This window comes from Jaculus jaculus, chromosome 10 (assembly GCF_020740685.1).
Source record: "Jaculus jaculus isolate mJacJac1 chromosome 10, mJacJac1.mat.Y.cur, whole genome shotgun sequence".
NCBI lineage: Eukaryota > Metazoa > Chordata > Mammalia > Rodentia > Dipodidae > Jaculus > Jaculus jaculus.
Window position 1 is genome coordinate 4,208,576 of NC_059111.1, and position 144,179 is coordinate 4,352,754.

The following is a 144,179-nucleotide window of genomic DNA, read 5'->3' on the forward strand; positions in this document are numbered from 1 at the left end:
GCCTTTTTAAGGGTTAGGGTTAGGGTCTTGGGTGGGGGGGGGGGCTGGAGGAGGCAGGTGGTGGAAAGTTACAGAATCTTCTTGGCCTTTGGCCTAGGACAGTTTTCAGTTATTCCAAGAATTCACAGTATAGTTCTCACGTCTCTGCAGTCGCCAGGCAGGGAGCTCACTGTTCTCCTGCAGCATATCCGACCTGCCCTTTCTCTTGGCTCTCTCCTCATGCAGCTGGTGCACATGGGTCCTGGGGAATCGAACCTAGGTCCTTAGGCTTCCCAGGCAAGTGCCTCTCTTTACTCTCGCATAAGACTTCTTGCTGCTTTACTGTCTGGCTATGTTGCTTCATTTTTTTGAACAAGATGCTAAGAACTGGGAAATGCTAAAACAGAGACCACTGGTAACATTTCTATGTTAATAGTGGGAAAAAATAAAACCCACTTATAATATCTATTTAACCAATGAAGTGAAAGGTCTCTGGACAATGAAAACTATAAAGATTCTGATTAAAAAATTCAAGATAAGAAAGGTGCTCATGAGCTGGAAGGATCAATACTGTTACAACATTCAGAGTTGTGGTCGGGTGTGATGGCTCACGCCTTTAATCCCAGCACTTGGGAGGCGGAGGTAGGAGGATTGCCATGAGTTCGAGGCCACCCTGAGACTGCATAGTGAATTCCAGGTCAGCCTGAGCTAGAGTGAGACCCTACCTCAAAACAAAACAAATTAAAAAAAATCATAATGCTCGGAGTTGAGGAGGTTGCTCAGTGGGTAGAGTTGGTCACAGGGTGTAAAGTAGAAGACAGGAAAATGACTTCTGTTGTTCTGTTGCACAGTAGAGTGGCCTCTGGCATTGCTTTATATTTCAAGAAAGCTAAAATGATCTTGAAATATTTTCATTGCAAGAGAGCTTAAAGAGACAGATATGTTTATCCTTATTTGAACATTGCACAATGTATCCATGTGTTGAGGCAGAAATATAGACAAATTTTATTTGTCAATTAAACTAAACCTTGTTTGCTATTTTTGGTGTTTTTCATCTTAATTACTTTGCGTGTGTGTGTGTGTGCTCACATGCACACGCACACGCAAGTGCCCTGTTTTCTTGCCACTGCAAACAGAACACCAGACATTTGGGTCCAGATTCACATGGGTGCTAGGGAAATGACTCTGGGTGGCAGGCTCTGCAAGCAAGCACCTTTAACTACTGAGCCATTTGCCCAGCCCTCTTCTGAACTGTAAAATCAGCTTGCCAATTTCTACAAATAGCTTACTGGAGTTTTCACAGAATTTTGTTGACTTTATTTTTTAACTTGTGGAGCTTCTTCATCTTTAAAAAACCAATTCTGTCTGTCTGTCTGTTTGGTTGATTTCTGCTCTGGCCCAGGCTGACCTGGGATTCGCTATGCAGTCTCCAGCTGGCCTCGAACTCCATTTCTTGGCTCATGGAAGCATCAGCACATGCTTCCTCCCAGACGCCCAGAATTCTTCCAGGGTGCAGAGGCAAAAGGGCTTAGTGTTCTTCTGGAGAAAGCCCCTTTCCTATCCCGACAGCAGCGTAACTGCTCCAGTTCAATCTGCTTTAGGTGCTTAAAATAAACTGCAAATTAGAAAACTAAACACACAAATAAATAAAGACAGCATGGACACACACACACATATGTATGTATGTATATTTATACATACATATATATGTACATACACATACAATGGATTGGTCAATGGCTTGTCTTCTTCCTAATGAAACATATAGTCCTCTCATTATAAATATTATAAATTATACATATTAATTTGTGGCAGGTCCAACTACTAGTGTTTATGCAAATTAGTGAAAGAAAACATGTAAATTTGTCATTTTTAATCTCAGATTGGAAGTACACTTAAAAAGGTTAACATACTGCATAATTACATGCTGTTAACTGTCATGTGGACTGATACACACAGGTCAGGCCGAGTGGTCATGCGACTCCTGCTAACTATCTCTAACCTCCTTGGGGGCGGTCCCGAGGGCGTGCCAGCCCTCCTGACTTCACAGGAGCCCATGTCAGCAAGTCTAGGACTCCGCCATGACTTCCCACCTCATTTACAGAGAGAACACTGGTGACAAGAGCTGCTCTTGCTTTTCATGTGTAATGGTTTCTACCTTTGATATGCATCACATGCAACACTGGAATGATCTTTTCACACTCAGAACCCATCAAAAGGGTATAATTGCCTATGCTTTATTAACCCTCTTTGTCAGAGAAGCCAATGAGAGCTGAGTGCCAACCCATAGAGAAAGAAAACACAGAACCCTTAATTATTAGTGGGAGCTATATTAGGAGACTTTTTTGTATTTGGATGACTGAAAAGGATGCCTAATATTTATTTATTTATTCTTTTTAAAATTTATTTATGTATTTATTTATTTTGGATTTTCAAGGTAGTGTCTCACTCTGGCCCAGGCTGACCTGGAATTCACTATGGAGTCTCAGGGTGGCCTCAAACTCATGGTGATCCTCCTACCTCTGCCTCCCAAATGTGGAATTAAAGGTGTGCGCCACCATGCCCAGCTTATTTATTATTTTTTAATTAACAACTTCAATGACTATAAACAATATCCCATGGTAATGCCAACCCTCACACCCCCACTTTCCCTTTTGAAACTCCATTCTTCATCATATCCCCTCCCCCTCTCAGTCTCTCTTTTATTTTGATGTCATCATCTTTTCCCCCTCTTATGATGGTCTTGTGTAGGTAGTGTCAGGCACTGTGAGGTCATGGATATCCAGACCATTTTGTGTCTGGAGGAACACGTTGTAAGGAGTCCTACCCTTCCTTTGGCTCTTAGATTCTTTCCGCCACCTCTTCCACATTAGACCCTGAGCCTTGGAAGGTGTGATCGAGATATTTCAGTGCTGAGCCCTCCTGTCACTTCTTTTCAGCACCATGATGCCTTCTGAGTCATCCCAAGGTCACTGCCCTCTGAAAAGAAAAGATTCTCTACCAAAAGTGAGAGTAGCATTAATATATGGGTATGAACATTAAGAGAAGTGTTTACTGGGCAGTTTGATGAGCATAGTATATACATTTAGCCAGGCAGCAGCAGACGTTACACCCCTAGGGCTCATGACTACTCCTGTTTTAGGTTTTCAGTATCAGGGAGCAGGCCTCCAGTCCAATTAGAGGGCAGCTGTTTTCCACCATGACAGATGTGCCACTATTGTACCCGCTGGTTCATTTGGCCTGGCTGGCAAAATTTAAGGCTTGTAGTGTCTACTGTTGAGTGTCTTCACTGGTGATTTCTCTCTCCTAGGACAACAAACATGCTCTGAAATGCCCTGTGATGGAGACAATGACAGAGAAATTATGTGTGTATTTGGGGAACTCTGATACTTAATCTTGGCAGATAAACTAATCAAAGTTGTTATGCAGCAATTTGAAATCATTGATTTTTGTCATTTATTGAATTACTTACATATTGTTAGTATTCAGTATCTTCAACAGAATAAAGTTGCTACTTTCAGTAATGAATTAGGGAAAGGTTGATGTTTAAAAATCCATCACTTCTTGTTCATAGGCTTGAAGGGTGTCAGGAAGTAACTATAAGGAAGAAACGGGGTTAGAGCTCTGCAGAATACTAGAATTTTTTTTTTTTTTTTGAGGTAGTTCTCACTCTAGCCCAGACTGACCTGGAACTCACACTTTGTAGTCTAGCCGATCTTGAACTCATGGCAATCCTCCTACCTCTGTTTCCCAAGAGCCAGGATTACAGGTATGTATCACCAGCTTTAGACCTTTCCAAAAAACAAATCAGAGCTGGAGTAATGCCTCAATGGTTAAGGCACTTGCCTGCAAAGCCTAATGACCTGGGTTAAGTTCCCCAGTACCTACATAAAGCCAGATGCACAAAGTGGCCCATGCACCTAGAATTTGTTTGCAGTAGCTGGAGTCCCTGACACACCCATTCTCTCTCTATGCCTGTCTCTCTTCTCTCTATCTCTCTATGCTTGCAAAGAAATAATAAAACAATGTATTTATTTGCAAGCATAGAGAATGTATGAAGAAGAGAGAGAGAAAGGAGAGGAGAGTGGGTGAGTGTGAGTGTGTCAGGACTTCCTGCCACTGCAAACAAACTCCAGACCCATGCACCATTTTGTGCATCTGGCTTTATGTAGGTACTGGGGAATCAAACCAGGATTTGCAAGCAAGTTTCTTTAACCACTGAGCCATTTGTTGAGACAGAGGGGGAGAGGGAGACAGAGAATATGAATGGGCATGCCAGGGGCTCCAGCCACTGCAAACAAACTCCAGACACATGTGCCACCTTGTGTATCTGGCTTACATGGGTCCTGGGAAATTGAACCTGGGTCCTTTGGCTTTGCAAGCAAGCATCTTAACCATGAAGCCATTTTTCCACCCCCAAGTATATTGCTTTAAACTTTACCAGATCTCATAGAAATGTTTTTACAGCTGCATTAATCTTTTTCTGTATAATCTTGGTTTTATAGCTCCCTAAAAAGACTATCTTTATTCCAAGATGATGTGAATAACCCACTTTCTTAGAGAATCTGTGGAATCATTACTATCAAATTTTGCTTTATGTTTTAGTTTATTCTGGTATACATGGTCTGAATTTGACTTTTGAGGACGTGGCTTTCCCTCGTCAGTCCCACAGTTTGTTAGACACTGAATTCACATACTTGTACTTGATTTAGGGGTGGTTTCTGTCTCATTAACTTTGTGCAAAATATTTCTAAGTGTTGACAATGTAAGCCTCCTATCCACATCTTATTATGACAAAGATGACCAGTCATTTCTCATCTTAATATTTTAATAAGCCCAAAGTGAAGCATCAACCTTTCAATGCACTTTTGGTGCCTAATTGCAGTTATGTTTCTATTAAGTCATACAGTGCAGACTCCAACAGCAAAAAATAAATAAATAAATAAAAAGAAAAATAACAAGGAAAGCATAGAACAGTAGGAGAATGTTTGCTATTGCAGCCTCAGCAAATGAGCTTGCTTCACTATGCTAACCCCCTGCCTAAGACCTCTGACATAACAAAATCTTTCTCAAGTTTTATGGCTGCCTGCGAGGAATGATCGGTAATTACGCTCAGCGTGCCAAATGGAGCTTTTCTGATTGTTTCGCCATGGCAGGTCGTTAAGGGCTACAGTGGGCTCAGGCACCGAACTACCCTGCAGCAGGGCACAGCAGTAAGTGACCCTCAGCACCATTTCCAGATTGGCACAGACCAACCAAAAGACACTGTCCAGAGCATTCATGATGTTTCTATTCTTTTTTTTTTTTTGAAAAAGTGGGAGGGGGAGACAGAGAGAGAGAGAGAGAGAGAGAGAGAGAGAGAGAGAGAGAGAGAGAGAGAGAGAGAGAGAGAGAGAGAGAATGGGCATGCTTGGACCTTCAGCCTGCTAAAAAATGAACGCCAGCCGCATGCGCCCCCTTGTGGTGCATGTGCGACATTGCGTGCACGCATCACGGTGCATCTGGCTAAGTGGGACCTGGGGATTTGAACCTGAGTCCTTAGGCTTCACAGACAAGCTCCTTAACCACTAAGCAATCTCTCCAGCCCTGTTTCTATTCTTTAGAAAGTGACGATGTTAAAACTGGAACTTTGCAGAACAGCTCTCGTGGTCTGTCCTAGTGGGTCTTTGGCCCCATGGCCTAGTTGCCCGGAAGGACAAACTAACTTGGGCTGCAGAGCTGGCTTAGTGGGGATGAGTGCTGGCCATGAAAGCGTGAGGGCTTGAGAGGACCTGAGGCTGCTGGAGTTCCATTCCTCTGGGCCTGTATAAACAGCTGGCATGTCTCTAACCTCAGTCCTGCGGGGAGCAGAGACCCAAGAATCACTGGGGCTCATGGAAAATTGTAGATTTGTGTTCAGAGACAGTCTCTGCCTCAAGGAAATATGCAGATGAGTGATAGAAAAGGACACATGGCATTCTCCTCCGGCCTGTGAACGCATGCACACATACACTTGCATATGTTGCACACACACAGGTACGAAGGGTAGACTGCCTTCCATGGCCTCACCAGCATGGGCACCAATGGAGCAGACTCCAGTTTTAACCTCACATTCTCATGGTTTTTGTGTCATAACAGATAAGTTCTCTTTATTTTATTTTGGTTATTCAAGGTAGGGTCTCACTCTAGTCCAGGCTGGCCTGGAATTAACTATACCTAGTCTCAGAGTGGCCTCGAACTCACGGCAATCCTCCTACCTCTGCCTCCCGAGCACTGGGATTAAAGGCATGTGCCACAACTGGCAACTAGTTCTTTTTATAAAACATACAGCTTGGGGCTGGAGAGATGGCTTAGTGGTTAAGGCACTTGCCTGTGAAGCTAAGGACCCAGATTCAATTCCCCAGGACCTGCGTAAGCCAGATGCACAAGGGGGCACGTGCATGTGGAGTTCATTTGCAGTTGCTAGAGACCCTGGTGCCGTTCTCTCTCTCTATCTGCTACTTTCTCTCTCTCTCTCTCTCAAATAAATAAACAAATAAAATATTTTTTAAAACACAGCTAGATTATATTTTGAAATTTGACAACCTCTGTCTTTTAAAAGCTCAATTCTATGTTTTCATATGTCACGATCATGCACTTTTGGACTTATTTCTACTATCACGGTGTTTTCTACTTTCTGCACTTGTGTGTGTGTGGTGTGTATGTATGGTGTACATCCATGTATGTGCTTGGATGCACACGTGTGGAGGCTGGAGGAGGACATTGGGTGTTTTTCTCTATGACTCTTCTGCCTTATTTTCCTGAGATAGACTGTCACTGAACCTGGGGCTTACAGCTTTCTGGTTAGACTGGCTGACCAATGAGCCCCAGGGATCCTCTTGTCTCTCTCTGTTCATCCTGGAGAGCTGGATTCTAGGCCTATGTGCCCATGCTTGGCTTTTTATGTGGGTGCTGGGGACCGAACCCAGGTTCTCACATTTTGTGTGGCAAGAATTTCTACTCACTGAACCGTCTTCCTGACCTCTTTTGTGTTTTATTGGTTAAATATTTTTATTTATTTATTTGTAAGCAGAGAGAGAGAGAGAGAGAGAGAGAGAGAGAGAGAGAATGGCCATGCCAGGACTTCCAGCCACTGCAAACCAACTTCAGACACAGGCACTGCTTTGCATCTGGCATTAGGTGGGTACTGGGGAATCGAACTCAGATCATTAGGCTTTGCAGACAAGCACCTTAACTACTAAGCCACCTCTCCAGCCTCTTTTGTGTTTTATTGTTTGTCCCTTGGTTTTTATATTACTTGAGATTAATTTTTTGCTATTATTTATTTATTTATTTGAGAGAAAGAAAGAGGCAGAGAGAGAATGGGTGTGCCAGGCCTCTAGTCATTGCAAATGAACTCCAGATGCATGAACCTCCTTGTGCAGCTGGCTTACATGGGTACTGGGGAATTGAACCTGGGTCCTATGTCTGAGCAGGCAAGCCCCTTAACCACTAAGCCATCTGTCTAACCCCAATTTGAGATTTTTTTATTAACTTTTCCTCCTTTACTGATTTGGAAGTTACCTGAGTGGAAAAATTAATCATTAGCTCTTCTCTCTCTCGTTTTGTTTTCTTGAGGTAGGGTCTCACTCTGGTTCAGGCTGACCTGGAATTAACTATGTAGTCTCAGGGTGGCCTTGAACTTAATTCTTCACTATTTTTTTTTTTATGCAAGCCCAACAGACTGTTATTTTTTTTTGTTTGTTTTTTATTTACTTATTTGAAAGTGACAGACAAAGAGAGAAAGAGGCAGAGAGAGAGAGAGAGAGAGAGAGAGAGAGAGAGAATGGGCGCGCCAGGGCCTCCAGCCACTGCAAATGAACTCCAGACGCCTGCGCCCCTTGTGCATCTGGCTAACGTGGGTCCTGGGGAATTGAGCCTTGAACTGGGGTCCTTGGGCTTCACAGGCAAGCGCTTAACCATTAAGCCATCTCTCTAGCCCCTGTTATTTTTTTTTTTTTTATGAGAGAGAGGGAGAGAATTGGCATGCCATGGCCTCCAGCCACTATAATCAAACTCCAGACGCTTGTGCCACCTTGTGCGCATGTGTTGTGCGCATTTGATTCAGGTGTCCCCCATAAACTTAGATGTCCTGAATGCTAGCTCTCCAGCTGATGGATATTTGGGAATTAAGGCCTCCTGGAGGGAGTGTATTGTTGGGGGCAGGCTTATGGGCCTTATAGCCAGTTTCCCCATGCCAGTGTTTGGCACACCCTCCTGTTGCTGTGGTCCACCTTCTGTTGGCCAGGGAGTGATGTCCACCCTCTGCTCATGCCATTGTTTTCCCCTGCCATCGTGGAGCTTCCCCTTGAGCCTTTAAGCCAAAATAAACCTCTTTTTCCCAGAAGCTGCTCTTGGTTGGGTGATTTCTACCAGCAATGTGAACCGGACTGCAACAATGTGCAATTTTGCACGTGTGTCACCTTGTGCGCCTGGCTTACAGGAGATCTGGGAAGTCGGACAATCACAGCCTTCTCTCCAGCCCCACTATTTGCTTTTTACACAACCTATAGCTCACTTACTTTATCCATAGTGCGACACTCATAGCATCCTCACATTCCTACTTACTGCTGGTTGACGTTTCCTAAGCAGTGTCCTTCTTCCTAAAGTATGTCCCGTAATAAATCTCTCCCCTGGGATATGAGACCAACAAATAGGACACTTACTCTTTGCGTTTCTTCTTTGTGTTCTTCAAAAGGATTTCTCTCTCTTTCTGACTCTTGGAGACAGTTCTGCCTGTAGTTTACTGCCCCCTCTAAATATTACCAACCTCATAGTCTACAGCCTGTCAGCTGACAATGTTTTCTCCATCATAAGCACTTTGCTTTCCTCTTCGGTGTTTTCTAGACTTTCCTTTTTGTCTTTGTCGTTTGCACTTGCGCAGTGTGTCCGTGCCTGCATTTTACTCGAGGGCAGGTAGAGGACTGGGTGCTGCCCCAGGGTGAAGATCCGTCTCCATCCATCAGGACGGGACGCACAGCTGGCCCCGGCCCAAGGCAGCAAAACAATAGCAGCTGTGAGGTGCGGGGAGAGCTTGTTATTGAATGTTTCCTGCCCGCTGGGCTGTGGGCTCTTCATTCCTCAGGGTCGCTTTGTACTGGACACTTTCGACCCTCTGGCCACAGCACAGTTGCACAGCTTGGCACAAAGTGGAGTTGAAACAGTCCACTGGGCTGGAGAGGTGGCCCAGAAGGTAAAGACACGTGCTTGCTTGCAAAGCCTAACGGCCTGGGCTTGATTCCCCAGAACTCAGGTAAAGCCAGATGCACAAAGTGGCACAGGCTTCTGGCCTTTATTTGCCTATACCCACTCTCTTGCTTTGTCTGCCTCTTTCGCGCTCTCTCGCTCTCTTAAATAAGTATTTTTTTTTTTTAAGGATAGTTTTCTGCAGAGAGATTTCTAGTCTATCCAGGTCAACTCCAGCCTGTCCAAGGCAATAATCAGCGCTATTTCTCTACTACTCCTAAGACGTCCCTCTCCCGGCACCTCTGAGGTGGATACAGTGCACCATCAACATGATTTGAAGACCAGGCATCTGGGTGTGCAAATGTTACTGTGATTCGAACATGCATGGACCCACTGTACCCTTCCGCCTCACTTCCCTCAAACGTTGGCATTTGGCTGGCGCATGTCCCTCCTCCAAATGCAGTTTCCATTTCAGAGTCATATACAGCATTATTCAATCAGTAGGCTTAGACAGACAACACGTAAAGTTCAGGTACTTTTCACCTGGAAAAGGGGACAGGTGTCACAACATGGACAGATGGGGTATTTTAGCGGAGCACACCTCTGAGGGTGGGTGCGCTGTGTTCAGATTGTGCCGTTTAATTATTTGTGACAACCCTACCAAGCATATGCGATGATTTCCTGCGGTATACACTTATCAGTAGAGGCTGGGGAACGTTGATGATGTTCTCAAAATTAGCTAGCCCAACAGCACAATGGAAGCACTTCAGGATCAACTGATTTGTTTCACTCTTTCATACTGCCTGGAGGAGCCAGCTCTGAGTAGATGGGACTTGATTATAAACAGAGATGGGTTGAGGAATCCGTCTTGGGCTGAAGTGAGTGAACAATTGGGACTTATTAGTGTGTGTTGGGGAGTGCATGCATGTACACGTGTGTGAAGGTCGAAGGGCAACCTTGGGCATCATCCCTCAGCTATCACACACCTTTTTAAAGACAAGGTTTTACATTGGCCAGTTAGGCTACAATAGCTAGCCAGTGAGCTCTAGGGATCTTGTCTCCCTCTTTCCAGCACTGGAATTATAGATATGTGCTACCACACCCAGCATTTAAAAAATTATTTTATTTTATGTACATGATAACAGGTTATACTCTTTTTTTAAAAAATATATATTTTATTTGCCAGGCATGGTGGTGTATGCCTTTAATCCCAGCACTCAGGAGACAGAGGTAGGAGGATTGCAATGAGTTCTAGGCCAGCCTGAGACTACATAGTGAATCCCAGGTCAGCCTGGGTTAGAGTAAAACCCTACCTCGAAAAAAAAAAAAAATTTGAGAGAGTAACAGAGGAAAAGGCAGAGAGAGGGAGAGAATGGGCACGTCAGGGCCTCCAGCCACTGCAAACGAACTCCAGATGCATGCGCCCCCTTGTGCATCTGGCTTACGTGGATCCTGGGGAATTGAACTGGGGTCCTCAGGCTTCGCAGGCAAATGGCTTAACCACTAAGCAATCTTCCCAGCCCCAGGCTATATGCTTTTATTCCCCTATGCATGCTTCCATTTCCCTAGGGCCCTCCTAAGTGTAGTTGTGATACTCACTGTAGTGTCAAGAAGGCCTCAGTCAGTCCCTGTTGCGTAGTGGGCAGGGGCCGGGGAGACTGTGCCTCAGGGTATTGCTACCCAGTTTGTGGCTCTTACAATCTTTTCCCTCCTCGTCCACAATGTTTCCTGAGCCATGGCAGGCCTGCTGGCAGTTTGATTTAGTGTTGAGTCCTTTATAGTCTCTGGATTGGTTTTGATGGGCTTTGATTGATGACTGTCTGTCACCGCTGCCCTGGAGCTGATTGTCAGGCTAGCACTAAGAGCAACATTCATGTCACAGCTTCCTCTGCAAGTTCTTCTAGGCCCTGGAAGATGTGGTAGAGGTGGCACGTCTCATGGGGGGAAGTAGGCTCTCTTCCTGTTGTATCGACAGATCTTGGTTCTCCTCAGTTTTCTCTGCCATCTGTAAAACAATACAGACTTTCCCACCAAGAGTGAGAGTAGCTTGGGTTAAAAGGAGAATGCAGTTTTTTGCAAGACTTTTTGGTGTGCAAGTTACTCTTGTTTTCCAGAGGGCACTGGGAGCTTCCCCCTGAAGTCTGTGACCTTACTGACTGTGGGATTCTGACCCGATTTCCTGAACCAGGTACAAATTCTCTCCCTGAGCAGGCCTTGTGTCCAATCAGAGAATAGTTGGTTTCTTGCAGAGTCTCTGTGCCACTATTGCACAAGTGTGTACTTCCTGTCCAGCTGGTTGATTTGATAGTCTGCAGGGTCCCCTGCTGATTCAGGACGTTGGTGACCATGGTCTTCCAGCAGCTCCCATCGGGCTCTCTCCAGCACTACCAGGACTGTCCAGGAGGGGGTTTGTTTCCCTTTTGGTTTCCCCATGGTGTTCCAATGTCCTGTATATGCCCCGCATTTTTATGTGGGTCTTGGGGATCAAGTTCAGGTCCTTATGCTTGCTAAGCAAGCACTTTACCTCTGAGCATCTCCCCAATCTGCTTCTCATCTCTCACTTACATTTTCCCCGTGATTATGGCAATGGTGCTTCTAAGAAGACAGCAGCTCTAGAAGGTGCCAGCCGGAAGCAGAGTTTCACCAACAGCTGGTCTTTGTTACCTTAACAGGGACCAAGGATAAACATATGCAAATTCTGGCTTCTCAAATGCGGGGTTGCAGAATGCAGCACCACAGGTTCAAGGATTATGTTGACACGTTCAGTTTCTTCTTGTTGCCAAGTGACAGAACAAAGCAGTGATAATCATTGGGTGTGCTCCAATCCAGGCTTCATGCTAACTTATTCATGAACGCTACACTGATGTTTCCCTAATCTCATAAAAGGTTTATAAGCATACAGGAGGGAATATACAGAAAAGTTTTAAAAATTTAGTAATCGAATGGCAAGTTTTCAAATTGTGCTGGAAAATTAAAGTAATCGTTCTTGTTCTGTGTGACAAGCCTACGCTAGGATTCTGAAGTAGTGTGATGTTGATGTAGGTACAGTCTCCTGCCCTTTTTGTGGATTTGGCAAAAAAAAAGGGGGGGGGAAATAGGTCTCTAGGTCTATGTGAAGCAAAACTTTGCTAGAATATCATGTCCAATTTACTTTAAAAAATATTTCTTATTTATTTATCTGCAAGTTTAGGCAAAGAGACAGAGAGGAAGAGAGAGAATGGGCACACCAGGGTCTTCTGCTACTGCAAATAAACTCCAGATGCATGCACCACCTTGTACTTACAGAGTACTGGGGAATTGAACCTCAGGTTGTTAGGCTTTCCAGGCAAGTGCCACTGAACCATCTCTCCAGCCCTCATGTCTAATTTTTGCATCCCAAGATATAATTATTCTTTAGTCCTCCTTACTGTAAAAGGCACCTGACTGTGCAGATGGCTTTTTGTTCCTTAAAGGCAGTTTGAAGTTTGAAGCTTTCCATTTTGCTTGAAAAATATACATGGAGTCATGTCAGTCTTCTTCCATTCACTAAGATTTGAGACATCTATAACTGGTTGGTGGTGCTTGAGAATGCCCCTGTCCACAGAAGAAGAATCATTAGCTGGCTGGTGGTGGTGGCTTCCAAGACAAAGAGGGCAGATGGGGAGAAACTGCTTACTGGGCAAAAGGGTTTTACTTTGTACAGAGAGGTTCTGAATTAGGTAAATGACAGCCGCAGAACTTCATGAACACAAGACATGCCCCTGACTTGTTCATGATGAATTTTATGTTATGTGGCTCTACCTTAATATGTTTTCAATACCATGTTTCACATGCCTCATAGAATTGGCAAGACAACTATAGACCAGGCTTAGAAAATGTTAAAAAAAAAAAAAAGCCACGTAAAATATCAAAGACTTTATGACAGAATGATTTTGGAGGGACATTCTGGTCTGAGGCTGAGGCTGAGCTTGCAGAGGTAGAGAGCACTGTCACCCCATGAGGAAGAAGGATGGGCTACCATCAGAAACCAAACCTTCCCTGTTCCTGCATCACTTCGTTAGTGCCGAGCAGTGAGGGGGTCCATCTTGTTGGCTGAGTCAAGTTCAAGTGCTAAGTAAGGCAAGAATTCAGACTGTCCATTCCTATGTAGGATGACAAATCGCATAGGATTTCACAGGTCAAGAAATTCAACAGAGGGGCTGGAGAGATGGCTTAGTAGTTATGGTGTTGGCCTGCAAAGCCAAAGGACCTTGGTTTGATCCCCCAGTACCCATGTAAGCCAGATGCACAAGGTGGTGTATGCATCTGGAGTTCATTTGCAGTAGCTGAAGCCCTAACATGCCCATTCTCTCTCTCTCACTCTGCTTCTTTCCCTCTCTCAAATAAATAAATAAAACTAAAAAATAAACATTAAAAAAAAAAAAAGAAATTCAACAGAAGACTACCTCCAAAATGGAAAGTATCTGCTAGATAACTAAGCTTTTTGTGGATGTAAACTGATGCAACTAGGTAAAACTGAGTCAGACAATAGAAATCCTGGGAAGACTTTTAAGGATGTTTGTAAATGATGGAAAACTTCAAAGAACCACTGAGAAAATTTGTTAAGATTGCTGGATACAAGACAAATAAATATACATGTATTAATAGTTTTTCTAAGTCATTAGAAATTGAATAAAAGGGGCTGGAGAAATGGCTTAATAAGGCACTTGCCTGCAAAGCCTAAGGACCCAGGTTCAATTCCCCCAGGACCCATGTAAGTCAGATGCACAAGGTGGCACATGCATCTGGAGTTCCTTTGCAGTGGCTAGAAGCCCTGGCATGTCCATTTTCTATCTGCCTCTTCTTCTCTCTCTCAAATAATAAATAAATAAATAAATAAATAAATATTAAAGATGGAATTAGCTGGGCGTGGTGGTGCACGCCTTTAATCCCAGCACTCAGGAGGCAGAGATAGGGAGGATTGCCATGAGTTCGAGGCCACCCTGAAACTCCATAGTGAATCCCAGGTCAGCCTGGGCTAGAGTGAGACCCTACCTTGAAAAACCAAAAAAAGAAAACAAAGGAATTAAAAATACTACCATATATTATGTACATATGCCATATGCCAATACCACAGCATAAAAATAGTTAATATTAAAAAATACATGACAAAATTATAGGACCCTTGTGGTGAATACTTACAAAATCATATTGAATGACACTTTTTGAACAAATAGAAAGACAATAGAAAGCTTTCTGTGATGGAAAGAAAATCCACAAGAATATCCAAAATATTATGAAAAATAAGAGAACACTTAAAATGTTATAGAAAACAATTCCTATATGATATTAAATAGGCATAAACTAATTTGTATTATAAATATGACAATTCAGTTTAGTTATAAGATGGTGGTTTATTTAATGTTATGTTTTATAGCTTACTACAATATATAGAACAAATATACATCATTCTGTTTAACTCAAACAATTGTCTGTCCTCAACACACACAGAGTTCACTTAACCTGGGAGTAGGCATGCTAACTTTTTCAAGCAAGTGCTTATAAAAAATTAAAAATTTGGGGCTGGAGAGATGGCTTAGCACTTAAGATGCCTGCCTGCAAAGCCAAAGAACTCAGGTTCAATTCCCTAGGACCCACGTAAACAAGGTGTACAAGGTGGCACATGCATCTGGAGTTTGTTTGCTGTAGCTTGGAGGCCCTGGTGTGACCAATCTCTCTCTCTCAAATAAATAAATAAAATAAAAATTAAAATTCTCTTATTTGAAAAAAAATTAAGATTTATTTATTTGCATTCTGTGGGCATGCCAGGGTCTCTTGCTACTCAAGTGAAACACTAGATGCTTGTGCTACATTGTGCCAGCTTTATGCGAGTGGCTGAGGAATTGAACCTGGGCTGGCAGGCTTTGTAAGCAAGCGCTTTTAACCACCGAGCCATCTCTCCAGCCCCTATGCATGCTAAAATTTAAGTGATTAACTTACCAATTGATATTTAGAAAGAGTACTTTCCATGTTTCTGTGTTGATACATATGTGTGCATATGATGTGGGTGTTGGCTGGTGTTTACAAAGGCACAGTTTGACAGAAGCTGTAAGGTACTAAGAAAGAAGCACTGAATTAATTCCACCATTCTCTTTTGAAATGTGACACACATTTATTCTAGTTTTGGACATCCATGTTTCAGTTTTGCTTCTTTTCTTTTAAATATATTTTATTTAAGCCAGGAGTGGTGGCGCATGCCTTTAATCCCAGCACTCGTGAGGCAGAGGTAGGAGGATCATCGTGAGTTCAAGGCCACCCTGAGACTACATAGTGAATTCCAGGTTAGCCTGGCCTAGAGTGAGACCCTACCTCGAAAAACTTAAAAAATAATAATAATAATAAAGAAGATATTTTATTTGAGAGAGAAAAGAGAGGCAGACAGGGTGACGATAGGTGCAGCAGGGCCTCTAGTCACTGCAAATTAACTCCAGACACAAGTGCCACCTTGTGCATCAGACTTACGTGGGTACTGAGGAATTGAACGTAGGTCCTTAGGCTTCACAAACAAACACCTTATCCACTAGGCCATCTCTGAAGTCCCTAGTACTGTTTCTTTAATAACTACTTCAGCAATGTTAATGGCCAAAACAGTTGTTTCTAATATGACCTTTCTGTTGAACCAACCCATGATTTTAGGCTAATTCTTCCATGTCAGGGATGAACAATTTTAATTGATTTTAGAGTTGGTTTTTTTGTTTTGTTTTGTTTTTCACGGTAAAGTCTCACTCTACCCCAGGCTGACCTGGTATTCAGTATGGAGTCTCAGGGTGGCCTCAAACTCATGGCGATCCTCCTACCCCTGCCTCCTGAGTGCTGGGATTAAAGATGTGCACCATTATGCCCGGCCAGAGTTGCTTTTTTAGATTGCTTGGCTCAATCAATTTCACATTTTAGCCACTGCTCAATGCCTCAGCCACCCACATTGACACAAAAAGTGGTGCAAGCATTTGGCATTGTTTGCAGGGGCAAGACACCTGGCACGCCTACGCGCATGCACGCACACACTCGAGCACATAAATAAAAACCAATTTAGGGACTGAGGAGAATGCTCTGTGGCTAGGGGCACTTGTTTGCAAAACCTGCTGTTGGGGGTTCAATTCTCCAGTACTCACATAAAGCCAGATGTACAAAGTGGCACATGCATCTGGTGTTTGTCTGCAGCAGCAAAAGACCCTTTTACGTCCATACTCTCTCTCTTGCAAATAAGTAAAAACAACAACAACAAAATCAGATTAATTTTTTTAAATTTATTTATGAGAGAGAGAGGGGGAGAGAGAGAGAATGGATATGCCAGGGCCTCTAGCCACTGCAAATGAACATGTGCCACCATGTGCATCTGGCTTACATGGGTACTGGAGAATCAAACCTGGTTCCTTAGGACACACAGGCAAGCACCTTAACCACTAATCCCCTAAAGATATTTTTAAGTCACTAAGGGGACTAATACTATAAAGTCACTGTGGTAGAAAATAGCTAATGTAGTACATATCGGAAATGCTTGGATGGATCTAAAAATGCTATGAAATTGAGATTGGCCTTCAGGTACTAGTATAGAAAGATTTTGTATATTAATCCAATCTGTCAGCACAGACTATAATGATGTTGTATGACCCAAGTCTGAATGATTAGAAGCAATAGATTTATTTTTCACTTATTTTAAAGGTCTGTTATATCTTCGAAGGGGGACTTTTCTGTTTGCCGCATGAGCTCAGGGAAGAGAGGAGCCACCTTCCCAAATGTTGCCCGCAAACCAACCAGAGGAAAGATAAAAATCTAGAGGGCCTCAAATAAGCAATTTACTGCTCCTGTTCCAAAGTGACAAGTTCTATTTGCCTAGAGTACAGCCGCCTCCAGACCAGAGGTATGGCCCACTCTACCATAAGGGACTGCAATCCAGCTCTGTCTGATCCTCTCTGGCAAACAACTGTCCCATGGTGAACAGCCCGTGACTTCCACAGACAGATTTGCTGGTCAACAGTTCAGTGTGTCTTTTGTCACAGTCAGAATGATTGTTCCATCTGAGGAGAGACAACCCAAAGGTCCCATGGAATCGACTCGATTGAGTTGCATGTGGCTCAAAGTGGACTTTTACTGCTAGTCTCCAAATCAAGGGATGGAATACTTTGGCTTCTTTATGTGTTAATCTGTGAAAAAGACTATTTACTGCAAATACAGGAGTGACATGGGCATTGAAAACTCAGTACCACTCCTATCCACCAGGGAACAATGGAAGTCATAGCTCTCACTGGTTCTACTTTGGGGGCACAAACTATCTGATTACTACTCAATTGTGCTTGTTGGGAGGGGCTCAACATTCATTTTTGGCCAAAGCTCATCAATCTCCTTCTTCTCCCCTCCTTTCCCTACCCTTCTTTCTTCTTCCTTTTTTCAATCCTTGGCCACATTTGAGGTGGACATTGGGAGAATATATTTAGGGACCAAGCAGCTTTGTTAGTCTGTTACCTCCTGTAGAAAGTTGGGAGCCAGGCTGGAGAGATGGCTTAGTGGTTAAGGTGCTTGCCTGTGAAGCCTAAGGACCCATGTTCTACAATCCAGATCCCACGTAAGCCAGATGCACAAAGGTGAGGCAAGTACAAGGTCACACATACCCACTAGGTGGCACAAGCATCTGGAGTTTGATTGCAGTGACTTGAAGCCCTGGCTCTCTTTCTCCTCTCTTCAGTAAAATAAAAATAAGTAAAATTTTAAAAATGTTCGATGCCGGGCATGGTAGTGCACACCTTTAATCCCAGCACTCAGGAGGCAGAGGTAGGAGGACTTTCGTGAGTTCAAGACCACCCTGAGACTACATAGTGAATTCCAGGTCAGCCTGGGTTAGAGGGAAACCCTACAAAAAGTAAGTTGGGAATCTACAGATTATTCTATTTTATTTTTATTCTTTATGTTTTATTTTTTCTGAGCTAGGGTCTCACGTTAGCTCAGGCTGACCTGGAATTCACTGTGTAGTCTCAGGGTGGCCTCAAACTCATGGCAATCCTCCTACCTTTGCCTCCCAAGTGCTGGGATTAAAGGCGTGCACCACCATGCCCGGCTTTCTTTTTTAAAATATATTCTATTTATTTGAGAGACAGAGAGAAAGGAACCAGGGACTCCTGCCACTGCAAACAAACTCCACATGCATGCGCCACCTTGTGCATATGACATTACTTGGTTACAGGGGACTCAAACTCCGGCCATCAGAACCAGGGCTAGTAGGCTTTGCAACCAAGTACCTTTAACCACTGAGCCATCTCTCCAGCCTATCAGCACAATTCGTACCTTGTTATTTCCTTACATGATTTCAGCCAGCACTGAGTCAAGAGCCACCCACACTTTTTACAAATACACCCTTCACAGCTCCTGTCTTTGGAAAACCATTAGGCATGGGTGGAAGACTGGCTTATCTAACTGAAGATTAATTGGGTATTGGTATTCCTAGATTTCTAACAAATGTTAATATTTGGGATGTGGGAGTGAATCAAAATTCCTGGGAATTGAGTGGTTCTAATTATTGTTGTGTGTGCTTACATGTGTGTGTGAATGTTGGCATAAACATACCATGACGCACGTGTGGAGGTCAGAGAACCACCTCTGGCTTGGCCCTCCTCCCGCCTCCCGTGGTGGGCCTCCCCAAGGCCTTGCTCAGCTCTGTAGCTCTGCACATGCTTCAGGCTCTCCAGGAAAATTTGCCTGTCTCGGCGCCCACCCCCACCAGCCTGACGATCACAGAAGCCCTGGCTTCCAGCTCTTTACATGGAGTCTGAGGATCAAACTTGGGTACTGAGACTCAAGTGGTAAGTGCTTTATCCACTGGGCCACTTCCCTAGCCCTGATTTTGACATATTTTTTAAAAAAGTATTTATTGGGCTGGATGGTTTAGTGGATAAGGTACTTACCTACAAAGCCAATGGACCCAGGTTCAATTCCCCATGACTCACATAAGCCAGATGCACAAGGTGGCGCATGCGTCTGTTCATTTGAAGCTGCTAGAAGCCCCGGCAAGCCCACTCTTTATCTGTTTCTCTTTTTTAAAAAAAAAAAAAAAATTATTTATTTGAGAGCAACAAAGAGGCAGAGAGAGAGGAGAGAGAGAATGGGCGCAGCAGGGCCTCCAGCCACTGCAAACTCCAGATGCGTGTGATCCCTTGTGCATCTGGCTAATGTGGGTGCTAGGGAATCGAGCCTGGAACCGGGGTCCTTAGGCTTCACAGGCAAGCGCTTAACTGCTAAGCCATCTCTCCAGCCCTTCTCTCTCTCTCTTAAACAAATATATTTTTAAAAAATTATTTGAGAATGAATGGATGGATGAATATGGGCATGCCAGGGCCTCCTGCCACTGCAAATGAACTCCAAGTATATTTGCCACTTTATATGGATGCTGGGGAATCGAACCTGGGTCATTAGGCTATGTAAACAAGTGCCTGTAACTGCTGGGCCATCTTCCAGTCCTGATTTTATTATCTTTTTAGACAAGTTTATTTCTTTTTGAAATATTCTATCGTATCCACACCCTTTCTCTGCATTGCTTCTTCAAGTATTTCCATTTAGGAAATGCTCAAACATGGGTCAATGCAAAACATCTATACAATGTGACATTTGGATCTTTTACATCAATGCCACCACCACACAGAACACAAGTCAAAACTGCCGATTTTAGGACTTTTGTTTCCACAACGTCATTTCTTAGGATGATGCTGGCCTGACAGGATGTATGAGGCAACACACAGGAGGCTGGGCGCCCGTTAACTCTGCTGGTGGCTCGCGGGGTGGCAGACGGGGCAGGGACGTGCGCTCAGCCCGCAGCAGCACCAGCTCCCAGACAGACATAAGGTCCTTTCTCTTGTGTCCCTAGTGCTCCTGGCACTGTGGCCTCACTCTTAAACGCCACATCAACAACCCCTGCAGTTTGGGGGCATGACTAGATTTCTTCAAGCAGTTGATGGCTCTAAATTGATTACTAACTTTTAATCTCAAGAGAGTTGTAACACTTCCCTCTGTTTCGGTAATTTTGACTCATTTGCCTGGAGATAGGGAAAACATGTAAACTTCCCAAAAACACTGGACGGAACTCCCACTCAGGAGCATTCATGGGGTTTGTTTTTAACATAGCTAGAGGCTTGAACAAATCAGTATAATGGTTGTATTGTTGACTTAATTTTGTTGCTTAAAGGCTCTCTCCTTTTAATTGGCTGGGGATGAGAAGTTATGGCCTCTTTTGACCCTGGGTGTAAATTTCTAGACTTTATTTCTTTTAGCCTTACTTACAATCTAATTTCTCATCTAAGATCATTTCTTCCTTAAGCTATCTTACCAAATACAGGTAATATAGTAACCAAGACAAGCTACTGATGATGTTATCCGAAGTCTCTCAAGAGAGGTACATTTTCATCCAGCATTACCGTCTAGGGCCTATAGGCGAGTTTATGAAAGCTTTCACCATAGGATGACCACCTTGTGTGGTGTCACCATCTGTAACCTACACCGACCCATCTGAATGGCTGACAGAGGAGGTGGTTAAGGTGACACACAAGAACATAAAGCCATTGTGTTTCCAACTCATGTTTATTCATTTCCTGCCTCAACATTCTCAGGGAGGACGGACGGACATGAAACTCCAGACGCGTGTGCCCTCTTGTGCATCTGGCTAACGTGGGTCCTGGGGAATCGAGCCTCAAACAAGGGTCCTTAGGCTTCACAGGCAAGGCTTAACCGCTAAGCCATCTCTCCAGCCCACAAGTGTTTTTATCTCCTGTATGTCACATGTAAAGGGACTGAGAATGAATCCTAGGACAAGACTCTGAATGAGGACATAATTTCTAACAGCACCAAGGTGACGAATCAAACAGCAACCTGGCAACATTATTTGGCAACATTATTTTATTGCAAATATTTACTCAAAAACTACTGTATACAGCAGAATTTTAAATTGCTATTTAAAGCACTTAACATTCAGTGAAACAAAATTTAAGAATTCAAAGCACATTTTAAGAAGTAAAACTGCAGCGTCTTAAATAAAATTAGTACTTCAAAGCAAATTACCAGTTGTCATGTCACTCATTTCTATATTTGAAATATCAATTTAGCAGCCAACTTATGGATAAATTAGGCTAATTTCCAAAACCTATTCTTTGCTGGAGGTCCCACTTGAAGTTCCTATTTTACATGAAAGGAAAGTCACTTAAACATGGTTAACACAGGCAGAGGACATGTGCTCAGTCACTGCTTCCAGTATCTACATTCAACCATACTTTGGTTTGGCTTCCAGACCATCTGAATGGGTCTATTGCTACAGATCATTAAAACAACAGCAGAGGCATAATGGCTACGGGAGTTTCCATAACGGATGTCCAAGGAGATTCTGCACAGCTTATTCATTAACCAAAAGCACATATATAAATTTATATTTTAACAATTTCACTTTCACTGAAAGTTTAAAGGTAAGCTTACAGCCCAGCAGGCTAACACTTGCATGGAGATGCACAGACTCTATTCCGTGTACATGCTTTGACAGACTGGAATGTTAAAGGAAGGCTGAAATCGAGTAAGTCAACCCAGCACTCAAGCATGCTTCGTTTACCAGCATCATCTTCAAAGTCGGCCTCCTCAGCAGCATGTCCGTATCTGTTACTGGCAGAAGGTGCTTGGCTTCCCCACTCTCCCTTCACATTAAATAAAGGGATAAGAATGGTAAGTGTAAGACCAATTTAAGTTTGAAACGTTTTATTAATAAAACTAATATTCTCATAACCATTCCATGTTGATGACCAACACTCATTTTTTCAAAAGGTGAATGAGCTGGAGAGATGGCTTAGCAGCTAAGGTGCTTGCCTGTGAACCCTGAGGACCCAGGTTTAATTCCCCAGTACCCACATAAGTGAGATACACAAGGTGGCACATGTGTCTGGAGTTTGTTGACAGTGGCTGGAGGCACTGGCATGCCCATTTTCACTACCTTGCCTCTTATAGTAAAAAAAGAAAAAAAAATTTAAACTGAATGTGGTCCTTGGATGACAAACTAAGCCTTCACTAGGATTCTGTTCAGCTTTTTAAAACTTGGAAATTCATACTCATCATGCTCTCCTTGGTGGATTGATTTAATAAGCTTGCCATACAGGTAAAGTGTGTGAACGACTTCTCCACACTTGCCTGCTTCTGAATTCTACCCCAGCACCACTGAGCTGGCTGGACAGCACAACTCGGAATGCTTTCTGATGATCATGGACACTGTGGGTGACTAGATCGCCTCAGCTTTCTTTTCTTCCCTCCTCCAGGTCTGCTGCTGTCTTTGTTTGGGATCTGTTTTCTCCAGGAACATGACCTGCATCATCTGACCCTGGGCCATCAGTGCTGACTAAAGGATCACCTTTGTGGAGGATCTCGGCCTCATGCTCAAGTACCTCTGATGGCGTCAGAGGTTCCAAGTGAACACTGCCTTGCTCACTGACATCAGAACTAACAGATTTGGGTTCATCTCTTCTTAAAAACTGATCAATGCTGACATCACCTGATGTTAGCCTCAACTCTTTAGCATTCTTGGAAGAAAGCTGAGCACCACTGGAGTTTTGATCTTGACTTTGATTACATGAAACTAAGTTTTCTGAACATTGGTCGGTCTTCAGTTCCATGTCCTGATGAGCATGCAGCATTGGTTTCTCCTTTTCCATGTGCTTCGCACCAACACTGGAACCAAAGCTGAAGATTTCCTTAGTGCCAGCGGCCTCATCGGCATGAACTGTGTCACTCTCTTTATCCAAAACTGCTCTGGGTTCTTTAGTCTTTGTTGCTGACAGACTTACATCACATCCATTTTTTCCTCTGGACAAAGCAGCTTTATCTTGCTTACTGAAAAATAAATCCATTTATTACTTATATTTCTTCATAAAACAATGTATTTCAACACTGGTAAAATACGTACCTATTCTAAGAAGTTAAACAAAAAGCCAAGGGATATTTACCTAGCAAGCACACCTCATTGTGATGTTCCAGCCTGGGAGAAGCACATCATATAAGAAGGCCGGGGTCTCTCCATGAGGTAGTACAGACTGACATTGTGTTTGTTCACATCCCTGGCTAATACTAGTTGTATTAACTGTAGTTAAACTATTACATATATAGCATAAAGATAAAAATGGAGAAATTATGCAATTTAAAAGACTTCTGATATCGTAATTTGTAGCATATTAAAATTTCTTTAATAAAGACAATACTTTAAAATATGCTATAATATTAAGTTTTTAACAACTCATAATATCATGAATCTAGAATGTTTCATAAGAACCATTCATTACTAACACCAAAATACAAAAATTCAAGTGAATTTTTATCAGTATAAGTATTGTTTTATATCAACTGACTACAATTTAAAGATATATACTTTTTCCTTATATTTACCTTTTAGAACTTGATGCTTCTGATTTTCTTTCAGTCACATTACATCTTGCTGTTTCCTGAAATGATTAGAATATTTTTACCTCTGTGATTAAACATAAAGAAAGGTATTGTTATCAAGTCAATTGTTCTAGTTACAAGGAACCTAATTGGTCAACCAATCACACTAAAGTAACAGGAAACCTTCTGAATCTACAGTGAGCACAAAATAATTCCCCTTTTCAGCTGTAGAATTTAAAAACTGTTTTAAATCCGTAACATTTCAAGCTTCTCAAACAAGACCAAGAGGCAGGTAGTTGTCCACATATCTTAAAACCTATTTTCTGCTTAGCTTTATTTTTTGTAAAGTGCAACAGACTCCCATATTTGTTCATAATCTTATTGATCATATTAGATTATCTCAAATATGTCATTAAATATTTTATGATAAGAATAAAAAGCTATTTTCCTTCATACTCTTGAATATGGACTATAAAAATGTGGACTGTAGTTACTTGAATAGAAAAATTGTAACCCTGAGTTTGAATGACAAAATACATTGAAAAAAAACACTTGAAGTTTTGATTTCATATTTAAGAGTTAGAATAATCCTACTGGCAAACCAAAAATATGTAACAGTAGACAAACTGAAGAAACAATTTTTCAAATCTGTGATGGGAGGGAAGAGTATAGGAAAATCTCAGTATTCCAGAAACTACAACAACATTGTATAGCAATGATTACTAAGCACATATAATGTGTGTGTGAAGTGGTATGTTAGAAACTTCACATTTACAATTGCATTTAATCTTCACATTAGATATCATAAATTATCTTTTTACAAATGAGAAGTAATTAGGTTAAGTAGAGCATCCAAAGCAGTACAATAAAAGGGGTAAAGGCTGAAATCTAGGTCTAGCCCTTAGCAGACTGACTAAAGCCTGGGAAACGGATAATGCTTCTAGTAATGCTCATCTATCTCCAAACTGCTAAAATGAAAGAAAAGAAATAAAAGATTTTTACTCATAAAAAGCAAGAAAACACTAAAAAATGCTTAATTACTAAGGAGATTTCCACAAAAGTTTATAAGATGGAAAGTGGCTGAAGGAGTGGAAAATGCCTTAATAGTATGGAGGAGGTCACAATGGAATGTCTGCAATGGGACAGGGCAAGAAAACAGTTGACTTGTCTGAAGAAAGTGAGACATCTGGCATTTAGGAAAACTCAGCACAATGTCTAGTGCACAAAAGACAAAAGTTGGGCTGGAGAGAGATGGCTTAGTGGTTAACGTGTTTGCCTGCAAAGCCAAAGGACCAAGGTTCCATTCCCCAGAATACACATTAGCCAGATGCACAAGGGGATGCACATGTCTGGCTGGAAGCCCTGGCATGCCATTCTCTCTGTCAAATAAATAAAATATTTTTTAAAAAAAGGCAAAAGTGAAGCTGAGGGAAGGCTAAGAATCTGATTGCTCCCTCCCTCCCTTACATAAAAGCTAGCTACCCCTTCCCTCCCAACAGGCCTTTCATTTGTTTCTTGGCTCCTTCTAACCCATGGGCAGCCTCATGGATCCTTAAGTTTGATGTCTTGGTCAAGTCCTAGAGTTCTTGAAATGAAAAAGAAATTAAAAAGAAATACCATAAAGACCCAGTGAGACAGGGCTGGAGAGATGGCTCAGCACTGAAAAAGCTTGTTACAAAGCCTGCTGACCTGGATTCAATTCTGCAGCTACTACCCATGTAAAGCTGGACAGGTTATTTGTTTGCAGCAGAAAGAGACTCTGGTGGCATGTTCACATACGTGCCCACATACATGCATGTGAATAATGTTTTTTTTTTGAAATGATATTTTTATTTATTTATTTTTATTAACATTTTCCATGATTATAACATATATCCCATGGTAATTCCCTCCCTCCCCACCCCCACTTTCCCATTTGAAATTCTATTCTCCATCATATTACCTCCCCCTTAAAATCATTGTAATTACATATATACAATATCAACCTATTAAGTATCCTCTTCCCTTCCTTTCTCTACCCTTTATGTCTCCTTTCTACCTTACTTTCTACCTTACTGTCTAAAGCCAAAAATACAAAATTGCAACCCAGCCTTCTAACATTTATGAAAGAAAGACATATGACAACGTAAGACAAAAGAACAAGTCTCTCATATCAGGATCATCAGACGGTCCGCACTGCAGATCCCAGACACCGATGTGAAAGAAACACCACATGCTCACTATGGAATAAAAGTAGAGGTGAACATCTGAGATAAGATGTGTCCACTCTTTGGAAATCACACCTTTCAACACTCACTCAAGAAAAAATTGATATTTTCAAGAAATTACACCAACAATTCTTTCAATTATAGAGTTAAACTTTACCTTGGATATGGATTCTTGTCTTTTAGTGGGAGCTTCAATTCTTAAGCTTAAAAGCAAAGTAAATACTCATTATTTTATATTATACTTAACTAGAATTATAAAATAGGTCTTATACATGCTTAAACTAAAATGTAAATCTAAATCCATGTACAATTTAGGCTTGCCAAGCATGTGTAGGGTTCTTGGGTTTGAGCTCTAGCTATACAAAGAAAATAAATATTTCCTACTCTAAAAACAAGAGAATTTAAGCACATGGTCTTTTTGCTAAGCATGATTTAAAATAAAAGAAAAAACACATAAGCAAAACAATTTTAGCCAGGCGTGGTGGCGCACGCCTTTAATCCCAGCACTCGGGAGGCAGAAGTAGGAGGATCTCCATGAGTTCAAGGCCACCCTGAGAATGTAGAGTGAATTCCAAGTCAACCTGAGCTAGAGTGAGACCCTACCATGAAAAACCAAAAAAACCAAAATAAAACGAAACAGACAATTTTAAGCAACTTTAAAACTTAAGTTGTATGCTTGTATACACAACATGTGCTAGCACTTAGTGACTTCAAGGCATAAGATGAAGATTTTTATTTACTGTGACATTCAATGTGAAGACCTACTTCAATATATAATTAACTTACTCTGGAGTAATACACACACAAAAGTAGAATTTTGATGGTAAATCCTTTTTAAAACGATCCTAAGTGCTGTGCATGAATAATTAAGAAAGGTACATAACATCTTGAAAACTTTATAAAACTAACTTTTGGGCTGAGGAGATGGCTCAGTGGATAAAGCACTTGCTGTGCAACTCTGAGTATCTGGGTTCAAATCTTCAAGACTCCACATAGAAAGGCAGAAGCTGAGCTGGAGGGATGGCTTAGCGGTTAAGGTGCTTGCCAGCAAAGCCAAAGGTCCCAGGTTCGATTCCCCAGGACCCACGTTAGCCAGATGCACAAGTGACTGGAGTTCATTTGCAGTGGCTGGAAGCCCTAACACTCCCATTCTCTTTCTACCTATGTCAAATAAATAACTAAATAAAAATAAAATATATTTTTTTAAAAGCCAGAAGCTGTGCCTAGCTTCTGTAATCCACATGAGTCTATGGCAAAAGGGAGGTAAGAGGGCCTGGCAAGGTCACACGTCCTCAGTCTCCCCCTCCTCTCTATCCCCGCTGCTTGCAAATAAATATTTTAAAAACCTAACTTTTCTAAGAATCTTTGCTTCAGAAAATACTGAGTACTACATATCACTTGATATCATATATTGAAGCCAACATTAGTATGTGTAAGTAGGGTACCCCACCTCGCATGAAATGCTATTAATGTCATTAAAAGTGATTCACAAACTCAATTGCTACATATAAGGGGCAATATTTAATATTTAACATTTACTGAACAATAAATTCAATGTAAACAACTAAGGATAAATTTCTTGAACAAAAATTAAGCAAAGTATTTCCCCTGGTTAGTCAATGAAATACAGAATCATTAAATACTTTTTTTTTCAATTCTGTTAGAACACATTTTTAAATCAAGGCTATATGTAGCTGGAAGCTCAGTGGTAGAGAAGTGCCTACCATGTACACACACACACACAGAGCAGGAAATGTTAATATTTTGCTAGATATTAATAATTATATGAAATTACTTAGCTATATTACAGGTAACACATGAAACTTATCTATATGGCATATAGTACACGAAACCAAATAGATCATGGCCTTTTTTGTTGAGTTACTCTATTAGAAGCATATTATAATTAGTAATTTATTTGTTGGTGACACACACATTTAACCCCAGAACTTGGGTGGCCAAAGTAGGACTGCTATTGAATTTAAGGACAACCTGAGACTACATAGTGAATTCCAGGCCATTCTCGGCTTAGAGAAAGCCCTTACATCAAAACAAAAAAACAAGCTAAAAGTATTAAACATATGTAAAAGCTGGCAAAATACAAACTGGTCAGAAAGTATTTTACAAAATTTTTTTTTACCATACTATTGAAAATGTTATCAAAGACCATATATTTCTTACGTAAACAGTATGACCATTATCACTTTCACATGTCTATAATTACATGTTATATGTTAATTTTATGCAGCAAAGAAAAAAGCCATGAAGTATGTTTAACCACCAGTGCTGCCATTTCACTGGGAAAGTAAGCCCTCATCTTCAATGGAGACTGGGGCTGGAGACTTGAACTGCTCTTCATTTTACTGGCTAAGAAAGCAGTGGGTGAGAACACAGTTACGTTGTTACTGGCACTAGGAGGCTTATTATCCTGATCTTGTTCTGTATTATTATTAATCTAGTACCCTTTGAAGAACAGACTTGTAATAACCAGTGAAATGTAGAAAACTCTAACATCAATTAGATCCATGTGCTATAAACTTCATCATTACATATTCACCACTAAAATGTACACTACTTTAAAATTTTTTTTTGGTTTTTCAAGGTAAGGTCTCACTCTACCCAGGCTGACCTGGAATTCTCTATGTAGTCTCAGGGTGGCCTCGTACTCATGGTGATCCTCCTACCTCTGCCTCCTGAGTGCTGGGACTAAGCGCCACCATGCCTGGCAGCACACTGTATTTTTTAACAATATACATTTTAATATTCAGAAATTTAAATAAAACTACTAATACACCATTTACATTTTCAGAAAAGAAAAAAATTTATACATGTCTTCCTTACACAATAAAGATACTTGCTGAAATAGTTACCATTTGAGATACTTAATTACTATAGAAAACACAGCCAATGTGCTAAGCTCAAAGTTCAGAGCTGACACCAGGTAATTATACTTCTCACTCGAGAATATGGCAGTGTTTTAACAGAAAAACGTAGCATGGTATTTAAAATAAACCCTAAGATGACCATGTTCAACATGAAGAGAACAGAAGAGCTGCCTTTAATTTCAACAATAGTGACCAGACTACAAGTACTAAATATTACTTCTCCATGGACACCTACTGAAATTAAGGATATTCCCTTTCCTCGAGAGTCTAAAATGAAATGAAACCTGCATTCTTCTGCAAGGAGTCACAGTTGCAGGTTCTTGTGAGGTTTCACTCATACTATGAACACACAGGGTCGGGACAGAACCAAGAGGATTAAAACATTCAGGCTTATTTCAGTAAGGCCATATTCTTTGTTTCCAATAACATTTAAAACCCAAAACCTTTTTAAATGGTCATTTAAAAAACGTAATGTGCAAGTTAGTAATATCTGTAAACAATGAAAGAAAAACAAGCTCAAAGACAGCTGTACAAGGAAGCAGCAGTGGACCACTGAGACAAGGACTGAAGCAGAGACTGGCCGGCCAGCACTGAGACCGGACGCAGTGGTCGCCAGCAGATGAGGAAGATGAGACTTCACACACCTCTTCCTCACTGCCTTCTCTGAGAAGTGTCATAGATTTAAGAGTGGGCAAGGTGCCTGAGCTACTGTGTGTGCACACCCCAGTGTGCCAAGTGTTCTTGTCCTCTGAGTGCCATCAAGAAGACAAATGTGAAGAAGACATCTGCAGATCTGAGGATGCAAGAGTACACGGGGACTGAGCCACCATGACGGGGACAGAGGAAAGGAAGCAGCAAAGATTACAATGACACGTGGCTCTGCAGGCAGAGCGGGAGTTATCCAAGGAGGCCATCTAGAGCAGCAGAAGTCAAACACCCTGAAAGGTGATGGGAGGACATGATGGAGACCCCCCCAAGTCTCATATCACAGGAATATTGGGCAGAAAAAATAAACTGGTAGTCACAGTCAAAACTGGAGGTAGCAAGGTCACTGTAGAGAAGCAATGCTGTCACCACACCAGTTTCCATACTAAAATCAGGATGTGTACATCACTAAAAACCACAGGCTAAGTCAGGAAGTTAGGAATCTCCACATAAAAGTACAAGAGAAAGGCATGTGTGGTGGCACATGCCCTTTACCTCAGCACTCAGGAGGCAGAAGCAGGAGGACTGCTGGGAGTTCAAGGCCACCCTGAGACTACTTAGTGAATTTCCAGGCCAGCCTGGGATAGTGAGACCCTACCTTGAAAAAAACAAGCCAAAAAGAAAAGAAGTACATGAGAAGACACATGACCCAAATGTCTGTAGAGGCATTACAGAACAATGATCACACTACTAATCAAGATAAGGGACTTACAGGGGAAAAAAAACAGTTTTGCAGGAAAAATAAATTCAATTTGGGACTTGCAGTATATGCACATAAAAACACTGATCACTCCAAACATTGTTTCTATCTAGGTAACTTCAAAATCAACATGTAGCATAAGACCCCTCCATTTTTATTAGTTTTCTACTCAGTTGATAATTTAATTCAGACACATACTGTCCCTTGGACTTGAGTCCTATGAGGTTATCCAGCCGTGCCACTGCATAGATGAGAAAATCTGAGGCCTGCAATGCTGAAGTAACAAAGCTGCCAAGCAACAGAGCAGGGTTAAAGGTAAGGACTGCTTATTACTTCACATCTGCATTGCTCTGCCTCAGCAGACTGCTCTCCTGTGAAGCAGGCTTCCCCGTGACCTCACCTGGAAACAAAGCCAAAAAGCTATTTCTCTGTCTTGAAGTGGTTTGAAATGTTGAAATCAAGTCTCAAGTTAATCTTGCTACATAGTCAATTTCTGTATTCTCTGCTCTAATACTCTCCTGCCCATACATCACAGACATACTGCCCTACAACTGGGAGGCTAGACTACCATCCAGTATTATGAATGTCACTTGTTGCCTATCATTAAGAGAGAGACCAATACACTCCCACAAAGGCAGAAATCTATGCTGCCAGAAACCACTCGACTTCATGTACTACCTACTGACTAGGAATTTCATGCCAGGGCCCCGTGTACTGTAGCAGTTCTTGTTGCTGAAAGTAGCTTATGGAGGAAAGGATTTATTTCAGTCTTGTATTTTCAAGGGGAAGTTTTATCATGGTGGAAAAAGCATGGCAACTGGTTCACATCATATCTCAGCAGCAGAAGCAAAAGCAGCCTGAATTAGCTCTGAACACCCAATAGGGTTGGACTAATCAACCCCAAGTTACACCCCTAGCAACATACCTCCTCCAGCAAGGCTCCACCAGTTGGAAACTAAACTAAGTAGGAGGCTTAATCCCAACACTGGAGGATATAAGATACTGTATATTTAAACCACTGCAGCAAGAAATCTGGAAGACGTGAAGATCTCCAAATAGTTCCAATCCTAGTCACATTTCAAGTTTAGAGAAAGAAAAGCACCCAAAATGAACTCACATGTTAAGACTGGGTTTTTTTTGTTTGTTTTTTGAGGTAGGTTTTCGCTCTAGCCCAGGCTGAGTTGGAATTCACTCTGTAGTCTCAGGGTGGCCTCAAACTCAGTGCAATCCTCTTCCTCTGCCTCCCTCCCAAGTGCTGGGATTGAGGCGTGCGCACCACGACTACCAGCTAGACTGGTTTGCTTTTAATCTCCTGCTAACTTAGACACAATGAAGACATATGACTATTTAGAATTTATCAGATTTTAGAGCTTGGATTATGACCAGAGCCAGTAATTCCTTCAAGTTAGGTCAGAAATTCACAAGTCTCCTTACATAATATTATTCAATGTTCAAGATTTAGTAAGAATTTTATTCTTACTAAATATAAATAGTTTTAAACAAAAATAGTATTTTCTCCCCCCCCCCCCGCCCCAAGATAGGGTCTCATTCTAGTCCAGACTGATCTGGAACTCACTCTGTAGCCTTAAGCTGGCTGTGAACTCATGGCAGTCCTCCTATCTCAGTCTCCCAAGTACTAGGACTAAAGGCACGCACCACCACACCTGGCCAAGACAAATGTAAGGCTTATTGAAAAATGCTGTCATTCTGCATGACAGTTACTTACCACTTTCATGTATGAATAATAATTCACTGTTTAACTGAGAGTGGTATAAAGCAGCCTTTCACTTTGGGAGGTTTGAATTCTTTGAGATAGTACTGCACAAAAACCAGATAATGCCACATAAAAATAGTATGAATGGCTTAACTACTATCAAACTAGTCACTGGTAAGGCCATCTGAAGATGCAGACTGACTGAGGGTAAACTCCATGATTACAATTGGCATGCCTATTCTTTTTATAATTATTTTTTATTTATTTGCAAGGATTCGGGAGAGAATGTGAATGGGTGTGCCAGTGCCACTGCAAATGAACATCAAACACATGCACTACTATGTGCATCTGGTTTTACATGGGTACTGGGGAATCAAAATCAGGTCACGAGGCTTTCCAAGCAAGTGCCTTTAACCACTGAGCCATCTCCTCAGACCAACATTCCTGTTTGTTAATGACCAAAACAGCATGAACCATGGCTTTGGTTATGTTCCCTACTGGACAGCCTCGAGCACTTGGTAGGGTGTTGACATGTAGTCTTGGCACCTACATGGAAGGCTATCACATCACTATGTTCTCAGCAGATGTATGGAAGGTTATCATGTCACTGTGGTCTCGGCAGATGTATGGAAGGTTATCACGTCACTGTGGTCTCGGCAGATGTATGGAAGGTTATCACATCACTGTGTTCTCGGCAGATGTATGGAAGGTTATCACGTCACTGTGGTCTCGGCAGATGTATGGAAGGTTATCACCTCACAGTGGTCTCAGATGTATGGAAGGTTATCACGTCACTGTGTTCTCGGCAGATGTATGGAAGGTTATCACGTCACTGTGGTCTCGGCAGATGTATGGAAGGTTATCATGTCACTGTGGCCTCGGCAGATGTATGGAAGGTTATCACGTCACTGTGGCCTCGGCAGATGTATGGAAGGTTATCACGTCACTGTGGCCTCGGCAGATGTATGGAAGGTTATCACCTCACAGTGGTCTCAGATGTATGGAAGGTTATCACGTCACTGTGTTCTCGGCAGATGTATGGAAGGTTATCACCTCACCGTGGTCTCAGATGTATGGAAGGTTATCACATCACTGTGTTCTCGGCAGATGTATGGAAGGTTATCACGTCACTGTGGTCTCGGCAGATGTATGGAAGGTTATCACCTCACAGTGGTCTCAGATGTATGGAAGGTTATCACGTCACTGTGTTCTCAGCAGATGTATGGAAGGTTATCACGTCACTGTGTTCTCAGCAGATGTATGGAAGGTTATCACGTCACTGTGGTCTCAGCAGATGTATGGAAGGTTATCACGTCACTGTGTTCCCAGGAGATGTATGGAAGGTTATCTGTACCACACTATAAGAGCCATGTCATTGTGCTGCTTGGTGATTCAAATTAGAGGGAGGAATTCAATTTTCAGGAAAGGCAATTTTCCATTTTCATTCTTCCTACAATTTCTTTAAAGGGGCCCTATAAACTATAATGAATATTTCCCTGCAGATATATTCACCTGTCTTTCAAAGACCACTTTTAACCACACTTCAGATGAAGAGACTCAGGTAACCTGGTGATGTCACGGCCCAGTGGGTCCTCTGCTTGTGAAAGACAAACTGGGCAACCACTCAGAGCTAGTTCAACTCTTAAAATTACTTCAAATGTGGTTTTTAGAATATTTTATTCTATCTGTAAGATATAACTCATGAGTAGCCTCACTTCCAAACTTGAGGTACAATGTATTCACTATGGACTCTAATGCCATGAAGAAGTGCTAAAGGAATTACTTTTCTTCATCTTCTTCTTCCTCTTTTTTTTTTTTTTTTTTTGGTTTTTTGAGGTAGGGTCTCACTCTAGCTCAGGCTGACCTGGAATTTACTATGTACTCTCAGGGTGGTCTCAAACTCACGGTGATCCTTCTACCTCTGCTTTCCAAGTGCTGAGATTAAAGGCATGCACCACTATGCCCAGCTTCAAGGAATTACTTTTCTATGACCAAAGTTTTGTCAAGGAAAAGAACCTTAGAAAACTTAAAACTAATTCTATATCATAGTTAATCCACACAGGCATATATGTCCTGGAGAAAACAGAAGAAGGGAAAAAATGGAAATAAGGGAGAAATAATTTCGTAACTGAATTCAGTATTGCCTCTAATATTGTTAGAAAGGTAGATTACTTTTTAAAATTATCTCACATTGTAAAAAGATACATCTATATCAACTACTGCTAACTGGTACAAATATGCATTTTCATAAAATTAGTTTTTCATAAGTCTTAGTACTAAATAGCTAAGGAACTCTGGTAATGTATATCTGATAATTAACAAAACACTGTATTTAAGGAAGGGACTCTAAGTTAAAAAGGACTATTGTTCTTCTAAGCAGAGAGGATTATGTGCCAATTTCCAACAGGGAAGTGTTTTTTTCATCGTCTTCTGACACAAACACACAGAATTATTCAATTCTCACTGTACAATATTTATTTAATTAAATCATGGTGATGAGATGTCATTCACCCAGTAGTTTAGAGGAATGTATTGTAAAACTGAACCATAAACCAAAATTGCAAATAACCACAGTATAGATGAATTGTCACTCAAACGCTCAATAATGAGAAGATGCCATGGGCATGAGGTCAAAGTTTTAAATAAATGGATGGATAGAGGGCTAATGAAAAAAACCTCCTGGAGACAAGAGTGATGAAGACAGTATAGCACCAGGCCCACTACTAAGCAATAAACCTGTTTGGAAAAATCTTTTATTTATAGTATAATTAGTTCAGAAACTTAAAACTAATAGATTCAACCTTTTATTACTGTCAATTACAAGGTACACAATACAAAATAAATGGCCATTTAACATAGCTTCACCTCCACTCCAAAGCATAAATGAAGAAGCTCTGATTTTGTAGAAAAAGCAAAAGCCCAATGGTTAAAGGTATTTGCTTGCCAAGCCTACCAACCTGGGCTTGAGTTCCCATACCCACTAAAAGCCAGATGTACTAAGCGAAGCGTGCCAGTGGAGTTTATCTGCAGTAGCAGGAGGCTCTGGCGTGCCTATGCTCTATTTTTTTGTTCACTCTCCTTATTAGTGAATAAATGAAAACATTTTTTAAAAAGCCAATAGAATTTGGGGTTTTCTGTTTGGTTCTCGAGACAGGGTCTCACTCTAACCCAGGCTAACCTGGAATTTGCTATATAGTCTCAGGGTGGCCTCAAACTCACAGCGATCCTCCTATCACTATCTGTGGTATGCGCCACCATGCCAGGCCAAAATAACTTTTTGTTTTGAGTTATAGTTTCAGTGGCTGCTGATTTTTGAGGCTAGTAAGATCATAACAACCACTTTGCTAGTCTTGAGAACTCAAAAGATTACTGTATTATGAATAGGGTCCTTTCAGTGTGTCAGAGGGGAATGCAAGGTGCACTAAGTCAATACAATTTTAAGTCTGCATGCCAATCAATAAGCTTCTAAATAGCAGTTAAAGCCATATACCTACTTTGGGGATAAAATCCAGTTGTTATATAAAATCATAATTAGTAATTTCTGGGACACTTGAATACCATATTAAAAAAATATTTTTTATGAGAGAGAAAGGGAGAGAATTGGCGTGTCAGAGCCTCTAGGCACTGCAAATGAACTCCAGACACATATGCCACCATGTGCACGTGGCTTACATGGGTTCCAGGGAATCAAACCTGGGTCCTTAGGCTTGCAGGCAAGCGCCTTAACCACTAAGCCATCTCTTCAGCCCAAGTAGCATAATTTTTACTACAATAAAATAGATCAAAACTGTTTAATAGATCTGCAGCCAATATAGCTAAAATAAATAACAAATTTAATATATGTAAGAAAAACATGTGCATTATTGGCTATCATATATATTTATATATTTAACATGTTACCTTTACCCAAAGGCACTACATTAATGACTTATTAGAGTTTACAAATCAGATATACAAATGTCACTCTACAAGTTGTCTTCCTTAAGACTCACAAGGGTCCAGGTAAAACTAATAACCCTGAGATAGGACAGAGGGTTCGGCAGCGGTCCCAGCAGCAGCCTGATTAGAGAGCTACAAAACACAGCAAATTCTTGACAGAACAAACTAACACTAAAGTTTGAAAGAATAATCAAGCAGACATCAACAAATTAGAGAACATAAGATCAAGCCATTAGAGTTAACTGTAAACATCAGAAACCTGACAGTGAGTATTATTTTAAAGAATATACTTAATGCTGGGGAATATTTTTTTCAGTAACAGTGAAAAACAAGTGCAGCTTGGAACATATTCCTGAGAAGTACTATTCCAAGGACATGAAAGCTGCCATGATTACTAATACCCATAGTTTCTTTATTTCTTAGACTGCATTTATGCTAGAGGAAAAACTGAAGACAGCAGTCAAAATGACTAAACTTCAATTTGGGAGTTGAAGCAATGATCTGATGGGCGTCTCGATCATAATTAGCCCATAAGCTTAAGATGAAAAGCCAAAGCTTCAGTGGGATGTGTGCTCTGTGTGGGGGGCCGTGAGGCCAACTCCAGCCACATCAGCACCAGCCTGACGGGAGGCCAGTCAAGGAAGGAGTCTCCCCAAGACGGGGTCTCTTGAGGCCATGAACTAGAGCAGGCCCCACAGTCAGATTATGCACACTCCTTGGAAAGACAACAGGCGTCACTTCTATTCATCGAGGGGGACACTGTCCAGGTGTGCCCTGGATAGTTTTTGAAATTTCTGGGCTGCATCTGCATCTGAAAAATAAGAAAGATAGCACGGTGACAGACAGTGGACGAGGAAGCAGGCAATCACCTGGCCTCAAAGTTGAAGACATAAGTGAAGGAAGCACACAACAGCAATTGACAAACGCCGTATCGCTGGAATGTGCTATTCTGGAGGCAAGCGCAGCAGAGAAAAATACAAATTATGTTAAGCAAAGTAAGAAAAGACTATAGCAAAAAGTTATTTTCCAGAGAGAGAGGCAATAGCAAAAAATGCATGTTAAGAGACATCAATCTCACACAAAGACAAGGTGGAACAGGAATCTAGATCCATCTGGAAACTGAAAAGTACTGGGCAGGGAGAGCTAGTGTCATGGACGTGGCTGCTTAATGCCCAAGTACAAGAAAACATCTCAGAACTTTGAACTGAGGAAATGCCTACAAGTGTTTTAGCAAGTTTTGAGCTCCACAGAGCAGGTACTTAATTCAACAAGCAGCTTGAAAATAAAATAAAATACCTTAATATTTTCATTCCCACTAATGATAAACTTAAGAATTCAACAGTGCTAAAACCCATCAAAGTAAAATGCACTGAATAAAAATTAAACTTACTCAGAAAGATGTTCAGAAGTTGGGATACAAACAGAAACTGAAATTAGAAAAGAAGTTTTACATTTACAAGAGATATGAACTGTGATGGTAGAGAAAAATGATTTAATAAAGAGCTAATATTATGGGTGGCCAAAAAACAACAGGTAAATATAAAACATCCAAAATAGTAGTCTTACATACATACCTTTGTCTATTTGAACTTGGCAAGTATGAGTTGCATGCTGACTTAGGTGTGCAGCCATATTATCTAAGCCAGAAACATCAGTTAGGAAACCACAATTAAGGCACACTAGAGTAATGCCCCTATTAGAAAAAAAAATAGCATAAAATGAAAGGTTTTTATCTTTTATGAAACCCATACACAAGTTCATTATTATTTTCCCATTAACTGCTTTTTGGGTCATAAGAATAACTGACCAACTAAGTTTATAAATTTGACATGACTAAAAAAAATCCTCTAGAAAATGGCACAGCCATGTCCATGTTGTGATACCATTCATTTATATCAAAGTATTTATGCTTTCTAAACATTTTCCTTTGGTACCAGTTGAAGAAGCTAGGAGTCTAGACCAATAGGCAGCCCTGGGTCAAAGAACATTAACTAAACAGACCACACACTGCTTGTTCCTCAGTCTGCAAACTGAGGCTAGCACATTTATGCACTTGGTGCTTACTGAGGCCATCTCTACATACGATGCCACTAGGTATTATGACTATGGTGGAGAATAGAAACAGACTCCAGTGGAATTTACAAACTAGTGTTTTCTGTTGTTGTTTGTTTGTTTTTCAGGTTAGTTAGCACTGTAGCCCAGGCTGACCTGGAAATCACTATGTACTCTCAGGCTGGCCCTGAATTTACAGTGATCTTCCTACCTTTGCCTTGCCAGTACTGTGATTAAAGCTGTGCATCTGGTGGCTACAATCTAGTGTCTTATTTAGTCAACAGAAATGTAAGCTGGGCATGCATTTAATCCCAGAACTCTGGAGGCAAAGGTAGGAGAATCACTGTGAGTTTGAGGCCATCCTGAGACTACATAGTGAATTCCAGGTCAGCCTGGGCTAGAGCGAGACCCTACTTCAAACACCGCCCCCTCAAAAAAGTAAAAGCCAGTCATGGTGCATCAATCTTTAATCCCAGCACTAGAGAAGCTAAGGTAGGAAGATCATCATGAGGTTGAGGCCCATCTGGGACAAAGAGCGAGTTCCAGGTCAGTCTGGGCTACAGTGAATCCTGCCTCAAAAAAAGAAAGAAATGAAATGAAACCCGGGGAGGTAGGGGAGGGAAGGGAGAAAGAAAGAGAAATATAAAAGTTTTAAAAACAGATTATGTGGCTGCAGAGATGACTCAAGGGGTAAAGAATGAGGACCTGAGTTTGGAGCCCCAAAATATAGGTATGGTGGCACACACCTGTAATCTATGCACTGGAAAGGCAGAGAGATGGGGAATCCCTAGGGCTCCTCACTGGCTAGTCCATCCAAATCAATGAGAGGCCTTGTCCCAAAGAATAAAGTAGGTAGCCATCAAGGAGGACACTGATGTTGACCTGAAGCGCACGCATGTGCACACACACACACACACTGTACTCACACATGGGCTCACATACATATGAACACGCATACACTACACAACACAAACAACCCAGATCACGTGACTGCATCAATTGCACGCGGTGTCAAGGTCTTCACCACTACCATCAACAGCTGGTATCATTCTCATTGAATATTGAATTAACTATAGTAGCTAATAAAACCCTGGTATCCACTCAGGCAAATTCCACATCATACCAGCTCTGTAAACCAGCCTACCTACAGGGGACAAACTATTCATTCCCTGTAACAGACTTAAGAGTGCTACAATTCTTTAATGAAATATGTAATGATTATGATTCTCAATCATTTAAACTTTATGCTGTGAACTATTTGGGTGCTCACTGGGGTAAGCAGTATAATATTTGCCATCTGAAGCATAATATAACAAAGAAGACACATTAAAGTATGTATCACTGGCCTTAAGATTGCAATTTAAAATGTGTTTAAAATCATGAGGTTTTTGTTGAAACGTATTAAAAAATATTAGTAAAGCTGTGAAAATACTGAAATGTTTCAAAGAACACAGAAAATCATAATAGATTTAATGAACTGGATTTATAGTAGTAAAGCAATTGGGAGTATGTTGGGCCAAACAACTGAAGTGCTTTGTAAAAGAAAATCAAGGGTGTTTTAAAAACATTTTTATTCGCAACTAAAGAACGGGAGAGAAAGAGAGAGAGAGGGAATAGGTGCACCAGGGCCTCTCACCACTGCCAACACACTCCCAATGCATGCGTCTGGCCTGATGAGCGTACGGGGGTTTGAACCTGGGCTACCAGGCTTTGTAAGCAAGTGCCTCTAACTACAGAACCATCTCTCCAGCCCCAAAATAAAGTATATTAAATATATAAATTACATAATGTTCAAAGTTATTTAACTTTATTATACATTACTTAATGGGGAAAGTGATTATTTAAAACTCCTCAGCTGGGTATAGAACTCAAACTTTTTTTTTTCCTTCTTTTTTTTGAGGTAGAGTCTCACTTTAGCCCAGACTGACCTGGAATTCACTATGTGGTCTCAAAGGGTACATGACTTTAATCCTAGCACTTGGGAGGCAAAGGTAGGAGGATTGCCATGAGTTTAAGGCCCCTCTGAGACCACATAGTGAATTCCAAGTCAGCTTGGGCTAGAGTGAGACCTTACCTTGGTGGGGGAAGCAAAAAAAATCCTCAATTTTGAAATGGAGTATTTATAAATTAAACTTGGAAATATAAGGAAAGTTAAAAAGTTAAATATTTAGGGCTGGAGAGATGGCTTAGTGGTTAAGGAGCTTGCTTGCAGCTCCAAAGGACCCAGGTTTGATTCCCCAGGACTCACAAAAGCCAGATGCACAAGGTGGTCACATGCGTCTGGAGTTCATTCTCAGTAGCTGGAGGCCCTGGCACGCTCATTCTCTCCCTCTCCCTCTTTTTCTTGCTTTCAAATAAATAAAATTAAAATATTAAAATTTTAAATATTTATGCAGAAGAGGTGGTGGAAAGAATGTAAGAGCCAAGGGAAGGGTAGGACTCCTTACAATATGCTCCCCCAGACACAAAATGGTCTGGATATCCATGACCTTACAGTGCCTGACACTACCTACACAAGACCATCAAAATGGGAGGAAAAGATCATGACATCAAAATAAGAGAGCGATTGAGATGGGGAGAATGGAGTTTTAAAGGGGAAAGTGGGGTACGGGAGGGTATTACCATAGGATATTTTTGTTATAATCAAGGAAGTTGTTATTAAAAACAACTGATTGAAAAAAAATTAAGTATTTAGCCTAAATATTATGTTCTTTTCTATGGTAAACTGCCATCTCAAACACTAATGGTCTCATTGCATACACAGGGAGTGGCAGGAAGTGTGAGCTACATGAGATCCTGTTTCAAAAAGGAGGAATGTAATCAAAGCTAATTATCAATGAATTTATAAATAGTTAGTGGGTATTTTTTCTGTATAGTAACCAAATTATATGTTTCTCTTTATTTGAATATGAAGAAAATAAGGGGCTGGATAGAAGGCTCTGCAGTTAAAGGTGCTTGCTTGCAGAGCTTGTTGGCCTATGATCAACTTTCTAGTACCCACATTAAGCCAGTTATACAGAGTGGCATATGCATCTGGCGTTTGCAGCAATAAGAGGCCTTGGAGCACCCAAATTCATTCTCTCTCTCCCTGATCCCTTTCTTCCCCATTCTCTTTCTCAAATAAAGAAATAAAAATAAGAGTTATGAAATCTATATACCTATTTCAGGTATTCCAGTACCTTAAATGTATTTCAAAACTGAAAAGGCGTTAAATCATTTATTATGTAACTTAGACATCTCTTTAGTATTCAAGTACTGATAAGCTTCATTTTTGATTAATTTTACAATGCACATGTATTTCAGCTGGGCCCTATTTATCACCACTAACTGAATTTAGCAAGAGAATGATGGTACATCTATGATCTACTGAAAATGAAAAGAACTCAGTAACCATCCAAATAAGCATGCCAACATTAGGTTAATCAAAATGATAAATAATCCAAAGTGACATAGTATTTCTTTCTTTTTTTTTTTTTTTTTGGTTTTTCGAGGTAGGGTCTCACTCTGGCTCAGGCTGACCTGGAATTCACTATGGAGTCTCAGGGTGGCCTCGAACTCTCGGAGATCCTCCTACCTCTGCCTCCCGAGTGCTGGGATTAAAGGCGTGCGCCACCACGCCCGGCTCTATTATTTCTTAATTGTAACAAAAAACATTTAACAAGTGCCTGTAAAGATCTGGAAGAATGTAAGCTTCATCCACTGTTGGTGGGAATATAATAGAGTAGAAATGCATTGGAAAACAAATCGCCAGGTGTGGTGGTGCATGCCTTTAATTCCAGCACTCAGGAGGCAGAGGTACAAGGACTGCTGTGAGTTGGAGGCCACCCTGAGACTACACAGTGCATTCCAGGTCAGCCTGTGTAGAGCAGGTCCCCCCCCCCACACACAAATCAACTGGACAAGGCTGGTATAGCAATAAAGTGGGGTATTATTCATCACCTGAAAAAACTGAAGCATGATGCAAACTTCAACATGAGTGAGCTTTGGCAGAGAGTCAGAAAGGATCATGTAGTGCATTACTAAACTTAAATAAAGCTTTGCACAATGTGCCAGCTCATATATATATATATGAATGAATGTGTGTGTGTGTGTGTGTGTGTGTGTGTGTGTGACGGGGATGACAACTAGCACACGTGTTTAGGGCTCGCTCTACTCTGACGCCCACTGCACAGGTCTGCGGATGCTGAGACGTACACGGCAGTGCATGAGCTGTGTGTCAACACAGACATCAGAAAATCAACTGTAATTACTGCTCAGTAACATGAAAAGATAGCTACTTACCTGAGATTTTCTGAATGCTTCTTAAATATACAAAACCTTTTACTTGGACGGTTACTATGAAAGCTGGAAAAATAGCAATTGTAATAACTTTATTAAACAGCAAATATACCAATTTTTAAGTGACTTCAAGTTTATAACTAAATTTCTAGTGTTAATAAAAGATCATGATATAGATAATGTTGCCTGTCATCCTTGTTTAATTCAACAGTTTATCCCCACTCTCTATCCCTTCCTTCCTCCTTTCTGACATGGGGCTTCTCTATACACTAGTCTTAAACATGTGGGCCAAGTGACCCTCTTCCCTTGGCTCTGAGTAGCTGGAACGACTGTTGTGAACCATCATGTTTAGCTGTGTCATTTCGTTCTCTATGACACACATTTCCCTAAGCATACTCATAGATGATCAGCACCTACCCATTACATGAGAAAAGACCATCAAATTAAAATTTTACCTCTTAAGCTCTGAAAATTCTAAATTTTCATTAACAATATATTTTCACTATAATATGAATTGTTGTCAACAATCATTTTCTTTTTAATTTTTTTGTTCATTTTTGTTCATTTATTTGAGAGTGACACACTGAGAGAGAAAAAGGGGGAGGGAGAGAATGGGCGCACCAGGGCCTCCAGCCACTGCAAAGGAACTCCAGATGCATGTGCCCTCTTGTGCATCTGGCTAATGTGAGTCCTGGGGAATCGAGCCTCGAACCGGGATCCTTAGGCTTCACAAGCAACTGCTTAGCCACTAAGCCATCTCTCCAGGCCAACAATTACTACTTTCTAGTCTTAGTGTGCTAGAATGGAGGAAAGAAGCTAGAATCCAACTGATCAAGAAACACTACTTGAATTAATGCCAATGTTTACCATCTGGCAAACATTTAAGTAGAGAGTTATTTGTGATTACTTGTAGAGGGTTTTAAAAACAAAAACTGGGCTGGAAATATCAAGTAATAGGCAAAGTGTCTATTTAGTATGTGGGAAGCCCTGAGTTCAACCCAAACACATATACACAAATTTAAAAAGATTATGAAGAAAAACATGATTGAGCCCTATATATAACATCCGGTTATATAGAACCAAGCACTAAAAGCTTTGAAAAGGGGAAGAGGTACAAACCTAACACTGGCCTTCATGGTGAACATAACTAGAACAATAAAGGCAGTGGCTGGGCAGATGGCACAACAGTTAAAGGCATTTGCTTACAAAGCTTGCCAGCCTGTGTTCAATTCCCCAGGACCTATATAAAGCTGGATGCAAAAGTCCTAGCACATCCATCCATACATAGAATCATGTATGTGTGTGCATATTCAAATAAGTAAATAGAATTTAGGGGGCTGGAGAGATGGCTCAGCAGTTAAGATGCTTGCCTACAAAGCCTAAGGATTTGGGTTTGATTCTTCAGTACCCATGTAAAGCCAGATGCACAAGGTGGTGCATGTGTGTAGTTTGTTTGCAGTGGCTAGAGGCCCTGGAGTGCATATTCTCCATTTCTCTCTTTCAAATAAATAAATAAAAAAAATTTTTTTAAAAAGAAATCAAATTTAACAATAATTAAGATAAAAACCCACTGGTTTGCCAAAATCAGTAACAATAATGATGGAACAACCTCACTTTGAATAAGCCATGTATTAAGTTTATAAGTGAACAACTTTTTACTATTTGTAAAAATAAAATTCCATGCTGAAGGAATAAAATATCCTTCTCCTAATGAGATCTAAATGAAAGCAACATGGGCTTGAGGGAATTTCTCTAGCATACAGTAAATGGCAAGTACTCAAGTGACCTAAAGTGAATGAACTTCTAAAAAAAAAAATTTAACTGAATGGATTTAGGTATAGGTGGCTTCACTGATAGATGGTCAAATGGCTAGGCAAACATTGAGTACAGAGAAAGAAAAAGAAATCCTACACTCTTCCTAGTATGACTGAAAATTCTAGTCTTTCTTACTGCTAAGAACACTGATGAGAGAAAATATATTTCAATGAAATATTGTTAAAATATTTACATTATTGTTGGAAAATAATTTATCTATAGGGAAAAGTAAATACCACAGAATAATGATTTCCCTGACAAATCTATATTAGCATCTTCAGTTACAAACTAGTACAGTAATTTCTTGATATGCCATATAGAAAATACTACCAGGCAATAGTTTTTAGCTCCTTGAAGAGAGAAACTGGCTTCTCATAGGGAACAAACAAGGTTTTTCAGAACAAAAACCTTTTCAATTGCAATTATAACAGGCAAAATACAGACTTAACTCATCTTACCTCATCATATGATTCACGTAGGCTTTGCTACAGCTCGTGTTATATCTGCAAAAGCTACAGTGGACGTATGTAGGAAAGTGGTTTGCAAGATCCTTTATTTCAGAGGAACACTCAATGCACTCGTGGATGCCCTGGCGTAACCTTATGGAGACATTGAAAAAGGACATATTTTTAAACAAAGACACTAAGGAAGAGCTACTAGTCACTATTAGTAGTAATTACACTACTATTAAGAAAGCACAATGTTTGTGCACCCGGCATAAGCTGGTTCTGAGGGTTGGGGATAACACTACCGTAGGCTCCTCAGCGCTGTGTTGGCTTTACTTTTCCTGCTGCCATCAGCCCCTGCACTCTGCTTCTTTTGCATATTAGTAATTTTTGCCTTGCATTTAGATTTATTTCCACCAGGCTTGCTCCCATTGGGTTTATTTGCATCAGATTTGGTTGCATTAGGTTTATTTGTATTCAGTTTGGAGGGATTTTCAGTCCTTGGAGGTGAGAGCTGAAGGACAGAGGTGGTGGCACTGATGGAAGGTACAGCTGAGGATCCTGACTGAAGAGGTCCAACGGATGCTCGAATGGTGACCTACAGAAATGAAGAAAATACCTTACATTAGACATTAATCATTGCATCATAGTCATCATTTTTATAACTGTATAGAAAAGGTTAAATACCATGTTTTTTTGAAAAGAGAACTGATAAACTAATTGGCTTCACTCTTATCTACTTTAAAATTTGGAGTCTAAATGTTCAAGTTAATTAAAGGAAATTTAATTTTGCATTGCTATCAGTTACATGTTAACATAATTAAAAATGAATAATCAGGAGTTAATACAAGCTATGACTCTCAAGAAAGCATATCTTACAGCTATTTTTATGTTGACATCACTAAAGACACTATTTGCAAGCACAGAGCTCAAAACTTAAATAACAACAACAATAACTGAAAAGAGTAACTAGAAAGGCTTATATTACCCTGTGAAAACTGAGCAACAAGCAGATCTATATTGGGTGTGTCCTGTTCTTTCTGGCGCATATTGCCTAGGATTTGTGCTTCCAACCACATACAAGTGGTCTTATCAACCCCCTCCTTGCATGGGGAATTTAATATGTAAGATATTCTTAAAGGGAACTTATGCAAAAGTTTGTCATTTACTCTTCAAAAGAGAATATAATATTTGTTGGTTGACAACAGAAATACAATTACCTGTCAAAATTCTCATGAATCATCTGATTATACTCTGCTCATGTACTTGAGCTCATGAGGAAGTCCTATGAATTACATGTGCATGGATATTATATAAAAACACTGGGCCAGGAATCAAAAGACTTGAGATTAAATCTGCCTTCCCAGCCATGTGACCATGAATAAATAACTTATCTCCTATAAGCCTCTTCACATTTATCATCTGGAGTAATGCTTGCCTTATCTACATCACTTGACTGTTGTATGAGGTAAGTAACAGTATGTTTGAAAAAATTACACTTAGAATTAGACAATTCTAAAGTGCTATAAAAACATTTAGTATCATTAATATTATTATCAAGGGAAGAAATGAGAGGACTGCACTGCTTACATGAATATTCTGCATGTCTAGTCCCAGCATGCAATGAATGGATTGCAGGAAGGATGCTGGATAGCTTCTCTTGCTCTAGGTCTTCAGAGCATGGCTTTATATTGCTTAGTTAATTCAAACAACAGACATACCCACATTCAATGGTAAGTACCCAAAGGCAAATATAAGTGCTTTGGGACTGTTTCACTTGGGGTTATCCATGCCTCTGCTTCCCTCCATGGAGCAAATATTCAAGAGCTGACTGTGTATAAAGAAGCCAGAGAAAACAGATGTAGATAAGGCAAAAGGGAAGGGCAGTTACAGTCATCAGTGTGTAGTCAGCAAGCGTTTGATCATTTAACATACAATGCTGTCCTGCAGCAGAATTTGCTTCTCTGAGGAGACTCAGCAATGACACATTCAACAAGCATCTCAGGACCTGTAATACTCAAGATGCTGGGGATACAGAGATAAAATGATTCCTGAAAACAAACATCTTATAACTTATCTGCCAAAGCCAATACATTCATTACCAATTAGAAGAGTTTAGAAATAGCCTATATAGTATTCAAATGACCCACAGACCCAGAAGAGTTCATCTAGTTGCACATTTTATGAAGGACTATGACTCTAGCAACTCCCACCACTGAGCTCCCACTACAACTTTCTAAGCATAGGAACAGTGACATCTTAACTTAGTCTTGATAAAAACTGTAAGTCATTTCTGAACCATTTGACTCGGCAGATACAGCTAAGTAGGAATGAAGTGTCTGAGCTCACTTTTGTCCCAGGAGGCAGTCCTTCCAGCTGCTTGGGCTTCACAAATGTTCGGTGATGCTGAGTCTTGTGATCCATCTTCTCCTTGCATGTCAAAAATTGCAGCCTGCATTTGGTACAGCGATGGATTCCTTTTTTCTGTTACAAAGCAGAAAAAACACAGAAAAATAATTTCTATAACCATAAATCCCCAGAAACTTTTCTAATTGTTTTTCAAGGCACGGTCTCACTCTAGTCCAGGCTGACCTGGAATTTATTATGCACTCATAAGGCGACCTTGAACTCATGGCAATCCTCCTATCTCTGCCTCCCGAGTGCTGGGATTAGACATGTGCCACTATGCCTGGCTTCTAACTTAATTTTAATGAGTTTCATATCATAAACAACACCAAATAGTAATTTCATTTTTAAAACCTGTTAACATTTTTATTTCCAAAGTATCTGTTATCCTTTACTAATCCTACATGAAATTTCTTACTAACAGGTTCTAATGAGAATCCCAACAACTGTGATGCCGTTGCTCTTTTAAGTAGAAACTTGAGGTATTTAAATACTTGATACTATAAAAATGAGCTACACTATGATTTCACGGTAAAAAAAAAAAAGATTACTTAAAAATTTCTTACCAGGCATAGTGGTGTACCCCTTTAATCTCAGTATTTGGGAGGCAGAAGTAGGAGGATCATTGAGTTCAAGGTTACCCTGAGACTACATACTGAATTACAGGTCAGCCTGGGCTACAGTGAGACCCTCCCTCAAAAAAAATAAACAACAAAAAAAAAACCCCAAAAAAACAGAGCCAGGTGTGGTGGCGCACACCTTTAATCCCAGCACTTGGGAGGCAGAGGTAGGAGGACTGCCTTGAGTTCGAGGCCACCCTGAGACTCCATAGTGAATTCCAGGTCAGCCTGGGCTACACTGAGACCCTACCTTGAACCCCCCCCCCAAAAAAAAGACAGGGCTGGAAAGATGCTTAGTGGTTAAGGCCTGCAAAACCAAAGGACCCAGGTTTGATTTAAAACAAAACAAAACAGAATAGTGTTTCCTAAACTCTATCAATCAAGCTCTATTGTTCAAGTAATAAGTCCTATGGTCAAATAAATCTGAGAAATGATACATACTACATTTAATGATATACACATTTATATTTTATTTGAGAGAGAGAGAGAATGGGTACATCAGGGCCTCTGGCTGCTGCAAACAAACTCCAGATGCATGTGCCACCTTGTACATCTGGACTACATGGATGAACCTTGGTTCTTTGGCTTTGTAGGCCAATACATATTATATTTTTAATGTTCATTAGCACTAATAGAAGTTCTGAGAAGTGCTATAATCCTACAAAAGACAAAACTAATTTTGTACAGCTAGGCCTTTATCAAATTTCTTTACCAGTTACAACCTGAAGAAAATCCCAACTGATGAAACAGTGTTGGAAAGATCTCACACCAAAAGATCTGCCAGAACTTCAAGATGGGTGGTAACTCAGTAACAACAGGCAATTTAACTGGAAATTCTACTCTTACTGTCTCTCAATTAAAAAACACCAGGTTGATTTCATAATTATTTCACAAGTGACCCTGATAGCAAAGTAGAAATGGGGAGTAAACTAGTGCCAAGATCATCAAGCCTAAGACACATATGGAGCTTGAGGATACAATGACATTGGGTCATCCCTGGGCTTCTGAGTCTGACAAAGGCATCATTGCTCAGAACAGGTCAGTGAACCAGGAAGTTCTCAGCTGAAAGATGGATTAACTGCTTCAGGGAAAAAAAAGCAGTAAGTATAACATCAGGAATGCAAAGAAGGCTATAATAACTAATAATGAAACGACATAGCAGAGCTGGCTGATGTCATTCAGAAATAGTCTATATCCACACTATGATTCCCTGGCAGAGTTCATGCACTGGCCACTGGCCTAGCACCAGTTTCTTTTGCCATACAGCTATAAAAAAACAAACTACTCTGGGTTAGCAATGACATCTCAAAAATACAAGAGAGAGAGAGAGAGAGCGAGCTGGGTATGGTAGCATATGCCTTAATCTCAACACCTCCTTGGGAGGCTGGGATAGGAGAATTGCTATGAGTTCAAGGATGGCCTAAGTCTAATTCTATGTCACTCTGGGATAGATAGAGACCTTACCATGAAAAATAAAAAATGTGTTTTGAAGAAAAAGCAAAACAACATTATGAATTCTCACTTTGCTCTTTCACTTCAAACCCATCTTTTTCCTCCCTTGATAACTTTCAAATGATTCCCATACCTACTCTTAGACTCTCATGTATCCAATCTCTTGCATGCTCCTTCCTATTTCTAGTTATCTTTCAGAATTTTATTGGTAGGACAAGCCATCACTAGAAGGGAAGTATGGAAAAGAAGTGGAAATTGCAAAGTAATTCACCATTAATTGTAAATTCGTTACTTATTTGGAACGAATAAGAACAAATCTAATCAACATGCTGAGTGGTAATAAGTCTTTCCACTAACATTACATAAATACGTAAAAATTAGTAAATCTGGACTGGAGAGATGGCTTAGCAGTTAGGGCATTTCCCTGCAAAGTAAAAGGATCCAGTTTTGTATCCCCAGGACCCAAGTAAGCTAGCCACAAAGCAGCACATGTATCTGGAGTTCGTGGAGCACCCATATTCTCTCTCTTTCTCCCTCTCTCTCTCCCCCCTCCCTCCCTCATTTTTTGAGGTAGGGCTTTGCTCTACCATAGGATGGCCTGGAATTAATTCACTATGTAGTCTCAGGGTGGGCTTGAACTCAGAGCAATCCTCTTGCCTCTGCCTCCCAAAGGCATGTACCACCACACCCAGCTCTCTTTGCCTCTTTCTCTCATAAATAAATAAAAATAGGGCTGGAGAGACGGCTTAGTGGTTAAGGTATTTGCCAGCAAAACCAAAGGATCTCAGTTCAAATTTCCACGACCCACATAAGCCAGATGCACAGGGGGTGCATGCATCTGGAGTTTATTTGCAGTGGGTGGAGGCCCTAGTGCACCCACTCTCTCTCTCTCTCAAATAAATAAAATATTTAAAAAATGAATAAAAATAAAGTATATTTTAAAAAATTATTAAATCTAAAAACCAAATATATATATATACACACGTATGTATATATATAGAAGCTGGGTGTGGTGGCATAGGCCTTGAATCCCAGCACTAGGGGAGGCAGACATAGGAGGATAGCTGTGAGTTCAAGGCCACCCTGAGACTATATAGTGAATTCCAGGTCAGCCTGGGCTAGAGTGAGACCCTACCTCAAAAAAAAAAACAACCAAAAAACAACAAAAAAAAGTTAGTAAATCTCACCTGATGCTTCATATAATGATGCATGTATGGTGTTGCGATTTTAATAACTTTGAGGCAAAATGGACACAGCAGGTTCTTGGTGTTTTCATGGGAGGTTCTAAAATGCACTTCTACATCAGAGAAGGAGGATGATCTGTAATTACACACCTAGAAACACAACAGTACATTAGCTTGAAGATTTCGAACAAAATCACAATGACAGATCTGTTTAGAAGAACACTGGGTATTAATCCAGTTGATGGCTGACAAAACCATGAGTTCCACTAATATAAGCACTAAAAGACACATAAACATCTGTTAGAGTTAAGGACTGCTTCTCAAAATATACATTCAGTGAGACTACATAGTGAATTCCAGGTCAGCCTGAGCCAGAGTGAGACCCTACCTCGAAAAACCAAAAAACATTCAGGTTTCCTTTTTTTTACCCCTTTTTAAAAAATGAGATTACTTATCTGTCACTCCCATCTTGACTTCAATTCTTAAGCATGGGAATATCTTGTCCTGTAACACATTTTAACTGCTAAATAAAATAGCATTTTCCTGCAGACTCTTAAGTAGTCTCCTGACCAAGTGAGAGAAGTCATCTTTCTCTGGCTTTTCTACTCATTCAAATTCATGAACAAACAAACTAAAAACCACTTGCCTCAAAGTACTTAACAACAGTCCTGCATAACTGTGTTAAGGTGAGCCACTGGACTCCACCCTGCCCTCTGTGCTAAGGTAAGCCCCTTTGTTTCTGCATCATGGGTCTTCTCTGTCTAGTACAAGATGAGCAGCCTGTGGAACAAACTGTCTACTCCTCCTATAATGTATGAATATGCCAAAGGACTTTCCATTTACCCGAGTAGTTTAAATAAAATTATAATCTATTTTATAACATATAAAATTATATGAAATGTAAAATTCAATAACCATAAGTCAAGCTTTATTGGAAAAGAGACACATCTACTCATTCACTTACTGTTGATGGCTGCTTTTTTGCACAATGGCAGAAATGACTGATTGTAAAAGCAATGGTAGGCTCTCAAAAACTAAAATGGGGTTGGGAAGGTTGCTCAGTGGTTAAAGATACTTGCTTGCAAAAGTTCAATTTCCCAATAGCTATATGAAGCCAGATATGCAAAGTATGCATGCATCTGGAGTTGGTTTGGAGTAGCAAGAGGCCTTGGAGCACCCACCCTCATCCTCCCTCTCTCTCAAATAAATAAATAAAAGCATTTTAAAATTATCATTTTGTAAAATATTTTATTTATGTATTTGCAAGCAGAGAAACACAGAGAATGGGTGTGTCAGGGCCGCTAGCCACTGCCAAGACTCTAGATGCATGTACTACTTTGTGCACCAGGCATTATGTGGGTAGTGGAAAATCAAACTCTGGTTGTTAGGCTTTGCAGACAAGCACCTTAACTGCTGAGTCCTCCAAACCTTAAAATTATTTTTAAAAACGACAAATGGGGCTGAAAAGAGGCTCAGCAGTTAAAGACACCTGCTTACAATGTTTAATGGTCTGTGTTTGACTGCCCAGTACACACGTGAAGTCAAATGCACAAAGTGGCACATGCATCCAGAGTTCATTTGCAGTGGCAGGAAGACCTGGCACACCCATACCCATTCCTTCTCTCTCTCGCTCTACCTGCCTCTTAAATCAAAAATGTTTACCATTAGGCCCTTGATGGAAAATATTTGCTAATACTTATTAACTAGGTTTAAATCTTGAAATTCCCCCAACAATCCAAAACTCCAAACAGACATTTGTACCTGGCAGATATATGGCATTTCTCCGGGTTTATGATTATCCTTCATATGTTGTAAAAGAACATGTTCCGTTTCAAATGATAATTCACAGATTTTACAAATGGCTGAAATGTAAGGAGAAAGGTATTATAACATTTGAAGTTATTTTATATATCTGTATTAACAAGAAAAGCAGTAGTTCAGTGTGAGCGGTTACAGTTTGCTAACTGGGTGCCAAGAAGTTTTAAACACCTGACTTATTGACTTACATTAACTCTGTAATTCCTATTACAGCTTGAGAAGGAAGGTATTTCTTTCATCCATTATTTAAATCGTAAGTAATCTGTCTAAACTCATGTGGTTGAACTAAAGATAGCTGTTGAGCTCCAAATTCTGCAACTTTAACTATAACTGTAGATATTTTTCTTATTAAAATATAAATGGGGGCTGGAGAGACGGCTGTGTTTAAGGAGCATGCCTGCGAAGCCTAAGGTCCCAGGTTCAATTCTCTAGGTCCCACATAAGCCAAATGCACATGGCAGCTAGTGCATCTGGAATTTGTTTGCAGTAGCTGGAGGCTCTGGCATGCACCCATTTCCTCCCTCTCCCTCTCTGTCTCTAATAAACAAATCTTTTTTTGTTGTTTTTTCAAGGTAGGGTTTCACTCTTGCCCAGGCTGACCTGGAATTCACTCGTATTCTCAGGGTGGCCTTGAACTCACAGTGATCCTCCTACCTCTGCCTCCCGAGTACTGGGATTAAAGGCATGTGCCACCAGACTTTAAAAAATTATATAAATGGGGTTGGAGAGATGGCTTAGCGGTTAGCGTGCTTGCCTGCAAAGCCAAATGGCTTCAGTTCAATTTCCACAGGACCTATGTAAGCCAGTTGCACTAGGAGGCGCATGCATCTATAGCTCGTTGGCAGTGAGTGACAGGAAGCCCTGTTGTGCCCATTGTCTTGCCCCCTCAAATAAATAAAAATAATATATATACATGTGTATGTATACACACACACACACACAAAGGGCACTGATGTCATATTTACAACCTATTAATATGAAGCTTCTAATTTTAGTCCTCTACATGTAAGATAGAGGGTATTCCCAGGGTAGTAAGCATGATTTATTTACAAGGGGGACATTAATTTTAGTAACTAATATTATTTAAAAATTTTTAAAATCTGGGCTGGAGAGATGGCTTAGCAGTTAAGCGCTTGCCTGTGAAGCCTGAGGACCCCAGTTCGAGGCTAGATCCCCCAGGACCCATGTTAGCCAGATGCACAAGGGGGCGCACGCATCTGGAGTTCATTTGCAGTGGCCGGACACCCTGGTGCACCCATTCTCTCTATTTCTATCTATCTGCCTCTTTGTCTGTCACTGTCAAATAAGTAAATAATAATAAATTTTTTTTAATTAGAAAATCTAAAAACTTAAGTTGTTTAATTTTGTCCCCAAATTCCAGAGACAGACTTAAAGAGTTTCTTAGTTACTCATATCACAAATGAATATATGTGGACCTTCAATGAAAGTGTAACTCACTGGAAAACTCATGGGGCGTGTGTGTGCTCTCGATGTGGCACTGCAGCTGGAAGGGGGTGGGGAACTGCCGGTAGCAGTGCTGGCAGGTGGTGTGGTTCTCCCAGCTCTCGTTGCTCTGCTTCTCAAGCTCCAGGTGGTGCTTCATGTGGTTCATGAACCTGAATGACCAGTAAGCATACCCATACGGGTGTTAACACCAATGAGAAGCCCACTTGCTCATCCCAAACTTCCATCACGAAACATAGAACATCACTCAAAAAGCCTCATAGTCCTCTAGAAAAGTGTGTTTTAAATAACCACTTGCTTTCAGTGGCTAAGTAAACATCTTTCTTTTAAGATAATTCATTAATGTAATCTTCTAAATTATCACTAAAATAACGCAATTATTATTTCAAATGATTAAACATACTTCAGATGAAACAGCAGCCTTCTTTTTCATACATGAAGTACTAACTATATTTGCCAATTAAAAGTTTAAAGGAAAGAAACCGTCCTTGGAAAGCCTATAACGCATATACCAGATCCCAGCTGGTACTTTCACTTGTGTCTGGTTTTCAAATGCATGTAACAGCGGTTTTAATGCCTACGATTACATTTTATTCAATGATACTGGTTTACTGTCGGCACATGCTGTTCATTCTAACTTGCAGACTGTGCCCTTTGTAGGCATTGTCCATTTTTCAGTTTTATATTCTGCTATTTCAGCTTCCCTAAAAGGCTTCCTATAAGCAGAAACCTTCCAGAGTACAACATTAATGAGAATATCTTTAAAAGAGCTTACCAAAGCTTTTGCTGAAGTTAAGGGAGTCATATAATAAAATCAAAGTAAAGTTATTTAACCAAAACAACAATTTTTGGACTGGAACATCAATTAACAAAATCATTTACTTTGAGACACCACAGGAAATAATACCAAACCACATGATAAGGTCATCAATTTTGGATAACAACCCTGACGAAGGCTGTAACGTCTACATCTTTTCCATACCTCTACAACACAGCATCTCTTTGCAGCAGGTTGTACTACACCTGGAAACATCTTTTCTTTTGCTGTTTTAACACTAGTTTACAAATAACCATAGAAAATCCTAGTCTTGGCTAAATATTTACATACAGATTAAAGACCATGAACCAATAAGCCTGAGGCACTTAGGCCTGTTAATAAAGGAATACCTTATCTAGCTAGCTAAACACTTAATTTTTACTTAAGTCTCTACCTGGAGCTCAGACTTCTCAAACAGATATATGAGAATGGGGGAAAAACAAAATGACAAACCTCTTGCCAATATGTTCATAGAACAAAATTATTCAAACTGTTTTTAGTGATACTCGATAGGGAGCAAACAGTAATACAACCCAACAACAGTGTGCCAACAGAACACAGTAAAAATCTTGATGTTCTTACTATTCTATATGAACGATCTGCCCTGGCAGAATTTACAGAGAAAAGCTAAGGCAAATAGCAGGTTTAATTCCTTTGATCATGAGGTACTCATCACTAAGGTTACATTTACCAAATATTATTTTGTAAATGCTCAATTCCTGGATGTTATCAAATATAGTATGCCTAAATTATCTAAGTATTTTAATAACATAAATATATGAGATGAGTTTGCTGAAATAATTCCTGCAGAGTTATATTCATTTTCACATTAGATATTAAAACAGTTAATCATAAAAATATAAGCCAAAAATTGTTATTAAAATACCTTGCAATACACATCATATTATTAAAGTTTAACAAGGTGAACTAAACTTGCACGTATTTTGCCATACCTCCTATGGTCTCCTGATGGAATTTACTAGAATGATGGCAGTAAGCGGAAAGCTCTAGGATGACATTGCACAAGTAGAGTGCTGGAAGCATAGCTTCCCTGTACTCAACGACAGGCAACTTTAGCTCTTAGTGCTGATTAAGGTTTGTAGGAGAAGCAAAGGATGTGAAAACCACATGAAATAAGATGTGTGAGAGAACTTTGAAAAGTATACAGCACTACTATCAAAACAGTGACGATTACTATACCATTTCACAGAAGAACACACCAAAAACTATATAAATCTTGGGACCAGAAGTTATGTCAGTGTGTAAAGATGGTAATTATATATACTTACATGTAGAATATGAGTATGTGTGTGTGTGTGTGTAAAATACACAAACATCTCTTACATAAGAGAAGTACTCAGGTCTGAAATTTATTTTGAATAGCATAAAAAAAAAGTGTGAAGGAAGAATTAAAAACAATGACAAAACAAGTATAGTAAATGTTAAGGGTAGAATCAACATGGTCAATGTACAATAAAAATTTCTTTATTTTGATTAATATTTGAAATATTTAAATAAAATGGTAGAAAAAAAGCCTTGCCTTGTATAAATTTTGAGCTATACAATCAATGAAACGTGGTCTTTAGCTGCCTTGTTATCATATTGTTACTTACAGATGACGTCTTCATAACGTACCCTGTAAGTCAAAGATTACAAAAACAGCAACCCTACAATGTTAAAAGATTTGTACACACAACTTTTAATACTTCATTGGGAATGAAATAATTTTTATCCACATTTAACAAAGTAGACATGTCTCCTAAATCTAGAGTATCTCTAAAACCAATAAATTTCCCCACAAGATGCATACCCTAAAAACTATGAGCATGAATTGAAAGACTAAAGCATTAAATAATATTAGTATGAAGGAGGTCAACCTAGATGCTTCTGAAGAAATGTTTCTTGTAATGTGAAAAAAAGCTAACATTCAAACATAGCTTAGAAAATAAGAAATATCTACTAAAAATACCTTGGTCACTGTCAAAAGATAAAGTAAGTTCACTTTGTCTCCAGTCAAAATAACCTTGTCCTTTCTTAAGCTGTGCAAAGGAACTACAAGCATGAGGATTCCTAAGTTCAGTTCTGAAACACAAGAAGGGCAACGGGTTTCCAAAAGGGCAATCTGCCTTGTTCTCAGGAGGCAGCACTCAAGCTGCTGACCCAGCACAGCACAGAGAGTGCAAGGTAAAGACACATTGGAGTGTACAGCTTTCAGCTTCCAGACAGAAATAAAGCAAGCATCAGCCCACCTAATATTGTTCTTCAGGACCTTCAAGCAGCTGAAGCACTTGAAGGTCGTGTGGGTCTTCTGCTCCTCCTGGACATCGCCTTCATGCTTCCCGTAGTAAAAATCACCCACCAGCATGATCAATTTTCCTTTCTCTGAGTCAAGGGTCGGAGCTGGACTTGAAATTTCTGTTTTAGCCAATCCCAAAAAGTTATTTATCATGTCTGGACAACAATACTGGAAGAGAGGGAGAAAAGTTTATTTATTTTAAAAAATAGTAAAACACAAACAAACAAACAAAAAAACTGCCAGGCATGGTGGTGCATGCGTTTAATCCCAGCACTCTTGAATCATTTTACTTTTTGGTTTTTTTGAGGTAAGGCTTCACTTTAGTCCAGGCTGACCTGGAATTCACTATGTAGTCTCAGGGTGGCCTTGAACTCACAGCATTAGACCCTGAGCCTTGGAAGGTGATACCGAGATGTTACTCAGTACTCCAGTCACTGCTTTCCAGCACTATGATACCTTGTGAGTCATCCCAAGGTCACTGCTAACTGAAAAGGAAAGATTCTCTACCCAGAGTGAGAATAGCATTAATATAAGGGTATAAATATTATGAGAAGTGCTTACTGGGAAGTTTGATAAGCATAGTATATACACTTATCTAGACATCAGCAGATGTTACACCCCTAGGGTTCGTGACTACAAGTTTTCACTATCAGGAATGTATTGCCTCCCATGGAGCGGGCCTCCAGTCAAATTGGATGAGCTAGATGTGTTTTTATTGTTGATAGCCCATTAATTACCTCAATTAGCTATATCATGTTTTTAAAAACTCATGAGCCAAGCATGGCGGCACATGTCTTTAATCCCAGCACTCAGGAGGCAGAGGTAGAAGGATTACTGTGAATTCGAGGCCACCCTGAGTCCACATAGTGAATTCCAGGTCAGCCTGGGCTAGAGTGGGTCCTTACCTCAAACAAAGAGTAACAAAAACAAAATTGAAAAAAAAAACCTCATGTGAAAGTGCTCAATATCAGAGACAATTTATGTGATACACTGATTTTATTCACTAGAAATGAATTTTCTCTTATAACATTTACATAGTCTAGGTTTCAAGATGTAACATTTTTCTGTGTGTTCTGTGTTTAGTAGTTCCTCAGGTATGGGGAATGGCAAGCAGACAGATGACCCCCATGTCCCATCCATTCTCAACCTCCTTAAAATTAAATTTCCATATTGTTGAAGACTCCACATACTTGGGCTGCAAGGCCACTGAGAAATCCTGCTGGAACTGAGCTGGTAACCTCCTCCATGTAGACCAGCTGACAGAAAGCGGGAAGAAGCCATTCTACATGTAGTTCAATGGGAGAAAGAGATACCACCAGTGAAGATACTCAACAGTGGACACTTCAAGCCTTATAATTGGCCAGCCAGCCCAAATGAGCCAACGGGTGCAATAGTGGCACATCTGTCATGGTAGAAACCAACTGTCCTCCAATTGGACTGGAGGCCTGCTCCATGGGGGGGAAACACACCCCTGATACTGAAAACTTAAAACAGGGGTAGTCATAAACCCTAGGGGTATAACATCTGCTGATGTCTGGATAAGTGTATATACTATGCTTATCAAACTGCCCAGTAAGCACTTCTCTTAATATTTATACAATTATATTAATGCTATTCTCACTCTGGATAGAGAATCTTTTCTTTTCAGATGGCAGTGATCTTGGGATGACTCAGAAGGTATCATAGTGCTGGAAAGAACTGACTGGAGTACTGAGTAACATCTCAATCACACCTTCCAAGGCTCAGGGTCTAACGTGGAAGAGGTGGTGAAAAGAATGTAAGAGCCAGAGGAAGGGTAGGACTCCTTACAACATGCTCCTCCAGACACAAAATGGCCTGCATATCCATGACCTCACTGTGCCTGACACTACCTACACAAGACCATCATAAGAGGAGGAAAAGATCATGACATCAAAATAAAAGAGAGACTGATTGAGATGAGGAAAGGATATGATGGAGAATGGAATTTCAAAGGGGAAAGTTGGGGGGAGGTTATTACCATGGTTATTATTTTTTATAATCATGGAAAATGTTAATAAAAATTGAGAAAAAAAAAACCATCTCAAAGAACATTCTAAAGACTACATGAAGTCATCATGAATACCTTAATGTATTACAGTCTCTCAGATAAACTATACTTATTAGTGTATGATATCTGATTATGTTAAATGTTTCCATTTAAAGAAAATGTAGGGCCTGGAAAAATGGCTTAGCAGTTAAATAGTTTGCTTGCAAAGCGTAAATACTCAGGTTTGATTTCCCAGTACCCATCTAAGTCAGATGCACAAAGTGGCACATGCACCTGGAGTTTGTTTGCAGTGGTTAGAGGTCGGGCATGCCAGCAGGAAACTGCTGAAGAGGCAGAAGCCTGGCATGCCCATTCTATCTGCCTCTTCCTCTCTCTCTTTCAAATAAAGAAATAAATAAAATATATTAAATTTTTAAAACAAAACATTATACTCAGGAGAGAACATCTTTGTAATAAAGTCAACTTCAATTTGCCTGTAACAAAAAATTACAAATAATCTACAAATCACGTTTTAAAAAATGGAAATGTAGGGCTGGAGAGATGGCTTAGTGGTTAAGTGCTTGCCTGTGAAGCCTAAGGACCCCGGTTCGAGGCTTGGTTCCCCAGGTCCCACGTTAGCCAGATGCACAAGGAGGCGCACGTGTCTGGAGTTCATTTGCAGAGGCTGGAAGCCCTGGTGCGCCCATTCTCTCTCTCTTCCTCTATCTGTCTTTCTCTCTGTGTCTGTCACTCTCAAATAAATAAATAAAAAATTTAAAAAATATTTAAAAAAAAATGGAAATGTACCGTGACAGTAAAATTTAGTTAATATTTCTAAATGTATAAGATATAAAGTAAAATGGTCCCATTAATTTTTATATTTTTTTGATTTTTGATTATTTTTATTTTCATTTTTCTTTTTCCAGTAGGGTCTTGCTCTAGCCCAGGCTGACCTGAAATTTACTATGTAGTCTCAGTGTGGCTTTGAACTCACCCCTGGCTTTGATAGTCTTAAACAGGATGGTCTCATTCATGTTTAACATTAGGTAATGATCAAATAACAGTAATTAGGATATTTTATCATCTTAAATATTTTGTTTACCATTTAAGAATACAAGCACCTTAACTATTATGCCATCTCTCCAGCCCTGCCTTTTATTTAATCTCTCTCAAATAAATGTTTTTGAAAGATCAAATACATACTAACATGCCTTTCAAACCTGAAGATGATGACGTAATCAACAAATGATATGTCAGTTCTATTTAAAATCAGAACACAGTAAGAATATACTGTCAATCCACATAAAGCCAGATGCACAAGGTAGTGTGTGTGTCTAGATTTCATTTGCAGGGGGTAGAGGCCCTGGTGTACCCATTCTTTGTCTGTCTATCTCTCTGCCAACTTGCAAATAAATAAATAAATCAAAGACAAAAAATTAAAAATGTTAAAAAAAAAAAAAAGAATACACTGTCAAAAATAAAAAAAGTGCTGCTGGGCATGGTAACACATACCTTTAATCTCAGTACGTGGGAGGCAGAGATAAGAGGATCACTGTGAATTCGAGACCATAATAAGACTACATAGTAAATAGCAGGCCTTGGCTAAAGAAAGCAAGACCCCAACTTGAATAACAACAACAACAACAAAGACCTAATCCAATCTGACGATTTAGAAAGCATTTCAAAATTTTACACAATCATCATTAATGCAATTTTACTTTAAGTATATGGAAATACCCAAGGACAAGATTTCTTTTCTTTAAATATTTTTTTTGTTCATTTTTATTTATTTATTTGAGAGCAACAGGCAGAGAAAGAGGCAGATACATACATACATACATACATGCAGAGAAAGAGAGAGAGAAAGAGAGAGAGAGAGAGAGAGAGAGAGAGAGAGAGAGAGAAAGAAAATGGGCATGCCAGGGCCTCCACCCACTGCAAATAAACTCCAGACACAGCGCCTGCCTGTGTATCTGGCTTACATAGGTTCTGGGGAATTGATCCTCGAACCAGGACCCTTAGGCTTCACACAAGCACTTAACCGCTAAGCTATCTCTCCAGCCCCCAAAATTTCTTATGTGAATTATCAAGACAAATCATTATTTATTATAAAATGATCACTTATATTTTTAGGGATTTGCAAACATTTTAAAGTTAAATTCTGAAACTGTTTTACCGTCATGTGATTTTTCAGAGGATCCAGAAGGTTGAAGTGGATATTGCACTTTGGACAAGCTCTTGGAAAAGGTGTTCCATTTTTAGACTGATCTGAGGAGGTATTTGTACCTAAAATAAATTCATATCATTTAATTTACAATCCAAAATTCATCACTTTTTAACCTTAAATAGGCACTCATAGTGGTTTTAAATATACAGCCACCCCTAGAACTGGCCTAAGTCCTGCTGTAGTCTCTCGTGTCTGCGCGACAGCCTGTGCTCACCTTTGGATGGCCCCTCTGGGGGAGACATCAGGGCAGGAGGCTCCGCAGGGACTGCAGCGGAGGGGTTTGTTCCAGTGCTCTCATTAGGCTTAGGCTTTTTTGGATTAACACTATTTACTTCAGAAACAGAAGGACGTTTTGATAAAAATGAACTGTCATTTAGACCTAAAAATTTAAATAATGGGGAAATATTTTAATGTTATTTAGAATACTACTTATGACAAGGCATAATATTTTGGAGCTAAATTACACATATCACTGACTTATAACATGAATAATAATAATAACTGAAAGATACTAATTCAGGGAATATGTTATATATATACTATATATATACATGTTATATATAATGTAGCATAAATTATGGGCTGTATATATTCAATTAACTAGCAAAACAATCTTCCTACACAAGAACATTCTTATTATGGCTTCAATTAAATATAAGCATATTTATATATATGTAGCTATTATAAACGAAGCCAAACCAACATATTCTAAGCAAAAAAAAAAAAAAAAGGCCAAGAATACTCTGAAGTTCATGAAAACTATCTTGAGAGGCTTCAGTGCATTAAAGTTCTTTTCCCACTGAGTAAAACCTCAGTGTGTTCTGCTTATGACTTTGGGCGAATTCTCCATTTCTTGCTATGTATCAGTAAAAACAACTAGGAAGGATACGTAATGACAGGAGTCCAAGTAAGGATGCTCATACTGTGTTTCCCCAGTTTAGTGGGTTCATTGCAGGGAATACATACAGTATGTCCAATAAAAACTCTTCCATTTTATTAGAATTTACGTAAGGATATGCTTATACAAGTATTTACTTCTTAAAATACTTTTCTATTTGAAATCCATTACTAAAAGGCTAAAGGATTTTAGCCTTATTTAGATAACTGGCCAGAGAAATGGGGCTCTTTAGGCTATAATCATGTAGGATACAGACTTTTTGAAAATACTTTGTACAAAGGATTCTAAAATTACACATTATGTTGTAATAACCACAACTGTACACTAAAGGCAGACATTGTAAATATTAGAAATATTTGAAGCATTTCTAGACTCTGTCACTCTCTAGCTGTGTATTTTTATCTTAATCTCACTGAGCTTTAGTTACTTCTTTTAAAAGATACTTCTTTTGCCAGGTACAGTAGCGCATACCTTTAATCCCAACACTTGGGAGGCAGAGGCAGGAGGACCCCTCTGAGTTTGAGGCCAGCCTGAAACTACAGTTACCTGCAGGTCAGCCTGGGCTAGACCAAGACACTACCTTGAAAAAAAAAAGAAAAGATACTACCTCAAAAAACAAAACAAAAAAGTTGTTTTAAGAAACTATGTATTCAAAGCACTCTAACACTGGTACATAGAAAAGAATCAGTAATAATTAAGTTACTGTCAGCATTATTTTATCTAAAGTTTAGGGTAAAACATTCCAACAGACTGATATATCCATTTTTTATAATATTTACTTATTTAGAAAGAAAGAAGAGAGAGATAATAGGCATGCCAGAACCTACTACGACTGTAAATGAATTCCAGATGCATGTTGCACCTTGTACATCTGGCTTAATGTGGGTACTGGGCAATCAAACCAGGCCTTCAGGCTTTGCAAGCAAGCACCTTTAACCAGAGTCATCTCCTCAAGCCCCTACTACCCGTTTTTTAGTAAGGTCAAACATGCCATGAAAATAAGTGTACTAAGCCAGGTGTGGTGGTGCATGTCTTTAATCCCAGCACTCGGGAGGTAGAGGTAGGAGGATCAATGTCAGTTCAAGACCACCCTGAGACTACTGAGTGAATTCCAGGTCAGCCTGGGCTAGAAAGAGACCCTACCTCGAAACCCCCCCCCCCAGAAAAGAAAAGTTGTGTACTATACTAGATATCTGCTGTTCTGTCCTTTAAGCTAACATAAAAATGATAACCCCCCTCCAATCATGAAAATGTTTGATTATAGACAACTATACTGTAGGTGCATCAAAAATATTCTTCTGGAGCTGCAGAGATGGCTCAGAGGTTAAAGGTCCTTGCTTATAAAGTCTGACAGGCTGGGTTCAAATCTCCAATACACATGTAAAGGCAAATATAAAAAGTGGCTCATGCATCTGCAGTTCGTTTGCAGGGACAACAGGCCCTGGTGAGTGTACCCTCATTCTCTCTTTCTCTGTTCCCTCCTCTTTATTTGCAATTTTTTTAAATTAATTAATTATTTTTTGAGGTAGGGTCTCACTCTAGCACAGGCTGACCTGGAATTTACTATGTAATCTCAGGGTGGCCTTGAACTCTTGGCAATCCTCCTACCTCTGCCTCCCAAGTGCTGGGATTAGCACCACCACACTCGGCGCAAATAAATATTTTTATAAGATTCTCTATAGTGTGATCATGTTTGCACTCATGTAACATGCTTAGCTTATTCAAAAAATCAATGTGGGCCGGGTGTGGTGGCGCACGCCTTTAATCCCAGCACTTGGGAGGCAAAGGTGGGAGGATCTCTATGAGTTCAGAGCCACCCTGAGACTACAAAGTGAATTCCAGGTCAGCCTGAACCAAACTGAAACCCTACCTCAAAAAACAAAACAACAACAACAAAAAATCAATGTGGATGGTATCCTGATTTATGATGATAACTGGTGATGAAAGCAAATGAATGTATGATTTTAACATAAGAAATCTCAAGAATAAATAAAGTTACTATACATTTGTTTTAGATTCTAACCCCTGTAGCTTATTTTCCGCTGTTCTTGGGCAGTGCTGTTCCCACTGCAAACAGCTCTCTGCCTTTCTTCATTCAAGACCAAACTCAAACCCAATCTTCTCAAGCCTCCACAACCTCCATAGACAGCAATCTTTAATCATGCTATGGGACACACAGCACATATTATAATCATAATTATCATGTATGATAATTCTTTTTTATGTATGATAATTCTTTAATGTCACCTTTGAACTTGATAAGTAAAGTGAAGCAAGAGTTAAAATATCATTTCTGATAACCCCCAGGGGTACAGAACTGAATGCAGTATATAATGCATGCATGAAAATGGACAGCTTTTGTGTGTGTGTGTTTCAAGGTAGGATCTCGCTCTAGTCCAGGTTGACCTGGAATTCACTATATAGTCTCAGGGTGGCCATGAACTCACAGTGATTATTCTACCTCTGCCTCCCAAGTGCTCTTCTGTAGGAAGTGTAAAGAGGTAAGGGTGGCCACGAACTTACAGCGATTATCCTACCTCTGCCTTCCAAGTGCTCTTCCATGGGAAGTGTAAAGATGTAAGCTAATTTGATAAAGACTTAAAACTCCTTATAGAAGTTCAAGCCTTTATCTTCTTCACTGTCTTACTTACTGCTCAAGATAAAGTTTCACTCTCTAACTGAAAACTGAGAGGGAGAGTAGGAATCATTATTTGTCCTTACTTCCCATAGCTTTGTAAAGCCAAAGTAAACACAAATGTTTGCCCTTGTTTCATTCCACTCTTACCTATACTAACTAGGGGTTCATAATCACTTCTAATAAAGAATGTCAACGACACTCAGAGAATTGAGTGTCATATAGAGTATTACTAAAATGGAAATGCGAGGTAAGCATTGTTATTGTACAAAAAAAAACTGCAGGAGAATCTGGTAAATCCTCCAGTGATTCACCTGTAACAAATCTAAACACAGGGGTTGGAGAGATGATTTAATGGTTAAGGTTTGTGAAGCCAAAGGACCCAGGTTCGAATCCCAGGACCCACATTCAAATCCCAGGACCCACATAAGCCAGATGCACAGGGGACACATGTTTCTGGAGTTCATATGCAATGGTTAGAGAAGCTGGCATACTCATTCTCTCTCTGTCTCTCTTCTATTTCTCTCTGCTCACAAATTAAAAAAAAAAAATCTAAACATACAATAATATCACGCATATCTCTATCCATTCAAAGTATTGAAGTACACACAAATTGGTACTGAACAAGAATTAACTGGCCAGGCATGGTGGCGCATGCCTTTAATCCCAGCACTCAGAAGGCAGAGTTGAAGGATCACGAGTTCAAGGCCACCCTGAGACTACATAGTGAATTCCAGGTCAGCCTGAGCTAGGGTGAACACCTACCTCGAAAAACCAAGGGAAAAAAAAAAAGAATTAACTGTCTTGGTTACAAGAAATTTTCAGTAAACTAAGCCTGCCCCATAATGTTCTAATATATTTTAGATTAATGGAGGATTTGTTATGGTATGTACTAATAGAATTGCAAATCTCCAAAAGGTGCATCTAATTATTCCTTCAATAGCCATTTTTCCACTGAATACCACACAGTACAAATCACTATTTGCTTTTGAACCCGAATCTACATGGCCCAGGTTCACCTCAAACTGGCAACAATCCTCCTGCCTCAGCTTCCCAAATGCTGAGATGACAGGTGTTTACCATCACACCAACCACCATTTTTTGACTGTGACTACTTCATAACACCTCAAAATCACATTTAGCTACATACCGAAATTATTTACTGGAATAGAAAGACATTAATTTAATTAAGAAATCAATCAACTATAACCATACAGTTTTTCACACTAGTGGCCAATGAAACTCATTTTCTTAATAATGGTTAGAAATCTGAGGAATTCTCTAATTCACAGGTGTTATTTTAAGTTTATTTAAAGGTTGACTGCAAGGGAGAATGTGGTTAAGTCAAGACTTAACATAAAACCACCCACAAAACTTTTAGAAGCCATTAGGCCTACAGTCCACATTACAATATATGAAAATCTTCACACCAAGGAACAGCTTCAAAACAGAGTCAATGCTATATGCATACTCATCTAGCTTCTTTTGGTTATTTTTGGGAAAAAGTAATCAAACCAACCTGCTACAGATAGCGTCGGCACCCCTTGGTAACACGACAATCCTGTATCCTGGGTCAAGTCAAACAGTACCTGTGAAGATTTATTAAATACAACCCTTGGTGAATTCATTATGTAACCCTGTTAAATATTCCAAAGGAAGAATGTTACATCTCACAGACTATAAATATTCTGCTTCTCAAACATTTACAAAACCAATACTGTGCCAATATCTTAAAGATACCTGTTAATAATTCAATTATTAACAAGTTAAAAAGCACAAAAATAATTATTCATTGGCCCATGTTATCATGTACTAAAATGGAAAACAAGCTAATAGAGCTGGTTTATTCCTGACTGCACAACTAAAACTGGTCACCTAACATGGATAGCAAAATTCTAATGCAATTCTTTCAAAGTAAAAGAAACACAAACCCACTTTATTTTAGTAAGGATGATACATAAAGTAAATGAAAGATCCAGCAAAATCTCTGGGCACGAAAAAAGTACACTGACATGAATATAAAACTTAAAAGCTTCTGTAACTCCTAAAAATCACCCCCCCCCCAAATATCAGGGCAATCCATAAATCAGTCTTGTACCATATCCTCATGTGACAGATGAATTTATCACAGGAAATAGATTCTTGAACTATCTTTTTAGGACAAATGCCTATACCATGGGGTTAGAAAAATAGTTCCCTTATTCTTGTAATCACCCCACTAAAATGTGTGCTAGGTTAGGGAAGCACCCACATCACAGCGGAAGTATGAAAGCAGCCTGGCCCACAGGGGGAGAAAGAAGACTGCCAATAAGACAGGGATTAGAATACAAGTTGTTTACAGAGTATCTCAGCCACTGGCCCTACTCCTGCAGACCTGGAGATCAAAGGAATTTTTCCTCAAGCTAACAGGAAGACCTTGAAACGAGAGCAATGAAAAGTATGAGATAAGCCATGATATGGTCCAAGTACAAAACATTGTACATTCTTATGTAAGATATTAATATAAATACTTATGAAAAGTACAACTTGTAGACACATGCTCTAATATAAGTGAAATATAGTGATATGCATGGACATATACACAAATATATGTCACAACAGGCACAATCACTATGGAGAATGGACAGCATGCAAGTTTTAAAATGGCGACACTGAGCCAGGTGTGGTGGCACACACCTTTAATCCCAGCACTCGGGAGGCAGAGGTAGGAGGATTGCCGTGAACTCAAGGCTATCCTGAGACTACAGAGTGAGTTCCAGGTCAGCCTGAGCTAGAGTGAGACCCTACCTCGAAAACCAAAAAACAAAAACATAAAATAAATAAATAAAATGGCAACATTTTGAAAAAACTCAAAACCATGCATGATGGAGGGGGTATAGCTGACCATCATGGTGCACACCTGTAATCTTAGGATTTGGGAGGTAGAAGCAGGTGGATCAAGTGTTTAAGGTCATCCTCAGCGACATATCAAGTGTAGGCCAGAGGACATATCTGATTCAAAAGCAAAATACAAATGACAAATATCCTGGATATACATTTTTTTCTACTTACTACACAGGGAATTACAAAGAAAACTAGCAATGTTTAATGATTAAATTGGCACTATTTTAAGAAAGAATAGCTGTCAAAAATATGAAGAAATAGAGCTGGAGAGATGGCTTAACGGTTAAGGTGTTCGCCTCTAAAGCCAAAGGATGCCGGTTTGATTCTGCAGGACCCGTGTAAGCCAGATGCTCTGGGGAGCGCATGCATCTGGAATTCATTTGCAGTGGTTGGAGGCCCTGGCCCACCCATTCTCTCTCTCTCTCTGCCTTGTTCTCTTAAATAAATAAATAAATAAAATGTTTAAAAATATATGTGAAGATAAGCTGGGCGTGGTGGCATGCACCTTTAATCCCAGCACGAGGGAGCAGAGGTAGGAGCCTGAGAGTACAGAGTGAGTTCCTGGTCAGCCTGGGCTACAGTGAGACCCTATCTTGGGGAAAGAAAAAAAAAGAAGAAATAACTGTAAGTTAGGATCACAAACACAACCAGGAAAGAAAAAAGTCACATGAATGGAAAAACCTGGCAAAGTTCTAATAAAGAATCTACAGTTTAGTAGTTAAGGTTAACTGCTTAACTGTAACCAGAAAGACTTAACGTTAGAGAAACTAGGTGAGGGAAATATTGGAACTTACTACTATTGATCTGGTAAGACTAATACTAGTTTGAATGAATTTAAAATTACCAAGTGAGGGCTGGAGAGATGGCTTACTGGTTAAGGCACTTGTCTGCAAAGCCAAAAAGGACTTAGGTTCGATTACCCAGGACCCATGTAAGCCAGATGCACAAGGTGGCACATCCATCTAGAGTTCATTTGCAGTGGCTAGAAGCCCTGGTGTGCCCATTCTCTCTCATTCTCTCTCCCCCTCCCTCTTAAATAAATAAGTAAATAAATAAAAAATAACAAGAGATGATAATATTCACTACTGGCAAAGTACAGGTTATATTCTGGGAAAATGCATAACAATTTCACCAGTAGCTATCAAAGTCTCTACAAGTATAGGTTATATTCTGGTACAATATCTGCATGAGTTTCACCAGTAGCTATTAGTCTCTAAAAATGTAAGGTGTATTCTGGTACAATATCCACATGAGTTTCAATAGCAGCTATCAGTCTCTCTAAAAGTATAGGTTATATTAAAGCCAGGCATGGTGGCACACACCTTTAATCCCAGCACTAGAGAGGCAAAGGTAGGAGGATCACCATGAGTTTGAGGCCACCTTAGACTACAGTGTGAATTCCAGGTCAGCCTGAGCTACAGTGAGATCCTACCTCAAAATAAAATAAAATAAAATAAAAGCATAGGTTATATTATGGTACTATTATCTGCATGACAGTTTTACCAGTAACTGTCAGAATCTTTAAAAGGTCCATTTGATCCCATCATTCTACTTTCAAGGAAATCAAAGTTTAATGGATATTTATAATAGCCAAAAAAATGTGCCTGGTTCAATAAATTGGCAGAGTATCATGTAATCATTTTAAAAAGTATTTTATTTATTGATTTATTTGAGTGAGAGAGAATGGGTGCTCTAGGGCCTCTAACCACTGCAAACAAATTCCAGATGAATGTGCTACCTTATGCATCTGGCTTTATGTGAGTACTGGGGAAACAAACCCAAGTCCTTGGGATTTGCAGGCAAGTTCCTTAACCACTAAACCATCATCTCTCCAGCACTCATGTAATCATTATTATCAAGTTCTTGAGAAAGAGTCAATGGTATGTTCCATGCAGAATGTTCAGTAACAAAACAGTGTACGTTTCTCACTTCTAAAATTTCTTCTGAAAATATGTATTATTTTATAGTAGAAACATAAGGGTTTTTCTTATTTTACAATTATAAATTGAAGTATAATTAAGTTTTAAGAATATCATTTGATGCAATTTCCTCTCTAACTTTTTTTTTTTTTTTTGGTTTTTCGAGGTAGGGTCTCACTCTGGCTCAGGCTGACCTGGAATTCACTGTGTAGTCTCAGGGTGGCCTCGAAATCTCAGCGATCCTCCTACCTCTGCCTCCCGAGTGCTGGGATTAAAGGCGTGCGCCACCACGCCCGGCTTCTCTAACATTTTTTAACCTTATGTTACTTTTGTCTCTTTGTGGATTCAAGAGCCTGTTGACTTGTGAAGAATTTGTTGCCATCTTAAGAGCTTGCTGACATTGTTCTTGTGAAATTTCTTGCACATCTGACTATTATGGAAGAAACAATAAAACTATACTATGAGGAAATTAAAGGTCTTTACTTAAAAAAAAAAGAATATCATTTTGTTACTAGCTTTACTGACATAAGATTATTTTAGTGACTGAAAGAAGTTATTCTAACCAAAAGCACATGTAAAATCAGAGGGCTAAAAGACAGATATGGGCATGAGAGCCTTAACATAGAATACTAAAAAAAAAAGAACAATAATCCCATGACTTAAGTATAGCCAAGCACAATCTTACTTTATAGAAGTAAATATTTTATGCACTTTAAAACAATGGGAAACTAAGCCAGGTGTGGTGGTACAGATCTTCAATCCCAGCATTTTGGAGGTAGAGGTATGTGGAATGCCATGAGTTCAAGGTAACCCTAAGACTCCAGATCAGCCTGGGCTAAAGCAAGACCCTACCTTGAAAAAAACGAAACAAAACAAAACAAAACAAAACAAACCTCCCCCCCAAAAAAAGGAAATTTAGGTTTTTTATTTTGTTTTCAAGGTATGGTCTCATTTTAATCCAGGCTGACCTGGAATTCACTCTAGTCTCAAATTCAATCCTTTTACCTCTAGCTCCCTAGTGCTGAGATTAAAGGTGAGCCCCAACTTGCCCAGCCCATTTACATTTTCTTTTTTTAAATTTTTATTTATTTGATAGTGACGGAGAAAGAGGCAGATAGATATAGAGAGAATGAGTGCACCAGGGCCTCCAGCCACTGCAAACGAACTCTAGATCCATGTGCCACCTTATGCATCTGGCTTACATGGGTCCTAGGGAATCAAGCCTCTAACCGGGGTCCTTAGGCTTCACTGACAAGCACTTAATCACTAAGCCATCTCTTCAAGTGTAGTTATCACAATACTCATACAGCCTTAGGATTATTACCCATTTCGTGAAGAGGTAAACCAGGGTTAGGTGTGGTTGAGGAAGGCTCCAAGTATAGCATCTTCTACTACTAATAGAGCTGAAATTAAAAATGATGTCTGACTAATTATACAAAACGCATGCATAAAAGCTGTACCATACAGATTTTATGTGATAATATTCCATCCCTGCCAACCTGAAAGGGGTGTTAAAGTACAAAGAAATTTCATGAAAAAGTAACCATACACAAAGCATGACATTAAATATTAAAATATTAATATATTAATTATAATTTATTAAAATTAATAATAACTTTTAAAGACAAGTTCCAACATTTAGGGAAAAATTCCTTAAATAAGACTCCCACAAACTATACAGTGGACCAGACAGGCAAGATGTGCACATTGTTGCAATAATGGCATGTCAATTATGAGGGTAACCAACTATTCCTTAACTGGATTTGAAGCCCATGCCATGGGAGCAGGGGGACAATACATGTGGTAGTGCTAGCTGAGTCACAACCTATATAGCTGAAAAGGTCATAAGTCATAGGTCATAGGTGGGAAGCTACCACTATTCTTTGGCTAAATGGATATGCATGCTGTGCCCATCAAATTGCCCTCTGAAGGGTTATGTTTATAAATAGATTAAGGCTGTTCTCACTTTTGGTTAGAAAAACTTTTTTTGATGCAGATGATGGCGAATCCCAGGGAGATCCTAGACTCACCATGGTGAAGAGAACAAGCGACAGTGCCTACCACTCCATCTCTACCCCAACTGCCAGAGCTCAGGGAGCATTGTGGAGGTGCTGGAAAAATTGTAGTGTGCTCTCAATGCTAGTCAGAGAAGCTTCACTGTAAATATCATAGCAGACACTGACTGAACTCCAAAACTCACCAAAGTTGAATTACTAGAGGCTGTTGAGTATTCAATACTCAACCACTCATCTCGGTTACACCCTCCAAGGCTTAGGAAACATTGCAGATTAGGGAATAGAAAGAATATAAGAGCCATAGTGTGAGGAGCACTTTGGGACACTGTCTACCAGGTCATGAATTTACTTGATGCATGCATGATTTCATAGTGGATGCTGTTACCCCAACAAGACCTGTGCAGTATGGAGCTTATCAACGTTTTGACATAGATCACAGAGGAGGACAAAAAGAATGAGACATCAAAACATAACTATTTAACAAAAGGAGGAAGATCAGCAGAATGGGGTGGAGAATAGGGAGGAAAGAGGGTGAGATAAGGGGAGTATAATCAAATTAAAGTATGTACATGTATTAAAATTCTCAATTATGGGCTAGACAGATGGTTTAATGGTTAAGGTTCTTGCCTGCAAAGACTAAGGACCCCTTGGGCTGGAGAGATGGCTTAGCAGTTAAGCGCTTGCCTGTGAAGCCTAAGGACCCCGGTTCGAGGCTTGGTTCCCCAGGTCCCACGTTAGCCAGATGCACAAGGGGGCGCACGCGTCTGGAGTTCGTTTGCAGAGGCTGGAAGCCCTGGCGCGCCCATTCTCTCCCTCCCCCTCTATCTGTCTTTCTCTCTGTGTCTGTCTCTCTCAAATAAATAAATAAATAAATAAAAAAGACTAAGGACCCAAGCTCAATTCCCTGGGACCCACATAAGCCAGATGCACAAGGTGGGCATGTATCTGGAGTTCGTTGGCAGTGGCTGGAGGCCCTGGCAGGCCCATTCTCTCTCTCTCTCTCAAAAGTAAATAAAAATTAAAATTAAAAAAAAAAAAAGTAGAACAAAAGGCTGGAAAGATGGCTTATCAGTTAAGGCATTTGCCTGCCAAAACCAGAGGTTCTTGGTTCAATTCTCCAGGACCCACATTAGCCAGATGCACAAAGGGGTGCATGTGTCTGAGTTCATTTTCAGTGGCCGGAAGCCCTGGCATGCCCATTTTCTCTCCTGCCTCAAATAAATAAATAAATAAATAATATTTTAAAAAATAAGTTACAAAAACGTTCAATCATAAGAAAGACTTTTCATTCATTCCAAATACCAGTCATTCTTAAGTGACTACACAGTACTTCACTGAGGTTTTAAAATACATCATTTCCAGGCCCCCACACAAGTCAACTAACAACCCGGTTTTATGAAATTAACCCAGGAATGAGAACCACCAACCTAGGTGCTTTAACTTATAAACTGTGCCCATAGAAATATAATATTCTAAGCTGAGAAAGTTCGAGTTTCTAACATTTATAATAGCCCAAACCTGCAGCTTTGCTATTTTCTTCCCCTGAGTTTGAATGTTAGAATTTTTTAAAAAAATTTTTTATTTATTTATTTGAGAGCGACAGACACAGAAAGAAAGAAAGATAGAGGGAGAGAGAGAGAATGGGTGCGCCAGGGCTTCCAGCCACTGCAAACAAACTCCAGACGCGTGCGCCCCCTTGTGCATCTGGCTAACGTGGGACCTGGGGAACCGAGCCTCGAACCGGGGTCCTTAGGCTTCACAGGCAAGCGCTTAAACGCTAAGCCATCTCTCCAGCCCTGAATATTAGATTTTTATAGATCCATATACATTAAATATTCTCTTTCTAATCACCCCCCACCCCAAATGCCAATTAGTTTATGACAGAAAAAAAATCAGTAAGTTAAATTGGTTTCAACAGCAGCAAAGGACTGTACATTCTAAGTAGCTTTCCACCTCACTTCAGGAATGTCTACTATAGTCTTTAAAACATTATAAATAATGGTCTTTGTATTAGAGGAGTCTAAGATAAAAATTCTGTGGTCTCACTTATTGTTCTCGTTATATAAAAACAAATACTTTAGAGGAATTTATTACTATTTCTCTAAGGTACCTAACTTTCTAGCCTCAAAAGCTTTTTACACATTTAAAAATGACTAAACCCAAAAAGATGGGTTATATTGGTTGTGTTTATTGATATTTACCATACCTAAAGTTAAACCAGAAAATACTAAATATTTAATTTGCTTTTGAAATAACAAAAATAAAACCACTATAGATCAACATAAATACCATTTTAACCAAAAAAATGACTTATACACAAAAAATAGTGGAGGTGCATTGTTTCACAGTTTTGCAATTTTCTTTAAGTCTAGCTTAATTAAAAAGTACTACAGGAGCCGGGCGTAGTGGCACACATCTTTAACCCCAGCACTTTGGATGCAGAGATAGGAGAACTGCCATGAGTTTGTGGCCACCCTTAGACTACATAGTGAATTCGAGGTCAGCCTGGACCAGAGTGAAACCCTACCTCGAAAAACCAAAACAAACAAAAACCCCTACTACAAGGCTGGAGGGATGGCTTAGCAGTTAAGGGGTTTGCCTGCAAAGCCAAAGGACCCAGGTTCAATTTCCCAGGACCCACACATTAGCCAGATGCACAAGGGGGTGCACACATCTGGAGTTTGTTTGCAGTGGCTGGAGGCCCTGGCGTGCCCATTCTCTCTCTCTCTCTCTCTCTCTCTCCCTCCCTCCCTTCCTCTTTCTCTGTCAAATAAAAAAATAAAAATAAAACATTAAAAAAAAACTACTATAGTCTGTCTTTTCAATAAGACAGACATATCATTTTGGTTAAAGAATGTAACAAAAATCCCAGCACTCGGGAGGCAGAGGTAGGAGGATCTCCGAGAGTTCGAGGCCACCCTGAGACTCCATAGTGAATTCCAGGTCAGCCTGAGCCAGAGTGAGACCCTACCTCGAAAAACCAAAAAAAAAAAAAAAAAAAAGAATGTAACAAAAATGTAGATTCATGATACTATGTATTTGGAATGGAACAGTTGAGTAGTATTTAATGGTGACTGTGCATATACTATTTTGATTCTCTATCCAAATCTCTAGTTGGTTTCACCTGTGAACTTTTGTACTCTGATCCATGGAGTCATTATCTATGACTATCAATTATCTATCTACTTTACTAGATTTTTACTCATGCACTTCAGTAACAGACACGTTGGTTGTTTAGAAACTAATGGATTCACAGAATCATTTCAAATACTGACATAGTTCATTATGTAATATCAAAAATATGTTTAGGGCTGGGTGTGGTGGTGCACACCTTTAATCCCAGCTCTCAGGAGGCACAGGTAGGAGACTGACCATAAATACACGGCTACCCTGGGACTACATAGTAAACTCCAGGTTAGCCTGGGCTAGAGTGAGACCCAACCTCAAAAAAAAAACCCATTCATACACAACATACATATATGCATATACATATAAACTATGGATTAGCCTAAGCTGAAATCCCACATCTATCCAGTTATGTGATCATGATCTTGAGTGAATCTTTAACCCACGTAAACCTCAGTTTCCTATCTACAAACTGGGGATAACAACAGTGCCTAATTCATAAGAATATTTAAAAATTAAAGGAGGGCTGGAGAGATGGCTCAGTGTTTAAGGCATTTGCCTGCAAAGCCAAAGAACCCAGGCTCAGTTCCCCAGGGTCCATGTAAACCAGATGCACAAGGTAGCACATGTGTCTGGAACGCATTTACAGTGGCTCAAGGCACTGGCACAGCCAATTTTTTTTTTTTCTTTTTGCTCTCTCCCCCCCTTTCTATTTCTCTCAAACAAAATAAAAATTCAAAAAGATTAAAAAAATCAATAAAAATTAAATGAGATTAATTTATGTGGAGCATTTAGGAGCTCCAGTGGTACAACTGGTTAGTACACATTACTTATATGTATAGCATTTAACATAAATCTCTATGTGCATTAGTAGCTCAATAAATAAACTACTAGCATAATCTATTAGTTTTTATTAAGATTCTTCAAACTAAAGTATGAGCATGTATTTTCAGAATACAAAGCTCTGATAGCCTCAATAATTACCCCAATTAAGAACACCAGGGCTACCTTGCAATCTCTAACATTTTGTCATTATGCTATACTCATTATGATAATACTTTTATTCATGTTCCAACAGTCTGCTTTTTACAATCATACCAATCCGTCTACACACATTCTCTGATTTACTAACAAGGTGGGTACTCAGCTCCAGTAGCTATTCCTCTGAGTACTTGCTAAGTTCTAAAACTGCTGACATTTTCTGATTCCAATGCTGCTACAAGATATCAACCTTTGACAATTCAAAACTCTAGCAGGATATTACTGGTGTGGATAAATAAAATTCAATGTATCCCTGAGCTGACTGTGTAGTTTCAAAAACACTTACAGGTTTAGAAAAAGGCTGAACAATAGTGGAGCTATCTGAAGATCTAGAAGCAGGACGAAAACTGACAGGTGAGGCAGCCACTGGATTTGATGGGTTCAGGTAGTGATGACTTGTTGGCTTGAATGCAGTAGTAATACCTAGATTTTAAAATTATTCAATATATAGATTTTATTTATACATAATTTTGACAAAATACTTCACTTTAAAATTAAAACAGTACAACGATACTGTACCTCGACTGAGTGCGCCATTCTTTATTCCCCTTGAATATGAGCTGGGATTAACTCTGTTCAAAATATCTACAAAAAAAGTTATTTTAAAATTCATCATTTGAATGAAACATATACTAAGATGATTGACATCATGAATTGGAAACATTCTTGGAAGGATGTAGGTTACTACTAAAAATAGTTAATTTTAAATACATACATCTTCTCAGCTAAGGTTATCAGCCTTAACTGTCTTGATAAACACAGTCCATCCTATTACAACCAACTGTCCAGAGGTACAACACTGATAAAACACTGCATGACAAAGAAATAAAACACAAAGTTACTAAGTCTCTTCCAATGACATGTTTATACACAATCTACAACCAAAACAACAGTATCTCAGGGCTGGAGGAATGGCTTAGCAGTTTAGGTGTTTGCCTGCAAAGCCTAAGGACCCAGGTTCAATTCCCCAGGATCCATGTTGGCCAGATGCACAAGGGGGCACACTCTTCTGGAGTTCATTTGCAGTGGCTGGAAGCCCTGGAGCACCCATCATTCTCTCTCTCTACCCCCACCCTTCTCTGTCAAATAAATAATAAAAATATTTAAACAACAACAACAAAAAAAAAAACAGTATCTCCAAAGCACAGCGTGGTGGCACATGCCTTTAATCCCAGAACTCAGGAGGCAGAGGTAGGAAGATCGCCGTGAGTGCAAGGCCACCCTGAGAATACAGAGTGAAGTCCAGGTCAGCCTGGACTAGAATGAGACCCTACCTCGAAATAAACAAAACAAACAAACAACAAAAAAAAACCCAGTATCTCCTTTGAACGTTTACACGGTTGTGCACACACTTGGATCCAACCTCCATATTTAAAAAAAATTTTAAAAGGCACACACCTTTAATCCTAGCACTCGAAAGGCAGAGGTAGGAGGATTACTATGAGGTTCGAGGACAGCCTGAGACCACAGTGAATTCCAGCTCAGTCTGGGCTAGAGCAAGATCCTAATCCAAAAAACAAACAAAAAAGATACTCTTGGGGCTGGAGAGATGGTTTAGTGGTTAAGGTGCTTGCCAGCAAAGCTTAAGGACCCAGGTTCGATTCCCTAGTATTCACAAAAGTGAGATGAATACATTTGGAGTTCGTTTGCAGTGGCTAGAGGCCCTGGCACAACCAACTCTCTCTGCCTCTTCCTCATTCCATCAGAGGTTGAGGCGCTTGCCTACAAAGCCTAGACCTAGGTTTGATTTCCCAGTACCCATATAAAGCCAGATGCACAAAGTGGTGCATTCATGTTCATTTGTGGTAGCTCGAGGCCCTGGCATGCCCATTCTATCTGTATCTCTCCCTCTGCTTGAAAATAAACAAACTTAAAAACTAATTTAAAATGTTTTTTAAAAAATAAAATATTTATTCAAACTACCCAGGAAGTAGTGCTACAGTGTTTTTAGTGGTTGTAGTCTATAAAACACAAGTTCCTTCTCCCACCCCCACCAAGGTATGGTCTCACTCTAGCCCAGGTTGGCCTGGAATTCACTATATAGTCCAAGGGTGACCTTAAATTCATGGGCAATCCTCCTACCTTCGCCCCCTGAGTGTTGGGATTAAAGGTGTGCACCACTATGCCTGGCTAAAACACAAGTTTTTAACCTTCTTTTATGGCAGTTCTATATAAGAATTTAGCTCATATTTTATATGTTAAAATAATGTTTACCTTTCACATTAAAAAAAAAAAATAAGTGCTGGAGAGATGGCTTAGCAGTTAGGTGCTTGCCTGTGAAGCCTAAGGACCCCGGTTCAAGGCTCGATTCTCCAGGACCCATGTTAGCCAGATGCACAAGGGGGTACACGTGTCTGGAGTTCGTTTCCAGTGGCTGGAAGCCCTGGCGTGCCCATTCTCTCTCTCTCTTTCTCTCTCTCTGCCTCTTTCTCTGTTACTCTCCAAAAAATAAATAAAAAATGAACAAAAATAAAATTTAAAAATAAAGCCGGGCGTGGTGGTACACGCCTTTAATCCCAGCACTTGGGAGACAGAGGTAGGAGGATCACTGTGAGTTCAAGGCTACCCTGAGACTACGTAGTGAATTCCAGGGCAGCCTGAGCTAGAGTGAGACCCTACCTCAAGAAGCAGAAATAAATAAATAAATAATAAAATAATATCAGTTCTTAATCTCCATAGTTCAAAAAAACCTCTTCAATCCTTTTTTTAAAAAAATATGTTTTAGGGCTGGACAGATGGCTTAGCGGTTAAGCGCTTGCCTGTGAAGCCTAAGGACCCCAGTTCGAGGCTCGGTTCCCCAGGTCCCACGTTAGCCAGATGCACAAGGGGGCGCATGCGTCTGGAGTTCGTTTGCAGAGGCTGGAAGCCCTGGTGCGCCCATTCTCTCTCTCTCCCTCTATCTTTCTCTCTGTCTGTTGCTCTCAAATAAATTAAAAAAAAAAGTTTTAGTTATTAATTTCAGAGTGAGAAAGAGGCAGAGAGAGAGAGAGAGAGAGAGATGGGGAGGTGGGCACACCAGGGCCTCCAGCCACTGCAAATGGACTCCAGACACATGCGCCACCTTGTGCATCTGGCTTACGTGGGACCTGGGGAAATGAACCTGGGTCCTTTGGCTTTCCAGGCAAATGCCTTAACCGCTAAACCATCTCTCCAGCCCTCTTCAATCTTGTTCTGATAGAACTATTTTTAAACTAGTATATGCATTTTTCTAGTTGAGTACTGTTCACAATCATCTATATAGTCAGTATAAATTAAACCGAAATGTTGTCATATTTTCAAAGATACATTCCCGGATAAAATATTCAGTGGTTGGTTAACAATAAACAAGGGAAGAGTCCAGTGTTAAAATGTGCATGCTCTTATGCCAAATTCACTTTGTGTTCCAAACAACACTCCACTCCGCACTCCATCACTTAAAATGGTACTGAAAGTTCATTTGATTAAACTCATCTCCCTCTAATAAGACAAGCCAAGTGCCCTCCAGGCTAACAAACAAGAGCAGGAAGTAGATCTTAAGACAGCAGCAGACTTCCATCAAATAGTGTATGTAACAAAGAAACAACAACATGCTGGGTACAATAACAGTCAATGGTAAATTCTTGCTTAAAAGAACACAGAGCTAAAATGGGAAAGAATATTTTTGCCTTTCTCTATGAAATTTATGACATTTTTACAGTATTGGTATCTTTACCTTAATAATATGACAATGTCAAGTCCAAACATTCTGACAGCTAAAAACCCACACAAGCAACTTAGTATTATAAGGGCATCACTGAAGCTCAAGGGCTATAGGTTACGTCCCTGTTTCATGGACGTAAGTAGGAGTTGCTCAAAGAAGGATGTGGTCAGAAGCTACAACTATCAGCACACAGGCTAGATAGAACAACTATCTGAGACTAATACTAATTTAGTATATTCCAAAGATTTAAACTAAGCATTGTAAAATTTTGCCCTAATGTAGTGAGGAAAAAAATGAATAGGTAAACAGACTTCCCAGACCCAGTCAATGTTCTGATTGCAAATCTCAGAATACTTCCAGTACCACCAGCTAGCCATATTCTCTCCTCTTTCTGCACCATGGGCATTTGACCTCTAACTCCCCTCGTAAGCCCTGGTAACGGCACCATCCTCAGTCTTTAGTGCTTACTAGTCTTGCACTCAACTTCTCAAAGCCGGGTAGAAAGCACACTCACATGAACATGGCAACTTCAAATTTTTCTGTCATTAACAATACCTTACAACACTTGGCTTGATTCAAAGTAATGCTTACTGGAAATCGCTGGTTTTGAACTTGCTATCTCTCCAACAAAGATGGGCTCATCGTCGTCATCATCCTCAACTTCTTTTACTTTCTTCTGCCAGGGCTCCAGTTCTTCTTCTTCGCATTCCATAAAGAGTTCTGCCATTTTTGAATTATCTAATTGTCAAGAGGAGAGAAGCAAACCTTATTATCATCAGAAACTAAGACAAAACATCTTGTAATACACAGTACTCTCTATATAATTTTTTTCTTTTTCTTAATATTTTATTTTTAATTTATTTATTTGGGGGAGAGAAAGATAGATACTGAAACAGGCAAGTAGAAAGAGAGAGAATGGGCACATCAGGGCCTCCAGCCCCTGCAAACAAATTCCAGATGCATGTGACCCCTTGTGCATTTGGCTTATGTGGGTCCTGGGGAGTTGAACCTGGGTCCTTTGGCTTTGCAGGCAAGTGCCCTAACTACTAAGCCACCTCTACAGTCCTGGTTTTTCAAGGTAGGGTCTCACTCTAGCACAAGCTGACCTGGAATTCACTATGTAGTCTCAGGGTGGCCTCAAACACATGGCGATCCTCCTACCTCTGTCTCCCGAGTGCTGGGATTAAAGGCATACACCACCATGTCCAGCTACAGAGTACAATATTAAAGATCCACTTTAGTAATCCTAATAATACCTTATGAATTGTTACTTGTAGTCTATACATGGTAACATGTAGTCAGCTCAGTCTCTAAGACATTAACTAGTAAATTTAGACAGACATGTAGTAGATGACAGTAGTTCTCTAAGTAAACAGAAATCTGGGAACAGTCAAATTCACTCAAGGTGTGCTTCAGTCACAGATCTAGAATGATTATTTCTTTTTTGGTTTTTCGAGGTAGTGTCTTGCTCTAGCTCAGGCTGACCTGGAATTCACTATGTAGTCTCAGGTTGGCCTTGAACTCACAGCAATCCTACTTGTGCCTCCTGAGTGCTGAGATAAAGGTGTGTACCACCAAGCCTGGCCTAGAATGATTCTTTCTATTTATTTAAAGTATTATATCTAGATTATGATCATTATCTTATTATTATCTATATTAAACTGAGATTATAACCATTATCTTTAAAAAAAAGTGTGTGGTGAACTAGTGAACTCTAGGTCAGCCTGGGCCATAGTGAGACTCTACCATGAAAAAACAAACAAAAACAGTGTGTTGTGGACAGGTCTTAACAGAAGGTAGATAGAATAAGAATAAGAAACAACAGGTCCGGTTAAGATGGTGGCGTAGGTACCACACCAAAGCAGCCTGGGGGGGAGGGGGGACCAAAAAAAACTCAGCAAAATACACACTTTTACTAAAAAGTGAGGTGTATAGGAAATTGAAACGGCAGCAGAGAAGTAGGAGAGATCCACGGCATCCACAGGCCGGCAGAAGCAGCTCTGGCAGGTCTGCCGATCACAGCAGCGACAGTGGCTCATCAGAAAACCGCCAGGCCCGGCTTGAGCTGCAGGAAAAGCCAGGTGAGGGGATTTTCCACTCACACCAGGGCTCTCCACAAACTCAAGAAATGTGAAGGGAGAGCAGCAGTGAACAACGGAGGAGCAGATCACAAGGTAGAAAAACACGTGGAACAGCAAGAGAACTAGAGCAGCATTGGCAGCCTCCCCTCCCCCACCGCCAGTGCCCAGCTCCAGCGAATAGACCAGCGGTCCAGGGACCCGGCCACACCAACTTGAACCAACAGGGGGACCCAAGCAGGAGCAGAGGTAACTGGAATTACACCAGAGAAGGGTCTCACCTGGTCACAAGAAATAACAGGCAGTCGGGCCAGAGAGATGGCTCAACAGTTAAGGCCCTTGCCTTCAAAGCCGAATGGCTGGGTTCCATTCTCAAGTACCCACATGTAGCCAGGTGCATAAAGTTGCACATGCATCTGGAGCTTATTTGCAGTGGCTAAAGACCTTGGTGTGCCCATTCTGTCCCCCCCCCCCCCCACTTATAAACAGATGAATAGGGCCGGAAAGATGGCTGTGCAATTAAGGCGCTTTTCTACAAAGCCTAAGGATGCAGGTTCAATTCGCAAGTACACACATAAGGCAGATGCACAATGGGGCACATGTGTCTGGAGTTTGTTTGTAGTGGCTGGATGCCCTGGCACACCCATTCTCTATTTGCCCCCGTCTCTCTCATTTCTCCCTCAAAATGGATAAATAAAATAAAAATTAAGATTTTTTAAATTTTTTATTAGCATTTTCCATGATTATAAAAAAATATCCCATGGCAATTCCCTCCCCCCCTTCCCCTTTGATAAAAGACTTGTTTTTTTTGTTTTGTTTTGTTTTGTTTTTTTGAGGTAGGGTCTCACTCTGGCTCAGGCTGACCTGGAATTCACTATGTAGTCTCAGGGTGGCCTCGAACTCTCGGTGATCCTCCTACCTCTGCCTCCTGAGTGCTGGGATTAAAGGCGTGAGCCACCACGCCTGGCTGATAAAAGATTTTTTAAAAAAGAAAAGAATTCCAGCACTAGGGAGACAGAAGTAGGACCATCACTATGAGTTCAAGGCTACCCTGAGACTACATAGTAAATTCCAGGTCAGCCTGGGCTAGAGTGAGACCCTACCTCAAAAAAAAAAAAAAAAAAAGACAAAAGGGGGCTAGAGAGATGGCTCAGTGGTTAAGGTGATTGCTTGTAAAGCCTGACAGCCTGGGTTTGATTTACCAGTACCCACAGAAAGACACATGCACAAAGTAGCACAGGTGTCTAGAGTTTGCAGCAAAGCAAAAGGCACTCGCTCACTCTCTCTGCAAATAAATAAAAAATATTTTTAAACTGTATTTATTTTGCAATCAGGGGAAAAGAGAAAGACAGAATGAAAACAAATGCACTTAGGCTTCCTAACACTGCAAACTCCAGATGCTTGTGCCACCTTGAGGATCTGATTTTATGTGGGTACTGGGGATTTGAACCTGGGCCATATGGCTTGCAAGCAAATGCCTTAACCACTAAACCATCTCTCCAGCCCCCAAAATATTTTAAAAATAAATACGTTATCAGTTGTGGAAGCAACACTTACTGTTTGATTGAAGAAGGTTGTCGCCCATCAAGTTGCAGAGTTGACTGTTTGTAAGTTGTCACCTAAGTATTTACATATGACATCAGTCAATTTTGAGTCATTTCAAGTAAAGCCAAATACTGAAACATGAGACTTAAGATTAAGAAAATCTTGGATAAAAGTTTCATTTTTAAACTCACCATATGACCACATAAATCAGTAAGTTATATCTCAGTTGGCTCTCCTATAAAATAAAAATGCCTACCATTAGGGAAGATTGTATGAAAAGTATGCATACTTATTTTAACCTTTCTATAAAAATCTCAACTTTAAAGTAGATATGCTTGTCATACACATATAACTCATTTAAAATAATCAGTTCATTATTTAAGAATCTTGGGGCTGGAGAGATGGCTGAGCAGTTAATGTGTTTGCCTGCAATGCCAAAGAACCTAGGTTCAATTCCCCCATATCGACATAAAGCCAGATGCACAAGGTGGAACATGCGTCTGGAATTCATTTGCAGGGACTGGAGGCTATGGTGCGCCCATTTTCTATCTGCCTCTTTTCTCTCTCTCAAATAAATATATATGTGTGACTTTAAACCCAGCACTTGGGAGGCAGAGGTAGGAGGACTGCCATGAGTCCAAGGCCACCCTGAGATTACATAGTGAATTCCAGGTCAGCCTAGGCTAGAATGAGACCCTGCCTTGAAAAGCTGGAACAGAACGGAAAGGAAATGAAAGAAAGGAAAAAAAAATGGTACATCTCTATCACACCCTGAAGGCTCAAGGACCACAATGGGAGAGAGGGCCAAAAGAAGAGGAGTGCTCTGGAACAGTGTCTTCCAGATATTGAGTAGCCATTGCATTCAATACCTCACACTGGCTCACAAAATCTACACAAGGCCTGCATAACATTGGAGGGGAGAGGAATGACAGGGTCAGAATAGAAGAGGGAATGAATGAAGAGATGGGGGATAGTAAAGAGGATGGTGGGAAGGGATTATAATCAGGTACATTGTGTATTTGAGGTTGTCAAAAGCATAGAAGAGAGGGGCTGTGATGATGGTTCAATGGTTAAAGGCACTTGCCTGCAAAGCCTGCTGGCCTAAATTCAGTTCCCAAATAGTCCGTGTAAACCAGATATTAAAAGTGGTGCGGTTGGGCATGGTGGCGCACCCTTTAATCCCAGAGGTAGGAGGATCGCTGTGAGTTCAAGCCACCCTGAGACTACATAGTGAATTCCAGGTCAGCCTGAGCTTGAGTAAGTCCCTACCTCATAAAAACCAAAATGTAGTGCATACTACAGTGTTTGTTTGGAGCGGCAAGGGGCCCTGACATACAGACATGGTGGTACACACCTGCAATCCCAGTAATAGAAGTCAAGCTCAAGGCCAACACAGGCTTCAAAGTCAGTCAGTCACCTTGGACCTTCACATATGCTAAGTCCCAGTCTCATAAGGCCAAGAACAGAGACACAAACTAAAACCAGGTTGCTTTATTTGAATCAAAAATTTATGGGGGGGGGGGCTGGAGAGATGGCTTAGTGGTAAAGGTATTTGTCTGCAATGCAAGAGGATCCCGGTTTGACTCTCCAGGACCCACATAAGCCAGATGCAGAAGGGGGATACATGCATCTGGAGTTTGTTTACAGTGGCTGGAGGACCTAGCGTGCCCACTCTTTCTTTCTCCCTCCCTCTCCCTCTGCTTCTTTCTCCCTCTCAAATTAATAAATAAATGTTAAAGAGAATTTATCTGAATTTCCAATTACACATAACAATATAAATTTTACAACATAAGGTTTTTGAAAATAAATTTTACCAGAAACTATAATATATCAATGTATTATAAACTGGTCATATTCCCATCAATTTATCCTCTTTTGTTTCTTTGCCAGACCCCATTACACTAAGTTGGAATAATAAGATTTGTAAATATGTTGTATTAAGCATCAGGAAACTACAAAGAGGCTAGGGGACAAAAATAAGCTTTTAAGCCAGGCATGGTGGAGCCCACCTTTAATCCCAGCACTGGGGAGGCAGAGGCAGGAGGGGACTGCTGTGAGTTGGAGCCCAGCCTGAGACTACACAGTGAATTTCAGGTCAGCCAGAGCTAGAGTGAGACCCTACCTGGAAAAACAAATAAACAAACAACTTTTTAAAAACACTATACCCGGGTATGGTGGTGTATTCCTTTAATCCTGGCACTTGGGAAGCAGAAGGAGGAGATTGCTGAGAGTTCAAGGCTACCCTAAGACTACATAGTGAATTCCAGCTTGGGCTAGAGTGAGAGCTTACCTTGAGAAGAAAAAAAAAAAAAAAAACACCACTGGGGCATAGCATCAGGTGTGCCCACCTCTTTCCCCCAGTGTGCCAAGTGGCCGTAGGAAGTAACACATCAGCTTGGAGCGAAACCAGTGTCTGGCTCCAAGCAGCAGCTGCTGAGGTCTCTTGGCCGGTGTTGCTTCCACCAGTCCACAATCATGAGGAATCATTGAGGACCTCTTTTAGGGCCTTTTTGGCAAAAAAGAAAAGCACATCCTCATAGTGGGCCTGAATGCCGCAGGGAAGATGACAATTCTGTACAAGCCAAAGCTGGATAAATTGTGACCACGTTCCCGCTGCAGTTTTTAACATGGAGGCCAGGACAAGATCAGACCAAATTTTCTTGCCTCTGCAAATCAATGCTGGTTCTCAAACAGCCAGAAAAAGAAACTCTCTGCCGCTTTTGAGCCAGGTATAAATTCCATGCTCATGTTTATTATAGTGTCTCTACTCTTGGCTAGAGTGAAGGTACTTGCCTGCAAAGCCAAAGGATCCAGGTTCAACACCCCAGGACACACGTAAGCCAGATGCACAAGGTGGCACATATGTCTGGAGTTCATGTATAGCAGCTGAAGGCCCTGGTATGTCTATTCTCTCTCCCTCTATCTACCTCTCTCAAATAAATAAGTAAATAAAGTTCCTTAAGTATTTAAAAAAAACAAACAAACTTCAAACTCCACATGCTTGGGCTGCAGGTCACTGAGAAATCAAACTAGAGTTGAGCTGGATGCCTCCTCCCTGTTGACTAGCTAACATGATGCCAGAAAGAGCTATGTAGCATGTGGCCTTTGGGGGTAGAGAAGTCAGTGATGGCCTTCATCAGCAGTGGACCCTGCAAGCCTTATAGCTAGCCAGCCAGACTAAATGTACCAAATGCTGTGATGGTGACACATCTGTTATGGGAGAAATCAATTGCTCTGATTGGACTGGAGGTCGATCACTAGTCACACCCCAGGAGAGAATCCATGCATGGTACTGAAAACGTACATAGCCTATGGCTGGGGAGGTCATAAACCCTAGGAAGGAAACTACTATAGTTGTCTGGCTAAAAGCAAATATTATACTTCCAAACTGCCCTTTGAACATTTGTTTCTGCCCCATATATTAATACTACTCTCACTTTGTGTTAGAAAAGCTTCTCTTTTCAGATGGTGGTGACCCTGACGTGAGCTCACCATAGTGCTGAGAACTGACAGTGGAGAGTTGAACACTAAGAGAGAGATCTCTATCACCCTCCAAGGTTCAACACCCACTGGAGAAGAGGTAGCAGAAAGAATATAAGAGCCAAAGGAAGGGAAGGACAGCTTACAATAATGTCTTCCACACAAAGTGGCCTTGATACTCATGACCTCAGGTGGCTGACACTCCCTACAAGACCTACATAATAGAAAGGCAAAAATGATGACATCAAAATAGAAGAAAAATTTAATGGAAAGAAGATAGCCTCAGTGGGAGACAAATTCAGAGGGGGTAAATGAGGATGGTAGGAGGGGATTATGACCATGGTATATTTCTATACTTACAGATGTTGTTAATCCTTTTTCTTTTTTAATCCTTCAAATTTAATCGAGGGGCTGGAGAGATGACTCAACAGTTAAAGGTTCTGGCCTGCAAAGCCTGCCGGCTTGGTTCAATTCCCCAGCACCTATATAAAGCCACTTCAAAAGTGGCTACATGCACCTATGATCCCAATGTGCCAGCACACTGTGCTATGGTGTGCACAGACACATAACATACACACTCTACATACACATGCAGTACATAAATTAATAAAATTAAAAAATATACATGCAATCTATTCTTTTTGCATTATAAATAATAATTCATAGTTTATTAATATTTATCTTATGAACCTAACTTTATACTTTTTGAAAGTAGAAGTCAGTGGAAATGTACATCTAAGTTTTTTTTTGTTTTTTGTTTTTTTGGTTTTTTGAGGTAGGATCTCAGTGTAGCTCAGGCTTGGAATTCACTATGTCATCTCAGGGTGGCCTCAAACTCATGGGGATCCTCCTACCTCTGTCTCTTGAGTGCTGGGATTAAAGGCGTGCACCACCATGCACAGCTTATACATACAATTTTTAAAGAAATTTCATTAAGTCCTTAGCACTAGACATAATAAAATTTTAATGATTAACTATGGATTATGTAAATTCTTCCCATCATTAAAATTTGTTGTAGTCACTTTCAGGCACCTTAATAAGCGTAATGTCCTTAAGTTTCATAAAAATGGGATTTGTTTTTATTTATTTATTTTGAGGTAGGGTCTCGTTCTAGCCCAGACTGACCTGAAATTCACTATGTAGTCTCAGGGTAGCCTCAACTTCATGGTGATCCTCCTACCTATGATTCTGACTCATAAAATGGGATTTCTTGTGTGTGTGTGTGTGTGTGTGTGTGTGTGTGTGTGTTATCATCTGGCTTACATGGGTCCTGGGGAATCGAACCTGGGTCCTCTGGTGTTACAGGCAAATTCCTTAAATGCTAAGCCATCTCTCCAGCTTATAAAATGGTATTTCTAATGCCAGCTTTTTCTAACTTTCTATAAAAACACAACAAGTATGCTTAAAAATTTCACTTTTATTCACTGGTAGATGTTACTTAATGTAGTATTACTTCGTTACCTTTTATGTACTACATAAAATACACTATAGATAGGCATGCTATACACTATATACATTCAGTCCTCACTCTGGTAAGTGAATGACTAAGCAAGTTCACAAACCATAACTACAAAGTCTGCACATAAGGAATAACAGACAAGAAGTCATACTCTATCTAATACCATGACTGTCCATCAGATCACCTTAGAGTCTAGATATTAGGCTCTCAATTCAACCCAGCTCAAAAATCTACAGTTGTATTACTTTAATCATTTATTAATCATGAATAGTAAAACCTGAAAAATAAATGCCAAGTTCAAACCTGATTCAACCGTTTATTAACCATGTGACCTTTGACAAGTTAGCCTCAGTGCTTTGCTTGACAAATATGGGTTTGTATTTATTTCATAAAATCATAATAAAGATTAAATAGCACCTGTAAAGAACACAGCTCAATATCAAGCACACAGAAAGCATTCCATAAATATTAACCATGTTTAATTCTCTGTTAAGTCCTATTTTAAAGCATTCTAGGAGCTGATCCCAGTTCTATCATCACATTAGGATTTACAAGATATCAGCTGAGGACTCAGAAATCACTTTGTATTGTTGCTCTGCTTTTTGCTGAAGACCAAGTGCAGAAGTCACTTTGTTATAAAAATTCTTCACTACCATACAATTACTAATGATAAATTTTAGCTTTCTGTCTCTTCTAAATGTAGTTGTCAAATTTATCTTGCCACATTTTCATCATTAAAAAAAAAAACAACAAAAAACCTAGGGCTAGAGAGATGGCTTAGCTGTTAAGGCACTTGCCTACAGAGCCAAAGGACCTCGGTTTGATTCCCCAGGACCCATGTAAGGCAGACACACAAGGTGGAACATGAGTTTGGAGTTTGTTTGCAGCAGCTAGAGGCCCTGGCATGCACAGTCTCTCTTTCTAGCTCTCTCTCTCAAATAAATAAAAATAAAAATTTCAACATATTTTATTTATTGAGAGAGAAACAGAGAAAGAAAGAGAATGGGCACACCAGGGCTTCTAGGCATTGCAAACAAACTCAGACACATATGCCACCTTATGATCTGGCTTATGTGGAGAGTGGGGAATTGAACCTGGGTCCTTAGGCTTCATAGGTAAGCACCTGAACCACTAAGCTTTCACTCCAGCCTCAATTTTCATCATCATTTTTTTTTTTTAGGTTTTTCAAGGTAGGGTCTCACTCCCGCCCAGGCTGACCTGGAATTCACTATGTAGTCTCAGGGTGGCCTCAAACTCACAGCAATCCTCCTACCTCTGCCTCCACGCCCAACTCCTCAATTGCCTTTAATCCCAGCACTCAGGTGGCTGAGGTAGGCCATGAGTTTGAGGCCATCCTGTGCTACTGGGTGAGTTCCAGGTCAGTTGGGGGAATCTTTACTTGTTTTTGAGTAAACTAGAAAATTTCATTTCTAATGTTGAACTTCAACAACTACTTCCATTTATTACATTCTATTAAAAGTTAGGCTGGATTAGCAGTTATGGTGCTTGCCTGCAAAGTTTGATGACCCAGGTTCAATTCCCCAGATCCCAAGTAAGCCAGATGCATATGGTGGCACATGTGTCTGGAGTTCATTTGCTGTGGCTAAAGGCCCCGATACGCCTACTCTCTCTTTCTCATAAATATTTAAAAAATAAAAAATCGGGCTAGAGAGATGGCTTAGTGGTTAAGCGCTTGCCTATGAAGCCTAAGGACCCTGGTTGGAGGCTCAATTCCCCAGGGCCCACGTTAGGCAGATGCACAAAGGTGAGGCAAGTGCAAGGTCACACTTGACAACTAGGTAGCACAGGTGTCTAGAGTTTGAGTGCAGTGTCTGAGGCACTGGTGTGCCAATTCTCTAACCCCCCCTTTAAAATAAAAGAAAATAAAAAAGTTATCATTACCTTACATCAATTAAATGCATACATTATTTCATCTAATCCTTAAACAACCTTTAGGTGGTGGTGCAGTCAGGTGCACACTGCTGGCAGAAAACACTCAACCAAGAGCAGCTTGTGGGGAAAAAAGGTTTATTTTGGCTTACAGACTCTAGGAAGAGCTCCACCATGGCAGGGAGACCAATGACGTGAGTAGAGGGTGGACATTACCTCCTGGCAACATCAGATGGACAACATCAGCAGGTTACACACTGGTGAGAGGAAGCTGGCTAACACTCATAAGCCCATCCTAACAATACACTGCCTCTAGGTGGCTTTAATTCCCAAATTACCAACAGCTGGGGACATGACAGTCTAAACACCTGGGTTTACAGGGCACACCTGACTCAAACCACCACAAGGGTTATATGCTACTGTCATCCCACTTAACAGTTGTGGAAAATGAGTTACACAGGCAAGTACCTTCTCCAAAGTAATACAATTAAGTGGTGGGGCAAAAGTTTAAGCCCAATCACTTCAAAGGCCAAAGACTTTAGAGCACAGCACATCCACCAGGAACAGAAGTCACAAAGGCAGAGAGGCAGATTCATCTCAATGTAAGAATAAAGCAATATCAGGGCTGGAGAGATGGCTTAGCAGTTAAGCGCTTGCCTGTAAAGCCTAAGGACCCCGGTTCGAGGCCTGATTCCCCAGGACCCAAGTTAGCCAGATGCACACTTCTGGAATTCGTCTGCAGTGGCTGGAAGGAAGCCCTGGCGCACCCATTCTTTCTATTTCTCTCTCTCTCTCTGCCTCATTCTCTGTCTGTTGCTCTCAAATAAATAAATAAAAATAAACCAAAAAATTAAAAAAAAAGAATAAAGCAGTATCAGTTAAGGGTTACCAACTTAAACAAATGAAAATGTCAATCATGTAAGAGAAAATGGTCAATTGCAAGATTGCCTCAAAGACCCCTCTAACCTTAATACTACAAATATTTCCAGTGGTTGAGGCACATGCCTGCAAAACCTAATGACCATAGTTCAACACCCCAGTTCCAACATAAAGCTAGATGCTCAAATGGTACATGTATCTGGAGTTCATTTGCAGTAACTGTAGGCACTAGAACGCCTTATTCTGTCTATCTCTACTTGCAACTAAAAAAAAAAAAAGTTTCAAAGGGGAAAGCGTGGGGGGGGGTATTACCATGGGATATTTTTTATAAACATGAAAAATGTTAATAAAAATTGTGAAAAGATTAAAAAAAAAATGCCAGGCATGGTGGCATATGTCTTTAATCCCAGCACTCAGGAGGCAGAGGAAGGAGGATTGTCATGAGTTGGAGGCCACCTTGAGACTACATAGAGAATTCCAGGTCAGTCTGGGCTACAGTGAAACCCTACCTTGAAAACAAAACAAAACAAAAAAACTATTATGGGCAGGAGAGATGGCTTAGTGGTTAAGGTTTATTTGCAAAGCCTCAGGACCTAGGTTTGATTCCCCAGGACCCACATAAGCCAGATGAACAAGGTGGCACATGTGTCTGGAGTTTGTCTGTGGTGGCTGGATGCCCTGGCACACCTGTTCTCTCCCTCTCTCTACTTCCTTCTCTCTCTCTCAAATAAATAAAAATGAAACATTTAAAAAATCCAATTTTGAAGGTTGGAGAGATGGCTTAGCAGTTAAGACACTTGCCTGTGAAACCTAAGGACCCAGGTTTGATTCTTCAGGTCCCACATAAGCCAGATACACAAAGTGGCGCATGCATCTGGAGTTTGTTTGCAGTGGTTAGAGGCCTTGGTACGCCCATTCTCTCTCTCTCCCACCCTCTGTCTCTAATAAGTAAATAAAAATAAATAAATAAAATCCAATTTTGATCTAGAACCTTTCAAGTACAATAAAATGAGGTAGTTGGACTGAAGTTCAACTCAAAACAAGCAAGTTACTATTTAAAAAGTAATGGTCAGTAAGCCTGAATAAGCAACCCAAGTTTCATTTTCATACAGCTGCTTCATCAGAGCCCCTAGAGACCCATCAGAGGAAAAGGGTTAATGCTCTGTTAAACACTGCTAGGAATATTAACTTCCGAGGTCTTATGGTAAGCACTATTTGGCAGTAAGAGGCTAGGTCCCTTGAATGACAGCTGACAGACCTTTCCCTTAAGCTTCCTTCTGTACCATCAGCCAAGCACCCCTTCTTTGGTAATAAACAGGACTGCCTGCAGGGCAGGCAACTGTTTTGAATGCTCCAGACTCATTCAGAAAAAAAAAAAAAAAATTCCACTCCAGTTGCCCCGAAGCCCAGAAAGCAAGCCACACCTACTTCAGAAGGCCTCTCCAGTCCTGACTGCGTCTGTTTTGGCTGAAGTACCTTGCTCCAAGAACTCACTGAGTGTGCTTCAGAGAGCCCTGCTTACCTCAGTAGCTATTCTCACTCATGATGGGAGGAGACCCCACCCCAGTGACTCAATAAAAACCTATCATTGGGGTTGGAGAGATGGTTTCACGGTTAAGGTGTCTGCCTGCGAAGCCTAATTACACAGGTTCGATTTCCCAGTACCTATGTAAGCCAGCTGCACAAGATAGTGCATGCATCTGGAGTTCATCCACAGTGTCTGGAGGCCCTGGAATGCCTTTTCTCTCCCTCCCTCCCTCCCTCCCTCCCTCCCTCCCTCCCTCCCTCCCTCTCTCATAGTGAATAAAATGTTTTAAAAGAGCTGGAGAGATGGCTTAGTGGTTAAGTGCTTGCCTGTAAAGCCTAAGGACCCTGGTTTGAGGTTTGACTCCCCAGGACCCACGTTGGCCAGATACACAAGGGGGCACAGGCATCTGGAATTCGTTTGCAGTGGCTGGAAGCCCTGGAGTGCCCATTCTCTCTCTTTCTCTATTTGCCTCTTTTTGTCTGTCACTTTCAAACAAATAAATAAAAATAAACAACAAAAACTATTTTTCAAAATGTTTAAAAATATTTTTTGTTTTTGTTTTTCGAGGTAGGGTCTCACTCTAGCCCAGGCTGACCTGAAATTCACCATGTAGTCTCAGGGTGGCCTCGAACTCACTGTGATCCTCTTACCTCTGCCTCCCAAGTGCTGGGATTAAAGGCGTGTACCATCACTCCTGGTTTACAATGTTTTAAATTTTTTTAATTTAAATTTTTTTTAAAACCTATCATTGATCTGGAAAAACGGCTCACTGGTTAAGACACCTGCCTACAAAGCCTAAGGACCCAGATTCAATTTCCCAGTACCAACATAAAGCCAGATGCACAAAGTAGTGCATGCATCTAGAGTTCATTTGCAGGGGCTGGAGTCCATGATGTGCCCATTCTCACTGTCTCAATTTCTGGACTACCTCCCCGCCCACTCCCTTGGCTTGCAAATAAATAAATCAATAAAAAAATTAAAAATAGCTTGGTGTGGTGGCGCACACCTTTAATCCCAACACTTGGGAGGCAAAGGTAGGTGTAGGTGGATCACTGTGAGTTCGAGACCACCCTGAGATTACATAGTGAATTCCAGGTCAGCTTGGGCTAGAGTGAGACCCTACCCTGAAAAGGCAAAAAAAAAAAAAAAAAAAAAAAAATCACTGAGGAAGCAGGAGACACATTTCCTTCAGTGGTAGTCACTGGTAACCTGGCCATGCTCCAGTAAATACACCCCTCTAATTTACTGGAACATGAGGTAGTGGTGAAAACATGGAAGTGAACTACATGGAAAGTGTGTTTTGATTCAGGTGTCCCCCATAAACTTAGGTGTTCTGAATGCTAGGTTCCCAGCTGATGGAGATCTGGGAATTAATGCCTCTGGGTGGCTGTGTATTGTTGCAGGTGGGCTTATGGGTATTATAGCCAGGTTCCCTTTGCCAGTGTTTGGCACACTCTTCCTGTTGCTATTATCTACCTGATGTTGGCCAGGGGGTAATGTCTACTCTCTCCTCATGCCATCATTTTCCCTTCCATCACAGAGCTTCCCCTCAAGTCTGCAAGCCAAAATAAACCTTTTTTGCCCACAAGCTGCTCTTGGTCAGGTGATTTGGGAGGGGGGAAGGCAATGGGGAGAATATGATCAAAATACATGATACAATTGTTTTGAGGTAAACCCAACAAACTGACCTTTTTTATGAGTGCGCGCATGAGACAGAGAGACAGGATTAGCACACCAGGGCCTCCAGCCACCCGTAATCGAACTCCAGACATGTGTGCCACCTTGTGTGCATGTGCAACCTTTTGCATGCATCACCTTGTGCATCTGGCTTATATGTGGGTTATGGGGAGTCAAACACAGGTCCTGAAGCTTCACAGGCAAGCGCCTTAACTGTTAAACCACCTCTCCAGCCCTATAAAACATTTTTTTGAAGAAAAAAAAATGCCTACCACTGGGGCGATGTGAAGCTTGTGACTAGTACATATCTAACTTGTGACTGATGAAATGGAACCATGCCCATGAAAGACTGATGAAATTACAATCTAAGCACAAGCATGCCACACCCTTTTTTTAGTGACATAAGCAGGCTACTTTTCAGTCCTGTCAGGTTAGTCTGGGAGTTTCTCCCATGCTTTGCTAAAACTACGCTCCAAAATGTTTTAGCATGAGGTCTGATGAAGGTTTCTCCGGAATAGACTTGTAGCTACTTTATCAGAAGAGCAGGCAGAGCTGGTAACACTAAAAATACACACATTCAGGGCTGGAGAGATGGCTTAGCAGTTAAGGCACTGGCCTGCAAAACCAAAGGAACTTGGTTCGATTCCCCAGGACCCATGTAAGCCAGCTGCACAAAGTGGTGCATGCATGTGGAGTCAATATGCAGTGGCTGGAGGCCCTGGAGTGTCCAATCTCTCTCTCTCTGTCTCTTTCCCTCTCTCAAATAAATAAAATAAAATAAATAATTAAAGCCACACACACATTCTAAGCTTCTAGATCCAGGCACCCTAGGTGGCAGCAGCTAGAAGACAGCTGGAGAGGGGCTCCTGAGGCTACATGCCCCCCAAGATTCCCAGGGCTTAAGTTCCCAGTTCTCTGTTCCAGGAACTGGCCAAGTAGAGGCTGAGGAGACCTTAAAAGACTGAAGAAGCTCTAGGAAATTGAGTGCCAGGAGGGGTGGGGAAGGAGAGGGCCGGGTAGACAGAGCCTTAAAACAAAACCCAAAACTTAAGAGCTGCAACCCAAGCTACCAGGCTCAGAACCATTGGCTTTAAGATTCTAGAACTTGAGACCCTACCTCGAAAAACCAAAAAAAAAAAAAAAAAAAAAAAAAAAAGATTCTAGAACTTGCTCTGACCGAAGCACTGAGAATTAACTGCCTCTAGTTTTCAGGGCCTAGAGTTACAAGCCCCTACATTTGAAATTCTGGCCCATAAGCTCAGGGCTGTCAGCACTCAGGAAGCTACCCTGCCCCCGCTTGTGATTTCCATCTGAATACAGCAAAAGGACACTCAGCCATTTGTGAAGAATACAAAATGTGCTTCACACTGATTCAGAGCACACATCTCAAATGTCCTCCATTCCACCACAATATATATATATATTTTATATTAAAAAAAAAAAACTTGGGCTGGAGAGATGGCTTAGCAGTTAAGCGCTTGCCTGTGAAGCCTAAGGACCCCGGTTCGAGGCTCGGTTCCCCAGGTCCCACGTTAGCCAGATGCACAAGGGGGCGCATGCGTCTGGAGTTCGTTTGCAGAGGCTGGAAGCCCTGGCGCGCCCATTCTCTCTCTCTCCCTCTATCTGTCTTTCTCTCTGTGTCTGTCGCTCTCAAATAAATAAATAAATAAAAATTAAAAAAAAACTTTACCAGCACTTTTGTTACTGTATAAAATATATTAATCTACAGAAAAGCTCTGCTTCAGACCACTGAAACCCACAGAGCAACCTAAATCAGCAGGGTCACTAAAAGCTCCATTACAAAAAGCCCTTTCTTCTTCCCAACAGGATACAGGAAATCTCTCTCTGTATCAGCTCTTCATTGGCCAAAACCCTGCAAACTTGCCACAACCCATTTGCTCTATTCTTCCTAGTCATTTTGTTAATCAAAAGTGAGCATGCTCTTGGGTAGGAGCGCTCTGCTTGCAAATAAATCTATAAGTATTAAAAATAAAAAGGGGAAGCCGGGTGTGGTGGCGCACGCCTTTAATCCCAGCACTCGGGAGGCAGAGGTAGGAGGATTGCCATGAGTTCAAGGCCACCCTGAGATGACAGAGTTAATTCCAGGTCAGCCTGGACCAGAGTGAGACCCTACCTCGAAAAACCAAAAAAAATAAATAAATAAATAAAAAATAAAAATAAAAAGGGGGGGCTGGAGAAACGAGCTTACTTATGAAGCCTGATAGCCCAGGTTTGATTTCCCAGTACCCATGTAAAGTCAGGTGTACAAAGTGGTGCATGTATCTGGAGCTTGTTTTCGGTTTTCAGTGGCAAGAAGCCCTCTGTATGCCCATTCCCTTCCTCCCTCCCTCCCTTCCTCTGCTTGCAAATAAAAAAGAAAAAAAGAAAGAATGAACAAACTATGAGGAACAGTGGCTCCACTACTTTGCTCCTACTGCAGAGAACTCTAATACTACCCACCTAAAGGCCATCCAAACCCTAATGCCAATTGCCCTTTCATGTTCGTCTGTCTTATCTTACAGCTATTGACTACTGTACCAAGTTCTCTACTTACTGGCTTCTTTTAAGCTATTTCTAAATTCTCAGTATCTTTTCCCACCTTAAATCATGTAGAGACATGTTTTCCATAAAGCTCAAGAAAATGAATTCCATAGCTTCATTAAAAAGTTTAAACCGGGAGTGGTGGCCTATGCCTTTAATCCCAGCATTCGGGAGGCAGAGGTGAGTTCAAGGCCACCCTGAGATTACATAGTGAATTCCAGGTCAGCCTGTGAAGCCTAGGGATCCAGGTTCAATTCCCCAGTACCCATGTAAGCCAGATGCACAAAGTGGTGCATGCATCTGGAGTTCATTTACACAGGCTACAGGCCCTGGCATGTCCAATCTCTCTGTGTCAGGCATGGTAGCGCATACTTTAATCCCAGAATTTGGGAGGCAGACTGTTCAGGCCACCCTGAGATTACACAGATAATTGGATAATTCAAGGTCAACCTGGGCTAGAGCAAGACTCTACTCTACCTTGAACACCACCCCAAAAAAAGGAGGGGAGTATTGGCATATGCTACAACATAAACTCTTGAAATCATTCCAAGTGAGTCAGATTATATTGTATAATTCTGTCTACCTCAAGTATTCAGAACAAATAAATCCAGAGATGAAAAGCAGATTAGAGGCACAAGAAGATGGGGTTGAGAAAGAATGGGGAGAGATTGCTTAATATGAAGCAAGTTTCCTTTGAAGACTTGCAAGTATTTTGGAATCAGGTAGTGTCAATGACTGCACATGAAGTCACTTACTGCCTCTGAACTGTACATTTTAAGAGGCTGAATTTTATGTCATGTGAATGTTACCATACTTACCAAAAGGCTTTAGTTTTGCATTTCTTTTTACATTAACTGACATCTTTCTGGAGTTTTGTTTTTCAGTCTCTTGCTTGCAATTCTACAGCTTTCCTTCAAAGTACTGGTTCGCTCCCCCCAGGCCCTTAGAAAGTCATACCTCAAGTATAGTGTTTTTACTTTTAACATTCAATTTAGGGCTAGGGAGATGGCTTGGTCACTTAAGCACTTCCTGTACAAACTTAAGTAGCTTTGTCAGGATTCCCAGAATTCACATAAAGCTAGACACTGTTGTGAACGCATATGTAATCCCAGCCTACCTATGGTGAGAAGGGAGGTGGAAATAGAATTTCCAGATGTTCACAGGCCAGATAGTTGGGTGAGCCCAGCAGTGAAAAATGAGACTCCCCTGCCACCACCACAAATCAGTAGACGATGAAGACTAACAGTCAATGTTTTCCTCTTGACCTCCAGACAGGCACAAAGGTTCATGCACACATCCACATGATTCACTTTACACTCAGTGTTTCAGCATTCATCTCTTTCTTTCACCCATTCAATACAGGTCATCCACTTATCAAGTCCGAAATTAACTTTCTACCATCCCAGCCTGAGGTGGGTTGTCATCTAGGTACTATGGCTTCCAGAGTGCAGGTGGGGACAGACAGGCCATATGGTCAAGGACCTGACACTCCCAAAGGTGGATTGTAACAGGGTGAGGTATCCTACACCTTTAATCCCAGCACTCTGGAGGCAGAGGTAGGAGGATTGCTGTGAGTTGGAGGCCACCCTGAGAATACACAGTGAATTCCAGGTCAGCTTGGGCTAGAGTGAGACCACATCTCGAACACCTCCCGCCCCCGCAAAAAAGGTGAATGATGATGCCACCGAACTGAGGATTAACTCTACACTGCCTGGCACAAGCAGAAGTGAACATGTAATCCTCTAATGAAAACATTGAGGCTTGGGCCAGAGAGGTGGTTTAGTGGTTAAGGCACTTGCCTGCAAAGCCAAAGGACCCAGGTTTGATTCCCCAGGACCAACATGACACCAGATGCACAATGTGGACATGCGTCTGGCATTAGTTTGCAGTGGCTAGAAGCCCTGGTACGCCCATTCTCTCTATCTGCTTCCCTCTCCCTCTCTCTCAAATAAATAAGTAAATAATAAATAGATAAAAAGACGGAGGCTGAGATGAGGGAAAACCAAGGCATTATACCTTATTTTTATAAGGTATAGACAATAAGATAAAGACAATTGCTGGGCGTGGTGGCACACACCTTTAATCCCAGCACTGGGGAAGCAGAGGTAAGGTGGACTGTAACAGGGTGTGGTATCCTACACCTTTAATCCCAGCACTCTGGAGGCAGAGGTAGGAGGATTGCTGTGAGTTTGAGGCTACCCTGAGACTACATAGTGAATTCCAAGAGAGCCTGAGCTACAGTGAAACCCTACCTCGAAAAAACAAAATAAATAAATAAATAAAGACAACTTCTGGCAGCATCCACTCTATTCCAATAAATGACATATTTTCCCCAAAATTCAAGTTCCTCATCTGTAAAAGATAAATGATAATAATACCACCACTCTCCAAGGAGTGCTTGATTTAAGAACGTAATACAACTATGAAGATACTTGATAATAAAAGAAGTGGCAGGGCTCAGAGCTGGATGGATGGCTCAGCAGATCAGGAGTTTGCCTGCAAAGCCAAAGGACCCTGGTTCTACTCCCCAGGACCTATGTGAGCCAGATGCCCAAGGGGGCACATCTGTCTGGAGTTCATTTGCACTGGCTGGAGGCCCTGGCGTGCCCATTCTCTCTCTCTCTCAAATAAATATATAAGTATTAAGATCAAGGGCTTAGCAGCCAAAAAAAGAAAGAAAAAAGTGGCAGGACTTCATGGCGCATGCTTTTAATCCCAGCGCTCAGGAGGCAGAGGTAGGGGAATCACCACGAGTTTGAGGCCACCCTGAGATTACACAGTGAATTCCAAGTCAGCCTGGACTAGAGTGAGACCCAACTTCAAAAATCAAAAAAAAAAAAAGTTTAAAAGTTTTTTGTGGGCTGGAGAGATGGCTTAGCGGTTAAGCGCTTGTCTGCGAAGCCTAAGGACCCCGGTTCAAGGCTTAATTCTCCAGGACCCATGTTAGCCAGATGCACAAGGAGGCGCACGCGTCTAGAGTTCGTTTGCAGTGGCTGGAAGCCCTGGCACACACCTTCTCTCTCTCTATCTGTCTCTTTCTCTCTCTGTCACTCTCAAACAAATAAATAAATGAACAAAAAAAAAGTTTTTTGTGTCCAACTTCTCAAATGAACACTGACAATGTAGTATCATGGAAGAGATGCCAAAATTGTGAGATCTATTACTTATTTTTCTCCATGGGATTAATAAAGCTATCTACATGTTGCATTCTGTTTATGAAGGCCTTTCTAGCAACAGTCAGTAATCTAGTACAGGTGACAATAAAATAATCTTATACCCTAAACAGGAAAAAGTGAATTCATGAGAAACAAGGCAGGAAACACAACAGAGGTTAGGATATACCTAAAACCCCTGACTTCTCCTTCCTATATCCTCCAGGCTTGGCTTCTCAGACTTGCCAGAGATAACAACTACACATGCAGATGCAAACACACACACACACACACACACACACACACACACACACAAAAACACAAGACAGAGGGGCGTTCCTCAACTAACAATCTTTTCTTTGATCTCTAGCTCTAGATAAAATACAATCAACTGGATATTCACTTCTTATACTAAAGAAATCCTAAAGCTAAAAAAAATGAGAGTGTGTTGTTGTTGGTTAACATCAAAGGACAGAATCTTTACTTGAGAAATTCTTTAAAATATGTAATAATTGGGCATGGTAGTGCACACCTTAAATCCCAGCACTGGAAAGGCAGAGGTAGGAAGATCACTGGGTGAATTTGAGGCCACCCTGAGACTACATAGTGAATTCCAGGTCAGCCTGGGCTAGAGTGAGACCCTACCTCAAAACAAAACAAACACACACAAGCAGTAAGAATTTAAAGTGACACCACCATTAAATATTAGTACATGCTTAAAGAAAATAACTGTGTTCTCAAAGTTACAAAACATAGAGGTGTGGTTTTATTTTTACATCACTACAAGTCTCACTCATATGTACTAATGGAGGCAGCTGGATTCTCTTATCAGCTTAGGCACTCAATCTGGCGCACCACATTGTTCTTCTGGAATGCAGAATACCCAGCTTCACAACACCAGGGTGGGTAATGGTGATCTTTAGTGTCAACTTGACTAGATTTAGAATTGCCTAGGAGATTAGGGAGGAACTTCTCTGGCTCTCTTTCCATACTGGAGTAACTGAGAGGAAGACTTTCTCTGCACTAAAAAGGGAAGACAGAAAATGGACAAAACAGAGGCATTCATTCCCCTTTCTGTTCTTGGCCTACCATGGAATGAAATGTTCTACTCTGTAGCTCCTAATTAGTCATGAAAGACTGAATCCACTGAACCTGCAACTAAAAAACAACAAAAAAAAACCCCACAACTTTCCTTTAAGTTGTTTTTGTCTGGTATTTAGTCACAGCTATATCCAAGTAACCAATAATCTAGCAGAGGGAAGACATGGCAGAGTAGTTCTCAGTGTCCTGACCATAAGGCATCTTGTGTCCTGTTACACTGGACACAAAGTCAAAGCCTTTGTTTTTGTAGAGGGCTAAACTACCACACTGGTGGGTAAACAATTCAAAGCAGTAGAGCAAAACTTTTAAATTGCTAAACATTAGAATGACAGGCAAATTCAAGCAATTCCCAGATGAATAAGGAACGTTCAAGTGGTAAATTTGACACGCACGGGCAAGCACACACACAATGTTTATTGAGTAATAATTATATGTAAAACTGTGTTTAGAAACAGTAAAATATATACCATCCCCAAAAACATTTTGTTCATCATGGTGTGTTAAACCAGAAATATTTGAAATACAAGTGACTAAAATAGCCAGGCATGGTGGTGCATGCCTTTAAACCCAGCACTGGGGGGGGGGGGGGGGGCAGAAGTAGGAGGATCACTGTGAGTTCGAGGCCACCCTGAGACTACATAGTGAATTCCAGGTCTGGGCTACAGTGAAACCCTACTGGGGGGGGGCGGGGGGGGGGAAGAAAAGAAAAAGTGTTTTATGGACACCAATAGTTTGCTGGTTTAGTAGTTAATTGGATAGAGTTCTGTGACTTCCTAACATGAATTGAACCTACCTGCCTTTCCTACTGTGAGAGCACTTTTTAAACTTTCTACATCTCTAAGAAATATAGGCAGTACTTAGTTTGGTTTGGGAGGTGATCTGTTCCAAAATATTTTTGTTACCAGTTTTTCCTTTTAAGCTTTATCTTTAGAGAACCTCCACGCCTGGCAGAACTTTATTCTTAAGCACTTCTATTCAAGACTAGGGTTGCATGACTTGCATTGTTTCTGCAAGATCTTCAAGCAAGAAGGGGAAACTTGCTTAGTGCCTCAAATAAAACTCTCAGCCAGGCGTGGTGGCACAGGCCTTTAATCCCAGCACTCGGAGGCAGAGGTAGGAGGATTACCTTGAATTCAAGGCCACCCGACACTACAGAGTGAATTCCAGGTCAGCCTGGACTACAGTGAAAGCCAACCTCAAAAAACCAAAAAGAAAAGGTGGGTGGGTGGGTGGAGACACAACTTAGAGGTTAAGGTACTTGCCTTCAATGCCTAAGGAACCCAGGTTCTATTCTCCAGAACCCACATAAACCAGATGCACATTGGGCGGGGTACATGCATGTGGAGTTCGTCTGCAGTGGCTTGAGGTCCTGGCATGCCCATTCTCTCTCTCACACACACATAAATAAAAAGTACTAAAAATGTATTTTAAAAAACTCTCGCTGGGCGTGGTGGCGCACGCCTTTAATCCCAGCACTCGGGAGGCAGAGGTAGGAGGATCGCCGTGAGTTCAAGGCCACCCTGAGACTACAGAGTTAATTCCAGGTCAGCCTGGACCCAAGTGAGACCCTACCTCAAAAAAACAAAAAACAAACAAACAAAAAAAAAAACCTCTCAATCACTACGTGGTCCTACAAAAGAATCTCTTGATAGAATACAAAAAGGGCCTTACTAGTTTTATTTTTCCTACATCTTGAAATATTTGCTATTTCCACAATCCTACATCACTAATTAATCCTAACTCACTGATCAATCCTAACTATTCTAAAAACAAAAACAAAAAAAAACAATTGGAGTCTACTGCATAAAAAGATGACACAAGAAGCCAGGTATGGTAGCCCAAGCCTTTAATCCCAGCAATGGGGAGGCAGAAGTAGGAGGATCGCCACAAGTTCGAGGCCACCCTGAGAATACAGAGTGAATTCCAGGTCAGCCTAGACTAGAGTGAACCCCTACCTGGGAAAAAAAAAAGAAAAAAAAAAAAAAAGATGACACAACACTGAATTCAACCTGGCTAATGAATCATCCTTCATATGGCTTCACACAAAATATCATATTGATTTTCAATAGGTAGAGGAGACTAACAACATCCTTATGTCATATAACAAAAACTTTTCTTTACCAGCATAGGTTCAGTACCTAGAACCCTATGAATTAAACTTTAGATTTAAAAAGACGGGGGGTGGGGGGGCTGGAGAGATGACTTAGTGGTTAAGCGCTTGCCTGTGAAGCCTAAGGACCCTTGTTTGAGGCTCGATTCCCCAGGACCCACATAACCCACATGCACAAGGGGGCACATGCATCTGGAGTTTGTTTGCAGTGGCTGGAGGCCCTGGTACACCCATTCATATTCTCTCTCTCTGTCTCTGTCTCTTTTTCTCTGTCACTCTCAAATTAATAAAAATAAACAAAAAAATTTTTTTAAGTAAGACAGGTTAGTAGGAGAAAGATACACAATCTTTACTCATATTTACATGCACAGGAATTCACAGAAAAGCGAAACACAGAAAAGTTTAGGCTTGGAGTTATATATGCCATTTTATAGTAAGAAGTGAGGATTTGAGCATGGGAAAAGAAAAAAATAAACCAACCCAGAAAGCTTGGCATGGTAGTACACTCTAGGATCAGGAGTCCAAACTCATCCTGGGCTACATAGTGCAACTGAGGCCAACCTGAACTACATATTACCTTATTTCCAAAAATAAAAAAATCAGCCACTTTTGAGTTATGACATATGATTTTTAAAGGTAATCTTGCACAAATACTTCTGAATCATCTGTTTGTCTCTTGGAAATGAATTTTTTAAGGCAGAATAATAAACTTGGAAAATTTGAAAAAAAGTCAGCCACTTTTTGAAGGGTCAAGGGCCTTCCCTGAAAACCAAAAAGGAACTAAAGAGTTAATGGCTATCCCCAAGGCTCAGGACAATAAAAGAAACAATTGAGGCATTCAGCCCCATTAAGTTTGACACCTTTCCTGATTGATGTACTCTCCTTAACCTAGATGGCCTTGAAGGACCAGAGACCATTTGAGTATCCTCCCTTAGACATACCTGACTAAAGAAGCCTATTCTGAACAAGGACGGAAACAGCTATAAATTTTCTTATCAGCTGTACCTGGTACAGTCTGGCTTTTTCTTAGGATTCTCCTTATATACTCGCACCCTAGCCTGGTTCAGTGCTTAAGCCTATATCCCACAGGAAAGCTGAGGTCCCTCGCTGTCAGTAGCCTCGTCAGTAGAGATCAAGCCTGGTGTTCTCTTTTGCTTTTCTCTTACACTTTCGACAAGTAAAACTCTAGACTGAAGAACTGGTATACCATGCTTCCCTGGAGAGAATGGAAATGCTGGGATTTTTTTTGGACCTCCAACATGAAACTATCTTAGCATTTTTCTGTTCTATGTTGTTTAAGGAATTTGGAATTGCTACACCTGTAAGAGGTACTCAGAGAGGTTTTACAAAGTGAGAAACACTGGGCCTTCTTTGAAAGCTCAGGGCTTTTGTAGCAGTAGCAAAGCACAATTAAGATTAAGCAGGGAGTGATGGTGAACGCCTTTATTCCCAGTGCTGGGAGGCAGAGGCAGGAGGTTCACTGTGAGCTTGAGGCCACCCTGAGACTACATAGTGAATTCCAGGTCAGCCCAAACTAGAGTATGACCCTACCTTGGAATAAAAAAAAAAGAAAGTAACTACGTGCTTGTATTTGGAAATTAAGTTTCAGGAGACTTCTCCTAACCGTGTGTATAACAACCTGCTGCACATAAATTCATACTAAGTACTAAAAACCTAAAAACATCCACAGATTACCTGCTAAATGCAACAGGAAACCTTTCAATGCAGAAAGCTTATCACCAACTTATTATCTAAGCGCTGGAGAGATTGCTTAGTGGTTAAGGTGTTTGCCTGCAAAGCCAAAGGACCTAAGTTCGATTCCCCAAGACCCACGTAAGCCAGATGCACAAGGCAGCGCATGCCTCTGGAGTTCATTTGGAGTGGCTGGAGGCCCTGGTGCACCCATTCTCTATCTCTCTGTCCACCTCTTTTCCTCTCTCAAACAAACAAACAAACAAACAAATAAATAAATAAAAACTATTATCTAAAAGTCCAAAACTCAGCTTGACGGTTAAGTGCTTGCCTGTGAAGCCTAAGGATCCCGGTTCAAAGCTCGATTCCCCAGAACCCACGTTAGCCAGATGTACAAGCGGCACAAGCAGATGCATGCTTCTGGAGTTTGTTTGTAGTGGCTAGAGGCCCTGGCGTGCCCATTCTCTCTCTCTTTCTCTCTTTGTCTGTTCTCTTAAATAAATAACTAACTAAATAAATATAAACAATAAAAAACCAAAACTAGGACTAATAGGTCAACCATACTGTCTATGTTGTATACCATGAAATGTACTTAAAGATTTATAAAATATTGTCAAAAATACTAAGCCTGAATCTGTATTAGATATCAGAGAATGGTCTTATCCTTCTTGGGTGTGATTATAGTGCTGTTTTGTAGTATACAGATACGTACTGATGACACATGTACACACACATGTATTACTTAGGGATGAACTATCATATCTGCAACATGCTTTCAAGTGTTCATAAATGTCAAGGATAGACAACGAAAATGCAACAAATAGTTTACAAATATTAAGACTAGGTGGTAGATATGAGTGTCCAAATGTACTATTTGAATTTCCAGTGTGTTTGGAAAAAATAACATGATTACTGGTAAGAAATGATCTCAAAACTGAAATTGTTAATTATGTTAGATATAATAAATATAAATAATCATGTTAAATAATTCTTAAAATAAATATGCTAAATAATAAATATAAATAATTATATTGAATTGGCCGGGCATGGCGGTACAAGCCTTTACTCCCAGCACTCAGGAGGCAGAGGTAAGAGGATCGCTAGCCTCCTACCTCAGGGCCACCCTGAGACTACATAGTGAATTCCATGTCAGCCGGGGGCGAACAAGACCCTACCTCAAGCCCCACCCCACCCCCAGAAGAAGAATCATGACCTGAGCACTGAACTGAAATCACAAAATACAAATTTCTGTAACTGGACCCGCCTCTTGGTAGCCAGGGGATGTCATTTATGTCATCTCTCTCCCCCTCCCTCTCTCTCGGAAAGCTGCTTCTTGAACCTTCAAAACAGCTCAGGAAACATAAGACATTTGAAAGGGGCCATGGGATGACATAAAATCAGGTGATGTCAACGAAAGACACAAATGCCAAGACGCTAAGACAAGGACCATCAAGAGCACAGTACTACAATCCAGTCCCTTCACAGCCTCACAAACCCATCCGCATAACGAGAGGTAGTACAGGGCTGGCCCGAAGCAGGATACCTTACACGTGTAAGTGCTGGAGGCCTTTGTACTTTCAAAGGGTGCACTTTCCCGCGTTTACTTTTATATTTAATGGCACTGAAAGACTTAAGTCAAACTGGGAAGATTCACAGACCACACCTGAAAATTTTTAAGTTGGCATTTTCCAAAACAGAACTAAATTTTCACATCAGGGGCTTGCAACAGCAAGTTCACTCTGCGTTGTCTCATCTCTAAGCCTAGTATTTCGTTAAAAAAAAATTTTTTTTTTTACTTATTTATTTTAGAGACAGAAAAAGGCAAAAGAAAGAATGGGCGCGCCAGGGCCTCCAGCTACTGAAAACAAACTCCATACGCATGCGCCACCTTGTGCATCTGGCTTACGTGGGTCCCAAGGAACAGAACCTGGGTCATTTGGCTTTGCAAGCAAGTGTCTTAACTGCTAAGCTATCTCTCCACCTCCTAGTATTTCTCTTATAAAGCGTTGAAAAAAACAAAACTTCGAAGTAAGTTGTGAGGTCCTTTCATCTGAGCTCAGAAGTGCGATCCTACTTTCTGGATGATATGAAAAGCTCAGTTAGGATACCACTGTGATATCCACCTGGCTAGTGCTCGGGACGGGGGAATGTGTGTGTGCACAATAACGGGACCAGAAAGGAGGATGCGGGGGCGGTGGACACCTCTGGTCACCGGGGCCCGGATGCCCTACGCAGGAGCGAGGCGCGGGCGGCCTCCGTGGCCGAAGGGTCCCCGGACGCGCGCACACCAGGTCGGCGGGGCCCCGCCGGGAGGGCGCAGGGGAACGAGCGCGGGAGGCGCGGAGACGACGCGGGCCGCGGCCTCCTCCGCCCGGGCCCCGCCGCGCAGCCCTGCCCGCCCCGGCGTCGGCGGCCGGCAGCAAGATGGCGGCGCAGTCCGGCGCGCAGCCGCTCCCCGCCAGCCCGCCGGGCCGACGACGACCCGCCCCGGGCCCGCCGACCCCCCAGGCCTGCATCCGCCCTCCCCCCCAGAGCGAGGCGGCGCGAGAGGGCCTGACGCCGGGCGCTTACCGGGAGCGCCGCGAATCTGCCTGACTGGAGCCTGGAGGAGGAGGAGGAGGAGGAGGAGGAGGAGGAGAAAGAGGAGGAGCGGGAGGAGCACAGACGCTGCGCGGCGGCGGCGGCTCCCATGGCGGAGCTGGCGGCCCGGCGCCGGGAGGGGGAGGGGGCGGGGGAGGGGCGCGCCTGGAGCGGGCCCGCGCGCGGCCTGCTGGGTAAGGGGGCCCCGCGCGCGCGCACGCACGCACGTACGCACGCACGCACGAGCGCTGCTTCCCGCGCTCCCGCTTTGCGGGCGTCGCGGAGGCGGGCGTCGCCATGTGCGCTGCGGCTCGACGGGGGGCCTTCGAGGGAAGGAAAGGCCTGCGGGGCGACGTCACTCCCCGGGCGAGCCACTTGGAGGGACGTCCCTGTGCCACACGGGTGCTCGCGGCCTAGTGTGAGGACGGGGGCGGGAAAACGTTCACCGCCGACCAGCGAACAGGTAAACCAGACTCGGAAAGGCAGCCGGCCGCTCCATAACAGGGGAATCCACCACAGGGGCTTCACCCGGGGCCCTCGGCCTCAGTGGGGGAGGGGTCTTGTCTATGAAGGGTCTCACTCTCCCCCTCCCACCCTTGCCCTGCCCTTCCCCTTCCACACTCCTCCCCCTTCCTTTCCCTCCCACTCTCCCCCTCCATCCTACACTCCCTCTCCTCCCCCTCCTTCCCACACTCCCCCTTCCTGCCACTTTCCCCTTCCCTCCCACTCTTCCCCCTTCACCCTCCTATACTCCCCTTCCCCCTCCCTGCCTCCCTCCCACTCTCCCTATTCCCCTACCATTCTGGCAAGGTTAACTAACCTGGGGATCAGGGACTGCCTCCTGGGATAATAAGTAATTATACCTCTGGGCCAAGAGAAGGGAAGGTCACTTTCCCCCAGCTCCCACCTCTGCAGGACAGCCAAGGCGCCTCCCTCATAGAGCTTTTCACCTCTCTTCCATAAAACCCATTCTGTGGCCCACTCCACCTGTTATGCAGGTGTGTGCTTCCTCTTTTCTCCACTTCCCTCCTCCCTCTGGTGCACATACCCCCTTTCTTTTTTTAATTTTTAAAAAAAGTATTTCTTTGAGAGAGGGAAAGAGGCAGAGAGAATGGGCCCACCAGGGACCTCTAGCCCCTGTAGACGAACTGATACGTTTGGCTTACTTGGGTTCCTTCGCTTGGCAGGCAAGTGCCTTAACCTCTAAGCCATCCCTCCAAGCCCCCCTCTTCCCCTTCCTTACATCCCCCCCTTTCCCTCCTTTTTTTCTCCCCCATTACAATAAAATCTTAAATCCAAGAAGTTGTCTGTCTTGATTTTCCATTGTGAACCTCAAAATCTAACACTGTTCTTTAATACCTAACTCCAACCTACAGTGAGTAGCCTGTAATAATGGAGGAGAAACAGGAGAAAGTTTTTCATAGCCAGTCAGCCAGGGACATAGACCCAGGGAGAACCATGGATGCCACCTTGCCTGCCCAGGCAAGATTAGAACCTGCTTTGGATCCAAGATGGCTGCAAATAACACTCCCTGGTAGCAACATCCTCCTCTTGGCATACCTCCCTGAGCCGGCCCCTCCTGAGTCAGCCCCTGGAGTCTATCAACCCATGAGGTCTCTCCCTTACATACCTCAGTCTGATGGCAAGGATTATCCTAATTGGATATCTGGCCCATATGAATGGGCCTGCCACATGTGTAAATCAATCTCTGTCAGTTTTTCTCCTGTCACCAGACTCCTGGTCCCTGCTTTGGTAAGCGCTTCCGCCTTCCCAGCCTGACTGGGAAAGGTTCAGAGAGGATTTCTTCTGGTCTGGGCACTTTGTCTTGTTTTGGGGTGTTTTCCTTTTTCACTATATGTGTGATTTTTCTGCAAGCTCTGAGCTCTTTACTGTCCAATTTCTTAGCTTTTTCTGGCCCCTTATATGAAGGTGAAGGGCTTGTCGTCATGCTTTGCTGTGTGTGTGTGTGTGTGTGTGTGTGTCTGTCTGTCTGTCCGTCCCTTCTGCCCAGGCTGCTTCCATCTCCCTCTCCCATTCAAGCTGGGCAAGGAGGAGAATTCCCTTATAGCTAGCCTTCCCCTGTATCCTAAAATAAACCTCATAATTTAACCTTCTTGGAGTCTGTTTTATTTTCCAATTCTTTGCTCAATGGACTAAGGACAATAGGTGTGGTTCACAGGCCTGGGATTTCCTGCATAATCTTTCCCTGGACCTAAAAATCTTGCATCGATAATAACCTGGAAAAATAAACGGGTTATTGTATTGACAGCAACAAAAGTATAGAGACAGAGGACCATCCAGTCAAGAAGTATGACCAGTCTGCACAGGTGGAGGGAAAGACAATTCAAGTGGCCAAGTCAAGTCCTCAGAGAAGTCACCACTTCTTTGTCTTGTTACATGCACCAGCTTGCCAGTGTGAATACTGTTGCCCATGTATTTATGTGAACACTTGCCAAGTGTTTGCTCACACGTGTTCTAAAATGAAGGAAATTGTGAGCACACTATGCCAGAATACTAGCTGGACATGTTTGTGTCTTTCAAGATGTTACTGAACACAATGTGGGTTTCATTCCCTGTAGTTTACCAAGAAGTCTTGATTTCCCCAGATAGCTAGCTATTGTCAATCACAAATTCTTTCAATCCAGTCGTAATTACTAATATTAGCTCTCAGGTCACACTGTACACTTCACACCAACACACACACCACAGAATGGGTACAAAAGGTTTATAGCCACAGCATAGTTCAGAGAGGCTCTCTCCCTGGAGCCAGGCTGAAAGCTGATACAGATGCAAAGTGAGCCGCTGCAGGTCGACACAAAAGAACAAAGGAGCCCGTTTGGAGAGCTGCTGCAGGCATCCAGAGCAGAGCTCCAGTGCCAGCTACTAAAGTGCCTAGATGTGGGACCATTCAGATAAAGACCATGGCTAGTCTGCACAGAGGGAAGGACCACAATTCTAGTGACCAAAGTCAAGCAGCAAGAGTAGACAACAGTTCTCTGCTTAAAAGCTCCTTGCCACATGTACCAGGAAGCCAGATGGCAGGATAGTGCAGTGGATGTTGCCATCAGTGTTAGGTGTCCTGTCTTTTACTTCATCCTGTGAGGATGTTACAATGTTTGCTATTCTGGTGTGTTTAATAAATTCTTTGATCTGGTTTTTTGTTTGCTTGCTGTTTCAAGGTAGGGTCTTGCTCTAGCCCAGACCGATGTGAGTCTCAGGGTGGCCTCGAACTCACAGTTATCTTCCTACCTCTGCCTACCAGGTGCTGGAATTAAAGACATGCACCCCCACACCCTGCCTGATACAGTTTGAAAATGCCCAGGTGCCCATGTTCCCAATCTATTTTGATAAGTTTATGGATGGCATCTCTTGACTTGCATGGAATAGTTATTTTTCTGCACCTTTTGTATCAATGTGGACAAAAGAAAAACTTGTTTTGCTTGTATACTGGTGATGGAGCCAACTACAGCTTTGTAAAAGGGAGTGCCCAGAGCAAGGCACAGTGAAAGCCACTGTTTCACACAATTTAGAGCAGGGTTCAGCCTGTTCTCCACCCATTGCCCTCACAAGATCAATGGCCTTAGTGGCCCAGCTCTCAAGAGTGACTAATACTTGAAGTCTTCCTCCCAGGTCTTTAGCATGCATACCTTCCAGTCACACAAAATCTTACACGTTACATTTATATTTGGATTAAATTTCTTCTGTCATAAAAACAGTCCGAAGCTTTTCTTTGGCATTCTTCATTACTGTAGTCAACATACTGATTACCTTTCTAGATTAATCATTCCCAAAAGACCACTTAGATCGCCCTGAGAGACCTGGTGTTGCAGTCAGCCTCACATTGCTGGTACAAGAACCCAAGAGTAGTTGGTAGGAGGGAGGCATGGGTCTATTTTGCTTTACAGACTTGAGGGGAAGTTCCATGATGGTAGGGAAAATGATTGCATGAGCAGAGGATAGACATCACCTCCTAGCCAACATCAGGTAGATAACAGCAGCAGGAAAGTATGCCAAACACTGGCAAGAGGAAGCTGGCTATAATACACATAACCCCGCCCCCAACAATACATTGCCTCCAGGAGTCTCCAATTCCCAAATTGCCACCAACTGGGGACCTAGCTTTTGGAACACAAGTTTATAGGAGACACCTGACTCAAACCAGCCCACCTGGCATAGTGATGTTTGTCTAGGAGGACAGATTATTCTCATAAATTGTAGTTAGGATAGACCTTTGTATCAAAATGAAGAATAGGAGATAGAAATCGGCAGCTTAGTGTAGTAGGATTCCCAGTATGAATGGCTTTGTCCATGACTAAATGCAGGAAGTGTCATTGAGCCTGCAAGGTGAACCTGTTGGGTTTATTGCATGCGCGTGCATGTGTGTGTATTCCCCCTCATTTCTTGTCTGGGCAAGTTGCACCTGTTGTGAAAGATTCCTAAAGGATTAAGTTTGCACCCTCCCTAGACCATCAAGGGGAAGATTGCACTTTCCCGGAAATCCTGACCCCAGACACCTAACTTAAGAACTAGAGTGACTAGGCCTATCTAGGGTGCTCACATAAAAGACCGCTCTCGGGCTGGAATGATGGCTTACTGGTTAAGGCGCTTGCCTGCAAAGCCAAAGGACCCAGGTTTGATTCCCTAGGGCTCATGTAAGCCAGGTATAAAGGATGGGACATGTGTCTGCTGTTCATTGGCAGGGCTAGAGGCCATAGTGTACCCATTCTGTATCTGCTTTCTCAAAATATTTTTTAAAATATACTTTTACTTATTTATTTGAGAGAGAGAGAGAGGGGCAGAAAGAGAAAGAGAATGAGTGTACCAGGGCCTCCACCCACTGCAAACAAACTCCAGGTGCATGCACCCCCTTGTGCATCTGGCTTACATGGGTCCTGGAGAATCAAGCCAGGATCCTTTGGCTTTGCAGGCAAATGCCTTAACCACTAAACCATCTCACCCGCCCGCAAATAACTTTTTTTTTTTTTTTTGAGGTAGGGTTTCACTCTAGCCCAGGCTGACCTGGAATTCACTACATAGTCTCAGGGTGGCCTTGAACTCACAGCAATCCTCATACCTCTACCTCCCAAGTGCTGGATTAAAGGCGTGTACCACCATGCCCAAAATAAATTTTTTTAAAAAAAAATACTGCTTTCAAATGTCTCCAGTGGGTTTCTTTTCATTTACTGGAACCACCATTTGCCTCCTTAGGCAAGAGCTGAGCCTTCCTGCTTTTACGTTCTATTTATAATAAAACCTGTAAATTTTACCTCTGCTCTGTGCATTCATAAGACAAGAATCCAGAGGGCACTGACTCTGGAAGTTTTCCCATGACCATTGCATTTTCTGGCACCCTAACTCCTGGGTTATAGCCCTACCAAGAGCCAAGATGCTCCATTGCTCTCAAAGACACTCAAAAATTCCCATATCAAAAAGACCATTACTGCAAGGTATATGCCTTTAATCTCAGCGCTTGGGAGACTAAGGTAGGGAGATCACTGTGAGTTGGAGTCAGCCTGAGACTGCACAGTAAATTCCAGGTCAGCCTGGGCAACAGCAAGACTCTACCTTGAAAAACAAACATTAAAAGACTAATTAATTACAAGAAAACATGCAAGTTTAGTAATACATGATATATGTGTGATAAGGTGAAAACTCAGTGAAATGTAACTCAAGACAGTGGCTTAGAACTGTGGCTTATATATCATCTTTAAAAAAGCTCTATACACCAGGTGTGGTGGCACACACCTTTAATCCCAGCACTTGGGAGGCAGAGATAGGACTGCCATGAGTTTGAGGCCACCCTGAGACTACATAGTGAATTCCAGGTCAGCCTGACCTAGGGTGAAAACCTACCTCAAAAAAAGGGGGGAGAGAAAAGAATAATACAAGATAAAGGAAAGCAATTTTAGGCTTCTAAAAGTGGTAAAAAGTTGTGAAAAGAGGAAAGTACAGAATGAGAATAATGAGTAAGGTATGTTCATGGATTACTCTAGTCAAAGGTGTTCCCGAAAGGAGAATTTGCTGTTGTTTGGTAGAAAGGGAGTAGGGATAGAGTGCTCACCCTCCACTGTTTCCTAACTATCTTTATTGCCAACATTAACATGTCTGTCAGGGAGCCATAATTTCAGGGACACAAGCTAGTTAACTTACAGGCAGCTATGAACTAGTGTCTCCACTGGGGCTGGGATACTCTTCATAGCTCTTCCTCTCCATCTAGCCCTAAAAAGAACCAAAATAACAATCAGAAAAAATGAAAAGTCCCTAAATCTTGAAGTGTTCTTAACTCATTGTTCTTCAGATACAGGTCCTGAAGGTTAGCAAAGCATGTCACAGTATGATGGTAAAAATTTCGAGGTCTTCAGTGTGGTTTCCAATATGTAGAATCAGAAATTTAAATAGCCAGGCATGGTGGTTCACACCTTTAATCCCAGCACTCCAGAGTTCAGTGCCATCCTGGAGCTACAGAATGAGATCCAGATCAACCAGAACAGTGAGACTGCCTGTAAGGTTCAGGAGTGACCAAGAACATGCAACCCACTCTGAGGCAAAGATGAAAGCTTTTCAGGAAAATCACGAGCTGCCATGACTCAAGAACAGACTACATCCAACCTGAGATTCCAAATAATGGGCTTTATAGGGCTTCTCAGTTGGGGTAGGTGAGGAAGGGAAAAGTTGAATTAAAAAAAAAAGTTTCTTTAGGAGATCTAAGATAGCCAGGGTGTGACACCAGAACAATGGGCAGGCTTAAGAGACAAGAGATAAGGGAGCAGGAAATCATGACCTGCAAGGGGGGGGATTGCTAGGCAAGGAAGAGATAATGGCTGAATGATTTCTTCAGGAATGTGGGTAAGTTTCTGTTGCCATTCTGCTGTCCTCAGTGACTCCATTTTTGGGAGACTGTCACAACCTAACACTGCCTTGAAAAAGACCAAAAAAAAAAAAAGGAAAAGAATGAAAAGAGAGCCAGGTTTGGTGACTCCAGAAGCAGAGGTAGGAGGAACCCTGTAAGTTCAAGACTACCCTGGAGCAACAGAGTTAGTTCTAGGTCAGCCTGAGCTAGAGTGAGACCCTAACTCAAAAAAAAAAAAAAAGTTTTTTTTTTTTAATGTTTTAAGCCAACAGAAATAATTTAAGTCCAGGAAAATGATTCATGCCAATTAAACTAATGGATAAACCAAATTTTCCATATTTCCCAGGACTGCCCCTTGCTGTTGTAGTCACTGTCCACTTCTCAGTGACTAGAAGGAAACATCTTGACCAGTGGCCTGGTAACTGCAGAAGTGTGAAAGCTCTGGCTCTCATATCCGGTGGGAACGCCAATGCAGCATAATTTATATTCCAGAATCCTCTACTAGGGTTGGGCTTGAAGCTACCCTGTGTAGGGTTTTGATGAAAGCTATGCTCTTTCTTGTGTTCAAATTCTCACCTTGGCCCCTGATCCACCCTCTTTCACCGGACTGTGTGAAGTTGTAGGCTAGCATAACCAGGTAGGAGAGATGTTTTATTATATTTTATTTACTTAGAGATTAGTTCTCATGTAGCTCAGACGGGCCTTGAAAATCCTATGTGGCTGAGTAATTTTTCTTGTTCATGTGACAAACATCTGACAAAAGCAATTTAAAGACGAAGGGTTTGTCTCAGCATGTAGCTAGCTCGTGGTGGCAAAATCTTGAGGCAGCTGATTAGGCTGTGCTCAGGCAGGGAGGAGAGGAGATGAATGGTGGGGCTGGCCTTGCTTTCTCTCTTGATACGCTCCAAGACCCAGCCACCAACATGGATCCCAAAGAATTCCAATTTCCCCAAGAATCTCATGCTGGGGAAGGAAAAGGTAGGGCTTTGCTTGAGACCATGATGAAGGGTGGGTCCACAATTCTGACCAGGAATAAGGCAAGCAAGCTTAGGGATGGTTTAGACACTGCTTGAGCAGTAAACATATCCTAAACAATGCACCTAGCAACTTGTTGGCAACCTGGGATTCCCACCTGTACCAAACTGCAGGTACACCTCCTGCCATATAGCAAACACCTCGCCCCCTTAATGACCATTGTTCATGGTCAGTACCAATTCACATATATTCTTAGATTGTTCTGGGATGAAACATCAGGGAGCCATACAACCTGGACTGGTTTTGGGTGCATGCACAGTAAGGCAAACTTCACTTCCCAGTGAACTTTCAGGGAGAAACCCCTATTTCTCATGTTTATGCATAACTGGGTGAATGTATGCTTAAAATCAGATTCATCATGGGAGGGAACATGTGCAATGGAGAAAAATGTTATGTAATCAAACCTGTCAATCAAATTAGGGACCTCCCAAACTATGCCCCTAACAACTGACTCATCCTTCCTTATGAATCCTACAAAGAGGGCTGGAGAGATGGCTTAGCGGTTAAGTGCTTGCCTGTGAAGCCTAAGGACCCCGGTTCGAGGCTCGGTTCCCCAGGTCCCACGTTAGCCAGATGCACAAGGGGGCGCACGCGTCTGGAGTTCGTTTGCAGAGGCTGGAAGCCCTGGCGCGCCCATTCTCTCTCTCTCCCTCTATCTGTCTTTCTCTCTGTGTCTGTCGCTGTCAAATAAATAAATAAATAAATATATTCAAAAAAAAAAATCCTACAAAGAGAAGCCTCAGATGCTTCTGGTGCCTTTAATGCTCTACTCATGTGGCCTGCTTCCCATTAGGGTACTCAAGTATTCAAGACTTTTTTTTTTTTAACCATCTCTCAGTAAAGTTGAAGGGGGTAGAGTTAGGATGACTGGACCTCTGAAGGTAAAAAGGACAGAAAAGTTTTTCTTATCTTGCCTAGTTCTAAAGAACTGTTTTTCCACACGGTTAGGACCCCTCCTGTGAGGGAGGTCTTTCATAGGATTTAAACATTGCTTGGTGAAGTTCAGCTCCTGGAGCTAATCTCTTCCTGAGTCAGCCCCTGGCCCTAACCAAAAGACAGCCCTTCACCCTAAGGTTACAAATACCTTTGCAGTGGGAGGGCAGGCTTTCTCCAGCTCTCTGATCACTTGGAAACTTCTAACTGTGGGTGAGTTTTTCTCTCTGCTGGGCCTGGGCTAGCTCCACTCAGCTCAGGCCCAGGCCCAAACTCTCCAAATGGGTTCTTTATCTCCTCCAGCACCCCACATGGCAGGAGGTCCTTGAATTTTCTTTTTTCTTTTCATAATTTTTCCTCAGTTCCCTATCTGGTCACACGGACTCTTGAGCTGCACATAACCCACATGGGCTTTTGGGCTCCACGTGATGTACTTCTCCCCACTTTGTTTCCCTTTACCTCCCCTTTCCGCACTCCTTTGTAAAATTTGAATAAAATGTGGTATTTTAAAGATCATTTGGGGGGTACCTGGAGAGGTGGCTTAGCAGTTAAGGTGTTTGCCTGTGAAGCCTAAGAACCCAGGTTTGATTCCCCAGATCCCATGTAAGTCAGATGCACATGGCAGTGCATGCATGTGTAGTTTGTTAGCAGTGGCTGGAGACCCTGATGAGCCCATTCTCTTTCTCTCTCTGTCTCATAAATAAAAATAAAATAGTTTTTTGGTCTTGGCAAAGACTTTGTGACTACAACCCCAATTGCTCAGGCAATAAAACCACAGATTAATCACTGGGACCTCATGAAATTACAAAGATTTTGCACTACAAAGGACACAGTGAAAAAAGCAAAGAGGCAACATACAGAATGGGAAAAAATCTTCGCCAGCTATATATCTGATAGAGGATTAATATCTAGGATATACAAAGAACTCAAAAAGTAAAATAATAAGGAATCAAACAAGCCAATCATAAAATGGGCTATGGAGCTAAATAGAGCATTCTCAAAGGAAGAAACACGAATGGCATATAAGCATCTAAAAAAATGTTCTTCGTCACTAGTCATCAGGAAAATGCAGATTAAATCTACATTGAGATTCCATCTCACTCCTGTCAGATTGGCCACCACCATGAAAACAAATGATCATAAATGTTGGCGGGGATGTAGAAAAAGAGGAACCCTTCTACACTGCTGGTGGGAATGCAATCTGGTCCAGCCATTGTGGAAATCAGTGTGGAGGTTCCTAAAACAGCTAAAGATTGATCTACCTTATGACCCAGCTATGGCACTCCTAGGCATATATCCTAAGGACTCATCTCATTTCCTTAGAAGTACATGCTCAACCATGTTTATTGCTGCTCAATTTATAATAGCTGGGAAATGGAACCAGCCTAGATGTCCCTCAACTGATGAGTGGATAATGAAGATGTGGCACATTTATACAATGGAGTTCTACTCAGTGGTAAAGAAAAATGAAGTTATGAAATTTGCAGAAAAATGGATGGATCTGGAAAGGATTATACTAAGTGAGGTAACCCAGGCCCAGAAAGCCAAGTGCCACATGTTTTCCCTCATATGTAGACCCTAGCTACAGATGATTGGGCTTCTGTGTGAGAAGAAAAATACTTAGTAGCAGAGGCCAGTAAGTTAAAAAGGAGATATAAAAGGAAGAGAAAGGAAGGGAGGAAGGTACTTAATAGGTTGGTATTGTATATATGTAAGTACAATGATTGAGATGGGGAGTTAATATGTTGGAGAATGGAATTTCAAAGGGGAAAGTGTGGAGGGGGAGGGAGGGTATTACCATGGGATTTTTTTTTTATAATCATGGAAAATGTTAATAAAAATTAAATAAATAAAATAAAATACCAGAAAAAAAAATCAATATGTAGATGGGGTGTTAAATTCTCCCACTATTATTACTGTATCAGGACTTACATAACCGTTTATGCCTTTTAGTATTTGTTTTATGTAATTTGGAATCCCCACTATTCAGTACAGCACAAATGTTTACAACTGTTACATAGTCTTCATGAACTAATCGTTTCATTAATAAATATTGGCCCTCTGTTTCATTTTCTTAAAAATAAATAATAAAAATAAAATAGTTTTTAAAAAATCATTCTCTTGGGCTGGAGAGATGGCTTAGCCCTTAAGCGCTTGCCTGTGAACCCTAAGGACCCCCGTTCGAGGCTTGATTCCCCAGGACCCACGCTATCCAGATGCACAAGGGGGTGCATGATCTGGAGTTCATTTGCCATGGATGAAGGCCCTGGCACACCTGTTCTCTCTCTTTCTTTCTCTGTCTGTCACTCTCAAATAAATAAAAATGAACAAAGAAATTAAAAAAATTTATCTTGAATCTGGAATTGCCAATTCTTTAGTTAGTTTGCAGATATGAACTCATAGCTTGGGGTTCCAGGAAGCACCCCAGAATCCCAAATTCCCCATTATACATCAGCAGCAGTAAGATCCCAAGATAGACAGGCTGTGCAGACCCTGCTCTTCCCACTCCCACCACCCCAAGACCACAAGATCCCGCTGACAAGCCAGTCAGGTTTCCCAACACAAACCCAACCTGCCGCCACTGTTGCTTATGTTCTTTCTCTTTTCTGTCTTCTCTCCCTTAATCTCCTTCTCTCTCCCTTTCTCTTTTCTTTCTCTCCCTTTCTCCTTTTTTTCCCTTTCCCCTTTCCTCCCTCTCTGACAAGAGCTTCAAAAGCATAAAAAAAGCAAAAATAGACAAATGAGATTGTGACCCATTAAAAATGTCTTGCACAGCAAACAATTCACAGAACATAGACACAACCTAGAAAATGCAGAACAACTTTGAAGGCCAACCCTCTGGCTCCCCTGCTCCAGCTCCATGGATGAAGTAGAATTCAGACCTGTTACTGTTGCTACTAGAAAACAAGTTATGAAGGTAAATGTTGAGAGTCGCTTGCAAGTGAACTCAGAATGCCAGTATCTATTCATCAGCAGGGTGGATAGGAGAGACGACAACGTCCTGTACCCTAGATTCCAGCTATGACATCACAGCAGCACCTTCTCTGGGAAGCCTCCTCTGATGTCTCTACTTTATCTTTGTGCTTTTGATAGAAATCTCACTTTCCTCCCTCTCTAATGTTTGAGACTCCCCAAGAAGAGACCTGCACCTTTATAGAAACTAAAATTTCCCTTTTAGTTAGAACACACACACATGATCTGGGGGCTGCCAGTGAGATGTATCTTTACTTCTATAGCCAGTTTCTAAGGCAGTCATGCCACTAGTTCCAGCAGAGACGTGTCTATGGAATGGCACCTCAGGCTGGAGTCTGTGTTATGGACTGTGACAACACTGTCCTCTCCAGGGCAGTTCTGTATGATTTTGGAAGTTATTCCTGCCATTGTAAGTTCAGAGGCTGGGTTTAAGCCTTCTAAAAAGACATTAGGTACTAATTATCCAATGTTCCTTAATAAGACTCTTTGCTCAAATAAACCAGAACCTGTTTCCTTTTCTTTTTTTTGGAGGGGGGAACTCATGGTAGGCCCTCGCTCTAGCCCAGGCTGACCTAGAATTCATTATTTAATCTCAGGGTGGCCTCACAGCAGTCCTCCTACCACTGCCTCCCGATTGTTAGGATTAAAGGCATGTACCACCATGCCCAGCTCCAGAATCTATTTCTGTTACTTATGACCTAGAACTTTCTCTTGGATAATCCTTCCCTGTTCCTTCATTGCACCCTGTATGTGTGAGGTTGGATCAGCAGGTATCTACTTCTCTCTACTCCAGATATACTTTCCTACTCTGTTGGTGCTAGGCTTGGTCAGGTGCTTGGCTTTGGGCAATAATATGTCAGCCTTGCAGCTCAAGCAGAGATGTGAAAGATGCTATGTGTTAGAACTTCCCCTAATTCTGCAGATGAGTAAAGCGTGTCCCAGGCAGCCTAGTCACCAGAGTGGAACACATACTATAAGCCACTAAACCCCTGGCTGGCCCAAAGAGAAGACACATGGAGTTAACCTGAGCCCAGCCTGTATTTTTGAATCCCCAAGCCTGGAGCCTATCTAGCTCAAGGCAAGAGAATCCCATTGATAATTTAAATTGATACAGTTCTCATACAGTGTCCTGTCCAGACTGCCTGATGCAGTGTGTAATTATGAACACCTGTAGCAAGTTAGCCTACATTGTACCTCTGGTCTTTTCTCTCAACTGAAATGTAAGATTATTGAAGGTAGAGAATGATCTGTCTTGACTCTTTCAAGGCTTCTAAAACTTGTAAGAAACCTCAATAAAATGTTTAATGAGAGTTAGGCATAGTGGTGCACACCTTTAATCCCAGCACTCAGGAGGCAAAGGTAGAAGGATCGCCATGAGTTCAAGGCCACACTGAGACTACATAGTGAATTCCAGGTCAGCCTGGGCTAGGGCCAGACACTGTCTCAAAAAGACAAAAAAAAAAAAAAAAAAAAAAAAAAAAAGCTTAATGAAGAAGCAAATAGTAAGTATTCTAAAACTGCCCCTTTTGAGCACTCATGAAGGCTCTCTGGACAGCATCTCTTTATAATAGTTCTGCAAAATGCAGTGGAACTGAGTAGCTTGTGCTGGTTCAGTGCTAGAAGGGCAACACAATGATCCATTCCTGAGACGACTCCCTATTGCCATGTTTGGGTTGTGAGCACACCTCAGCATGATAATAATACAGGGCCACCTCATGACAAATGTGATCAATACATTTCATTTCTGTTTCCTTTGAGAGCTCCTCAGCTACTGATTAATACACATGCATGTTACTTTATATGCAGTTGATAATTTCCATTATGTATGCATTCTACAAGCTTTATTTTCAAATGTTAAATTACTTGTTTAGGCTTATTTAGTAGTATTTTCATGGTCATGTCCATGTACCAAATACCTAACTCAGAGCTGACACATTATAAAAGTTTGTTCAGATAAGTTTGCCATGTGGTAGGTTGACAGCTTCTGAGTATATAAAAGTTTTAAATTTTTATTACGTATTTTCAAGGAGAGAGAGAGAGAGAGAGAGAGAGAGAAAGAAAGAAAGAAAGAAAGAAAGAAAGAAAGAAAGAAAGAAAGAAAGAAACAAGAAGGAAAGAAAGAGTGTGTCAGGGCCACTATAAAGAAACTCCAGACACATAAGCCACTTTATACACTTGGCTTTGCATGGGTACTGGAGAATTGAACCTGGACCACCAGGCTTTGCAAGTAAGTGCCTTTAACTGCTGAACCATCTCTTCAGCCCCTGAGTATATAAAATTTTGATAGCCTTTTTAATGAGAGGACATTTGATACAGACTAAAATAGAAACTCATACTTTTTTTTTAATTTTTTTTTCTTTTTTATTTTTATTTATTTATTTGAAAGTGACAGACAGAGAAAGAGGTAGAGAGAGAGAATGGGCACGCCAGGGCTTCCAGCCACTGCAGACGAATTCCAGATGCATGCGCCCCCTTGTGCATCTGGCTAACGTGGGTCCTGGGGAGTGGAGCCTCGAACCGGGGTCCTTAGGCTTCACAGGCAAGCGCTTAACCACTAAGCCATCTCTCCAGCCCGAAACTCATACTTTTAAAAAATTGACAAAATATGCAAACTGTTGGGTCTCAACCCCATTCCTTAGTATCATACAACTACTAATGTCCCCAACTGGAGAGAAAAATCAGGATCGTGGTGAAGTTTAGAAGTAAAATGGGTTTAAATACAAGGAGTAAAGAATGAAAGTGAGTTTGTTTCCTCAGGACCATGACCTTTCTGATGAGGCTTTAACAGCTGCACCAAAGTGGCCATGTCGGAAGAGCTCACAGTCCTACCCCTGTCTGATTCCCTTAGCAAGCCTTCCTCAAAGCTGGCATAGGAACTAGAACATAAATAAACTGTGGCTGAATTGAAAGCAGAGCATAGTTTCTCTCATGTCATTCTAGGCAAGATGCTATTTATGGTGTGTATAGCGGTAGGTTTGGGTGTGTTGAGATGATTGGGTGAATTACAAACCTTTTGCATGGATTTTACTTTATTTCTTTTTTTTTTTGAGATAGGGTTTCACTCTATCCCAGGCTGACCTGGAATTCACTATGTAGTCTCAGGGTGGCCCGGAACCCATAGTGATCCTCCTACCTCTGCCTCCCAAGTGCTCAGATTAAAGGTGTGAGCCACCCTGCCCACCTTGATTACTTTTTTCTTTATTTCTTTTCTTTTTTTGCTTTAGTCTGTAATATTGTTTTGCTTCTGCTTAATAAGCATTTGATTTTCCCATCTTTGTTTTCATTTTAAAAATACTTTATTTATTTGAGAGAGCCTCCAGCCAGTGCAATCAAACTCCAGACACATGTGCCACCCTGTGCATCTTGCTTACATGGGCACTAGGGAATTGAATCTGAGTCCCTAGGCTTCTCAGTCAAGCACCTTAAGCACTAAGCCATCGCTCTGGTGCTGGGACTAAACGAATGTACCATCACACTCAACTCTTTTTCTTTTAAAGATTTATTTTTATTTATTTATTAGAGAAAGAGAGAGGGCAGGGGGAAAGAGAGAGTGAAAATGGACATGCCAGGGCCTCTAGCCACTGCAAATGAATTCCAGATGCCTATGCCACCATGTGCATCTGGCTTATGTGGGACCTGGAGAATTGAAACTGGGTCCTTAGGCTTTGCAGGCATGTGCCTTAACTGCTAAGCCATCACTCCAGTCCCCTGTTAAGTATATTTTCTAATCCTGCCACTATAGACCAAAGATCACCTTTCATTCAGTTCAAAATTCTTTTAGTTCCTTCTTTGACACATAGGTTATATGGACAAGTGATATTTTTCAATATTGGAATGCTTCCCTAATATCATTTTGTTGTTATTATTTTTTTCATATATTTTATTTGTTTGCAGCAGGTTTAGGTTTACTGAAAAAGTTGAACAGAAAATACAGAGCTGCTACAATCCTCCTCATTTCCCTCATTTTGCTTTCATGGCATCTATTTGTTACAGTTGTCCATAGTTTACAGGATTCATTCTTTGTTGGACAGTTCTGTAGAATATTTATTTTATTTTTTTGTTTTTTCAAGGTAGGGTCTCACTGTAGCCTAGGCTAACCTAGAATTCACCATGTAGTCTCAGGGTGGCCTTGGACTCATGGCAGTCCTCCTACCTCTGCCTCCCAAGTGCTGGGATTAAAGGCATGCGCCACCACGCCCAGACAGTTCTGTAGATTCTGACAAATGTATGCCATCTATGTACTGTTACAGTGTGTTGATAGCTTTACCTTTCCCAAAAGGTCATATACTTAGAATCATATAATAAGCTATACAGCCTTTTAAAAGGTATTTATTTGTGTGCTTATGTGTGCGCACACATGTGCTTGTACACACACAATAGTCTCTGCATTGGGTACTTCAGGAAGTGAAGGCTTGTTCACACTTACATCATTAGTATTTGTTAAGAGTACAGTAATTTTAAACTAGGTCTCTTAATGTCAAATTCAGTGGGATTTATGAGTAGCAGAACTAACTTGGGATACAGAACCATATAGACCTCTGAATCCTGGCTATGTCTTACTGGCTAGATGGTTTTCAGGTTGATCATTCAGCTTGTCTGAGCCATAACTTTTTTTTTTAATCTATGAAAATACCTATTTTCTAAAGATTAAATTCTCTTCATTTTTAAAAATATTTTATTTTTATTTATTCATTTGATAGAGAAAAAGAGTGAGAATGTGTGCCAGGGCCTCCAGCCACTGCTGACAAATCCAGATATATGCTCCCCATTGTGCATCTGGCTAACGTTGTTCCTGAGGGATTGAACCTGGGTCCTTTGGCTTTGCAGGCAAATGACCTAACATCTAAGCCATCCCTCCAGCCCTCCATTTATTTATTTGTTTATTTATTTTGAGAGAGAGAGATAATAGGCACAGTGCCAGGGCATCCAGCCACTGCAAATGAACTCCAGATGCATGCACCACCTTGTGTGTCTGGCTTACATGGGACCTGGAGAATCAAACCTGGGTCTTTTGGCTTTGTGGGCAAGTGCCTTAACCACTAAGCTATCCCTCTAGCCCTGGCCTTTTTTTTTTTAATGTGTGTGTGTGTGTATGTGTGTGTGTGTGTGTGTGAGAGAGAGAATTGGCACACCAGGGCTTCCAGGCACTCCAGATGTGTGTGGTACCTTCTGCACATGTGCGACCTTGTGTGCTTGCATCTCCTTGTGTGTCTGGCTGGAGAGTTGAACATGGGTCCTTAGGCTTTACAGGCCAATGCCTTAACCTCGAAGCCATCTCTACAGCACATCTCTCCATATATTTGTATGTATGGAGGGGGAGAGAGAGAGCTAACATAGTACCCAAGATAAACTCTGTAATTAATTTACTTTCCCTCTCAAAAATGTGATATGTATTTGACAGTTATCTTGCACTGTATATGTGAATCAAATTATCTACTGACTGATGGTATTTAAAGCTTCTTATTTATAAATATAGGTTGTCTCGCATTGACAAATGCTGAATTTTCACACATTAATCTTTTCCTGGCTAAGAGAAATATACATCTTACTAATTAAAGGCACAAGATTCAAAAGAAAAATTATGAGCATGATTTGGGAACTCCTGTACATATTTATTTAACACCACTTCATATCTTTAAGAAGGCTTTTGGAAACTTATTTAGAAAACTGAAAAGTCATTGAATACCAAGTGGCTTAACAGGAATTTTTTAATGAGTTAAGTGTAAATGATTCAAAAAACACATGAATTCTATTTTCTGTAAATAACACATGGTTTTAAAAACTGAAAATGTACTTGGAACAAATGCCTCCTGTGTAGTGTTGCATTAAAACACTTAAAAATGGTGCTTTCTGAAATGAGGCGTTTCTGTTTAGATCACAAAGTTCTGACTGTGGGAGTTCTCCTTGGTTGACTACAGCACTTCTGATGTGTTTTATTTTGTTTAGATAAAATTAATTCAGGATGGTGTGTAAGGCTACATCTGAGATTTCCTTTTCAAAAGGAGGGGGATTAATCATTTTCATTTGGACAAAAGAGAGAAGGCAGATTTTAAAAAAATATTTCTTTATTTATGAGAGAGGGAGAGAGAGAATGAGTCTGCAAGGGTCTCTAGCCACTGCAAACAAACTCCAGATGCATGTGCCATTTTTTTTTAAGATTTTTATTTATTTATTTGATTATTTGAGAGTGACAGAGAGAGAAAGAGGCAGATAGAGAGTGAGAGAGAGAATGGGCGTGCCAGGGCTTCCAGCCTGCATGTGCCATCTTGTGCATCTGACTTTACATAGGTACTAGGGAATTGAACCTGGGTCCTTTGCCTTTGCAGGCAAGTGTCTTAACCATTAAGGCATCTCTCCAGCCTGGCAGTTGCTTTTGTCAACATAAATGGTTCATATTGGAGCGACAGATTGTCAACAAATTGTTCATATAGGACCTCAGACATGAGCACAGTGGGATAGGTGTGGGTAAAGAGGTGTTGGCAGAGTAGGGCATCATAGTTTCCCAAGAAGAATATTTTCGGAGAAGCAGGACTGGTCAGCTAAATATTCACCATGATAGGAAAGCCTTCCAGTGACATCCCAAGTAATGTCTCCAAATATTTCAGTTACGCCTCCTCTTCCTAATTCTTCTCCCTTGTTCGCTCTCTCTCTCTCTCTCTCTCTCTGTGTGTGTGTGTGTGTGTGTGTGTGTGTGTGTGTGTGTGTCCCTCTGTCTTTCCTTAGCCACAACATCTGGGATCCAGATGGAACAATCATAATTTTAGTATCACTGCCCATTGAGTCCTTCTGGTATTCAGCAGAGTTTCCGTTCACTTGTGGTTGTAGATGTTGTTTCCTGTGATTGTCCTCCGCCCTCTCTCTAAAATGGGAACAATGACAGCATTTTGTTAGTTTTAGAAAAGAAACCATGGCGATAAAATTGCTTTGGAAAAATATATTTGTGCATTGCAGTGGACCCTGACATACATTTAAATGGACATTAAGTAAAAGGAGTAGAAATACTAGCAAGATAATAAACATATAGATCAATGGGATAGAATCCAGGGTCCAGAAATAAACCATTTCGGGCTGGGGAGATGGTTCAGTGGTTAAAGGTGCTTGCTTTAGAAGCCTGCTGGCTTAGGTTTAATTCCCCAGCAGCCACCTAAAGCCAGATGCCCCAAATGGCACATGTGTTCTGAAGTTTGCAGCAGCAAGAGGCTGTGTAGCCATTCTCTTTCTCTCTCTCTGTCTCATTCTCCTTATAAATAAAAGTATCTTTTTTTGTTTATTCTTATTTATTTATTTGAAAGTGACAGAAAGAGAGAGAGAATGAGAATGGGTGCGCCAGGGCCTTCGGCCACTGTAAATGGACTCCAGACGCATGGGCCCCCTCGTGCATCTGGCTTACGTGGGTCCTAGGGAATCGAGCCTAGAACCAGGGTCCTTAAGCTTCACAGGCAAGCGCTTAACTGCTAAGCCATCTCTCCAGCCCCCAATAAAAGTATCTTAAAAGAAAGAAAGAAGCCCTTACATTTACTGTAACTGATTTTCAACAAGCATGCCAGGACAGGTCAGTGGGGAAGAATTGGATTTTTCATGCAAAAGAATAAAGAATGTCAGGCGTGGTGGCACACGTCTTTAATTCAAGCACTGGGAGGCAGAGGTAGGAGGGTCACTGTGAGGCCACTGTGAGACTACATACTGAGTTCTAGGTCAGCCTGGGCTAGAGTAAGACCCTTTCTCAAAAAACAAAACAACAAAAGAATAAAGAGCTTTCAATGACAAGGGGAAGGTGGAGATCTGTTCTGCAAAAGACCTAGGATTCCATTGATTTCTTCAGCCCCTCCCCACCCTGAAGTCTAATAAAATGGCTTGAACACACACACACACAACACACACACACACACACACACACACACACACACACACACACAGAGAGAGAGAGAGAGAGAGAGAGAGAGAGAGAAACACAGAGAGAGAAACAGAGAGAGAGAAAAATGAGGAAGTTAGACCTCCACCCTTATGCCACATATAAAATTGAACTCAAAGTAGATCAAAGACCTAAGTGACTCAAAGGCCAGTCAATGAATAAGATAAACTATAGCAGTCTTAAAAGAATATGTAGACGTAAACCTATGTGACTTCAGATCTAACACATATGTTTTAGCTGCATAGACAGCAAGAGAGTCTATCATGAAGTTGATCTCTACTGAAAACTCTGCTCTTCAAAAAGTCCATTAAGAAAATGACAAAACAATCTACAAAATGAGGGGGGGGGAGATTGCAAATTGTGTTTTAATAAGGGTTTTATAGCAAAATATATAATGAACTATTGTAACTCAAAAAGACAATCAGACTTGGTGAATAGATAGAGTTTTCAAAAGACAATTCACAAATGGCCAACAAGCACATGGAAGGGACTTGATGACATTAACCACCAGAGAAAGGCAACCTGATGTCATCACTACTAGGATGGCAAGGACACAGACCGGCTGGAGACCACAAACAGCGATTATAGGAATGCAAAACAAGGCAGTTTTTGCAGAAAGCAATCTGGCCACTACTCAAAGCTTAATCATTGAATTACCATAAAATCCACCAATTCCAGCACTGGGCATGCATTCAAAAGAAATGAAAAGACATCCACCACCAATACTGGTGCATGAGTCAAAATATGGAAAGACCCAATGGCCATCAGCTGATGAACAGATGAATAAAATGTAGTATTTTCCTACAATGGATTATTATTATTTTTTTCAAGGCAGAGTCTCACTCAAGCCCAGGCTGACCTGGAATTCACTATGTAGTCTTAGGCTGGCCTCAAACTCAAAGCAACCCTTCTACCTCAGCCTCTGGAGTGCTGGGATTAAAGGCATATGCCACCATGCCATTTTACAATGGAATATTGCCTGGTAAGAAAGAGAAATGAAGGGCTGGCACATGCTGAAACATAGAGAAATTTTGAACATACACTAAATGACAGGAGCCAATCAGAGGAGATAATTGCCTATAAAATGGACCAAAAGAATAGGAATACTTTTTGATTTTTACCCATGAGATAATTTAGGTTTTTTTGTTGTTGTTGTTTATTTTGAGAGAGAGAATGGGCGCACCAGGGTCTTCAGCCACCGTGAACAAACGCCAGACACGGGCGCCCCCTTGTGCGAATGTGCAACATTTCACACTTGCGTCACTGAGATCAAACGTGAGTTAATTAGGCTTTGCAGGCAAGCTCCTTTAACTGCTAAGGCATCTCTCCAGCCCAATTTTCAGTAATTTATACCTGAAATGTTACATATACACTTTGAATTTTAGGTGAAAGGAGTGGCCATTGGTAAGACCATTTCAGAGAGTAGGGCCAAAGAGCAACGCACTTTTGCTCCTTCTGTTGGAAATCAGAGCCTCATTAGACTTACTGAGATGTGGGGATGTCTCAAGCACCTTAGGAGGTCCTGAGAAGGTGGACCGCAAAGACCACGCCCACCACTTACAAGAACTTAGGCTCCGAAACCCCCAGTCTCCTGTTGGGACTAGCAGGGAAGAAGGAAAGCTTTGGGTATGAGAAAGCTCCCTCCCCCAGGTCACCAGCTGAGTCACCCGAGGCTAGAAAGATGGCTGAGCAGTTAAGGCACTTGCTGGAAATGTTGGCAGCCTCCCTGTAAGCACCAGCAAAAGCATTACCTACCTTGCGGGAGTGTGGTATTGGATCACGTGACAGGCCTCCTCTTAACAGATTAATCATAACCCTCACTCATTCATCTTGATCTTACACACGTGTGGACCCCAGATCAAATGTAAGCTGTAGCTGGATCCATCATTAAGATAAAATGCCTTCACTGCAGTAATTCATTTCCAACTTGTTTAAATTTGTATAGAAAATATTTCTGGGTAATGGAGCAGAGTATAGAAGTTAGGAGGAGGAAGTGAAACCAAACATGTTCTACATGTGAGATGGGAAATTGTAAGGGGTATGGTACCACACAAAACTCCTCCCCCTTATGAACACAAGACCTGCAGTTTTTTTTAATATTTTTTGGGGGGCTGGAGAGATGGCCTAGCGGTTAAGTGCTTGCTTGTGAAGCCTAAAGACCCCGGTTCAAGGCTCGGTTCCCCAGGTCCCACGTTAGCCAGATGCACAAGGGGGCGCACGCATCTGGAGTTCTTTTGCAGAGGCTGGAAGCCCTGGTGCGCCCATTCTCTCCCTCTCTCTCTATCTGTCTTTCTCTCTGTGTCTGTTGCTCTCAAATAAATAAATAAATAAATAAATAAATAAATAAAATTAAAATAATTTTTTGGTTTATTTATTTGAGAGCAATACAGAGAGAAAGAGGCACATACACCCAAAGCTCCTCCCTTATGAACACATGGGTTCTCTTGACAGAATTTGCACACAGCAGCAGGGATGATCTGTTGTGTGCAGTAGATAACTCATTTGCTTCATAATAAAATAACTTTTCTCAATGTATTCTTTCAATTTTATTTAAAAATCATCCATAAAAATCTCCACTACCCGGGCTGGAGTGATGGCTTAGTGGTTAAGGTGCTTGCTTGCAAAACCTAACGACCTGAATTTGATTCTCTAGTGTCCACATAAAGCCAGATGCCCAGGTGGCACATGCATCTGGAGTTCATTTACAGCAGCTGGAGGTCCTGGCGCACCCATTCTCTCTCTCTTTCTTTCTCCTGTCTCTGCTTCCAATAAATAAATATCAAGGAAAAAAACAAAAACAAAAACTTCTGCTACCCAACTTGTTAGAGGTTTCAAGAAGGTATGATTTGTACAATTTATAGACGTCACTATAGACTAAGATTATTGAAAGACAAATGCAAATGATGGGGAAATTTTTTGTTTTGCTCTATTTTTAAAATTTTCTTTTTTAAAAAAAGTAAATATTTATTTGAGAGAGAGAGAAAAGGGCAGATATAGAGAAAGAGAGAAAGGGCATTCCAGGGCCTCTATCCACTGCAAACAAACTCCAGACTCATGTGCCCCCTTGTGCATCTGGTTTATATGGGTCCTAGGGAATCGAACTAGGGTCCTTAAGCTTTGGAGATGAATGCCTTAACTGCTAAGCCATTTCCCCAGCCCTATTTTTAACGTTTTCTCTCTCTGTGTGTATGTGTGTGTTCATTTGTGTGACATGTACTATGAATGCATATTGGAGGTCAGAGGGCCAGGACCTGAAACTTGTAAGGGATTCTCCTGTCTCTGCCTCCCTTCTCATCTATAGGCATGGCATGTCACAGTGTCCAACTTTTTGTTTGTTTGTTTTTTTTCTTGTTTTGTTTTTCGAGGTAAGCTTTCACTCTAGCCCACACTGACCTGGAATTCACTATGTAGTCTCAGGGTGGCCTTGAACTCACAGCAATCCTTTTACCTTTGCCTCCCAAGTGCTGGGATTAAAGGCGTGCACCACTATGCCCAGCCAGTGTACAGCTTTTCAAGCCGGTGCTGGAGTTCCAAACCTGGGTACTCGTGCTTGTGTGGCAAGTGTCTTTATCCACTGAGACATCTCCCTAGCCCCAACCTTTTCTAAATATGAGTCACCACATGACAATTTTTCTGAAGTTCCAAAATGTCAAACATGGCACTGATGTGATGATGCAGTTTCTCTTTGTCTTTCCTCTTCATACTTATACAAAATTGGAATGAAAAAAATTAAAATTAGTTGCTTTAACACATACATAGCTGGGTGCAATGGCTAGTTTTATATATCACCTTCCTATCTAGGCATTTGTTTGAACATCAATCTACATGAAGCTTTGAAAGCACTGGTTAGATGACGTTAACATAAACCAGTAGCACTGAGGTAAACCCTTCATAATTTTGAGGTGGGAGAGACACATAGAGAAGATACAGCTTCTGATCCTGTTCCTTCCACTCAGACCTAGGCAATCATTAATCTTTGTCTCTATAAGATTTTCATATTCTATAAGAGCCAAAAGATGAGGAAGCATGCTGTGGAACTCTGTCTGCCACACATGACATGGCCTTTGTAGTCATGACCTCTCAGCAACTGTTATCATATGCATTAAGATCTGCACAATATTGGGTCCATCAGTATTCTGTCAGAGATGGTGAGGAGGGGCATAAAGGCCCCCATCCCATCCTGAGGAGTTATTGGCAGTTAATGGTTGCTGGTGTAAAGGAGTCATTTTCTGCAGTGGTGTAGCCACTGGCAAGTGGCACTTGCTCTGGTAAATACTCCCCTGCCATGCTCATGCAAGCAACACTAATTAAACTCAGTGGAACACACACACACAACATTGAAGTAGAGACTAGGTGGGAAGAAAAAAAAGAGACCAGTGGAAAGGGGATGGTAAGGAGGAAGAGAAGGTAATGTGAGATTATGATTGAAATACATTATGTACAGGACTGGAGAGATGGCTTAGCAGTTAAAGGTACTTGTTTGCTAAGCCTGACAGCCCAGGTTCAATTCCCCAGTATCCACTTAAAGCCAATTGCACAAGTGGCAAATGTGTCTGAAGTTTGTTTGCAGTGGCTAAAGGTCTTGGTGTACCCATACTCTCTGTCAGCTTGTTGCTCTGTTTCTCTCAAGCAAATATATAAAATATTTTAAAATGCATTATATACATGTGTAAAAATTGTCAGTAAAATCATTAAAAAATTTTTTTTGGTGGGGGCTGGGTGTGATGGCTCACACCTTTAATCTCAGCACTTGGGAGGCAGAGGTAGGAGAGTTGCCATGAAATGGAGGCTAACCTGAGACTACATAGTTTCCAGGTCAACCTGGGCTAGAGTGAAACCCTACCTCACAAAACCAAAAATAAAAAAGGGCTGGAGAGATGGCTTAGCGGTTAAACATTTGCCTGTGAATCCTAAGGACCCATGTAAGCCAGATGCACAAGGTGGCACATGCATCTGGACTTTGTTTGCAGTGACTGGAGGCCCTGGAGCGCTCATTCTCTCTCTCTCTCTCTGTTTGCCTCTTTTTCTCTCGGTCTGTCTGTCACTCTCAAATAAATAAATAAAAACAAAAACAAAAAAAATTCTTTTTGAGGTAGGATCTCACCATAGCCCAGGCTGACCTAGAACTCACTCTTGAATCCCAGGCTGACCTTGAGCTCACAGTGATCTTCTCACCTCTGCCTCCTCAATGCTGCAATCAAAGGTGTGTCCCACCACACCCAGCTAGTAAAATTAATTTTTAAAGATTGTAAAAAAACTTAAAAACAGATTTAATTATTCTTACATTTTATAAATGAAAACATACCATGTGTGGTCTCTCTTGCTCAGCTTCTCACTTAACATGTTTAAGCCTCATCCATATTGATGCATGTGTCATTACTTCAGCTCTTTTTATTGCCAAGTATTCCAGTGCATGGATATACCATACTTGGGCTGTTTCCACTTTAGGGCTATTATTATTTTATTTTTTTAAATAATTTTTTATTGAGAACTTCCATACTTATAAACAATATCCCATGTTAATTCCCTTCCTCCCCCCACTTTCCCCTTTGAAACTCCACTGTCCATCATATTCCCTCCCCCTCTCAGTCTCTCTTTTATTTTCATGTCATGATCTTTTCTTCCTATATGATGGTCTTGTATAGGTAGTGTCAGGCACTGTGAGGTCATGGATATCCAGGCCATTTTGTGTCTGGAGGAGCACGTTGTAAGGAGTCCTATCCTTCCTTTGGCTCTTACATTCTTTGTGCCACCTCTTCCACAATGGACCCTGAGCCATGGAAGGTGTGATTGGGATATTGCAGTGCTGAGCACTCCTCTGTCACTTCTTCTTAGCACCATGGTGCCTCATGAGTCATCCCAAGATCACTGCCATATGAAAAGATTCTCTACCAAAAGTGAGAGTAGCACTAATATGTATGTATGAACATTAAGAGAAGTGCTTACTGGGAAGATTGATAAGCATAGTATATACTTTTATCCAGACAGCAGCAGATGTTATGCTCTTAGGGCTCATGACTACTGGTCTTGTAGGTTTTCAGTATCAGGGATGTATTCCCTCCCATGGAGCGGGCCTCCAGTCAAATTAGAGGGCAGTTGGTTTCCCCCATAACACATGTGCCACTGTTGCACCCATTGGCTCATTTGGCCTGGCTGGCCAAATATAAGGCTTGCAGTGTCCACTGTTGAGTATCTTCACTGTTGATTTTTCTCTCTCTCTCCCATTGAAACGCATGCAGTGTGGCTTTTTCCAGCTTTCTGTCAGCTGATCTACATGGAATAAGTTTTCAGCTTAACTCCAGCAGGATTTCTCAGTGACCTTGCAGCCCAACTATGTGGAATCTTCAGCAATAGGGTCTTACCATCTATTCCTGATGGAAACTAAGGGCCTCAGCAATGGCCTGTATTTAGGGTTATTATTATCTCCCGAGAGCTTAGCTTAAAATGTGAAGCATCTAAATGATAGGTAGGAAAGAAGAAAGGAAGTATTGAGTCCTGACTGAGTAAGTGTTCAGAATGAATAGTCAGCATAGGCACCATTTCTATTTACTAATCATCTCCAAAGCTCTCTTAGTAAAATGCTTCTCCAAATATGTTCTTACTGCAGGCATTTGCGTCTAAGGCTTCTGTTGATGGGACAAAGGTTGGACTGGCTGTCTTGGCAGTGCTGGCTGGGAAAGGAGCCAGAGGATTAAGAGTGCTTTGGAGAAGGAGCAGCAGTGGATCCTCTCTAGCCGTAGAGATGATGGTAAATTTGTATGCACAATGTATAGATGATCACACCATACCCTTATGAGACCGTCAGTCAAAATGGATTTTCTGTCAGGAGATAGTTGCCAAGTCACAGAGCATCTTTTTGATATTAGAATCTTTGCTGCTACAGATAATGTTCAATGTGCACATCTCCCTGTCAGTTTATTTTTTAAAAATCCATTTCCAAAAGTGAAGTGAATGTGTAGTTATAACTTTGAGTAACAGCTATCATGCCAGTCTGGGACAGAAAAGCTCACATCTAATCCTAGCATCTTTCATCATGTGAAATAAGCACTGTTGATCTTGCCAAATCCCAAGGTGGAGATCCGTTTAATTTCCCTTAAACTGGCTGGTACAGCCAGTATTGCTTCCCTGGGCACAAACAACAGTAGCTAAGCTTCTGTAGAGCAGAGGGTATGCTCTAGAAAGCACAGTAAAGTCACTGGCTTAGTGTGGAATGCAAGGCTCAGAACTTTCATAAAATAAGGAAAGAAAGAAGGGACTTTCTTACATATTAGCAATTTAAAAGTCTTACCTTCATAGTGAAGTACTCGTTTACTAGACTTGTGGTCAGTCAGCCTGCAGTTCCTTGACCTCAGTCTAACTATTGGAAAAGTCACATAAGCAGCTTTTTTCTTGGCTTGCATTCTTTTCACATCAGTCCAGCTAGACCAGCTATTGAAAGGTGATGTTTGTCTTGGCTGTTCCTACATTTCCACTTCCTCTGCTTCCTTATTTAGCATTCCTTTCTCTAGAAGTATTTTACAGTCATTTACATGCAAAGATTTTATTTTATTTACTTATTTTTGGATTTTTTGAAGTAGGGTCTCACTCTAGCCCATGCTGACGTAGAATATGGTCTCAGGGTGGCCTCTAACTCTATGACAATTCTCCTACCTCTGCCTCCCAAATGCTGGGATTAAATATGTGCACCACCATGCTGGGCTACACAAATATTTTAATGACAACTTGTTTATTTTCAAAGAAACTTAATCATATTGAAGACAAAAGATAAATTGCTAGTGATGAAATCTCACATATGGAGACTGGAGGTAGATTTTAGCACCTTTTCTAACCACAAGAAAGCCTTCCCTGTTCCACACCCATAGACACAGAAACGCCTCCTGCAGAGTTACATGATGAGTGAGGGAGGGTTGCTTTTTAATCATAATCCCAGTACCTGCCAGGAATCCTTGTTTTCCTTCAAGTGTGAAGCTTGTGCGAAGGACTGTGAGCTAGGAAGACATGCTGGTTCTGAGCCTACACACAGACGCTGAGCGCAGCTGTCAGCCAGGGCTTCTTGGTTCAGATACTATCCTGTTACCTGAGGTTCTCTAACTTGAAGGTTTATAAAAACAATTAAACAGGGGTTACAGGAGATGGCTCAGTGGGAAAGGTGCTTGCCTTGTGTAGTTGTCAGTTCTTTTTTGCTGGGATGAACATCCAAACCAGACATGGCTTATGGGAGGAAGGGATTTATTTCAAACATACTGCTCCAGGGAGTTCCATCAAATGGCAGAAGCTGCTCCCATACATAAAAGTAGAGAAAAACAACCAAACAGACATGCAAAAGCAACAAAGTGGAAATTTTGAACAACAAAAAGAAGGCTGGTGGTAGCTGAGTGTGGTGGCACACACCTTTAATCTTAGCATTTAGGAGGCAGAGGTAGGAGGATCACCATGAGTTCAAGGCCACTCTGAGACTACATAGTGAATTCCAGGTCAGCCTGGGCTACAGTGAAACCCTACCTTGAAAAACCAAATTAAAAAAAAAAAAAGGTGGTAGGATCACCATACCTGATTTTAACCTATGTTACAGAGCCATAGTAACAAAAACAGCATGGTATAGACGTATAGATCAATGGAACAAAATAGAGGACCCAGATATAAGTCCAGGTAGCTATAGACACCTGATCTTCAACAAAAATAATCATTAGAGAAAAGATAGCATCTTTAACAAATGGTGCTGGGAAAATTGGATATGTATCTGTAGAAGGATGAAAATAGATCCTTCTCTCTCTCCATGCACAAGAATTAAGTCCAAATGGATGAAAGACCTTAATATCAGACCTAAAGCTCTGAAACTGCTACAAGAAAAAGTAGGAGAAAGCCAGGTGCGATGGTGCATGCCTTTAATCCTAGCACTTAGGAGGCAGAGGTAGGAGGATTGCTGTGAGTTTGAGGCCACCCTGAGACTCCATAGTGAATTTCAGGTAAGCCTGGGCTAGAGTGAGACCCTACCTCGAGAAAAAAAAAAAAAAAGCAGGGGAAACCCTTCAACATATTGGTTATGGCAAAGACTTTCTGAATATAACCTCAACTGCAGGAAATAAAACTACAGATCAACCACTGGGACCTCACGAAAGTACAAAGCTTTTGTACAACAAAGGACACTGTGAATAGAGCAAAGAGGTAACCTACATAATGGGAGAAAATCTTTGCCAGCTATACATCTGACAGAGGATTAATATCCAAAACATACACAGAAATTTAAAAAAAACCCTAAATAATAAGAAATCAAACCCAATTAAAAAATGGGCTATGGGGCTGGAGAGATGGCTTAGCGGTTAAGCGCTCGCCTGTGAAGCCTAAGGACCCCGGTTCGAGGCTCGGTTCCCCAGGTCCCACGTTAGCCAGATGCACAAGGGGGCGCACGCGTCTGGAGTTCGTTTGCAGAGGCTGGAAGCCCTGGCGCGCCCATTCTCTCTCTCTCCCTCTATCTGTCTTTCTCTCTGTCTCTGTCACTCTCAAATAAATAAATAAAAAAAACATTAAAAAAAATGGGCTATGGAACTAGAGAGCTCTCAAAAGAAGAAATACAGGTGGCATATAAACATATAAAAAAGTGTTCTATATCCCTAGTCATCAGGGAAATGCAGATTAAAACTACGTTGAGATTCTATCTCACTCTTGTCAGATTGGCTACCATCATGAAAACAAATGATCATAAATGTTGGTGAGGATGCAGAAAGAGGAACTCTTCTACACTGTTGGTAGGAATGCAATCTGATCTAGCCATTGTGGAAATCAGTGTGGAGGTTCCTGAGACCACATGACCTAGCTATAGCACTCCTAGGCATATATCCTAAGGACTCATTTCACTACCTTAGAGATACTTGCTCAACCAGGTTTATTGCTGCTCTATTCACAATAACTAGGAAATGGAACCAGCCTAGATGGCCCTCAACTGACGAGTGGATAATGATGATGTGCCATATTTACACAATGGAGTTGTACTCAATGGTAAGGAAAAATGAAATTGTGAATTTTCAGGAAAATGGATGGACCTGGAAAGGATTATACTTAATGAGGTAACCCAGGCCCAGAAAGCCAAACATCCCATGTTCTCTCTGATATGTGGATCCTAGATACAAATGATTGGACTTCTATGTGAGTAGGAATAAAACTCAGCAGCAGAGGCCAGTAAGCTAGAAAGGGGATAGAAAGGGAGGGAGGAGGGACTTAATATGATGGTATTGTATATATGTAAGTAGAAGAACAGGTGAATGGGGTTGAAAAGGCCTAAGTGAGGTCAGGGGAAGAGACTGAATAAAGGAAAAGTGGAGGCAGGGCCAATCAAAATCTAAGAGGATATAAATGAGTCATATGGAAACCTATTGTTTGGACAATGGAACACACAGGAGCCATAGATTGTTACTAGAAAATTTTCAGTGCTAGGGATGGTATACCTTCCAGGGCGTTGTTGGCCAGGGAGGTCACTGATACCCCTCAAAATTATAGGCCATTGCCGAAGCTGTTGGTTTCCTACCAGGAATAGATGGTAAGATCCTACTGCTGAAGACTCCACATACTTGGCCTGCAAGGTCACTGAGAAATCCTGCTGGAGCTGAGCTGAAAACCTCCTCCATGTAGACAAACTAACAGAAAGCTGGAAAAAGCTACACTGGATGCAGTTCAATGGGAGAGAGAAATCACCAGTAGAGATATTCAACTGTGGACAATGCAAGCCTTATATTTTTCCAGCCAGGTCAAATGAGCCAACTGGTGCAATAGTGGTATGTCTGTTATGGGAGAAACCAATTGCTGTCTAATTGGACTGGAGGCCTGCTCGATAGGAGGAAGTACATCCCTGATACTGAAAACCTGCAAGAGGGGTAGTCATGAGCCCTAGGGGTGTAATGTCTGCTGGTGTCTGGCTATTAAATGTATATACTATGTTTACCAAACTGCCCAGTAAGCACTTCTCTTAATGTTCATATCTATTTATTAATGCTTCTCTCACTTTTGGTTAGAGAAGCTTCTCTTTTCAGATGGAAGTGACCTTGGGATGACTCAGGAGGCACCATGCTGCTGAGAAGAAGTGACAGAGGAGTGCTCAAGCACTGCAATATCTCAATTACACTTTCCATAGCTTGGGGTCCATTGCAGAAGAGGTAGCAGAAAGAATGTAAGAGCCAAAGGAAGGGTAGGACTGCTTACAACGAGTTCCTCCAGACACAAAATGGCCTGGATATCCATGACCTCACAGTGCCTGACACTGCCTACACAAGACCATCATAATAGGAGGAAAAGATCATGACATGAAAATAAAAGAGAGACTGAGAGGGGAAGGGGATATGATGGAGAGAGTTTCAAAGGGGAGAGTCAGGGAAGGGAAGGAATTACCTGGGTTATTGTCTGAAATTATGGAAGTTGTCAATAAAAATTAATAATTTTTTTTAAAAAGTAGAATGGTCCAGCAATTGTGGAAATCAGTGTGGAGGTTCCTAAGACAGCTAAAAATTGATCTACCATATGACCCAGCTATAGCACTCCTAGGCATATATCCTAAGGACTCATCTCATTTCCTTAGAAGTATGTGCTCAACCACGTTTATTTCTGCTCAATTTATAATGCCTGGGAAATGGAACCAGCCTAGATGTCCCTCAACTGATGAGTGAATAATGAAGATATAGCACATTTATACAATGGAGTTCTACACAGCAGTAAAGAAAAATGAAGTTATGAAATTTGCAGAAAAATGGATGGATCTGGAAAGGATTATACTAAGTGAGGTAACCCAGGCCCAGAAAGCTAAGCACCACATGTTCTCCCTCATATGAGGATCCTAGCTACAAATGATTGGGCTTCTGTGTGAGAAGGAAAAACCTCAGTAGCAGAGGCCAGTATGCTAAAAAAGAGATACAAAGGGAAGAGAAAGGAAGGGAGGAGGTTACTTAATAGGTTGGTATTGTATATATGTAAGTAGAAGAATAGATTAACGGGGGTGAAAAGACCCAAAGTGAGGTCAGGGGAGGAGATTGAATAATGGAAAGGTGGAGGGAGGGCTAATCAAAATCTAAGAGAATATAAATAAGTCATATGGAATCCTCTGGTTTTGGGCAATGGAACACTCAGGAGCCATAGATAGTTACTAGAAAAATTTCAGTGCCAGGGATGGGATACCTTCCAGTGAGTTGTTGACCAGAGAGGTTCCTGATGCCCCCAAAACATTATAGGCCATTGCCAAGGCCCAGGAATAGATAATAAGACCCTATTACCGAAGACTCCACATACTTGGGCTGCAAGGCCACTGAGAAATCCTGTTGGAACTGAGCTGATAACCTCCTCCATGTAGACCAGCTGACAGAAAGCTGGAAGAAGCCATTCTACATGCAGTTCAATGGGAGAAAGAGATACCACCAGTGAAAATACTCAACAGTGGACACTGCAAGCCTTATAATTGGCCAGCCATGCCAAATGAGGCAATGAGTGAAATAGTGGCATGTCTGTCATGGTGGAAACCAACTGCCCTCCAATTGGACTGGAGGCCCGCTCTAAGGGAGGGAATACATCCCTGATACTGAAAACTTAAAACAGAGGTAGTCATGAGCCCTAGGGGTGTAACATCTGCTGATGTCTGGATAAGTGTATATGCTATGCTTGTCAAACTTACCAGTAAGCACTGCTCTTAATATTCATACCCTTATATTAATGCTACTCTCACTCTGGGTAGAGAATCTTTCCTTTTCAGTTGGCAGTCCCCTTGGGATGACTCAGAAGGTATCATAGTGATGGAAAGCAGTGACTGGAGTACTGAGTAACATCTCGATATCACCTTCCAAGGCTCAGGGTCTAATGCTGTGAGTTCGAGGCCACCCTGAGACTACATAGTGAATTCCAGGTCAGCCCTGCCCCCAGGAATGATAGAAGAAGACAAAGGCACTATAAATCAGGAAGCAACAAAGGACAACCCCAAAATACAGCTTATTTAAGGATGGCAAAAACCCTGATACTGAAAACTTAAAACAGGGGTAGTCATGAGCCCTAGGGTATAACATCTGCTGATGTCTGAAAAAATATATATACTATGCTTATCAAACTGCCTAGTAAGCATTTCTATTAATATTTATACCCTTATATTAACGCTACTCTCACTTTGGGTAGAGAATCTTCTCTTTTCAGATGGCAGTGACCTTGGGACGACTCAGAAGGTATCATGGTGCTGGGAAGAAGTGACTAGAGTAGCGAGTAATATCTTGATCACACCTTCCAAGGCTGAGGGTCTAATGTGGAAGAGGTGGCAGAAAGAATGTAAAAGCCAAAGGAAGGGTAGGACTCCTTACAACGTGCTCCCTCCAAACACAAAATGGCCTCGATATCCATGACCTCATAATGCCTGACACTCCCTACATAAGACCATCAAAAGAGGAGGGAAAGATCATGACATCAAAATCAAAGAGAGACTTATTGAGATGGGGAGGGGATATGATGAAGAATGGAATTTCAAAGGGGAAAAGGGGGGAGGGAGGGGCTTACCATGGGATATTGTTTATAATCATAGAAAATGTTTAAAAAATGAGAAAAAATTAAATTAAATTAAATTAAAAAAATAAAAAGTAGAATGTGGTGCACATGTGTAATCCCACTACTGGGAAGATGGAAGCAGGGAGATTCCTTGGGACTCACTAGCCAGTCTAGCCTATTGATTCAAAGAATGTGTGTTTATAATTTTGATAAATGAAAATGCCTTTCACATATTCTAACATGTTACTGGGCTTGTCATCTTTTTCAGTTTGATGGGATAACCATGATATTTTAATTTATATTTCTCACTGTCAACGAGATTACCTTTTCATGTATGTTTTTGAAGCATTTGTATTTCCTATCATATAAACTGCTCACATTCATTATCCATTTACCGTCTAAGTTTTTGGATATTTGCAGTTTTTGTTATTATTATTGATTATTATTGATTTTTTATTGTCAATTGACTGGTTGTGCTGGGATCTAATCCAGGCTGCTGCATGTACTCACCAGATCTTTCATCATTGAACTACATCATCTCCAGCCCATTGGTTTAATTACTAAAACCTGTTTATGCCAGGGTCACGCTATGTTGCCTAAATTGGCCTCAAATTCCTGGGCTCCACGCTTCTCTGGCCATGCTTAGCTTCAAGGAGCTGGGACTACAGTCAACAACTACTAAGCCCAGCTACTTTTTTTTTTCCTTCTTTTTCCTGCTGCTTTTTTGTGTTTTGCTTTGTTTTTGTTTTTTTTTTTTTTCGAGATAGGGTCTTATTCTATCTATCTCAGGCTGGCCTGGAATTCACTATGTAGTCTCAGGGTGGCTTGGAACTCACAGCAATCCTCCTACTTCTGTCTCCCCAGTGCTGGGATTAAAGGCATGGGCCACCACTCCCAGCTTTCCAGCTCATTAAGAAAAAAAAATCTTTATAGATTAAAATAATAATAATAATAATGGGTGTGGTGGCCCATGCCTTTAATCTCAGCACTCAGAAGGCAGAGGTAGGAAGATCCCCAGTAGTTCAAGACCACCCTAAGACTACATAGTGAATTCCAGGTCACTCTCAGCTAGAGTGAAACCAGAAAACTGGTAGTTGGAGAGATTAGTTAGTGGTTAAAGGTACTTGCTTGCAAAGCCTACCAGTCTGGGTTAAATTCCCAGTACCCACAAAAAGCCAGATGCACAGAGTGGAGCCTAGGTTTGGAGTCTGTCACAGCAGGAGGCCCTAGTGTGTCTATACTGTCTGTCTTTTTCTCTGTGTCTCATAAGTAAACAAATAAATATTTAGAAATTTAAAAGTTGGTACTTTTTTTTGAGGTAGGGCCTCACTCTAGCCCAGGCTGACCTGGAATTCACTATGTAGTCTCAGGGTGGCCTTGAACTCACAGTGATCCTCCTACCTCTGCCTCCCGAGTGCTGGGTTAAAGGTGTGCGCCACCATGCCTGGCTTTTTTTTTTTTTTTTTAAATTTCTATACTTACAGACAATAAACCATGATAGTTCCTTCCCCTCCCATCCCCCACTTTCCCCTTGAAAACTCCGCTCTCCATCATATCCCCTTCCTCTCTCCATTAGTCTCTCTTTTATTTTGATGTCATCACCTTTTTCTCCTGTTATGAAGGTCTTGTGAAGGTATTGCTAGGCACTGTGAGGTCATAGATATCAAGGCCAATTTCTGTCTGGACAGTTGCATTATAAGGAGTGGTTCCCTTCCTTTGGCTCTTACATTCTTCCTGCCACCTCTTCTGCAATGGACCCTGAGCCTTGGAGGGTTTGATAGAGATGTTTCAGTGCTGGACACTCTTCCATCTTTCTTCTCAGCACTATGTTTCCTTTTGGGTCATCCCAGTGGTCATTGCTATCTGAAAAGTTTCTCTAACCAAAAGTGGGAGTAACCTGGGTGTGGTGCTGCATGCCTTTGATCCCAGCAGAGGTAGGAGGATCACCTTGAGTTCGAGGCCACCTTGAGACTACATAGTGAATTCCAGGTCAGCCTGGGCTAAAGTGAGGCCCTACCTTGGAAAAAAAAAAAAAGTGAGAGTAGCATTAATATATGAGTACAAATGATAAGTGTAGTGCTTTCAGGGCAGTTTCATGAGAATACTATATACATTTAGTCAGAAAAGAGCAGGCTTTATACCAGTAAGGCACATAGCCACCCCTGCCATAAGCTTTTGATTAGGTTTTCACTATCAGGCTTGTACTCTCTCCCATAGATCAGGTCTTCAGTCCAATTAGAGAGCCGTTGAGAAGCCATGAGAAGACATGCTATTATTGCATCCATTCGGTCATTTGGCCTGTCTGGCCAAACTTGAGGCTTCCAATGACTACTGTTTTCACTGCTGATGACTTCTGTCTCCATAGGGCTGCATGCAGTGCAGCTTTTTCTAGCTTTCATTTGGCTGGTCTACAGGGAGAAGGTTTTCAGCTCAGCCCAGCTTGATTTTTCAGTGACCTTGCTGCCCACACATGTGAAGTCTTCAGCAATAGGGTCTTACCATCTGTTACTGTGGGAAGCCAAGGGCCTTGGCAATAGCCTGTAATGTTTTGGAGGCAAGAGGGACCTCCCTGGCCAAAAACTCACTGGAAGATATCCCATCCCTGGCACTGAAAATTTTCTAGTAACAACCTATGACTTCTGGATGTGCCATTAACTAAAGAAGTAGGCTTTCATATATCTTATTCAGAATATCTTGAATTTTTATTGACCCTCCCCCCTCCCTTCTCTTAATCTCTTTCCCTGGCCTCACTTAGGCCTTTCTACTCCCTGTAATCTGTTCTTCTACTTACATATATGCAATACCATCCCCTAAATTCCTTCCTTCTCCTCCCTCCCTTGTAGTCTTTTTCTAGCTTACTGGCCTCTGCTACCAATTTTTGGTTCCATCTCATATATAAGCCTAAACATTTGTAGCTAGGATCCACATATGATAGAGAACATGCCACGTTTGGCTTTCTAGGCCTGGGTTACCTCACTTAGTATAATCCTTTCCAGATTCATCCATTTCCCTGCAAATTTCATAATTTCATTTTTCTTTACTGCTGAATAGAACTCCATTGTGTAAATGTACAACATCTTTATTATCCGTTCATCTATTGAGGGACATCTAGGCTGGTCCCATTTCCTATATATTGTGAATAGAGCAGCAATAAACATGGTTGAGCAAGTATCTCTAAGGTAGTGGGACAAGTCCTTAGGATATATGCCTAGGAGTGGTATAGTTAGATCATATGGTAAATCTATTTTTAGCTGTCTCAAGAACCTCCACACTGATTTCCACAATGGCTGTACCAGACTACATTCCCACCAACAGTGTAGAAAGGTCCTCCTTTTTCTGCATCCTCATCAATATTTATTATCATTTGTTTTCTTATTTTATTTTTAAAAATATTTTATTTATTTATTTATTTGACAGAGAAAGAGAGAGAGAGAAAATGGGTATGCCAGGGCTTCTAGCCACTACAAATGAACTCCAAACACGTGTGCCCCCTTGTGCATCTGGCTAACATGGGTCCTGGGAATCGAGCCTGGGTCCTTTGGCTTTGTAGGACCCATGTAAGCCAGATGCACAAGGTGGTACATGTGTCTGGAGTTTGTTTGCAGTGGCTGGAGGTCCTGGCATGCTCATTCTTATTATTTTAATTAATTAATTTGTTTATTTTTGTTTTTTTGAGGTAGGGTCTAGGCTGACCTAGAATTCACTATGGAGTCTCATGGTGGCCTCGAATTCATGGCAATCCTCTTACCTCTGCCTCCCAAGTGCTGGGGTTAAAGGCCCAGCTATTTTATTTTTTTTATTAACAACTTTCATGATTGTAAATAATATCCCATGGTAATCCCCTCCTTCCCTCCATTTTCCCCTTTGAAACTCCATTCTCCATCATATCCCCTCTCCCTCTCAATCAGTCTCTCTTTTATTTTGATGTCATGATCTTTTCTTCCTATTATGATGATCTTGGGTAGGTAGTATCAGGCACTGTGAGGTCATGGGTATCCAGGCCGTTTTGTGTCTGGAAGAGCACGTTGTAAGCAGTCCTACCCTTCCTCTTACCTTCTTTTCACCACCTCTTCTGCAATGGACCTTGAGCTGTAGAAGGTGTGATTGAGATATTTCAGTGCTGAGCCCTCCTCTGTCACTTCTTCTCAGCACCATGGTGTCTTCTGAGTTATCCCAAGGTCACTGCCATCTGAAACGAGAAGGTTCTGTAGTCAAAAGTGAGAGTAGCATTAACATATGGGTATGAACATTAAGAGAAGTGCTTACTGGGCAGTTTGGTGAGCATAGTATATACTTTTAGCCAGATAGCAGCAGATATTACACTCCCAGTGCTCATGACTTCCCCTGTTGTAGGTTTCCAGTATCACGGATATATTCCCTCCCACAGAGCAGGACTCCAGTCAAATTAGAGGGTGATTGGTTCCCCCATAACAGACATGCCACTAT

General features: G+C 41.2%; 1 protein-coding gene across 5 annotated transcripts; it reads right to left on the reverse strand.

Annotated features, from left to right (window-relative positions):
* Nucleotides 1-21,099: 21,099 nt before the first annotated feature.
* Znf280d (zinc finger protein 280D) lies at nt 21,100-106,653 on the reverse strand. 5 transcript variants are annotated; one of them, XM_045160177.1, is made up of 23 exons: nt 106,522-106,653; nt 82,633-82,676; nt 82,454-82,515; nt 79,410-79,556; nt 75,659-75,724; nt 75,426-75,562; nt 65,675-65,744; nt 60,837-61,001; nt 60,572-60,681; nt 56,341-56,555; nt 53,269-53,426; nt 51,754-51,854; nt 49,996-50,142; nt 46,680-46,814; nt 44,636-44,928; nt 44,343-44,483; nt 42,073-42,135; nt 37,314-37,432; nt 37,130-37,166; nt 25,954-25,999; nt 23,593-23,648; nt 22,706-23,043; nt 21,112-21,860 (listed from the first exon to the last, which is right to left on the reverse strand). In XM_045160177.1, the coding sequence occupies exons 3-23, from the start codon at nt 82,479-82,481 to the stop codon at nt 21,826-21,828; spliced, it is 2,607 nt and encodes an 868-aa protein (XP_045016112.1). In that variant the 5' UTR covers nt 82,482-82,515; nt 82,633-82,676; nt 106,522-106,653; the 3' UTR covers nt 21,112-21,825. The 5 variants fall into 5 exon arrangements, 4 of the variants coding, with proteins under 4 accessions (XP_045016111.1, XP_045016112.1, XP_045016113.1 ...); XM_045160176.1 differs by having other exon boundaries at nt 21,100-23,043; XR_006639300.1 differs by lacking the exons at nt 21,112-21,860; nt 37,130-37,166 and having other exon boundaries at nt 23,028-23,043.
* Nucleotides 106,654-144,179: the final 37,526 nt, after the last annotated feature.

Excerpts from the sequence above, each read along its gene's own strand:
- Znf280d (XM_045160176.1), bottom strand. The coding sequence starts at position 82,481 with ATGGGCGACAACCTTCTTCAATCAAACA. Across the intron at positions 53,427-56,340 it reads GTCCTGAAGAACAATATTAG|GTTCATGAACCACATGAAGC; the intron begins GTGGGCTGATGC and ends CTGGTCATTCAG. Across the intron at positions 23,649-25,953 it reads GACAAGAATCCATATCCAAG|GAAACAGCAAGATGTAATGT; the intron begins GTAAAGTTTAAC and ends TAATCATTTCAG.